Raw genomic sequence first — 124,060 nt, forward strand, 5'->3', positions numbered from 1 at the left:
GACACGGGGGAAACATTAGGGAGGGCAGGTAATCAGCAGGTGGCGGAAGCACACAACTAGAGGAAGACAAGACACCTGAAATCACTCCCTATGGCCCTATATATCGCCATTTTGTACTGCACACCTGATCTGGAATACCTGGCTGTGAAATGCAGACCATTCAAGACGGTGAGAGAGTTCTGCTCCATCATTATCATGGCTGTGTACGTGGCACAGCGGGCTAATGCTAAGCTAGTGCTAGAGGAGCTTTACTGTCTGATCAGCAGGCAGATGAACTCCAACCCAGAGGCAGCTTTGATTGTGGCTGGAGACTTCAATCATGTGGAACTCAAACCAGTATTTCCAAAATTCCACAAGTTCATACACTTCCCCACCAGAGACAGCAACATACTGGATCAAGTTTACTGCAACATTCCAGGAGCATACAGATCACATCTCTGTGGAGCTGATTCCAGTATATAAACCTCTGATCTGCAGGACAAGACCAACCACCAAAACAGTTCAGGTATGGACTGAGGAGGCTTCCTCAGCACTACAGGACTGTTTTGAAATCACTGACTGGGGAGTGATTAAAGATGACTCAGACCTGGAGACCTACACATCATCTGTCCTGGACTACGTGCAGTTCTGCACTGATGCTGTTCTACCCAGTAAAGTCCATCAAGGTGTTTCCAAACCAGAAACCATGGTGGGACAGCACAGTGCGGCCTCTGCTCAAAGCTCGGGATGCAGCCTACAGGTCAGGTGACAGACTTGCCTACAGCAGGGCCCGGAAAAAACTGAGAAAGGGCATCCAGCAGGCCAAACACCGGTACAGATGACGCATTGAGGAGCACTTCACTAACAACAACCCACAGGAAATGTTGAGAGGCATCTGAACTATAACGAACTACAGGAACAGCAACCAGCAGATCAGCCATGACCCCACTCTGCCTGACACCTTAAACACCTTCTTTGCACGCTTTTGACACACCTGGCAGCAGAAAGACTGTTTATCCTCCACTGCTGGAGGAGCAGCCCCAGCCTCCTTCATCATTGTGCCTGTGCCGCAGGCACAATGCTGCTGCTGTCACCAGCCTCAATGTTTACCGCCCTTTTGCTCTGACACCGGTAATCATGAAGTGCTTTGAGAGGATCGTCTTAAGCCACATCAAGGACGTCATTCCTGCTACTCTGGACAAACATCAGTTCACCTACAGGGAGAACTCTGTAGCACTGCACACCGCCCGGACTCACCTGGAGCATCCTAACACCTGAGTTAGGATGTTATTTGTGGACTTCAGTTCAGCGTTCAACAGTGTGATCCCAGACAAGCTGACACTGAAACTCCACAACCTGGGACTGCCTGGCTCTCTGTGCTTCTGGATCAAGGACTTTCCATCAAGCGATGGTCAGTACACAGGTCCAATCAGTCAATATGGCAAAGGTTAAGGCTTGTGTGTGTCATCAGGCAGGCAGGTGTCAAAAACCAGGTGGCCAGGAAGCAGGGGTAACAACAATACTAGGGCCAAGACAATCCAACAAACACTTGATGGTCATAAACAGGTTTTAACACTACACAGTTCTGAAGGCTGGTAAGCGTGAGGACTACACAAGACAAACTGGCACAGAGTGAAGGGAAGCACCCATGATATACAGAGGGAAGGGAGAGACAATGAGACACAGGTAAGAAACATTAAGGAGGAGCAGGTAAGGACCAGGAGGAGGAGGGAGCACACGAAGAAGACACCTGAAACACTCACTCCCTACTCCCCATATGGGGAGTTCAATGTAGGGCACCATATAGTGAGCTCATTGTGAATGCATTTTCAGACATTTTGGACACTACCTCCCTTATTTTCTGTCGCCATTAATTACATCACAAGTTAAACTTATTGAATCTTGACTACAATTCTCTTTCATTCAAAAGAAGCTCAGTTTTGTGGCACTCGTTTATTTAAAAAATGTACCTGTACAATGTGTAATGGGAAAGATGACATTTTCTGGCCTCATCATATTTAGACATATACCCAGAGATGAGGCCATATTTCAAAGTGAACAGTAAGTAGCCTATTACCGGATGTGTTTTTTTAGCATAAAAATACCAATTGTGATGTTGTACAAGTGATAGGGGTTTAAAATGTGATGAATAAGGTGATGTTTTATTACTCTAAACCAAGCTAAACCAAGTAGAGAGAAAGATATTTAAAGCAGGACAAAGCAAAAGTACCAGAGGAAAAAACAGCACTGATGAGAACTGATGTATCCAGGTTTAGGAGGAGATTCCTCAGGAGAACATACGCCCCCTCATCAGGAGCATGCCCAGGTGTTGTAGGGAGGTCATACAGGCAAGTGGAGGCCACACACACTACTGAGCCTCATTTTGACTTGTCTTGAGGAATTTCCACTCAAGTTGAATTAGCCTGTAATGTGATTTTTTTTTTTATTTTAAGGTAAGGTTTCAAATCCAGACCTCCATGGGATAATCATTTTGATTTACATTGAACATTTTTATGTTATTTTGTTCTCAACATATTCCACTATGTAATGAATGAAGATTTTCAACTTCATTGAGATCTAGGATGTGTTATTTTAGTGTTCCCTTTATCTGTTGTGCAGTGTATGTTTGACCACATTGTCTGGTCCTTTTATGTTAACATCCATATTTTTTTCTCCCTTTTAAATAAAATTAGGATTAGGATTTTAAGAACAAGTCACCCCAATGCCCCCCCCCCCATGTTAATTGCTAAATGCAATAAGGTATAAAGTTACTAGTACAAGAAAATATAAATATATAAAATTACAAAATTTTTATTTAATCATTTTTATCACAACTTGCTTTGCTTTGATTGCTTTTTATGAAGATTTTGTTAGAAAATGATCACAGAATCACATGAAATGACAACTTAATCATATTGTGCATGCTTTGTTTACCTACTGGAGTGAGATTTTTATTAGATATGGCTCATGATACAGACAAAAACAAAAAGAGTGTCCCACTGTCTCCACAAGATGGCAGCAAATAACTGCTGAACAACTGATGGAGATACCGTCCAAACAGATCACTTTATTTATTATTATTATTACTAAACATGTTGCAGGACTTAGTTAAGAGGTACAAGGAATCACAAAGCAATGTAGAAACACTATGGAAAGCAAAAAATAAATGATGTGACAATGGCACCAGAAGGACAACCTCATCTGGTCACCAAGCTGTACACTTCTTAACATTCCCTCGAAATCCTGTCCATGAAAAATCACTAACAGGACTGAAAAAGGTGCACCCACCTTAATACCAAGCATGGAGGCATACAGCCCACACTCTCGGCATTGAAAAAACACTATAGGCCACAAAAGCAGCCTTTAGCAACCTCTAGCTCTACATTTTGTGTAGGCAGAAGGTCTATCACATTTAGGGTTAGTTCTCTTCCCAGTACCAGTGCCTGACCGAATCAGTTTCCCCTCCCTTGCACAGTTTGGGAAGTGGTCCTCCTTCCCCTCCTGTGCAGCTATATCATTTTCATAACATCTGTGCAGCAGGCCATTGATCATTCTACATGTGTTCTCCCACACCACAGATTTTGCTTCTGTCTTTTAGCCTGCCAGTGCCCATCTGTCTCAGTTTGTCTGAGGTAACCAGGCTCAGAAAGCCTTTGTCTTCTACCTGACAGCTAGGCCACAGACAGTTGCCAGCAAATTTCCCATTGAACATTTTTATGTTATTTTGTTCTCAACATATTCCACTATATAAATGAAGACTTTCAACTGGCTCCAAGGCTTTCCCCATAATTATATATATATATATATATTCATGGAGACAATGCTCTGATTTATTGCTTCAGAATCACCAATACAAATATTGTCATTTAGTGGATTTCCCAAATAATGACAAACTGCCAGAACCAAAGAGATGTTGCAGTGTTTCTATACCTCAAATTTGAGGTATTTGATTACATACACCAATTTTTGCATTACAGCTTTCATGTAGTTTATACATGCTCCCCATACAGGGTATTATAATAATTACATATGGAGTATATTTATTTACAATACAGCTGTTTTGAAAGTCTGACTGTTTTTTAAATAAATAAATAAATAACAATTTGTATCCACTACAGGAGTTCTGCTGATTCCACCTGTTTCAGACTATGTCAGGTCATTCGTGTCTTCAGTGCCAGATTGATATGACCAGATTGCGTTAATACTGAGAGAGCCATGACAGTGTGTGCATGTGCTTGTAACATTTAATGTGGAATACACTGTGGTGCTCCGTTCCCCAGTCTGTGCCCGCTGGTGCACAGAGTCACACATGCGTGCGTTCGACCCGCCATCCTCATTCAGCAAAGATGAACAGGATAACCGCGTGTACTGATGGCTGGCAGGAGGTGAAACGAAAACGTCGCCTTCAGGATATTGCGATAAAATCCGGAGGGAAGACGAAGATCCTGGAACAGCGCGGGGTGTTAGGGTGGGTTTGATGGATGCATGATGTGTGTGCATCGAGTCTTCAGCAGTCTGCCGCTGCATATTCTGGAGAAGAGGACGTGTGGACGGCAGGGGAGGAGAGCAGTGGAGGAGGTGTGAAGGACACCTCCATCCCATCTCTGGATGGTTGCCCTGTGCTCCTGATTGACTGGCCCTCTAAAGAATCGGCAAGCCAAACCCACCGGTGAGAGCCTCGGCTATATAAAGCATCTCAGCGGCGCCTGTCAACACATCAGCAGCAGCAAGCCCCACCAACCACCTCTGTCCGACACGTAAACTGACTTGGATTAATCCGTCCGTTCTGATACCAGGGTAGCACGCAGTAGCCGCGCAGCCATGTCTCACGGATGGGGATACGGACCACATAACGGTGAGGCTCTCACAGTACCCGGGGCTGATGCAGCCTGTTGGGTTTTACTGTATAACAGGCTGAATACTGCAGACACTAGCTTCCAACATGCACAGGCTTTGTTGTACATATCCATGGTTGTATACATGAAAATAAAATATCAAACATGTTCTTTGTGAGTTTAAACTGCAAAATATTTAAATACATTAACTTTTTGATCCAGTATCCAGGATCCAGTAATTTAAGGACAACCAAACCTCAACTTAGAACAAAGCCTTTATTTTCATTGCTGTCATTTGGGGAATTGTAAAGCCCACTTCTAGTACCCCAGCTTCTAAGTACGCTGTAAAAACAAAGAAGAAAATATATCACATTATAAAACGTGAGACTTTTTTTATTTTGTTTTTGTCATTTTGGAAAACTCAAGCATTACCTTTATATTAAAATGGTCATTTTCTGCTTTTGTTTACATTTTACACAACTTTAGAAACACTTAATAACAGAAGTGTGAAAGTAAAGTGTGTTATTTGAATCTGTAGGACCTGACAAATGGGCAGAAGATTTTCCTGTAGCCAATGGGCCCAGACAGTCTCCTATCAACATTGTCCCCAAGGAGGCCCAGTATGACTCCTCCTTGAAGGCTCTGAAACTCAAGTATGACCCTTCCAACGCCAAGGGTATCCTCAATAATGGACACTCCTTCCAGGTTGACTTTGTGGATGATACGGACAGCTCCAGTAAGTTTATTTTATTTTATTTTATGCATATATACATATATCGTAGTTAATATAGTTAACTTGGTCTGAGCTGTTTGTGCCTCCACTCTTGCTGCAAGCAGCAGATAAGAGTGTCTGTACTCAGTTGAACCTGATCTACCCAATTTCATTATCTGGAGGTGAACAGACATTTGTAGCAGCTCACCCTCACTTAACTCAACTTTAATCCAGCACTCTATGGTTAAGTTCAGGCTAAAAAATAAACTTGCTTAGAGTTATTAAAACTGACACAGTGTTAAACATATGTTACAAGCTTTTCTGCCATATTCGAGGTTACCATGGTGATTAGTTATACCCTGGTCAAAGATGTCTCATAGACTTTTCACATGACTGCAGCTATTTAAGTCCCAAGATGTTGCTACTGACTGATGCACATAGAACAGATGAGCATAAACAAGCAAATCTGTTCTGACTGTCTCCAATGATTTGTTGTCCTGTCTTAACCAGCACTGACTGGAGGTCCTATTTCTGGAACGTATCGTTTGAGACAGTTTCATTTCCACTGGGGAGGCAGCGATGACAGAGGCTCGGAGCACACTGTCAACGGCATCATGTTTCCCAGTGAGGTACTGAAACCACTTGAGTTTGTGGAGTTACTGGAGTGGGGTTAGAATATTTATGCAACAACCACAGTATGCTAACAGACTCCATAAAATCATTACCAGTGTGATAAAGCACCGCATAATCATACATTTTATTAGGTATTTTTCCACCATTTTTCCAAAGATTTATAGTCGTGCAGTGAAAACGGACTTGCTGTCTCTAGCTTGTGCCTTAATGATCACATGGACTCTTTTTTCCTTCTAGCTTCACCTGGTGCACTGGAACACTAAGTATCCAAGCTTTGGAGAGGCAGCTGACAAGCCCGATGGACTCGCTGTGGTCGGGGTCTTCCTGAAGGTGAGTCATAAGTGATCCATTCTCAAACTGCACTGCAGATGAGTAGGATGTTCTTTGGTTTGTTAGGAAAAAAACACACAAACAATGAACACTGTATTTGAAAAAAACATTAAAATGATGTAATGTGTGTCTGTTGTATTTCAGATTGGTGCAGCCAATCCCCGACTTCAGAAGGTTCTGGATGTCCTGGATGCTATTAAAAATAAGGTACAGCTACATTTTTTTGTTACATTTTCTACAGTTTTTCTGAAAGTGTGAACGTAATTATACTGAAGAATTATGCAAGAATTAAATAATATAAACTGGTATTAATTTATATTTCAATAGACTAAGGGAGTGTATGGAGCCTGTGCAGCGACATTTATGCTTCCAATGTCTTGTCTAGTGAGTCAAGCTTGCTGGCTAAAGTAGATAAACTGCTCACAACCTTTTATAGCAAAATACTACATATAGTTCATCCAAAACCCAAAGGCACAACATTTAACAGCTTTCTATTTGCAAAAGGCGACCATGGGGACATTTGTGTGACTGGGCAGTGTTGCACCTAGCTGACTAAGCCCAGCATGTTATCTCTTGCAGAAACACTGTCTGAGTCGATATGGTAGTTGGCCTACACCACTAAAATGATCTATGATAACACTTTGTATGTTTATGTCCAATATTGTAGGTTTACCCAACAGTAAACACTACAAATGAAAGTAATGATTGCTCTTTGCTAGTGACACAGGGCATATCTGTAGCATTATGTAATCTAGCTTTACCATCATGCTAATACTCAGGTGCCTTGGAATGCCTGTATGCTGGATGCTCTTTCAGGTGTACTTGACAACTACAAGTTTTACTATTAAACCCTGCTCCATTTTATCTGTCTCCTCCTCACACCTGCAGGGAAAACAAACCACATTCGCCAACTTTGATCCCAAGACTCTTCTTCCTGGTTCTCTGGATTATTGGACTTACGATGGCTCTTTGACAACTCCACCCCTCTTGGAGAGTGTCACCTGGATTGTCCTCAAGGAGCCAATCAGTGTCAGCCCTGCACAGGTAGACAGCATTTACATACACACCTTACTCACGTAAAAAACAAACTATTAAAACACAATATCAGAAATAGTTGGAGCTGAACTAAAGCTGAATTGTCACATTGTTTGTCCATAACATGTGACTGCAATGGACATTTTTAATCATCTAAATAATCTTAGCAAGTAAAAAGAAGTTATTCTCTATGTCAAATTCTCAGTTGAAGCAAGACCTCCAAGTGAGGTTACCGGTGTCTCTGTTGTCTTTTGTTTCAGACTGAAAGCCGTCTGAGTACAAATATACTGGATTTGACCTATTTTACATGCTACATTCCACATTCCATTGTCAGACTATTCCTGTCCAACTGTTTTGTGTGAAAGTTTGGGTTCGCATATCTCATTTAAAAACCTCAGAGCAATGATAAAAGTACATAATGCAAGGAGTATCCTGTATTTCTTTTGGTTGTGAATGTTTCTGTCTGAAATTATTGTCATGGCATGATTTGCTGTATTATCATTTCTCAGTGAAAATGGAAGTCTCAGCCACAGTTGACCCAGTTGACTCAATGATATAGATAGATAGATAGATAGATAGATTTCAAATTTGTGACTAAAACAAATTCAGTTGCCTTATTCTTTTCCTCTGTTGATAATTTTTCCACTAGAGACTGCTGACACCATACAATGTAACTATAAAAGCTGAAATCATTAAAACTGCTAAAGACACACATAATTTTAGCACACTTCACCAGCTAATGTAAGCAAATATTTGTGTTGTGTTTAGTTTCTAATCTATCTACATTTTGCTAAAACTAAATATAATATAATATATATATATATATATATATATATATATATATATATATATATATATATATATATATATATATATATATATATTCAGTAATGTTTTATTGATGTATTATTGACTGTTCTTTCCACTTTGCCTTCTTAAAGGCTGCAGCTTCAGTTTTTGCTATCAGAGAAGAAGACACCTTCGTGGAGTGCAAATAATTGATGTAGCCATGACTGTAATGAGACTGACAAGGCAGAAAGGCCATCAGTATGGGTGTTTCATTGTAAGAATATAACATCAATGTGCACAGTCACAGGCTTGAGTGTATTTGTGGCAGGCCTAAATACAGACATTTTTCTTGGCAGCTGCTGGTATGTGGGTTTGAATGCTGCCTCAGTACACTGTTCAATCATGTAGAAAAAGATGAAGTTCAGCTTTAAATAAGCTGCTAGGGCACACTATGAAGTCAAAAAGCTCCATTCAGACAATATCAAGGTCAAGACTAAAGCCCAGAGGCCACATCATGCTTTAGCGCTGGGAGAGTCTAAACTTTAAAGTGTGTTTTACTTAGATTACACCGAATGCCTTTATCTTCAGTGGACACTTTTCTCTCATATCTCATAATTAACCCTGCCATACTGTACCTCCTCTCAAACACACCCAGAGGAGGTTACAGGCTTTTTCCTCCAAACATGACACCCTCCGTCTGTTCTTTTTTTTTAAGTACAGTCCACTTATTTTAGAATCATTCCCTTCCCATATAATGCAGAAATAAGTAATAGACACACTGAAGTAAAGAGCAACATGTACTTACATGAAACAGGGAAGCCCAAGCCAGCTAGCTAAAGGCTAAATAGCTCCCAGAGGAGATGTTGTTTATGCCATGCTGCTGCTGCTATTTTACACACACACAAACATATGTATCCATGCGCACAAATACACACACAGTGGCTCAGGCAGAGATCTGGACTGCCACGGAGGAGTGACGGCTATTTCTGTTGTTGCACAGGGTTTAAGGCATCTAGTCCTTTTTCTTTCATCAGTAAGGACACTGGCGAAACAATGTACAATATCGGGCAAAAGGCAAGAGTCTGAATGCCCTGAGTCAAACTGTAAAATTTCCACTTATGAAGCTGTGTGGGCTTGGGCTACACAGGTGTGCCTAATGACGCATTTAGTCGCTTGTGTTTTATCCTTCTGGTTTCCATGCAACATATATGCTACATATACAACATATATGCTAGCTATTCAGGCACCACAGTCATTAGGAACATCAGATTTCTGGTTGCAATATTTTCAAAGAGAATACTCCAAACTGTCACGGTTGCTATGCGACAGGAGGAGCTTGTTGCGACTATTGGTAATGCAAATGGTCAAACCTGCCATTGTAGACCAGAAATGCAGCCTACAAACTATGTTTGTTGCCTGTTCCATTTATGTGCTTCTTTCTTTCTCCGTGCTTTTCATTAGATGGCCAAGTTCCGCAGCCTCCTTTTCACTGGAGATGGAGAAGCTCCATGCTGCATGATGGATAACTACCGTCCTCCACAGCCTCTCAAGGGCAGACTGGTCCGTGCCTCCTTTAAATAAACCCTCACTCCACACCTACACTTACTATTGGCTTATTATTACTTTATCAAATGTTTTGGCTTCCATTGTACCCAGTGTGTTTTTTTTTAATCTTAGTTTAGCTCTAGTGACATCACTTTAAAGTCACAGCTGCTTATGGCCCCTATAGCTACTAACATGCATCCTTTTTTCACTCACCACTCACTGCTAATCTAGTATGTATTTTATGTAGAAGAAGCATATTTTGTGATATTAAATTTAAAGTACTCAAACAACAATACTATTTTCCATATATATATATGGAAAAGACGATATTTTATTTGTGCTTTATAAAATAATTATAAGGTGGAGTAAACTTGATTTAAATTGTCCTTTGATTGAAAATGAAAGCCTTCTATTTACTGAAGTTCTTCTGCACATTTGATTGTTTTTATTGATGCCATATTTGTTACAAAAGTGATCACACCAGCAATGACCGACACTGATTGAGTAGGCTACTCCACTAGACAGACTGCAATATGTTGTACTAAAAATCAACTCTTGATGGTAATACTATGGAATGATATAGCACATGGTGAAAGTAAAGACATTGCTGCTTATATTTAGCACAAGCAGAGACCATGTCCACATGAACACAGAACAGAGATATTTTATCTGCTTCAATCCGAGAGTGGCTGTTGGCTGAATGTTTGCTAATATTTGACAACTGAACTACCTATCACCTCAGTGCATTAATGAAAGCCTTTAAGACATTAGAATTTGTGTCAGTTTATGTATACATTGTTTCCTATATAATGGTACATCTGAAATGTCTTCACTTAAGTGAGCTAAGATCATCAGCAGGCATTATTACTTTTCAGGGCTAGAGCATAGAGAACAGCTGTAACCTTTCACTTACTGTCACACTGGAGACTGAACCCTATTTTGTGTGAATGTGCCATAAATGTGTGAGAAATTTATCAATAAAAGTTCACATTGATCATAAATGTCTAAAGTTGTTGTGTGATTTTGAATACTATGAAATAATTACCGTGTCCAAAAGTAATCTTTCTGATGTACTTTTGAACACAAATCTATGCATTTTAGTTTGATTGTAATATCGTATCTATCTATACACAGCTGCCAGAGCACACCAGAACAACACTCTTCTTGAAATCCTTATCTTGAAATACTACAGTTCACATAATCCAGTTAAAATTCAGGATCATTTTTAAGCACTAGATGATTACATGTCATGCAGGAGAGCCAAACATAATATCAATAAAAATTTGTTCTTGACAAAACATTAGCCACAATGGTTTCTGAGAAGTTCTATATTGAAAGATTAAGATTAAGAAACCTTTATTAGTCCCACAATGGGGAAATTGCATAGATAGACATGATCTTGTCTGCTATGAAGCTGTGGTGCAGCGTTTGGCAGTGTATTGGTGTTGTTGGCAAGAGATGCTTTTATGTAACCCTCTTTTTGTGTTTGCCAGTGCTCATCAAGTCCTCATCATCACAAACCATTAGCAGAGTGATCTTTGTCAGACAATCAGCCATTCAACAGCTACACTATCTTTCTGTTTTCTCTGGTATTTGAACTGCAGTGAGGGGAGAAAAAATGATAGCTGACAATTCCAAAGAGAAAACAGGCATAATTATCATTTGAAAAGACCACATGTGTTGTTTATAAATGAAGAGTGGCAGCCATTTTTTCTAGTTGGTGGGAAATTAACAATCAAGAATTATGAGCAAGTATTTGAAGCCTTAAGTTTGAAAATGTGAATCTTATTACTCAACTGTTCAAAGCTTAGGATCAGACAAAATTGTTGAACACTGTGGGACAAAAAAAAAGTTTGAATGGGCATCCAGGTAAGGTAACCACCTAAAATTGGTAACGTTCTATCATAAAATATAATAAGGTTTATTGATCCCCAGAGGGAAATGAAGTCCTTACAGCAGCAGAACAAAACACAAGAAACAAGACAAGAAGTGCACAGTGTGCTACTAGAGTAGCATAAAATAAGAAACAGATAAAAGTAAGCTAGAACTGAGAATAGAATCAACAATAAAAAAATAATAAAATAGAATAAAATAAAATAGAATAAAATAAAATAAGAATATGAATAACCATAATATACAGACATACAGATGAGATATGTACAGTGGTGTATTTGCATCCTACATCATGGTCAAGGAAAACAACCACTCCACAGAAGAATGGCTCAGCACAGGAGAGCCACCTCCTCAGGACAAGACTCAGCTGTTCACCTACACCTCAAAGACAAAGGACACTCCTTTCAGGACAACAATGTCCACATCCTAGACAGAGTGGAAAGGTGGTTTGAAAGAAGAGTCAAGGAAGCCATCTATGTTAGGCTGGAAAAACCTTCCCTTTACAGAGGTGGACTCAGACATCATCTTTCTACCACATACAATGCAGCTTCCATCCATTCCCAGGAATTTTTACTCCAAGTCACATGCTCACAGCAAGAACAAAGGACTGTCAACCTGTTCCACCACCACAGAGGAAAAAGAACATAGCAGCAGTCCTATGTAATACTGTTACACAGTCTGACTGCTGTCAGGGCAAAGGACCTCTGGTAGCAGTCCCTTTCTGCTCTGAAGGTGCAGCAGTCTGCAGCTAAACAGGCTTCTCAAGGTCCCCACTGTCTCATACAGAGGGTAAGAGGGGTTGTTCCGGATGCTTGGAAGCTTGGCCAACATCCTCCTCTCACCTACAGTGTCCACTGAGTCCAGAGGACAGCCCGGGACAGAGCTAGCCCTCTTGACCACTCTTGATGTGATACAAACTAACAGGGAATGCTAACTGTTGCTTTAACAAGTATACATTTTAAAGCCAAACACAAAAATTAATGTGCACACGATTACAGTGAGTTCACTGAGTTTGAGTTCACTTTTTTCAGTGTTGTGAGCTTCAACAATTCTCTTTAAATTCATAGAAAGTAATGAAAATACTATAAAGTGGCCTAATACCTTTAAATAATGGCTGCATTTAAAATCAAGTTTGAGTTACAGTTAAGAATTGGGTTCCCTCGACATGATGAAATCCTTTAAAAATGACACAATAAATTGGGTTTACATTTTGAACTTTTAATACATTGAATCAACATGATTCTTTTAAACAATCTAACGTGATTGAAATAAGTTAGTCTAACAAGAAATTATTAATTATTAATTAAAGAAGAAAATTAAATTGGTTTTACATATTATGATTGTGTGGGACCGATGTACACATTTCAATCAAATAAATTAAAAGACTTTTTTTTTCAGTGCTGTTACCTCCTGTGTTTTTAACTACTGACTCATCAGCTTAGGCATATTTTTTCCTTTTTCCTTTCTTTGTAACCTAAGTTACACAGGTTTAAATATTGGATAAACCCAGTGTGGTGCTAGTCTGCTCAAACTATCAGCCAATGACAATGAGCTGCACATGAATGCTCTGGTAAAGGGTCTTTTTGGGCGGGGGAAGCCTGCTATCTGTTATCATCTTGCAGGCACAAATTCTGGGTGGAAAAAGATGACAGTTTCTCAGAACTTGCTTACACAAAACTGTTGTTCAAACCCTCCCACTCAAACCCCAAACATTAACCTAAACTTTAACCACTGACCTCAAATCTGCCTTTTTGCGGAGGGATTTAAGCTCAAAATTAGCCAGCTTAATGAAACACTCACACATAAAGTCATGTAATATGTCAAGCAATCCAACTATCATAGCCACCTAGAAAGGTTATGTTCTGTTCTGTCTGCATCAGTTTTACTATAGCACAGTATGTAGCTGGTGAGTCACACTGTGGCACTTAGGAGCCCATCATCAGAAATAAGGCACATTTAATATTATTGATGAAAACCAGGTTATCATCAGGATGGTTAGTGACACTCTGTCAAGTCCCAGATGTAAAACCTTGATATTTAAAACTATTTCTATGAGAAGCTTGATGAATTGACTAAACTAAAAAATATTTTCAGTTCCAGTAAAAATGAGAACAAGTTCATGTTAGCATTATTCTAAGTCCACAGCAACACCCGTTACTGATAGCATGAGTTCTGTTAAGACAGCATAACATCTACAAGACTAAATTATGAATGAAGCCATAGCTGGCTAGCTATTTGCCAGTGCCAGGTAAATACTCCTTGAAAGGTCATACCAAGAGATAATCACAACATAGACTGCAGAAAGCGGTGCGTGTGTGGTGTGTTTACACACATTTGATTTGTTTGTGAATGTGGAGCGCTTCTTTCTGGTTATGAAAGGCACTTTGATGAATCTGAATGGGCTCTTTGCATCACAGACTGTTCCACTGTTTTACAGAGAGGGAGAGAGAATAGACAGCAGAGAGGAAAACACTGCAGCTGGTTTGGAATTTATGAAAATGAAGGTTGTGTTGTTAGTATAAATATGATTTTTGTTAATCTGCTTCACGACAGCTTGTGTTCTGCATCGATGGAGAGATGCATGACTAATCCCTGTGTTAACTCCAACTATAATGAGATGATGATGTAATGAGAGGATTCCCCCACCAGCCTCCCTCCTCTGGCACTGCAGTCATCCCTCCCCCATCACAGAGCAGTATACAATGCTACCTTTGGATGAGTGACAACAGTAACCATAGTAACAGCATGTTTATATTTGATGAAGCATGGAGGAGGTGTATAGTTGTGTTTTCATTTTCAACAGGGAGATACAGGAAACACAGTTGTAGCTGCCCATCACATTAGGCTGTAGTTAGTAAATGAACCCACACACTGTCACAGTCACAGCCTCGATCTTGTTCTCACCTACGGCCTGGAAGCTGAGAACCTGCTAGTGTGGTCTCAAAATCCTGTTCTTTCAGACCACTCATTAATAACCTTCGACTTCACTCTTTCAGCCTTAGCAGCATCTGGGGTAAAGGTCTACTACAGCAGATGTCTGTCTGAAGACGCCGTATCACAGTTTAGGACAGCAATCCTACCAGTACTCCCTGCAGTCCTATGTTTAAATACTAAAGGGGGTACCAACTTAAATATTACTCCTGCAGAAATTCACTGTATTGTCAACAACACTGACACATTACACTCAGTTTTAGACAGCATTGCTCCCCTAAAGAAGAAAACTGCAAATCAGAAGAGGCCAGCTCCGTGGTACAACTCAAATATCCGAAAATATACAGACTACACAAAGGATGGAGAGGAAGTGGCAGTCCTGTAATCCTCCAACTTTTTACTGTTACTGTTTTTTACTTACAAAACTGGGGTCATTGTTTTTAGACCCAAACATCTCAGAACTAGATTATCAGATAACATTGTCTCTCAGGATGGCATTTCTTTGGCATCCAGTAAGACTGTGAGGAACCTCAGAGTTATTTTTGATGAGGACATGTTGTTTGTCTCTCATATTAAACAGGTCTCTAAGATCGCCTTTTTCAATATTGCTAAGATCAGGAGCATCCTCTCTCACAGTGATGCTGAAAAGCTCATCCATGCCTTTGTCACTTCAAGACTGGACTACTGCAACTCTTTATTGTCAGGATGTCCACATTACTCCATCAACAGTCTGCAGCTGATCCAGAACGCAGCAGCTAGAGTTCTGACAGGAAGCAGCCAAAGGGATCATATCTCTACTGTGTTAGCTTCTCTTCATTGGTTTCCGGTAAAATTCATAATAGACTAAAATTCTCCTTCTTACATATAAAGCTCTACATGGACTAGCTCCACTATACCGGCAGGATCTAACAGTTGAAAATACTCAGATCTCAGAGTGCAGGTTTACTTGTTCCTAGAATTCATAAAAGTAAAAGGGAGGACGAGCCTTCAGCTATCAGACACCTCTACTGCAGTTAGCAGTGTTGGGGAGTAACGGATTACATGTACCGACTTTACGTATTTAGAATACAAAATATGAGTAACTGTATTCCGTTACAGTTACACTTTAAAGAGATGGTAATTAGAATACAGTTACATTGTTGAAATCAGTGGATTACACAACTGTAGTTTCACGTGTTTATTCACTCTGCTGGATGAAACAAGTCGTGAAAAAATCTTTGTCTTCTTACAACAAAGATGTTGTTTACGGCAGATGTCTGACTCTCCTTACTGCTTGTCTCATTGTGTGGTCATATACGCGTGTATGATGGTGAATAGTCAGGAGTGAGAGCTCTTACCATCAATACAACATCTTTGAGCAAAGCTAAAGTTTTTGGTTCAGCAAACTGGACAGAAAGCTGCAGCTGTGGGCGACAGAGAGGCTGGAGCAGCCGCACTGATGGGGTTCAGAGGATGAGGATGAGGATGAAGCGTTGCATGCTTCAATCATGATGCCGGTACATGGTTAGCGTCACTTGAATAAGTGAACTAGTTCGCTGTTGGCTGCTAGCTAACTCAGTCCAAAATGGAGGCTGATTAACAGGAAGGTGTTGCTTGCAGTCAGCTAGTTTTATACATGGGTCTGTTTGATGTACGTATTCAAACACTGTTTCTGTGTGTAAAATGACTTTTGGTTGCATTCTTTAAAAAATATACTATTCTGTCATCATAACGTTTTTTTCTGTTTCTCTAAATAGAATAACATTGATGTAAATGCAGTCCCCTGTAACAGTCTGGACACTTTATTGAATGTTTTATAGTGTCCTTTGTAGTCAGCAGGGATTGATCGCTGCATTCAATCACTTAGAATGCAATTCAATGTGTGAGTAATCCGAGTATTCAGAATATGTTACTCTGACTGAGTAATGTAACGGAAGATATTACAAATTACGTTTTAGGGAGTTTTAGGGTAATCTGTATTCTGTAACTGAATACTTTTTTATTCAGTTACATTTCATTCAGTATTCTTCCCAACACTGCCAGTTAGCAATCTGGGTCCGAGAGGCAGACACCACCTCCACCTTTAAGACCAGATTTAAAACTTTTCTGTTTAGTAAACAGAAAAGCGTATAGTTAAGTGTGTAGGGCTGATAGGTATTGTATAGTCACTTCTTGATATCCAACTACAGGTAGAACAGGCTGACTAATTCCAGGAATCACACCATTTGTTGTTACCCATCAAGCATATGCCCCCTCCTCCTGATTTGCCTAACTCCTCTCTCGCCCTTGTGGTAGACAGACAGGAGCTCTGCTAGTTAAACAGCATGATCGCCGTTGTGGGAGAAAGCCAAGCTCTCAAGGATGTTACAGTCTTGAATAGTGAATGTTTGTTCTCTGTATGACGGTGTGTGGGTGAAGAGAACTTTCATCATTGGATGTTTCATAGAAGCAGTGTTAATTGAAGCTTTTTTTCTGAGACCAATAGACACATCAACTGTTGGTTACAAAGGGGTTACTCACCTAAAACGATAAAACAGATAATCAATCCTTAATTTGCAGCATTGCCATGTTTCAACAAGTCAACAATACATCCCTCCCTGACCTGCACTCAAGCCAAATTATAGTCTCACTAGCTTTCAGTGTTTTCCTACCTTTAAAACCGTGGTAGAAATCCTGGCCCAAAGAGTTACCTCAGTGAGAAGTCAGACTGCTTGTTGTGTTCCAGCTCTTCTTCTCTTTCTGTTGTGCTAACGGTTAGCAAAGTGAATTGGTACATAAACACGACCCACTGGTACGGAGTGTGAAAGTCTGCTGGAGTTCAAGAGGGTGAAGTTTCCAACAAGACAAATTTATGTTTTGGTGACAAACATAAATTTAAACATTTAAGATATTAAAAGTAAATATTTTCATTCAACAATCCCTCTGTTGCTATTTATCAGTGTACGGCCCAAATTACAAACAGTGTACAGAAATATGTGACCAGCTGCACTCATAGTTCTGTTTGCTACTGTGAAAGCCAAGGATTTCAATTTTTAATGTATGGAAGGCATGTCAAGTAGATCCATTATGTATCGGCAGGCCTTATGCTGTCATGTCAGTGTTGGAGATTAACAATTTATGAACATATGGATGCATAGACCATGCTGCTTATAGAAAGATGCATCAAAGGACAAAGAATCACAGCAGACAGTAAAAAATATCTTACAGAATCAGACGGCATATCACACACATCTTTATCACTACTATGTGTAATAGCTGTCACATTTTCAGCTTTCGATGTTTACTGCATTGGAAGTACAGGATTGTCAACATGTCATTATAAACAGCTTCATAGTCATGGTAGACAGTTAGGCTACCTTGATGAGACATAAAGAAGCATTTAACAGGATAATGATTGCTGGTTTTGGGAAAGTGGGAGATGACAGAGAGCAGGTGGGGGCACAGGCTGAAACTGTATATCATATATATCCCAAGTGATAAAATTCAAAAGAGATAATATTTAACAATGCTCAAACAATAGAATCAAAATCTAAATGCACAAGTATTAAGACTTCAATTAGAAAAGACAACACAAGAAAGAGGTCTCAACTTAACACAGAGGTTACGTCTCTCCAAAATGAAGGATCATATCATGATGCAGATTAAATATGCATACAAATGTGTTTGCATGAGTGTCTTTTCTGAAGAAAAGAAAAATCACATTGAAGTCAGATGCAGTTCTGAAATAACAGTTACATAAACTACCTTGAAGGATACTCCAAGTGGGACATGCCCGGAACACCTCCCCAGGGAGGTCTCACTGGGAGGAGATGACCCAGGATGGCTGGCCTCTGGATTCCCCCGGAAGAGCTGGAAGAAGTCCGGTGAGAGGGAAGTCTGGCCGTCCCTGCTTAGACTGCAACCCGGCTCCAGATAAGCGGTTGAAGATGGATGGATGAATGGATGGATTTTTGTTATTTTAATAACAACATCTTGAACACAGCACATAAACAAATATTCACAGTCTTGAATGTTATGTAGCTATACAAATAAGGAAATGATGATAAATCATTATCTGGATATTCAAAGAGTACAGTTACAGCGATCTAAATAACTTGCATACAAATCATCAAGAGTTTGTCAGTTTTCACCACCTAGGATTATATACTGTAGCAAGGGGTCCCAAATCTTAGCAAAGTATTTCTCTTAATCTAATTCTTTCCAGGCTCTAAGCCACATTTGTTGCGTGGGTACAGAGTCAGATATCAACATGTGCAACAACAACCATACCTAAGGACACAGTCTGAACCTCATTTGCCTATAGGCAAAAATGCTGTTCCACCTAAGACCACATTCAGTGGGTCTGGGTTAAAACTCTTATTGAAAGCTTTGAAGAGGACCAACATGTGCTAGTGTTCCTTCCGAAATCTTACACGTAATACATAATGGTGCTATTAATGAATAAAACTTGTGTATCTTGGTTCTACAGTAATAAAGACTGTGTAATAACTTAATCTAAAAATATGGGACGCTTGGATGACGTACAAACTCTGAAGTATGGCAAATGAGGCAAATGTGCCTTCAATGTACATTTAGGTCACGGATCCCTCTTCGGTGCCACATTAAAAAAAAGAATCATTCAGGCAAAGCATGGTTGTTGCATAGTGGGTGCTTTTATGTATTTCCTAATGTGATTCCATATTGTTAGCTATGGTAATACTGCTACAATAAGCTGTCTTATTTGGTTTGGTGGTTGTTCAAGTTTGACCCATGCTTAACAATCTTCAGGGTTGCATGAAAAGTCTTTTTTCCACCACATTATGATGGAATGTGTTGTAGCCCAGTCATAGAGTTAAAAAAAAGGGTAAACCAAAGCCACCTTCTAACTTAGGCTTGCAATGCTTCTTAGCTATACGCGCTGCTTTGTAATTCCATAAGAAATCTAAGACAATTGAACTGTTTGAAGTATGCCTGAGGTACGTAGAAAGGGATACCTTGGAAAAGAAAAAGAAATTGGGGTAGCACAACCATTTTAATTGTATTAAAATTGTTTGCAATGCATTGCATTGCCAACCAAAGAGATAGGGAGGGTTCTCCAGAAATCAGTATTCTGTTTGAGTTTACCAATTTGTCATAAAGAGGTCATCAGGAGTTTTTGTTATTATACTGATTATACTGAGATAAGTAGTAAGTAAGTGGCATATATTATCTTGATCCAATTCCTAGAAGCAGACCCAAACCCAAATTTTTCCAATGCCACTTGCATTGAACCTGATCAAATGCGCGTTGTGCGTCTAAGGAAACAATAGCTGCCTCACTTCAGTGTTTACTGTACAGGGCATTAAAGAGACGACATAAATTACTATACTATACTATACTATACTACTACAGATGTACGGCTTCAGCCTAGTGTTATATTTGTATCTCAAGCCTACTATTTTATTAAGCAGGTTCATGTCAGGGTAACTAATTGTTCTCCAATGTTGTTTAATTATTTTTTATTTTCACCAACTTCACCACTTTAAAAGCTTCCAACAGAGAGGAATCTTTAATATAACCCCTCTCGTTTGTATTAGACAATTCAGACATTTTCTCTACCGTGTATTTTACAGAAACTCTGGTCCTTTAACAATGAGATATCTAAACACTAACTGTAGTTGACCTACATTAATTTTAGGATCTAGTGAAATGATCAGATATAACAATGTTATGGTAACAGCAGCCAGAAACAGTAGAAAGCAGGGCAGAGTCTGAGAGAAAGAGATCTATTCTTGACGATTGAATAAGATTTGTGTACCGATGAGAAAAATGAGAAATCTCTTTTATTTAGGACGGCAGTGCTTTTGGACTTAAATGTTTATGGTCGTTGCCTTTCTGTTAGAGGATCTAGAATACAATTGAAGTCACCCCCCATAATCACCTTAGACTGAGAATGGTTGGAAATGATTCTAGAAAAGGCTTAAAAGAATTCAGGCTCATCATAATTTGGGCCATATACATTTATCAGTGTAACTGGTATTTCATTTAGTGATCCTCTGACGGTCTGTGATAGTTTCGTCATGTAGACATGTGACTTTTATATGCGTTAAGATGCATTAAACCATGCCTCTGGCTTTAACTGAAAAATGTGATCAAAATATGGCGTTCTCAAAATTCTTTTCTTAATGTGGTTCCCTGTAAAAGAAAAACATATATCTGCTTTAAGTGACCTCAAGTGGGCAAACACTTTTTCTCATTTAATGGAGCTGTTCATCCCTCTTACGTTCCAAGTGACTAGTGTGACAGCTCCTATATTTTGTTGGTTAAGATCACCTAAAAAAGAGATGTAAATAATCTACATTCAAAGACTGTAATACCTAACAACAAGCTTGTGCTGTAAATAACTAAGTTGACAAACAACAACATATCAACAACGAGATAAGAACATTCTCGTCCCCTCTCTACCGCCCCATAACCTCCAGTACTTACTAGCTCCATCGTCTCAGTCAATGTCAGCAGCGACAAAGAAAATAATAATGATAATTATTCACACACTCACATTCTTAATTTTTACAGCTCCAGGAACCTCAACGCTGTTAAAATGAAATAAAAATAACCTCTATTTGACAATAAGTGTTGGAAGTGTAAAACTGGAATGGGAACTTTCTTACACTGTATATGGGAGTGAATGGTCTGGTTAATGATCCCCCTCACTCCTGTGTCCACTCAAATACCAACCATATCAAAAAGAATATTTTCTGTCATTATGGTGGGCGTAGTCACAGGTTCAAGAGTTATTTTAAGACACTGGGAAACAGCAGTCTCCCCCAATTTGAAGGACTGGATAGATGCAATTGTGAAGATGGCGTCCTATGAGTCTATGCTTTGTAGACTAAAGGACATGGAGGAAAGGACATGTCCTTGGGAACATTTTTGGAAATACACAACAACTGATAAAACACTGGAATTAGAGGCTAAAAGCAACAGCTTATAGACTGGATTTCCGGTATGTGGATCTGTTGATCAACTCAATATCAGCTCAATGTTAATCATCTTGAGTGAGAACTACATCTAGTTCCCAGTCAGACTTTGGTAGCCAAAAACGTATTGGTATCTTCTGCAGCATTCAATGTTTCAGTACAGTCTCCAACTGTGACGCTGAATCTCACTGGATAAGGGAAACCGTACCTTATTTCCTTGCCTTGCATTTGTCTCTGATGGATGAAAATTGCTGTCATTTTTTGAGAATGTCGTCTGGCAGATCCGGATAGTTGAACACTGGGGAGTTTCAAAACAAGATCTCTGTCCACCAGGTGGTGTGTTCGTGCCATTCAGGGATGTGGTCTTCCATCTTTCCCAGGCTTTAAGATTTGATATGCACAGTCAAGCCTAATTGGCAGCCTGAAACGTTCCTCCCTGAGGAGACTTGAAAGAGGTTTTGAAACAAACTTAGACAACTGCCCATTCTCAACTTTCTCTTTGATGCCGATGATACGGTGAGCACAATCCTCCAAAGAGCTTAATTTAGCTTGTTGCTGTTTAGACTAGGCTAGAACATACCCTTTCCAATTCTTCAATTCTTTTCTCATGGGAAACGGTGGCCTCCTACATAGGGTGCTGATAGCTGACACATCCACTTTTAGGCTGGTGGTGGTGACAGTCAGCTCTGAAAATCACTTGTCCACATTGGCATTCAGAACTCTGATAGCCGCTAGCACATCCTGTATTGTAGCAATTAGTAGCAATGCTAATTTTGTGGTCCCCTAGGCTAGACTCACTGTCCGTGTTATCACCCCCAACTCCCTTTGGGGTGGCTGCAATTTTTCTTCCCTCTTGCTTTCATACAGTGTGCTTGTTATAAATTTTCATTTTGAGCAACAAATGCAGAAAACAAGTTTTAAATATTATGGAGCTCTAACACCACTGTAGAATATTTTAGATAAAAAGATGTCTGAGTTTAACCAGATCACATCTTGTCATATTTCTCATATGTAAATTTGATTGATAATTTCTGGATGCCATTTTATTGTGTATCAGTTTATTCACCTGTGTTCTCTATTGTGCCTGTAATTATTTAAGATATGTGATAGATCAATAAACCATAACAACAGAGAAGGCAGTTTAGGTGGAAACTCGCTGTGGCAAAACCCTGACAGGAACAGTCAAATGCAGGAGATGTAATAAATCCATAAACAGTATATGATCTATCCAGAGACATTATTAATAAGACCAAATCTGCTCTGTATGTTGCTAACAAATAATGTTTGTCCATATGGGATGAAAACACATCTACCCAGTAATTAACTGTAAAATAAAAATGTTTAATATTGACAGCTTCTTACTACTTTAATTGATTAGAGGCCAGCAAGTCTAAACTAGAGACAATAATAAAATACCCTTTTATATGATTTACTGATCAAATGTAATAGCAATCTCTGTAATAAAAACAGAATAGTACAGACAGTGGACATCCATCTATAATCTGTCTATATTTTTAAAGGTCAAACTGAAGGTACAGTCATTTTTCTGCCTGTGTTTATAGTGCCAATATTGACACTTGGATAATACAGCAAAAACAAACATAAGAGACCTCACAAGACACCCGCTCTGACCTGACCGTTGCTGAGATCTGCCATTAAATATGGAAATGTTGAATTTCATAACTAATAAGATAATCTTTCTGGGACAGGGATTTTGTTTTTATGAATGATGGAACATCTTGATCCATATAATCCATGTTCCAAACTTATTCATATTCACTGTTAAAAGTAATTTAAATATCTTTGTGCTCTGTGTGTGTTATTCAAATATGCTATATTCACAATGCTGTTCTCTTCTGTCTCTTTTCATAGTCAAACATGAAAAGGCTTTGTGGTGTGTGGTAAGGTGCAGCATTGCCCCCTGTGGGCCACCACATGCCACTGCTGTGCTGTGTCTCCTCCCTCCTTTTTCTCCTCAGGTGCTCTGGGATTGACTGCAGGGTGGAGCCAGGGCTGAGTAGATGCACTTCCATCAGCACTGCTTTTAAGGGCCTCACTCCTCTTCACCAGTCACCAGTTCTTCTTAACCACGTGTCGTAAGAATCGCTCGCCAATCTGCTCTTCTGAGTATTTTCCTAGCTGTCCTTTTGAGTCTGCCTTCCTTTTTTCCATCAGTCTACCTCCCAGCATCCTCTGCAGCTCTGTCGTGCCCGAGTGCCTGTCCAGTTGGCCTTTTTACCTGAAACCTCACACAACAGGCTTAACAAGAAATACTGCTTGGGTTTACTGATACTGAAAACCTGTGTAGAGGTAATTCTACCAAATGCTAAGAATGCTAAGAATGTATGGTCAAAACAGTCCCACATATACTGTCAGTCTGACACTCAACTAAATACTCAAGACCCCATTCTTGTAGAACAGCATAGAACACAACAGCAGAGCACAAAAAAATTACATAAATAATCAAATGAAATTACCTATAAATAAATAAATAACTGCTTAGAAATAAAGGGATAAACAAATAAATAAATACATAAGAGGTGTATGTATATAATAACAACAGAGTAATGATAGAAAAACTGTAATATATTATTAAACTATCATTGGCTGACATCAAGCAGTAGATCCACATTATCTGATATTCCCTATCACACAACATTTCCATCTGTTCATTCTTCTAATAATTCTTCAGAAGAATCACTCTTAATTAGTTGAAAAAACAATTATCAAATTTCTCAAATTCTACACTTTCTTTTAAACTACAGTTTTTCAAGAGCCAAGCATGATGTAACATTTTTCATCCAGAAGCCCGTGGAGGGACAGTCAACACTTTTCCAATGTAATGCGATACAGCGTCTGGCTTGCAGAGGACAAAGGTCAATCATTTTCTTTTCTTTATTAGAAAGAGAACAACCATCGGGGTATATCCCTAAAATACATATTTTTGGGTTCAAATGTATTGGGGAGGATGTGATCTGAGAGAGATCATTTAACACCTTCCTCCAGAATGTTTTAATACCCTCACATTCCCAAAGACAGTGATACAATGAGCCTTGATAAATGTTGTACTTGTAGCATAGGTCAGGGTCGTTGATAAATTTGCTTAACTGCACTAGGGAGATATATGTTCGCATAATCCTCAGGAGATACAGGCGACTCTGTCCCTTCTTGTATATTGCCTCTGCGTTTGTGGACCAGTCCAGCTTGCGGTCAATGTAGACACGGACGTATTTGTAGCTGTCCACAATGTCCACGTTGGTGCCTTTCTTTGAAGGAAGATATTAGATCAACGAATAAATACACACTCCCCAGCACCAGCCAGAAGGAGTCAGGCACAGAAAATAAACACTCCTCCAGGTAATCTTGACAATTTCTCACCGCTGCTTGATACATTACTGCACACTGCACATTACTATACAAAATACACAGATGCTGCACCAACCTCTGCTTTACCTCAATGCCTGGCAAAATGCCTGTTTGATGACAGCATAGATGTCACTGACCTGTGTGCTGTCACGCTGGCCTGTGAGAAGCACCCTAGAGAATTATACCAGGCAACAACATCTGTCTGTCATTGGGAGATGCAAGAAAGGCCTACACTGAATCCAGAGCTGCATCTCACACAAACTTCAGAATCAAACAGTGGGGCTTCATAATTAACAGCAGCTTCCTCTTAAAAGAACCCATAACATGCAACAGCTTATTCAACATAAAAAGGCACAGGCAGTTGTGAGAAGAACTGTGAGACAAGGGCAAGCTGGAGAGCATTCTGTTCAAGAACAGGAAGAACCACTCCTGTAGAAGAGAGGCGGGAATGGGACTATCCTGTTTTGATCTCAGGACAGGGGGCTGCAGTTTCTGACAGTGAGAAAGCAGAAGTCATGGTTAAAAGCTTTGCCATGGTCCACAGCTCTGAAAAATCTGTCAGAGGTGGCTAAAATGAGGAAAGAACAAACAATGGCCCAGCATCCTGAAGCACTAGTAAGAAAAGTAGCCACAGATCATCATTTAGATCCACTGTTTACAATGGAAGCGATGAGTAGAGCACTTAGACGGTCAAAGCCAACATCTCCCGGAAAGGATCAACTCTGCTATTTGATGTTGAAGATCTTGGGGAATGGAGCATTCACAAAGTTGCTGCATTGTATATGAGAGTCTAGATTGAGGGGAAGCTCCCATCTGCATGGAAGGAGGCCTTAATCGCGCCAATAAGGAAACCGCAGAAAGATCCATCTAATCCAAATAGTTATCGTCCAATAGCTCTTACATCGAACTTGTGTAAAATAATGGAACGTATGATCACAGAAAGGATGTCATTTGACCTTGAAAGAAGAGGAGTGTTAGCCAGTTTCCAGAGTGGGTTTAGGAGAGCAAGAAACATCACAGACTCTAGTATCAGGCTGGATAATGAAGTCAGGAAAGCCCAGGCAAACAAAGAGTCAGTAATTGCACTGTTCTTTGACATAGAAAAAGCTTATGACATGATGTGGAAGGAGGGCCTTTTAATTAAATTGCACAAACTAGAGGTTGGTTGCCAGAGCCTTTAATTGGGTCAGAGACCATTTTTGGTAGGCAGATCCAGGTTCGGATCAGGTCAGCAGTGTCTAGCCAATATATAGTTGAGAATGGTACTCCACAGGGTAGTTGTGTTAGTCCGGTCTTATTTGTCTGACGACAACATGTCATCAGACAAATAAGACTGACTACTGTAACTGAAAGTAAACAGCTCCCAACCTTTCTAAGTCGATTTAACATCAGTTTACCGTCACCTGGGGCCATGTAACAAAACAGTAAGGCTTTAGCATGAGTTGGACTTTGTGGGATGACACTGACGTTACCTCCTCCAGCTTCGACCAGCACTGACTCTTTGCGGTGTTTTACGCTCGCCCAAAGAAGGCTACTGGCTTTGTTAGGTCCGTTACCGTAGTAATGGGTTAAGGTTAGTAGCGCTGTGGTAACCAGGAAAACGTGGAGTGGATTTCAGCGGTGAGGTTATTCTCTTATGAATCAAGTGAAACTGAGTTTTTTTCCGCGAGCAATTGAAACAGTGTTAGGTGGAGTTTCCTACACTAAATGTGTGTATGTGTGGGGGGGGGTCCTAACGGGCCATTTTAAAATGTGTGTGTGTGTGTGTGTGGGGGGGGGGGGGGGTTTACGTCCCACTCTGATATAATGGTAGCTACGCCTATGGGCGCACTTCAGATGGGTTGGGGGTCTACATTGTGGAGATGCTAGCAATTTTGGTGGCATTACCTTGGGCTAAATTAAGTAGGTGCTCTGACTCTGCTGCAGTTCTTTTAAGCATTCTTTTAAGCAGGTCATTTCATTTGAGAATCTGAGGGTAAGGGAGCTAAGGAGCTGGGGTTTCATGAGTTCACACTGAAAAGTATTTTAGGGTGTTGTAGTGGAGCACAGGTAGGGCTACTAGTGCCCTTCTTAAAAGAGACAGGGCTGTATGTTAGGATATACCGTAGTTAGTATTAATAAGTTAGCAGTTGTTGTAGTTGTATTCAGTAATAGAATGTATTTACGCCCCCCCCCCCTTCCAATTTGTGTGTAATTAGCTATGTCCATTGTCCCATACTCCGGAGCAGTAGGTGGCGGTAATGCTCCTTTAAGCCGTAAATCAAAAAGAAGAAAAAGGAGCAGCAGGCAGCAGCAGCATAAGAGGAGGAGGAGGAAGAAAAAACGTTTTTAAGTCTCGACACGGAATTTAAAGTTTTGTGTTTTTCGCCAATCAAACCCCTGTGCAGCCCAACGGTGGCTTTACAATATGTTTAACAGACAGACCAGCCTGTGGATGGGTGATGTATGTTTGAAGTCTGCTTTTATTTGTGTACGACATTAGCTTAGCTACGCATACTTGTAGCTAGGTCACGTTAGCCAGTTTAAATGTAACACGCCGTAATATTTTTACTTTGCTCCATGACATTTGTAACAATTTTAGTAACAGAAAATAAACGTGAAGGAGAAAATGATCAACGGGTACACATTTACCTCCACATAATATTTAATAAACAAGCCAATGTCTTTGTGAAGCAAAAGTTAGCTAATCATCATAACATTAGCAAATAGTTTATACATGTGTAGTGCTGATATAATGCATTTAAATGCAATAAGTGATGTCACAAGTGAAAATATCAAAACTCAGTAAAACTTGAAGTGTGTATTTTTGGCCGAAAGCTAGCATTGGGTGCTGGTGGTGTCTGCAGCTGTTCAGTGAAGCATAATGATGTGGTATTTTGAACTAGCTTTGTAGCTACGGTTAGCTTGTCAGTAAACACAGTGAGTGTGTGAGGAGCACATCTGAGCTGTAGAGGTTGTTCAGACAGCACAGTCAGGAAATTCATGAGCATGAACATGATGCCTGCATGTTGCTGCTTTAGTTGACTCCCTCTGTGTTACTTTGAAAGAGTTTAGTACAAACATATTATCAAAAGAGTTGTTGTTTGTTTTGGTTTAATGTTTCTATGAAATTCCTGTTTTGGTTTTGTCATTTGTTGGTATACTTATTACTCTAATGCTCTTGTCTTGCATTTATATGCAGTTGGACCCATACATGGATGAGAATTTTATCAAGCAGGCGTTTAGTGCTATGGGAGAGTCACCTTTTGGAGTGAAGATCATAACTCACAGGATAACTGGGTAAGTTTGGAGAACAACTGATGCAGTATGAGAATGCAGAGCAGATTTATGTTACACAGCCATGGAGTTCTCACAAACTCACAAATCCAAGGGTTATTCTCATGTTCCTAATTTGTTCATCATTGTCTCCTCCATAATCTCTGTTTTGTGTGTTAGGTGTGGTGACAGATAGGGTTGGGTGGGTATGCCGCGGTTTACAGGTAGTGAAAAAAATATTGCAAAAGATAAGGCTCAAATATTAAACATGTATTTGATGCCTTGTGTGGTTGAATTTTGTCACTGTTACTTCAATAGTATAATATATTTCACTTTTTGAGATGTTTGATAAAGTTTAAACATGTCCTCACATGAGAGAGAGACCTGTAGTCGCACGTGTGACCTGGTCCCTAAGAACACAACTTCTGCTGTTTAGAAGAGCTGAGATCATTTTTAGTTTCTAGGCACAAGCCAACAGTTTGGTGCCGCCGTCTGAGCCTTACGTTTATCATTTTAATTTATTATTTCCATTAGAAAAACTTGGCAGCGGAAACCATGACTGGCAGGTTTTCAGTTTACCAGACAAATGTTTTTATTATTAGAATTATCGGAGCTTAAAATGATAAATGATATGCAGGATATATGAGAATGATATCAAAGCATATAAATTAGAAACATTTTAATGAAAAGCAGGCTACAGGCTGTATCAAATAGTGCCATCAATTGACACCCATGCGTAACTTCTAACATAAATATTGCTCTTTTAACATGACAAACTTGTAAAAACACATTGGGATTGGCTCATACCATTTTAATAATGTGGAGGGCGTTGTCAGAATTTGGATACTGCCCAACCCTAATGACAGACATAGGGACAATTGGGGGAAATAAAGCAACAGCTGTTTTCTTCCACACCACTGGTATGCTCTACACGCATGACATCAGTTACGTTTGGCTCCAGTTGGCTCTGTGTAAGCTACAGCTTCAAAACTGGAGTCGTTCTAGGGTTCGGTTTTGAACGAGAAGGTCTGTAAAAGTTTTCAATGGCTGAAGGAGTATAAAATATGGGAGTTGGCTGGGTTAGCTTGGGTTAGCTGATGATAAAGGTGGTTTGAACACTCTAAGATTTTGTTGACAGCAGTGCAAGCGCGATGCATGAACATGTGAAGGGAAACACTGCGGCTGTTCTGCATGATTGGGTCGAAAAGGCAAAACCACTGTAAGTGTTTTTGTCTGTTAAATTAAGTCACCCTTTGTAGAAAGAGCTCTTAAAGTCCACTGTCATTAAGCTGCTAAATACAGTCTTTGAAGTTGGACACGGTCTCTCTCTGCTGTCTTTTCCATTTAGGGTCAAATCTGTGCTTATGTTGATGATTGATTGACGTTTCTGGTAGTGTTACTATGCAGACTTGATGCAGCCTACTATCTATTATTTTACACCTGTCCATCTAAGGACAATTCATTGAGTAGAAATCATGAAATGAGAAACATTTTATTCATTCTAATTCAGACATAATACAATACAATAAATACGATGAAATTATCATGTTTTTTTTCTTTTTCTGTCAGTCAGCCATACGGCTGAATTCCTGCAACAGATGGACTACTCGCCACAAATATTGCAGCTTGTAACTTTTCACACTAAAAAGGGTCTCATGACAGTTATAATTGAAGTGACACTACTGATTTAAAAAAAAAAAATCCTTATTTTTCCCTTTATGCTGGAGTTGAGCAGGTGAACCCTACATTTTTGCACTCTAATGTGTAACGCCAGGTTTACATTTTATTTTGTGTTTTACTATGAATTAACAAAACTGTATGTTAAATAAAATGTAAAGTAAAGTTGATTTTTTTTTTTTTTTTGGTGGAAATCCTAAAAACTAACTAAAACTTCTACTTTTCGAAGACTCAAATCAATTGTTGTCTTGTTGTGATTGTTTGAAAATGACTCAGACAGTGAATGGCAGATGGTTCTTCAGATCCCAAGCAGCATATAGCGTGGTCAGGTTAAAGTTGATTAATACACATAATTTGGTTACTGTCATAGTAATAACGTCTACAGCGATTTTCTAATGTCCACAGGGGTTTTGAAATGAGTTTGTCTCTAACAGTGTATTCTCTTGTGCAGCGGCTCTGCAGGATATTGCTTTGTGGAGCTAGCAGATGAAGAGAGCGTTGACCGCTGTGTTCAAAGACTCAACGGAAAACTGGTTCCTGGATCAAACCCGGTCAGTTCCATGGTGTAATTACAAAATATCTATTCATATTTATTGTCTTACATAAATAAAAATACACATAATTCCATACATTTATAAATATTATTAACGGTTTTATACTGCCTAAATTTTTTCCCACAATGTCAGATTGATGTTATAAAGCAGTATTTATTGTTTTTACTGTGGATAGGGGAGCTCGGCTAGCATTGGTCAGAAACACAGCAGTACTGGAGCAATCACTTGGATGTCAGGATGTTACTATTTTGCTCTGTAAACACATCATGTTTCTGTTCAGATATTTGGTAACTGTATCTGAAGTGTTTTACCTAGAGTACACAGTTTTACATAGAAGTAAAACTAATAGGCATATATAAAATGGAATTGTTTTGGTGAGGGGGAAAAAAAATCATCCCACCACACAGATCCCAGTCTATAGTGATGTGTAAAGATGTATCTTTAGCTCCTTGCTACATAGTTTGAAATGCTGCAGATCCTGTGGGCGGCCCAAGCTGCTGGGCTCCCTTGTCCACTGGCCTGTCTCTGCTGCTGAAGGTGGCTAAGAGGCTGCTTGTACATGAATGTACTGTGTTTGAAGCTGGTGAATAGAGTCTCTGGTAGGAACTAACTGAGGAATGGGCTAAAGGCTGGTCTGGGTGGTGGAGGTATGTAAACCCAAATAACAACCACAATAACTCCACTCTCTATTTCCAGCAATATCAGTGCTATTACTACACGTATATTTTTGTGTCTGTGGTTGGCTCAGTGTGTGTTCTCTCTCCCCCTGTGCAGCCCCGGAAGTTTAAGCTAAACTATGCCACCTACGGAAAACGCCCAGAGGCAGGGTAAGACCTCATACATGTTATCCATATACAATGACGGAAACCATAAAAAAGAAAATGGGAAAAACAAGGAAGTAGAATATTTTAGATAATTTTGTTTGTTGTGATGTGGCTCAATCGTGGCCTCCACTTTCTTTACAGAATATTTTACAGATTATTATTATTTTTAAACATTTTAAGATGGTTAATTAAATTTGAATTTGCATTCATTCAACAATTCAAATTTAATTTGACTTCTCATCACTAATACTGAGCTTTTGTTAGTTATACAAATATCAGGCTTCTAAGCATGTATGATTAAACATGAATATCATACAAACACATGATTTTACATGAATGTATCTTTTATTTTGTGTTTTTGTAAACCTGTACAGTTTTGTGTATGTATAGATAAAATAAGATAAGATAATCCTTTATTAGTCCCCCAAAGGAGAAATTCAGTGTTACAGCATCCAGGAAAGATACACACATTGTAAGAGGAAAATTAGCAAATATGTATAAAAAATATATATGAATGAATGCTTGTGGTGATAACAGAATAAAGTGACTTTAGTACTGAATTGTTATTGCACATTACAATCAGGCATGGTGACAATTTACAATATATACAGTAGAGCAGAACAGGAACAAAATAGGAGTGTTTATTCCTAGTGTTCTTTTCTCAGGCCAGAGTTCTCAGTGTTTGTGGGTGACTTGGCCTCTGAGGTGGATGACTACCAACTGCATCAAGTTTTTAAGAAGTACCCTTCCTGCAAAGGAGCCAAAGTGGTCACTGACCAGTACGGATACTCAAGGTATGTCAGCTCCTACAGATGGACTAGACAGCTGTGTAATGTATTTCATTTAAATATATTTGTAAGACAATAATGTATCAGATGTTTTTCTTGCTTTCTGTGCTTAATATTTGTGTGGATAGCAGTTCTGTGGCCGTTGAAAATCCAGTGCATCTTCATCTGTTTTCGAAAAAAAAGGCTGAAGAAATGTTTCTTGCCGACTTATGCTGAAACTATTGTTTTCCCCATATAGGCTAAGCAAGAGCAACTCACATTCAAGTGATGCTACCTCATGTTAAAAGTAAAACAACAAGTTTCAGTTCTACCATAATAATACTCATTATATTCTCTTTCTCATTATAAGTGGTTTTAAATGCCAAGTATAGAATGTGTGTAGTTGTGCAGGAGGCCTGACTGTTGTTTAACTCACAGAGGCTACGGCTTTGTCAAGTTTGGTGAGGAGAGCGAGCAGAAGAAGGCAATTGAAGAGTGTCAGGGTACAATGCTGGGGGGAAAGCCACTCAGACTCAGTATTGCAGTAGCAAAGAGGTAAGACATCAAATATCTAATAAACCTTCATGTTTGTGTGCAAACAACATCAAAAGTGTTCTTCAGGTACTCATGAAACTTTCTTCCATTTTTTGTTTTTGAAGTCAGAAGATGAGCAATTACTATGGGGGCCAAGGCCAGAATTACCATGGCAACTACACCCAGACTCAGTCAGGTTACTATGGCAGCCATAGCAGCAGTGGTCAAGGTCCTTACTACTCTCAGTGGGGGGGCTATGACCAGTACGGAGGCTACAACAGCAGTGGCTACAACAGCAGTGGCTATAACAGTGGCTACAACAGCGGCTACGGCAGTGGTTACAACTTTAACTATGGGCCCTATGGTTACCCCCCGCCTGGTCACATAATGCCACCACCTACAACAGGGATGCCTTCCATGACCACTGACATGTCCAGAACTACAGAGGTATGCAAAACACTGACATCCATGTTGAAAAGAATGGAATTTTGTAAAGCATCCTCAGTTGTGTGCCTGTTTAGTCAGTAGAAATGACACTAATATGTTCTAAATGATAATTCATGGTTCTGCAGCATTATTGTTGTAGATTTTTTTTACTTTCATTTAGGTTTATCAAATTGTCGAACATTTTGTGTGTCTCAACAGCAGAGCCAAGAGGAAGCTGAGGATGTAGACGAGGATCACGCAGAAGGTAAGACCCCAGGACCAGATGCTTTTGGTTTTCCAGCGGTTCCATTTGTGTGAACCCCTGTATAGAATTTCCTTGCATTTTTCACAAATGTATATTTGGTCTCATGGTTGAACTGATTCTGGGGTCAAAAGTCCCTGTAAGCTTGAGCTTGGCCAGCCATCCTTACTCTTTCTGTCTTTCTGTCTCTGTGGTTATGAGTTGGATTTCCAAAGCGAAGCATGGGATGTAGGCAGTGACGACGAGACTAGCATCAACAAAACGCATCTAAATTCTGCAAATATTTTTAACAAGGCAAGCAGCAATTCATCAAATAAAACCTGCCCCATTTTAAATATATGGTCATGCTTGGTGCGATAAGGTTTTACAAAATGGCTGACTAAAAGGGAGGGATTCCAGACAGTTTGACAGTGTGAGTATGGTTGGCCAGCTTATACTTCAGTACAGTGTGTGACACATTTTTAGCCATAATTTAGGAATTAATTTGCCAGATATTTCAAACATCCATGAAAAGGTGTAGGTTATTGTTGTCATTTGGCTATGATGAGTGCAGTTTCTTACTGGTATCACTGTGGAAAACAAATTTTAATATGCATATTAAAATGTGATGTGTTTTGAAGCAACTCAAAAACGTTTTCTGTTAATACTTTATTCCTATCCTGTGGGATTTTTTTTATTTTTTGCAGAACCCATCCCAGAGTGTGACGTGGAGCTGTGGAACAAAGACTTTATGCAGCGCAGTGAGGAGCTGTACGACGCTTTGATGAGCTGTCAGTGGGAACCTCTGGACTCTGTGGAGTCGTCCATCCCCCCCGTTTCTTGATAATGTCTTAGTTTTCATCCTCTGCTCACTCCTTTATTTTATTGAAATGATTTTGTACTCCCAGAATTTAACTTATGTCACCTACTAAAGGCCAGCTTGAGTTCACTCTCAGTACCTATTAAAATGCCCACAAACATTCAATTTTACCATGTTGGTAATAAAGTCTTTTAAAATAATAAATGTCCTTTAGTGATGCAGTGCTGAAGCTGACTGACATACTAAGTCCATTTGTTACGAACTGAATGTTGTGTGTCTGTGTTTCACCATTTAATGATGTCATATATTTTTGTTTTAATGGCCAGCAAAGTTAACAAAATTTGTCAGGCAAAGGAGACACACATGTTTCGCAACTACTTCCTGTCTTTAGGGTTATTTTGTACATAAAGGACATCATCCTTTCTTGTTTTGCTCATTTTAATGGATTTTTTTTAACTTTATTACATCACTTGATGTTGATGTGGGTGAAATGTGACAGAAAAATCCCAGAACTGTTATTAATCACTGCTTTCCTTAGTGGCTTTCTGTGCTGCCAATGAATGGTACAACCTCAAATCTACAAATGAAGAAACGTTTTTCATGACTGTTGTTTTTTATTTATGTGAACTTCATTGGAAATTTAACCCATTCAGGTCAGTTTACACAAACCTAGCTGAAAACTAGGGGTGGGACGGGTCACAAAATCCATGGTTCAGTTTGTATGACGGTTCTCAGGTCATGGTTTTTAGTTTGGTTTACATTGTTGAGGTTATTTCTATTTTTAACACTCCATACCATACCATAGATCAGCATGAAATATATATTCTAATTATCCAACATTCACCATATTTAAGATTCAGTTCAGTGTTTCTCCTACCATTATATGAGAAGGTCAAGTCAGTTTATTTCATTTTGTTTTCTGTATAGTGCCAGATCATAAAAGAAGTCATCTAGAACAGGTCTATACGTTGTTCTTTTAATAAACAAACTAAATAGTGTCATGTTATTTATTTGCATGGCGGCATGTCATCTTCCGCATGGTGGCAGGTTGTGAGACTGACTGACAGAAATGAGTGTTGCCAACCTGGCAACAATGTAAACTGAACCAAAAACCGTGACCTCACAATCGTGATACAAACTGAACCGTCCGTGCTGTGGTTAAAAAAAGCCTTCTTGCATTACGTGATGCACATGTCCTGAACTGAACAAAACGCACGCCGAACTGTGACACGTGTACTGTCCCATGCCTACTGAACCGTACAGTAACCATGTCAGTCTGTAGTCAGGCTACAACACATCAGCCCTATTGAACATGTTGCCTTTTCATAATGCCTATACAACACACACACTTTACTATGTGTTGCACATGCATATGCACTTAATGCATGTATATTGTGTTTTTCTGTCCACCTTGGATCAACATACTTCCCTAAAGATAAGAACCCCAATGTTGGCATGAGAGGTAGTTTGGTCCATTTCTTCCTTCTAAATCAGTGGAAAAGCTCAAAAGTGGATGTCTTGCACATAGTAACTGCCATCCGTGTTGACCGTTTTGGCAACAATGTAGGGTGGCTCATTTCTTAAGCAAAGAATATTAAATGTAATCATTTGTTGACATCCATCTTTATTCACTTGCTAGCTACTGAGGTCCTGTAGCTTGTTTTTGTTAGTTTCGGCACAGTTATATTTATTGTGTCCTTCCCCCAGGTTGCAGCTGGGACGAGTATGAGCAAATAAAGACAGGGTACAATGTGTGGGAATGTGAGACCAGTCAGGTGTCAGTGCTTGAATTTTTGAACAGTGCAACCTTGTGCAGTAATGACGGGCAAAAACAAAACTCACACACATTATATCTGATGTGTTCTTCACAGAAAGTGAGTCTCAGTTTGAAAAAACAATTGGTCGTATTATGTTTCTTTTGACAAAATAATAAAAACAAGTCCTACAGACCCGAACACCATACAAGGGTTAAGGCATGTGCGGACCAGCACAAACATTGTGCAGAAGTGTCCATTTTATTCATTCATTTGTGACTGAACAGATAAAACACTTTGCCTGGTCAATGAATCAATTTAATATTACAACTAGTTATGCATGAAAATTTAGGACATGGCTCAGACAGAAGTCCAGAGGCATTTAGGTGTCAGAGGCTCCACAAATACAACACATAGACTGGTGACTTAAGGCAATAAATACCTACTCCTAACCTACAAGGCTCTACATAGACTAGCTCCATTATATCTGCAGGACCTGATAGTACCGTATGTTCCTAGTAGAACACTCAGATCTCTGAGTGCAGGTTTACTTGTAGTTCCTAGGATTAAAAAAAAAAGTAGAATGGGAGGACGAGCCTTTAACTATCAGGCACCGCTACTATGGAACCAGTTACCAATCTGGGTCCAAGAGGCAGACACTGCCTCCACCTTTAAGACCAGACTTCTGTTTAGTACAGCATACAGTTAGTCTTAAACATAGTGTGTAGGGCTGATAGGTATTGATACAGTATATATATAGTATTGATATTGTTGACATGGCCTCAGCCACAGGTAGAACAGGTGTCATAGGGCCGATAAATTGTTCACTTTTAGCATAGTTATGCTGCTATAGGCCTACACTGTCAGGGGGCACAATCATGATCCACTGAGCAGTTCCCTGCCCCCTTAAATCCCCCTCTCACCCTTTTACCTCTATTCTCATTAGTCTGGTTCTAGTTGCTCTAACATGCATTGTGAGCTGTAAGGTCTTATCAGAATCAGAATCAGAATCAGAATTACTTTATTGATCCCAGGGGGATCATTCCAGGTGCTCCATGTATACTCATAAAAACAGGTTAGAAATATAAAATAAGGTAAAAAATAGTAAGAGTAGAATAAAAATAAAACCTAATAAATTCTAAACATTAATAAACATTCAAGTAAAATCCAGGCAAGTGAAGACTGGTAGTCATATATAATACAACTAATACTGTGTGCAGTAAAATCTTGTCTACAATAAATCCAATATGGATATAATTACAAGACAGTGTGTTAGATCTGATCTCAGAGGGAGGAGTTGTACAGTTTGATGGCCACAGGAAGGAATGAGCTCCTGTGGCTCAGTGGTGCATTTAGGAGGAATCAGTCTGGCACTGAAGGTCCTCCTGCACCTCAGCAGCACGTGGTGGAGAGGATGGAAGCTGTTCTCCAGGATCCCTGCAGCTTAGACAGCATCCTTCTGTCTGACACCACTGTCAGGGAATCCAGCTCCACCCACACAACATCACCGGCCCTTCTGATCAGTTTATTGAGTCTGTTATATAGACAGGTCAGGTGTGTGCCTTTCCTAATCAGCTGGACTCAATTTTCTGTCAATATGGGCTGCTGTGTGTACATTTATGAGGGAAAAAAATTAACTTAAATGATTTTAGCAAATGGCTGCAACAGAACAAAGAGTGAAAATTTTAAGGGGATCTGAATACATTTTGCAGAAGACATACTTTGAAGGGCTCTCTCATTGTTGTTAATTTGAGGTTGAAAAATGCTTAATATTTTTAATATTATAAGATTTGTAATAATATTTTAATACTTCCGGGAATGTCCTGAATCAGCTGAACATCTTTTGATGTTTGAACGGATGAATCGGTCAATGCATTCTGTCGATATGCTGAGGCAAAAAATGTATGGAAAAAAATAAGAAGAATAATAGATGAACAAGTTAATTAATCTCGTGTTGTCATTTGCTCGTTTCTCCTCTCGTTACATTTGGGGGAGAAAGTCTGCTGTCCCGCTTTACTGCAGAAGGTGGTGGTGGTGATGCACCATACGCTCGATACCTGCCGTAGAAGAAGAAGTAGGAGGAGGAGGAGGCGGAAGGAGAATAGTACTAGTAGGAAGAAGAAGAAGCAGCTGCTGCTGCTGGGCGGAGCTCGAAGAAGGAAGTGGAACCACAACAAAACAAGTTCGTTTCTAATGGTAATTTATATATTTTGCTTGTTTTGTTTGTATCGTCGAATGTGGTCCTTGGGTAACCTAGGGTGAAAATGTTTCTTGTTTGCGTAGCTAGCTCGTTTCACAGGCGTTATGTCAGTGTGAGCCCTTTGCCGTTTTTAGCTTAGCGTGTGCTTTTACATTTACTGAGCTGCACAATGTTTAGCTTTTAGGGGAAGTCGATTATTGTGCAGCTTTCTGTGTTTTGCTGTGCTAGCTTTCTTCGCATTATATGACCTTGTATGGATATATATATATATATATATCCATACAAGGTCATATATATATAGTAATGTCCTATTATTACGGTGGAGAAATTAGATTTCTAAGAATCTGACAGGACATCCTTTCGTCTACACACCATGAGCTAACAAACATTGTAGAGCAGTACAAGTTTAACGAAACATTGTAGATATGTGTGTTACTTGCATAGAATAGTAATTGTTGATGGAACGATTCTTTTCCAGCAGTGTTTGCGTGAAACCTTTGGACACAGCTAGTATTTTGTAGCAACAATATGGAAGAGACAAGTCGTGAGGCAGTGGCCACTGCAGTGCAGCGTGTGGCAGGGATGCTGCAAAGATCAGACCAGCTGGATAAAGTGGAACAGTACAGAAGGAGAGAAGCCCGCAAAAAAGCTTCTGTCGAAGCCAGGTTAAAGGTAATGCTTAACACATGCTTTGTTCAATTAGCCTTATAATGGTTATTAGAACTAATATGGTTTTAATGCTTTTATGTGCATGTGCACACTTGTAGGGCACGCTTGAAATTGACAGTGGCATGGTTTTATAATCTACCAGCACCTTAGTGCTAACACCGGGTAATGTTTATTTCAGCTGTTATGTAAAATGCAGCAGGTAATAGTCTGAAAGCATTTTCACTCAGCTGCTTCTTAAGTATTCTTAATCCCTGATAACTCTGTCACTTGAACTGAATTGTACTGGACATCATGTATGCAAAGGGCTTAAGTAAAGTTAATTTCTTATTAATTAATTATTAATTTACAAGCAAGTAAAGTCATTGATTATATGCAGTCCAATAATTAACAGTGTGTTGTCCCTGTAAGGCAGCCATCCAGTCCCAGTTGGATGGTGTTCGCACGGGACTGACCCAGCTGCATAGTGCCCTACTGGATGTCAAAGACATTCAGAGCTCATTGGCTGATGTGAGTAAGGACTGGAAGCAGAGCATCAACACCATAGAGAACTTAAAGGATGTTAAGGATGCTGTCGTTCAACATAGTCAGCTGGCCTCTGCTGTGGAAAACCTGAAAAACATTTTCTCTGGTGAGTTCCGTTACACCCTACTAGGATTGTCTACAATTGTTTTTCCTATTAACGAATCTTCGCACTGTGTGTGTCTTCGCTTTGTGTGCAGTCCCTGAGATAGTGGCACAGACACAGCAGCTGATAGAACAGGCAGAGCTGCTACAGGCCCACAGGAAGCTAATGGAGCTGGAGTGTTCACGGGATGACCTCATGTATGAGCAGTATCGTATGGACAGTAAAAACACCAGTGACATGAACCTCATCTCTATCTACTTTGAAGATGTAAGTTAAAGGGACAAATGAGATTTAGAGTGTAATATGGTAAAATATTTGAAATATTGTCATTACATCATAGTGCTGCTACACCAGGCAGACCTTTTTCTCTGCAGTTGCTGATTAATATAAGATCAGTTAACCCAGCATGTTTTTTAAGAAAGTAAACTGATAGAGTTCACACACATTTCTAAGACAAAATTCTGACATTTAACTCCATAGCCTAAATGTCTAGACAAGTTTACACAATATATACATCTTTATTGCATTCTAGACTTTTCTGAATGTCATAAATAGTGAGCCTAAACAAAGCTGGTTGAACCTTTAGTGATTAAGATTAAGATTAAGAAACCTTTATTAGTCCCACAATGGGGAAATTGCATTTTTGCAACAGCAGACACAGACAGCAAAAGATAAGTTAAGTTAAGAAAAGATATATACATTGTAAAATAAACTACCAATACAAATATAGAATAGAATCAAAAAACGGTATACATATTAACAGGTATTGCACAGGTGAGTTGAGGTAGAAGTGGTTTAAAAATGAATAATTTATTGTACACTGTGGTGTGTGAATATTGCACCTATCAGAAGTGTTCATTATACAGTCTGACAGCAGCAGGAAGGAAAGACCTTCTGTATCTCTCCTCCACACACCGAGGGTGGAGCAGTCTGCCACTGAAGCTGCTCTGCAGGGCTGACAGGGTGTCCTGCAGGGGGTGGACTCATTGTCCAGCATGGATGTCAGTTTTGTCAGGACCCTCCTGTCACCCACCTCCTGCACTGAGTCCAGAGAGCAGCCCAGGACAGAGCTGGACTTCCTGATGACTCTGTCCAGCTTCTTCCTCTCCCTCTCGGTGATGCTGCTGTTCCAGCAGACCACACCGTACAGAATGACTGATGCCACCACAGAGTCATAAAAGGTCTTCAGGAGTGCCCCTTCCACTCCAAAAGACTGCAGTCTCCTCAGCTGGTAGAGCCTGCTCTGGCCCTTCTTGTACGCGCTGTACAAGAAGGGCTGTCCACTGGCATCACCCGATTTTATTTTGGAGGTTTTAAAGTTTTGGTGGGCAAATTTAATTTCCATAATTTACTTAACTTTACTTTAAATTTAATTTAAATTTTATAGGCAAAGAGGTGGAGTTGAGGTGGGCAGGCAGCCATGTAAGCAGGAAACTTGCAATCTTATGTAATCTAAATCAGCACCCACCTGCAGTCACCACTTTCCTCATTTTGATATTGTTTGTTTTCTTCTAGGTACAGGGGTTGTCAGATGAGTTGGCCAAACAGTTGTGGATGGTACTACAGAGGTCCATGTTGACAGTTCGTCGTGACCCAACCATGTTGGTTTCAGTAGTTCGTATTATTGAGCGGGAGGAGAAGATTGATAGGCGAATGGTTGACAGAAAGAAGCAGACCGGATTCATTCCACCTGGGCGACCCAAGCGGTGGAAAGACAAGATGTTTGAGGTTATTAAACTGCTTTTCCACCTATCACAATATGGGGACAACTTACCGGTACTAATTCGTATTACTAAAAGACAGACCTTACTGACTGACTGCACAGACTTAGCCCTTAGTCACTGAGAACTTTCTTGAAGTCTTTGATCTCTTTTTGCCGCAGGTGTTAGAGGGTACAGTTAGTACCCGCATTGAGGGCACCCAAGCAGTGACAAGAGAGGCTGACAAAATGTGGCTGGTTCGTCTCCTAGAAATAACCAGAAAATATGTTCTGGATGACCTCATTGTTGTCAAGAATCTCATGGTGCAGTGCTTCCCTCCACACTACAACACATTTAACAGGTAATGGATACAAACTGAAATCACATTTGGAATGAAAACCTAACCTTCCACATTACATTGTACATTTGTACAGATGAATGTCAGAGTAAAATGGAAATGGAAGTAACACTCATTTATTTCCTGTCATAGTATAAATTTGTGCCCTAAATCAAATTATTGAGTTAGCTTATGATGCTAAATAATGAACCTTATCAAAATATTCACTTTTGTATTGATTCCTGATATGTTTGCTTGGTGTGTTTCAGGTTTTTTAGTCTTTATCACTGCGCTGTGTCCACTCGAGTCAAAGAATTGGCTTCTGAAGACTTGGAGGCCAATGAGATTGTGTCCCTGCTTACCTGGGTCCTCAACACATATAAGAGGTACATAGTGACCAGTTCGTAGTTTCTGATGTTATGTTGTGAAATCATCTCAGAGCAGAAAAACATACTGATTTTGCATACAGGTTATTGTACTAAGAGAAAAATCACAAGGCTTGTGCAGAACTGAGGTGTAATTAAATGTACATGTGTGTTTCAGTGTGGAGATGATGGGCCACCCAGAGCTCAGCTCAGAGTGTGACATCAATCAGTTAGAGCCGTTGCTGCCTCAGGATGTGGTGGATGACCTGCTCAGCAAATACATCAAGACTTTTACAGTAGGTCCATACACACTAACAGAAACATATGTTACTGCCTGAATTTTGTATTGACCATCCAGTGTAATTCTTACATAGTAAAAATGTGGGTAATGCACCAAAAAGTAAACCCGTTCCTTGAACATCAAATGAATGTAACTTCATTAAAGAAATACTGCCTCCAGCTTACCTCCATATCTAGCCTACACTTTCACTGCCTGTGTTTCACAAACATTTGTTTGTAAAAGGCAGGCTGGATGGTTTTTGATTGTCTGTGTCCTTAGTCTAATATAACAGGCTGGCTGCGGAAGGCTCTTGAAACGGATAAGAAGGACTGGCAGAAAGATACCGAACCTGAGGCTGACCAAGATGGATTCTACCAGACCACACTGCCTGCCATTGTCTTTCAAGTAACACACTTTCTCTGCAGTCTTGACTAGAAATATCTTCATGACCTAGATATTAACCGTTTTTCAGTAGGTTAGAAGTGCAAGTTTAGTCAGCAATGTTTGAAGACTTTCTAATGTTTTATGTCTGTGGACTTTGTAGCCCTACACATAACCTCTATCAATGTTTCACCAGTAATGTTATCAGACGGTTAACGAACAGCTACCTCAGGCCAGACAATGTTACCGTAGTTCCTTTTTCCTGTATTTAGTTTAGACAAAGAACACAAGAATACACTCTTAATTCATAAGGTGTTTGAAAACTGCACAGTGATGCTTTGTAGTTTTTGCCCTTAAACCAATGCTTAGAAAATTCTTTTTTAGGGCATAATAACCTAGATTGTGAATGGCCTCTTGTGTTTCGGGTTGGAGTTAGCTGGCATAAGGTGGAGCAATTATACTTTTATGCTCTCTTGTGTCGCTTTAAGAAAAGAGTCAAATTGAGATCTGAAAAAATCTGCAAGGATAAATGCATCTTATCACAACAATTTTCTTCTCTTCATCAGATGTTTGAACAGAATCTGCAAGTTGCTGCACAAATTGATGGAGATTTCAAAGAACAAGTGCTGAAGCTTTGTCTGAAACAAATGAACACTTTCCTAATCAGGTGTGTTTTTACACTTTTGTTTCTGATATGATAAAAGTCTCCTTAACATGGAGAATTCATTCATTAGAAATTCATAAAAAATATATCCAATATTAAGAATGAAAAATTGTATATATATATTAATTCCAGCAACAATGCAAGAAAGTGTTTCTTTGGCTTACCATTTTGTATCAACCTTTTAGCTTCATCATGTGCCATGTGTGTTTTTGTAATCTAATGTACCAGAGGGTTTATTACACAAATCTAAATGCTATCTTTGAAAACCTACTTGGAATGGCCAAGCACCTGGCCATCTCTCAGATTAGATTGCTCCCCACTCTGTCACCCCCATAGACAGTTGCCATTGCCTAAAACATGCCATTAGCTCTCTGTAGTAGATATGTTTCCCGTAAAAGCTGTAATAAGGGGGTATCCCCAACAATGATATGATAATTATTGATATTTACATATTTCCTGTGAAACACCAAGCTCATTTCTATGTGTGCTAAGTAAGCGTACAACCCTGTAACACTCTTTTTCTACTTTATGTGAATGATGTCATTCAGTCAATATGAAAAATGAGTTTGTTTGTAATTACTATGTGACCCTAATTGATGTGTTTGATTGTAGGTACAGAGAGGAGGCAGTGGCATACAAAGAGGAGCACATGAGAGACAGACAACTGCCTCAGTGTTATGTACAGTACATGATCGCCATCATTAACAACTGCCAGACATTCAAGTAAGATTCATTTTTATACAGCTAGTGTTTACACTGAAGTGGTATCATACCACATCATCATCATTACAAAGATAAGATCTGCCTGAGAATGGGGAGACAAGCCTACTACGGTATATCACATGTAAAGCAGCAGAGAGTGTGCTTGTTGTTGCAGGTCTCACAGCAGCATATTGACAAATGACATTCAATAGAACAACAGAGAAACCCAATTATCTGTAGGTGAAATGGTTGAGCCACTGTCACTGGCAACAAACACATATTTGAGAAAATGTATGTAATTTTTTATAAATGTATAGTGCAGTTGTATCCTGTGATCCTTTTTAACTGTTCCCTTGTGTTCTGCAGAGAGTCAATCAACAGTCTGAAGAGGAAGTACTCTCAATCCTCACAGCCCACTGACAGTGATGCTGCCATAGAGAGGACTCTCAATGAAGTGGCCAAAGAGGGCTGTCAGTTCCTATTGGATGAAGTCTTCCTAGACCTTGAAGTAATTATATTTGTTTTGGCTCACAGCTGTAGCAGTTTTTGCTGTACTGGGTGGACACGGAACAATCAGACATGTTAAAGATATTTTGTGATAACAACTATAAAGTCCATTTGTAATGTTTATTGCTACTGTATTAAATAGATAAATGGATGGATAGATACACAGATACTGTATTAATCCTGAAGGAATTTCATGTTGGCTCATAAATGTTCTTGATAGATGATGTGTTTTTTTATTTTAAATCCTAATGTTTGTAAAACATAAAAAGACAAAATAAAACAACTTGACACAATTTGACATTTTTTTTACCAGCATCACCTGAATGAGCTGCTAACCAGGAAGTGGCTGACAGGATCTCATGCTGTGGACACCATCTGTGTGACGGTGGAGGACTACTTCAACGATTTTAACAAAATCAAGAAACCCTTCAATCAGGTAGTAAATAACCCTATCCTATCTCCATGAATTCATAGTATATTCCAATTAAATTTAGCGTCTTCTTCTTTCTTGGGTAACCACAGCAAATTATCTGTTTCTACTAACTGTATCCTCAGCATCCTCATCTCTCACACCAACTTCTTGTCCACTTTAAGACATTAAACAGCTGACCTTGGATAAATTCTTTGTGTGAAGTGTTCAGTGTGTAGTCGTTTTTTTGGAACCATGAGCTGACTGGCTGAATGTTTGTGTACAGGAGATGACAAACGAGGCCCTGCGCAGAGTGGTGGCAGAGTACATTAAAGCAGTGATGCAGAAGAGAATCACCTTTAAAAATGCTGATGAGAGGAGGGAGGGAGCTGAGAGGATGATCAAAGAAGCAGATCAGTTCAAGTTTCTCTTCAGAAAGCTGGCAGCAGTGAGTTCTGTAAAAAATGGATTCTTTGTTTTGTTTTCTCTGTACTGACATTGACTTCCAGGCATATTTGCTTCTTCTGGATTTGTGCTGGATGTTTTATTAGTTGTCTGTTGCTATGAGGATCTTGTACAACAATGTAGCAGAAGTGAAGAAGAAAATTGCTTCTGTTCTAAACCACCGTGCCTGGAAAAACCTAGTCCGCACACTGATGGAGACTGCATTGCTGCTGTTGTGCGGCTTTTCTTTCACTGCGGAATTGACTTGATTTTGACTGGTTTATTGTTCTGTGTAGGGTGAAGACACAGATCGGCTTTGCGGTGCCATCACTGCCATCGCTGAGGTGTTCAAGCTGACTGACCCCACACTGCTTTTCCTGGAGGTCACCACACTGGTGTCCAAATATCCTGATATCAGGTACACCCAGTCATGCACATTTGACTGCCATTTTACCAATTACAATGTGAAGACATTGATACATTTATGTGACAGCTCTCCAAATATTATTATTTCCCTATTATACACTTACAAAATAATGGTAGGCTTTCAGGATTACTAATATTACCGGAAAACAGTTTAGAGGAAGTGGGCACAAGTAGTTATAATAATAATAATAATAATACAGTTTATTTGTTGACCCCTTTCTGGACACTTAAGATCACCTTACATCATTATTCGATTCAGATAAGTATTCTCTCAATTGTGTGTAGAGAGGGCAGAAAGAACCTGCACAACCTAACATATAACATAGTGCAGTTTGTCAAGGGCAGTAGGCAGTTTTAAACAGATGGGTTTTGAGTTTGTGTTGGAGTGAGTCAGTGTTATGCAGGTCAGTTGGGAGTGAGTTTCAGGGCTGGGGAGCAGAATGGCTGAATGCTCTGCTCTCCATGGTAACAAGGCGGTAACAAATGAGGTGGATGGAAGAGGATGATCTGAGGGTGCAAACGGGCGTGGCAATATGGAGGAGGTCGGAGATATATGGAGGGACAAGGTTGTGGATGACCTTAAAATTAAGGAGAAGTATTTTGTAGTTGATACGGTGTATGATGAGGAGCTGGTGGAGCTGCTGTAAGATGGGTGGGAGATAGTGGATAGAAGGGGTGCGTGTGATGATGTGGGCTTCCAAATTTCGGACCAGTTGCAGTTTATGGAGGAAGTAAGAAGAAGAAGCCACCACAGCTGAGAGTAATAAGTGGAGAATGGTGCAGAGCTACCTGTTACCAAGGGCCGCTGGAGGAACTGCTGGAGGGAGTGCTGGATATAAACTTCTTTATCCTCAAAAGAAACGGCTAAAAAGGACATAGCAGTTGACTGAGAGCCTGAATGTGTTGCTACATGCATCCTTAGCTGACAATGTTTTTTGTCCCCCCCCCCCCCCATAGGGAAGATCACATCCAGGCATTGCTTGCAGTGCGCGGTGATGCCAGCAGGGAAATGCGCCAGATGATCATTGGAACACTCAGCGAAAACAAAGTATCTTACACTGGCACTGCCCAGTCCATCTTCAAAGACATTACTGTCCCCACTATCACCATGACCACAATGACCACCATGACCTCCATGGCTACTGCAAAGCTGCTGAAATAAAGCCAGACAATGTGACACTGTTTGTTCATCTTCAGCACCTTTAGCAGTCACAATAGCATAATGAATCTTTTTGTTTTTGCAAATGCATTTTTTTTAATTTATCGCTGCTTATCATGTTGTGTTTCCTATTAGCTTTTAATCTTTTTCCCGTCAAGATGATCCCATGTCTGCTTCAACAAAGTGATTAAACCAGTTGAACTTATGTTATAGAAAACTAAAAGCAGTCAAAGCATCACAAGATTATAATACCTGTCTTCTTGTCTTCTTTTCCTGCTATTTTGCTGTCATTCCGTTGCTCCATATCTGCCAACATGCAAACTACCAAAATTTTCCCCATACTTAAATAGGAATCCTACAGTTCAAGTTCAAAAGTTAGCACCCCTCTTTTAATTGTGTGTATTTTTGTTTAAAAACAAAATAAAATCGTCTGATTGTAGTGGGTCTTAATGTTAAGCAAATACATCCTCAGATAACCAACAACATTTTTTAATGTACAATAAATTATTTTGCAAAAATGACATGAAGAGTAGAGGAAGTCATTTTGGGCAAGGTAGACATGCTGTGTTGCCATAGCAGGACAGGCAAAGACATTTTCAAGAGGTGCATCATGTTTCTACTGGCCCCTGCAGCATGCCGACTGCAGTTTTGCCGAAATTACAGTGACAGTGTTTCTGGCATGAGACAGGGCACCCTTCATTTGATTGGCTATTAGTGATATGCCCTTTCTTTCTTTCTCTCTCCTAGAAAGATATGTCAAGGTTCTGATGAGAGCAGTGTTTCCTGATTTAAGTAATTTAAGGGAAGATATGTTCCAGGAGTTGCAAGTCCACAGTCAACACACAACACACAACCTGCCACATTTTAGCCAGAGTGAGCTGAGGTGTCAAGAGGTGGAGTAGATGCTGGCTACAGGAACTATTGAATTCAATTATATTTATATAGTGCATTTTACAATCAGAATTGTCTCAAAGCACTTCACAGAGACCCAGAGCCAGGAAGAAACCTTGAACAAGACCCGGCTCATAAGGAGAACCTTCCTGCTGAGAGTCTGCCGGGTGGAGGAGGAGAAGAAGAAGAGGGAGACAAGACAGAGAGGATGAAGAAGAGAGAGAGAGACAGAGAACAAACACGACAGGTTGTTGATATATATATATATATTGTCAAATAGGAGAACTTGGAGAACCTTCCTTTGTTACCAAATCAAGTGCTGAAGGAGTAGGTAGTGGAAGTGGAGTGCTCTCAGTTGTTTGACTGCTGGCTGGAACGTCCTCTTGAGTTTCCTCACAAAACTCCCCATGACCTATGTTGTATACGACCATAAGAAGAAGAAAATAAAGACAATGCTATAGAATAACACAACTATATGCCAATAATTGACAAACTATGTTGTTATATACAGAGAAATGCCTGAGCATTAATAAACATTAATAAACACTATAGATTAAGTGAACAGAGCAGTAAGTGGTGCAGGCTTGAGATTTTGCAGTATCTGTCCTTGATCCCTGTCCTGTGATGAACTGGTCAGTCTTTTGGGTAAGGCCAATCTCTTAGTGATCCTTGATCTTCCAAAGGGCACAAAATCCCTGTCATTCTGGTCAGACATGGGGTTCCTTGCAAGCTTGAGTGCTTTATATCTTTATAGTGTTGTTGTTTTCTGTCTAACCATGATTGACTGTTCACAGGGATTGACTTGTAATTATTTGTAAATGACTGCAGAATTTTAGTGCATCTAGTCCTGCCAGGTTTTCAGGTTTTTGCTCTGGTCTTGATTTTATTCTTATTTGTTTGTGGGTGATGAGTATGAAATGATTTTACCTTAAATTACTTTTTTTTTCCTCTCCATCTTTTTTACATCGCTTCAGAAACATGTATTTATTAACTACCACCGCGCACTTTGTCCAGTTGGCGGCGCTGTGTTGCCTGTAAGCTTCAATAACCGCTGATAAACTCGAAGGAGACGAAGAAGAAACAGAAACAGGACGTTGAGTCTAATCTGAGAATCTACAGGCTGCTAAACATGAAAACATCTTTCTAGGTGCTGGGACACCCCGGATAACAGACTGTGTGTCTGTCTCTTTATACCCTTCACAATCGTATCTGAGATTACGAACAGCTGAACAGCTCAAGTGGGTAAGATTGACACCACTCTCTGATGCAACGAATGTTCAGCAGTGCTAAGCTAACCCTAGCTTATGTGAAGTTCGCTAGAATGAGCAGTACCGCTGCTATTATCAAGGCTATTTTATCGTGGCTGGTGTTCTGTTCCATTTCATTTTAAGATAAAAATACGTTGATTTATGTTAACGCTGCCGGTCCTTGCCTGTTTTGTTCATTCATGTGTTCTGAGGAGCAGCAGTCAGTTAGTAAGAGCTGAAACAGTGGATGCAGGTCAGGTGTCGGCGGCTGTTTATTCAGACGCTATACATTCAAGCTGTAAAACATTACAAATATGTGCCCTTGCAGTGTTTGTATTATTTGCTAAGCATTTGGAGTGGTGTACATGCCGTGTGCGCACCATATAATCTCTGGGCACATATAAGCAGTTGATTTATTACTATTTTTCTCACAAGCAGGAAATGTTTGCGCACATTATGTACAATAGTATGACAGAATTACTGTCGACTGCAAATTACAAATGTTAAGTGAAGAAAAGTAAATACAACACTTTAGGCAAGCAGACATCACAAAACAAGCCTAGTGAGAACAAGTCATGAATATCCAAAAACACATGATGTTGTATCAGCAGAAGATTGATCACCGAAAGCATCCTTTAGCCCATTGTTTACTACTGACTCCAGCTGGTTAAAAGAATGACCAGCATTCAAATGTATAAAACGGTAACTGTGCCTGAAGCATGGTGTTGATAGAGACTTCTAGATTACTATTTTGTAGTTTTGGTTCATGCTGCATCCACAACTACAAAATACAGTAACAATGAGGCTGAAAGTTTGGAAAATCAATACATTTATTGAGCACTACCTCGGATAATTGGATTAATGACACAGCACCACATCTTTTACACATATGTACAACTCCAAGCAACTTAAGCAATCATCAGTTTGGATGATTGGAATGAATCCCTATCACTTGATGTTACAGGCGGGTCTGATGTGGCATTGAGCCATCTAAAGAAATGTTTAATGAGATTAGAATTCACAAGGCAGTTTTTGAGAAGGGATAAGTGAGCACGTCTCTTATGTAACTCTGCTAGGAGGTAGTGTTGAAAGAGAGCTTTTCGGTCAGACTTTTTAATCTAAACTGGGAGACAGCAGACCCATTAACAATAAGTAAGAATCAGATGTTAGCAGCTGCTCCTTAGCTTAATGCCTTAACTTCTGCTGATAGCTGTGTGATGTTTTTGTCTGACACTGGCTTGTTTTTCAGGTACATCTAACTCGCTGAAGTTTCTTCATTCCACTCATCATGGTAGAATACTACCAGGTTTTAGGAGTACGGAAAGATGCATCTGCAGATGACATAAAGAAAGCGTGAGTGTTAAAATGTCATTTCCTTGTCGTCGTCTTGTTGTTGTCTTCCAAAGTGCTTGGCTGCAACACATTACCACCATCTTTATACCCCCAAAAAGAAGCTTGATCTTGCCTGATCAGTAAAACCGAAGTGAATATTTGTGCACAAAATGTGGGTTCAGGAGTAAAGGGGTTCAATTTTGATGTTACTGAAAGACAGTTTGGAATTTGAGTCGCTGCTGGATTAGCTCATTTATATGGTCACATTCCACTGAAGCATGTGAGCTGCTGTGTACTTTCAATGTCTTCACTGACATTAGTTTGGTCATTAGTCACTTGTTACTTATGTTTCTGCTAACAAAGTTAGGAACTCGAACTGACATTGTCAAAGCCATTTTATTAGTAACACAAAACTGCACAAGAGACATGTATTTATTGTGGTGAACCACTGGAAGCATTAAAATTATAGGAGGTGCAGGGGACAGGAGTTAAAAAATACATAGTACCTAGTACCAATCTGATGCCTGTTTGATTTGGGGACATCATGTTTAGTGGTAAATTAAATAATAGTATCTTCACTTTTAGAGATGTCTTAGCTAACTTGTTTTGTGTTGTTAGATGTATAGTTTGAGTATCTAATGTTATCAATTAAAAATACAAAATGCTAATATTTTTATAGTGATGTTTAGACCTGCCCACAAATATAGTCCACAGACTACTCTGTTCTCCTGGTGTTCTCACTTTATCAGTCTTTATTGAACTGCACAGGTGTCCTACAAAGACAAAACGTTACACACAGTGGAAAAACATGAAAACATGTTGTATTGCTTATTGTAAAAAAATAAAATAAAAAATAATAATCATTTGTGGATACCTTGTAAGTGCACAGTAAGTAGTAGTAAGAGTGCTGATTGTACTTTTACTCTGATGCAGGTACAGAAAGCTGGCCCTGAGGTGGCACCCTGATAAAAACCCAGAGAACAAGGAGGAGGCTGAGAAGAAATTTAAGGAGCTGTCGGAGGCCTATGAAGTCCTGTCAGATGGTTTGTACCACAGCTGTCTTCCATGAGTCTGCAAATAACAAACACATAGTGGAAACAGCACTAATTTAAAGAGTGAAGCTCAAACCAACACCGCAGGGTGGGAGCAGAGCAAAGTCCAAATAATTACACTGCCCTCTTTCTTCTGCAGTGAGCTCTCTGTTTCTGGCTTATTAGCAGTGTTTTCACTGTTGCTTTTGACACTTTTCACGTTCCTCCTCTAGTCAACAAACGGAGCATATATGATCGTTATGGCAAAGAAGGGCTGACAGGGAGCAATGAAGGAAGAGGTAAGAGTTTCTCACCCATTTTAAAAGAAGAGAGCAGTCTCAGTTCATGCAAAATGTCGATTTATTCCCTACTGTATGTCTTATGAGTGTAGAGGTGTGATTTAATGACAGTAAACACATTAAAGACTAAAACCGTACCATACGCTATTTTTTGGCTTTTGTCTGTTAATTTATTGACTTTATATTTCAGGGGGGCATTTCCACAACGGAGACCATTTTCATGAGCCATTTACATTCCGCAATCCAGACGATGTTTTTAGGGAATTCTTCGGGGGCAGAGACCCATTTGCAGATTTCTTTGGTAAGATGTGCTGCCATAGTATACAAGTTGGTACAGTGGTCCTTTGCTAAGAGTTCAGCTCAGCTACAGCTGCTGTTGTAAGTTATTTTTACTCATTCTCACCTTTCTTACTGCCCTGTCCTCTAAGGTGCAGATCCATTTAGTGAGGATCCATTTTTCAGCAGTGGCCAGCGGCACCGAAGTCGTACAAATCGAAACCGGACGGGAGGCTCGTTTTTTGGTGGCTTTGTTGGTTTTCCTCCCTTTGGTGCAGGCTTCTCACCTTTTGACCCCGGTAATAGATGGCGGTCGATAATTATAAAAACACTTAAACATTTCACATGTTTGCTAATCACCTCTGTGCTATTCTTTCAGGCTTCAATTCTTTTGGTTCCATGAATGCCATGGGTCATATGGGTCACATGGGTCACATGACAACTATGGGCAATATGGGTGGTGGAGGCTTCACCTCCTTTTCTTCAACCTCCTTTGGAGGAGGAGGAGGAGGAGGAGGGGGAAGCATGGGCAACTTTCGCTCTGTCTCTACCTCCACCAAGATTATCAACGGCAGAAAGATCACTACTAAAAGGTAGATGTGGACACGCAGAGTAACAGTGACACTTTTCATGTCTTTTGCACATTGTAGAACAAATGTGTTCTATGGTATCATACATATAATAAGTAAACAGATTAAATCTTGCTGAAAAACGAAAAAGAGTAGTGTCAACAAGGATGTTGATTAAATGAATGATTCATAAAAAAACAACTTTGTTTCCAGCTGTTCAGCACACATTGCACACGCAATGAGTTCTCATGTTTTTATATTACTGTTTTACAAGCTGTGTGTGATATATCCGATAAATCCTGTTTTCACAGCTCTTCACAACTGAAGAGTGAGAGCAGCTGTTGACATTCTGTGTTAGTTTGGGAGCTAGGATTGTCCTCAGCTAGACATATTCCATAACAGTATCAGCGGTAGCATTCAACACAGTGACACCATTCTGTTACATTGAACACTGTCACACTGAATTGCTGATAAAGCTATGGTAGGCAAAAATACAACACAAAAGATAAACTGTTAACCCTCCAGACCACAAGTAGTTTCTGCTGTTTTTCATTCCTGTCACATAGTGAATCAGTGTGGACTCAATGTCAAGTGAGACATGCAGGAAAGGAAGAAGGAAGCTTTGGAGTGGAGTAGGAAAGATTTTACCTAAGCAGTTGTCTTTTAACAGAAGATAATCATGTTTTCACCAAGACATGTTTTCTAGTAGAAATGTTTGAATAAATGTTGTTGTTGTTCATTGTATATTATTACAATATTTTCTCAGATCTGTCTATTTCTCTCTTTATTTCCTCTAGAATTGTAGAAAATGGTCAAGAGCGTGTGGAGGTGGAGGAGGATGGGCAGCTGCGGTCATTAACAATTAACGGTAAGGAGCAGCTGCTCCGACTGAAACACAAGTGAAGACGCAAACATCCTCTGCTGGAGAAGTGTTACCTCAGCACAAACATCCCAACAAACTTGAGCTAGAAAAAGAAGGAAAAAAAGCAAGTGGTAATAGTGCTCTTGTATTAGGTGGGTGTATATACTTAAGTAGGGTTTCTTTCCCTTCATTTCCTCCCTCCCACTAGTTCTCCTTTGTTAACCAATGAACCAAATTGTTTAATCTGGATGCAGACTTTCTATGCATCTTGTCGAGGATTCTGAATTGGAGCTGTCCTTATGTTTTGGCTCAGGGTGTTGTTACTTATTGTGTTTGGGACCAGAGTATTCTTCTGATGTGTTAATGAGCAGGACCCTCCTCTTCCAGAACTTTCTGTTTGCACTGTGTAGGTATAGTATGTGTGCAGACTGCACACACTGTTTTCAGTAAACAAAGCATGACTTTGCTTTTTCATCTGAATCCCCATTTATTGTTAGTCTAAGCTCCTCTTAGTAATAATTCTTTTTTTATTAAATGCTTGTATCATGAGTTATGCAATTTTGTATGTTCTAATACCTATGTGTTTTTGTCTAATGCATGTACACATGTTATTGTTGAGTCTTAACTTTAAAGTTGCATTTTGATGCACAAACAGTGGAAGGCATTCTGTACATGATTTGGTGTACTTTGTAAACCAATAAATCTTGAGTTTTGTCCTGTTTTCAGGATGCTGAAATCTTGTTCTGATTATTTGTAGTGATCTCATCTTTTTTGCCATAACTAAACAGTACTACAAGGAAACAATGTGTTTTGTGAAATGGCACTGCAGTTTCATTGTTTGTTTACACATTCAGAACTTCACTCCATCATCAGCGTGCACTGCAGCACACGCTCATGCCCATCTCGTCATATTTGACACACATCACACCCAGTACAACGATGAATGTAGTACATCGTTAGTGCTTGTTACAACCCACAAGTGATTAAGTACAAAGTCACCAGGAGATGTACATTTGATTGTGTAAATGTAATAAAGGTGATATAAATTGCTGTAGGCTCTTAAGTCTTCAGCAGAAACATTCATACAGTTCGATCTAGGAGAGTGTATGTGATTACAGAAGTGAATACTTGCCACCCAATCATGATGTCTCTTAGAGTAGGGCAGAATGTTGTCTCCAAAGTAACTGTTAACTAGCATGCAGATTTATCCTGATTAGTGTCTTTAGTCAAGACAATCTGTACTGGAGACGGCTTATAACCAACAAGCAACAAAACATATTGACCTTTGTACAGAGTAAATCCTACCAAATCCTACAGCATATAGAAAAGTCAGGCACTGATACTGTACCACTGTTTTACATGTTCATTCTCTTATTTGGTTAGGACTAATAAAAACCGCTTAGTTTCTTTCACCAATGTGTCAGTTCTGCAATAACACCTAAACATAAAAACTGACGCTGTTATTTCTGCTGTTTACATTTTGCTGCTGCTCACTGTCACCAAATGCTGCCTAGTGCTAATATTTTCCAAAACAGACCGATTTTTAGGATACAAGCACTTGAGCTTAAATCACCAACCCTGGTGTGATTCTAAATTATTGACTCTTGTATTAACACCTCAAGATATCCTTCCACGGCTGTCTGGAAGTTTGAGAAGAAAAGTGGGAAGCAAAAAGATGCAGACAGCCAAAGAGTGTGTCATTACATCACACAGTGTGACAGAAAACGTTATATAAGCAAAAATATTCAGATACATTATGAACAGGACAAACTTGGCATGTGATTGTTCATCTGTTTGGCTGAGACTTCACCCACTTAGTCTATATGGTATAACAATAACACCCATATTAAATGTGTCATTGTCATCAAGAGAGAGCCCAGATAATTACACTCAATTAGAAAGTTTGCAATGCAAAAAAAGTCCCCGCAAAATTTTAAAAAAACCAAAACTTATTATTAACATACAGTATCTATAAATGCAGATTAATTTCCATAGTATGTATATTCAGAAGTTACTTTCAGTAGTAATAACTTCATTCTGGGAAATGATGAATTGGAATGAAGGTAAAGTTTTTTGTTTAGTTTTTTTGCTTTAAGAGAAGAATAAGGAGCAGCAGTCTATCAGGGATAAAGGGCCACCTACTGACAGCCTGCACCACTTTAATCTGACGAAATGTGTTTCACAAAATGTTTTGTCTTTTTTAAGGGCAGTGAGCCCTTGCATTTACTCGAAACAGGAATGATTCCGGCTCCGAACATAAGGTTGTAAAGAGAAGGGGGAGTCTGTTGAAAGAGTATTAAGCTGAGAAACTGCTCATTTAGAGCAAATCTCGCTCCAGTTTACTGTGTTTACGATAATTACGGTTCATCTAATTCAGGCCGACGTTGAGAGAATTTCTGTGAAGACCAGATCTCATGAGAGTCACAGTGCGTGTGGCTCCGAGGCGGACAGGAGTTCAGCTGGAAACAAGCTGTTGATCTGGAGCTGTCCTTGGTCCTGAACGCCTCAATCCAATTATTCTCTCTCTCTAACTCTCTCTCTCTCTCTCTCTCTCTCTCTCTCTCTCTCCCTGTCTGTCTCTCTCATCCCTTCATTCTCCTCCTCGGGGCCGGAATCTCTCCGGGCCAGCCGGTTCATTCTTTTCTTTCAGTAGCCTGAATGTTGTGTGTTCTGATGCAGGAACCCACACATTCACTTACCGGGACATTTCCTTTCTTGTGCTGATTATTTTACCAACATGTGGACCTTTAGTTCTCCGTGTGTTCTCGACAGACTTCACGCACAAAGGGAGGCGAAGCAGCTGGGATAAAACGAAGGTGCTATGGTGGGACCTCCTGGAAGCCAAAAGTTCGGATTTTCCCAAATATCCGCGGTTTTCACAGAGGTAGGTTACACGGTGGTCTTTCCCTCAACACACATTTCAATATGTAGTCTAAAATGTTGGGGCTGTTAAAGGAGGTGGCACTTGAGTATTTAATATCTTTCAGTCTACTTTCCACTTCTTTTGAACTTTTTTTTAAACTTGTGCGGACACATAATCACGAGTTAAGCCTGCCTCTCCTTAATCTCTTGGCGGAAATGAATACTCTCACTTTGGACTCAGGCTTCTTATCCAGGGTGCAGCCCATCCTGCCAAATATGCATTCTATTATATAACTATCAATTAAAATTAACAAAACGATGATTCATTTTCCTCAACGTGTAGCTTTACTGTAATGTAAAAAGTAATATTTATGTAGTCATTCATTTATACTGGAGGAAGGACTGGATGAGACCGTTTCTGGTCGTGACGTAGCAGATTGGTTCCTGACGTTAGCCGTGTGTCCTGTAAGTGTCCCAGGAGAAGATAGACAATCTATAATTAACTAAGGGAGACTTGAGCCAGGGGAGACGAAGCCTAATGCCACCACTGGGATTTGTGGAACTCCATTACACAATCAGATAAAGGTCCTGCAGTCAGAGGACTTCTAATGGCAATATAAGCCTTTTTGCAGTTCAACAGGAGGAATTCTTCCAAGACAAGAAATAAAAAAACTGCCATATCCTACAGAATTAAGTTTTAATTGGAAGATTCTCATTACACATTCTTCTGGGTTAACCCACTGAACTAAACACTCCATTCAGCTAGAAGTAGTTCTAACAGCAGTCTGAAAAATAGAGAATAAACATATCCAACTCAGCCATCTGAACATGCTATGTGAGAGGGCCTGTGGGGTAATGAAGGTGAAAAAAAAGTTGTGGATTGTGCAAATGGTGTAGAAAACCTCTGATTATATGTGGTGCTAAACTATCCTCAATATGTGTCTGATAGCATTGTTTTTTTGGTAGTTTTTACATATATAGTCACTAAGTTCACAGAGGAGGCTGAGCAGGAGAATGGTGTAATTGACTGTAACTGAGTCTGGTTTCTTTTTCTAGCCATGGATCTAACCAGGAGCATACTGGTCTAAACGCAGCCAGGTGAGCTTTCTGGGCCTGGGCAAACTTCCCCCCAAGTGACTGCCATCTTATTGATCCTGACATTTTCCAAATCCACACACATACAATTCACTGCCACTCCCCACAGTAAAACAGTGTGAAAACTGCAGTCAGAGCAAACATGACAGACAGAGTGAGCTTCAGTACCCCTAAAGTCAACCCCCGGCCTGCAGCAGCTCCAGTGCTCCCCCCAGAGCCCATCGACATCATCCGTATCAAAGCCCGTTCCCGGAGGGTCAGGCTTAATGTTGGAGGCCTCATACATGAAGTGCTGTGGAGAACACTGGACCGACTTCCTCGAACCCGTCTGGGGCGACTTAGAGACTGTAACACCCATGAGTCACTGCTGGAGATCTGTGATGACTACAGCCTCACTGAGAATGAGTACTTCTTTGACCGGCACCCAATGGCCTTCTCCTCCATCCTCAACTTCTACAGAACAGGGAAGCTGCACATGATGGAGGAGATGTGTGCTCTGTCCTTCGGCCAGGAGCTGGACTATTGGGGCATTGATGAAATATACCTGGAGTCCTGTTGTCAAGCGCGATACCACCAGAAGAAGGAACAGATGAATGAGGAGCTGAGGAGGGAGGCAGAGACGCTGAGGGACAAGGAGGGAGAGGAGGAGGACCAGGGCTGCTGTCCAGACAAGAGACAGAAGCTCTGGGATCTGTTGGAGAAGCCCAGCTCATCTGTTGCTGCAAAGGTAACAACAGCAACAAACACATATAGGCTCCCTAGAGGCAAAACATTTATATATAACTTCCACAATGGCATTTAAAACATTAGTGTGGGGAGGGATTGTCTCTGTTATGGAAGTGCAGGGTTAAATATTTTATCAATTGTCTTGTCATGTAGTGGCAGCTGTCGGGGTGAAAATCCCCTTGTTTCCTTCTGATCACCCCCTGAATTAGTTTGTAAGGAAGGAGCGGATAAATTCTGGTCTCAAAATTATAATTTATTAAACAATGAGGCAAATTCTGAGTCGCAGAGCTCTGGGTTGTTGCACACAAAGAACCAAACAAGAACAACACAAGAACAGGACAACCAACAAGAACAAACAACCACACAGCAACAACGAACAATGCAACAACAACTGGACATGGAATTCACACATTGATATACCCCATGGGCGTTCCTGCCTGCCGGCCCACAGGGGCATCTACCGCCCCCCTGCAGACCCTGGTTCATACAGCAACTAGACCATTAGTGTTTACTGCCAAATAAGGTAAAACTTCAATTCCTCAAATCTCATAGGTTGTGAGTCCAATCTGGGGGTGACCATAAAACTGGGTACTCAGGAGAAAAACACATTCCTTTAGAATCTGGCTTTTATCAGGTCAAAGGTGCTGCTGTCCTTAGTCTGAATTTATGACCATCTCGTACCAACCGGAGCTCTCTCCAGAGAGCAGAAAAACAACTGATCTCATCTGCCACAGCCTGAACTGCAGAAAACAAAGTTATATGACACACTATGAAATTACTTATTAATACATTCAGTATCCTCGAATTACTTTGATTTTCTATAAAACTTCCTAACACATAAACACTTATGAAAATCACATTATTAAGCGCTAAACACATATAAACATGAATACTTATATATCTGAACACACTGCATGTTAACACGGTGCAGAATAAATTCTTTCACCCAACAATTCCCTCTTTTGAGCTCTTATAAGAGCTCACAACAAATCTTCCTCGTCGTCACCTGGCACGGGCACCTCTGCTGCCAGCAGAGGCATCTGATATGAAGGAGAATGAAAACCTGAATCCTGCTTTTCAATTGCTGACACAATTAACCTGTAACCTAAACAGTGCACACAGGGAATATAACAACAACCACATGTAGTCAAAATACCCAAAAATGCTGCAAAAGAAGTGATTAGTGACATACCATACTACCGCCTTCCAGGGTCCCAGCACCCTAATCAGCCAGTCGTCCAGGGGATTATCTATCCCTGAGTGCTCATGCAACGTACTGGAAAGAGTTCTCAAACCTTCTAAAGCTTTAGTGACCTTACCGTCGGAAGCAGTGTTATTGGGAATGAAAGTACAACACATTTCATCAAACATAGCACATACACCTCCTTTCTCTGCCAATAACATATCCAAAGTCATCCGGTCCTGTACTGAAATCAAATCCCCATGCATCGTCTGGATATAATGGGGCAGGTTCAGGTGGGGCCTCGCTGATGCACAGGCAACACAACCTGACATATTTTGCTCCCTCACCTGTTTTACCATCCATCTGAACCAAATATTACCATCCTCATAACCGGTAGATAACGCTAATACATCGAACGGGGTGAGTTTAGTGTAATCATGGACTACAATGTCGGGTTAGGAGTCCCAACATTGGCCAGGCACTCCGGAAGATTTAACATAAGGGTTGTGGTCCAGGCCAGTAATTGATAACATAATGGGATTCTGCGTGCAGCTCCAATCTCTTTGTATATGGAAATACCCACTGAACAAGATCCGCCCGCCTGAGGTGGTTTTAGCTTTTTTAGGTGCCCAATTTGTGTGCTGCCTCCCCAATCCACAAACATAGACGCCATACTGTCTCCACGACACATTATGTCCCCCGCAGTTGATTACTGCGCACAAATCAAAGATAAAAGAGAACTCTGAACCCTTATAGTAGTCTAACTCTATACCTCCCCTGTTTCTCACACATACATCTCCTCCTGTCCCTGGTGCTCTCCTCACCCTGCGTGTGCTGGGCCCTGGATTTGACTTACCATTGGATCCTGGAAAACTGACAAAATAAGTACACACGAAATTATGTTACACAGAAAAAGTCAAAGATACACTAACTACAGACATGAAAACACAAGCTCCCAACACCCTCCAGTTACCCCACAGTCCCATCTTGTCAGCCGGAGTCTTCTTGACACAGGAACTAGAACCTCTGCTCCTGAAACTTTAGACCTTCCTCTCGACAGCTGACCTTACTGATGACTGTGGTTCGTCTCCTGGTGGGGTGATGCGCTTAACTTCGCCTATCACCCTTAGTTGGAGTGATGCGCTTAACTTCGCCTATCACTCTTAGTCCCACGCTGATCCTGATGATTGCTCATGTATGTGTATTCACCGTCTCATCCTCTTCAACCAAGTAGGGTAGACTACCTACTGGTCACACTCCTGGTTTCAGGGGATTATTCTGCCCCTTTCATTTTATCCTCCTCCTGCTCCTTCTAATGTCGGCCAGCGTCCATCCTGGCTCCAGTGATACCAGGTGTCTCCTTTCCCTTTCAGCCACACAGCATGGGATGTCCTCCGTACCACCTGATATGGTCCCGTCCACCTAGGCTCCGACCACTTTCTCTTTATCACCTTCAGGAGGACCCACTCGGCTGTGTGTGGCTCCTTCTGGACTCTCCATCTCTCCTTTCTCCTTTAATACAAATACTAACACCAAAGCTTTAAATTCATTATATTATGGTTTATATTAATACCATACTGCATACTTCTTCAGTCTCAGCCGGCCAGCTGGTCCAGGAAACTGTCGACCTGTAAGAAGCTCATAGGGTGTACATTATATGGCGTGATTAACAGAACATCAATACAATAGACAATACTTGAACCCATATAAATTTGGTCTGTGCACAGATTTTAGCCAATTTTTGTTTTAGGTTTTAGTTTCATCCTTTCCACTTTTCCCTGTGACTGTGGTTGATATACTGCACCATACCTATGTTTTAGGCCTAAAGTCTGCTCCACCTTTTCCAAGTCTAAACTCTTAAAATGAGATCCATTCTGGGAATCCATGCTGTGGAATGTAATAGTTAATCAAACAGTTTATCATCCGGTTTAAAACTCAAATACATTAATACTTGTCTCACCCTCTTTTTTCTGAAACAGAACACCATTCACAACTCCACCTGTTTCAGAAACATCAAGATAAAAAGTAATCTAGGTGAGCCAGATCGGTATGGAAGTTGAGACAATGAAAGAGACAAGAGTACAGGAGGCACAGAACCTACATCAGTAAATGATGAAGACCAGATGTTATGTGGTAGTGTGGCTAACATCTCCTGAGCCTTATTATGCCTCTACTGTATGAATGGCAACCTAATAAGCTTTAAAGGATGAAGAATTCTAAACACCTATCCTCTGTGCCTATTCATTAGAAATAGCTTTACATTTCTTAACCATGGAGCCTAATTCTATAATATTATGTGTGGTACAATTACTAAGCAAACAAGTGGCACACTATTATCTGCCATTTTGAGCCATTTAAAACTGTTCTGGTGTTAACTATACGTCAGCAGCTACTCCCTCCTCAGTCACAAACAATTTATCTGCTGTGATGGACCAATGTAGTCCCTCTCATTAGGAGGTAGAACCTCTCCTGATAGAAGAGATCCTCACACCTGTCATAGAAGAGAATAACCTACAGGGATCAGTGGACAGCCTATAGAGTCAGAAAGACATTATCCAGGGTTTCCACAGCTGGAATAGACTGAGGAGACCGCCCCCTTAAGGAGACTCAGGTAAAAACGAGTCCAGCAGATATCTTCACAAGACATCTGTATCGTAGTGGTTCTCATCAGCCACTGTCCAGCTACTCCAACACTCTGGGAGCATAAAAAGTCTGTCCAGTAAGAAAAGTCACTATTAATCCATCTGGGGAGCACATAATGGAGGTTCCAGTTTTGATCAACAAGTCTCTGCCCATCAAATTCACTGGTGATGAGCTGGAGCAAATGAAACAATGTCTGTGGTGCTGCTAACACAGTTTCACAAGTTCTGTGAATGGCAAAGGTTTCCCAAAAGAAGCCAACCGACGAAATGATTTGAGATGCCGGTGTGATCTTTGACAGCCATTTCCCTGGGGAGGATACCAGGGAGCCCCTTGTGGTCACTGACGGGGCTGCTTGTAGTGACAGTCTCTTTCCCAGTGGCCAGGTTTTCCACAATAGAAGCAGTCACCTCCACTCAAACCGCTGTATCCACCCTTTCCATGCCCCCCTCCCCCACGGCCACCCTCTTTTCCCCTCCAGTTACCTCCTCTATGATATTGACCCCACCCACCTTGATAGTGGGGGCGGGTGACCCAAGATGGGGTTAAATACATATCAAGATTTCCCACAACTGGGGACTGTGGCTAAGGTGGGGGAGCAGGCTGAGGCTGAACCACCCTCTGTGATGCAGGGGTGTATTTCTTCATTTTCCTCTGATATGCTGCTTTCTTTCTAGCTTGAGCTAACTGCAGCTTTAATAATTGTGTCTGCAGCCCTTTCATCTCCATGGTCTCTGTGTCTGTGTGTAAATTCATATGGTGTACAACATGTCTCTCCCAAGCAATAGAATCACTTCCTGGTAAATCAGGGTCATTTTTCTGGGCCTGCTGAAGCAACAGGGGAAGGCCCCCCCCTCTTTTGCCTTTCTATACCAGTGCTGCTGGGCACCAAGTTGACTAGAGTTCACTCCTGTCTGTCTGTCTGTTACTCGCCCCCTCCCATCAGGGACAATCATGATGGGGTACATCCCAGGAAGTGGGGTCTGAGGCGAAGCAGAAGCTACAGCAGAGGCTGGTGAATAGGCAGGCGGTATCTCCGCCCCCTGAGTTCCCTCGCTCTCTACTTCCTGTTTAATGTCAGTGGTACTACCAGACTCCTTACAATCATCATCTATGCAGCACAGATATGCCTGATATAGAATCTTACGTCTCTCATCAGCCTGCACTGCCTCCTTCAACTCAACTGTCTCTAACACTAATAATCTAATAATCTCCTCCTTTCTCTCTCTCTCTAGTTTAACTTTATTCTCCGCTGTTGCAATCACACTTTTTAGTGGCTTTTTATCATCTCCTTTCACTCCCTGTCCTGTCATTGCTGTACACACTGCTGCTTCCATCTCAGCTGCAGCCTTCTGTTGTCCCTCTGGTCCTGCCTGTCCGCAGCAATGGCTCAACATCTTACTCATCTGTTCATCAATTGTCTTCCACGTAGACATGATTACCACTCACCAAATCCTTCTTGCGTACCTGCTGTATGTTAAAAATGTACCTTCTATATGTGCCTTCTCCTATCCCTCATTGTGACTCTGGCAACAGAGTCACACACCTTCACTAAACACACTTTCACACACACACACACACTCATTCAACCTGCAACACACACACTTAGGCCTACACAAACACGCTCACTTCTCCGACGGCACGGAGTAAACACCTTTCCTCGACGGCGCGAGGTCAAAACAATTAAACACAATTTTCAATACATAAAACACAACTTAAACAATAGGCTATATATTTTCTTCTCTTTTCTCTTTTCTCGTGATCCTTTTTTTTGTCTTTATTATTTTGTGATCACTGTGACACTTTTCCTCTGTGTGACCCTTTTTTTTTATTTTTTAAGCTTTAGGCGGTCATCACTGTCGTTTCAGGGGTCATCAAATCCCACGGGCTTTCAACCGAGCTTTATCTATATTTGCGTCCAAATATAGCGGGGGATGCCACTCCCAATGACATAACGCTCATTCACGTTATTGTATTAACCCTTTTTTTATTCTTTTTATTTTTAATTGGTTAATATCTCTCTCAGTGTCACTTTTCCTTTTTCTCTTTTACTTCATCTCATTTTCTCTTTTACTTCATCTCATTTTCTTTTACTTCACTTATTAAGACTTACAATCTGCCTCTTACAATTTGAACTCTAAAACACCGTACCCATCCCAGTGACTACTTAATTTAGATTGTCCAATGTGCAGAATTTTGATTAAACAGGTATCTGCTTACCTTGTTATTATTGGCCAGCCAGTAGTCACTCCGTCAGGCAAGATGTCATTTGACCCACACTCCTTCAAGTCCCTGTTCGGGCGCCAAATTGTCGGGGTGAAAATCCCCTTGTTTCCTTCTGATCACCCCCTGAATTAGTTTGTAAGGAAGGAGCGGATAAATTCTGGTCTCAAAATTATAATTTATTAAACAATGAGGCAAATTCTGAGTCGCAGAGCTCTGGGTTGTTGCACACAAAGAACCAAACAAGAACAACACAAGAACAGGACAACCAACAAGAACAAACAACCACACAGCAACAACGAACAATGCAACAACAACTGGACATGGAATTCACACATTGATATACCCCATGGGCGTTCCTGCCTGCCGGCCCACAGGGGCATCTACCGCCCCCCTGCAGACCCTGGTTCATACAGCAACTAGACCATTAGTGTTTACTGCCAAATAAGGTAAAACTTCAATTCCTCAAATCTCATAGGTTGTGAGTCCAATCTGGGGGTGACCATAAAACTGGGTACTCAGGAGAAAAACACATTCCTTTAGAATCTGGCTTTTATCAGGTCAAAGGTGCTGCTGTCCTTAGTCTGAATTTATGACCATCTCGTACCAACCGGAGCTCTCTCCAGAGAGCAGAAAAACAACTGATCTCATCTGCCACAGCCTGAACTGCAGAAAACAAAGTTATATGACACACTATGAAATTACTTATTAATACATTCAGTATCCTCGAATTACTTTGATTTTCTATAAAACTTCCTAACACATAAACACTTATGAAAATCACATTATTAAGCGCTAAACACATATAAACATGAATACTTATATATCTGAACACACTGCATGTTAACACGGTGCAGAATAAATTCTTTCACCCAACACAGCACACCTTGTAAAAGATGTTAAAGGGCTAAATGCACTTGAAAATCAAAGCAACACAGGTTTGACCCTTCCAGTATGTCTCAGTACTGTAAATTTGAGGCTCCATTATACAAAGGACCTTGTGAGGTGGCTGAGGTCGTGCCAGGCTTTAAGCTGTCTGCTTGTGGCTCATCCACAGTGGTTTGTACTAATCAGCGTCCTGTGAGGAAGAACTGGCAACTATGGCCGTGTTATAGATAGACAGATGGTTCAGCCAATGACATGCCAAGTGCCTGCTTTTTTCAAACACAATAGCTAGTTATGTGGACATTAAAAATGAATATATAGTTTCTATGCCTTACAGGCAGTGACTCTGTCAGGATCCAGTCAACACAGTCCAGATATCCCTGTCAGAAGTGTTGACAATAAGTCTGTGATTATCAAGAAGGTGAAAATAAAATCCAGGTATACAACAAAAGTTGTTTAGATGCCTATTCATAGAGATACTGACACTGTAGAGGTGAGAGGGAAAACCCCTGTGAACCTCTTAGCTGCAAAGTGAAGGTCTTTCTTGAAGACCTTTCGCTGCTCCTCCAAGCAGCTGTATCAGTTCTTTGAATGAAAATGACCTGGATGACTAAGAATCTTCATCAACACAGGAAAGGTCATAACAGTAACTTGCAAAAGTGGGGAGCAAAAGTTGAGCAGTATATTTAGGCGGGGAAAATGTCAGACAGCCATTTAACAATTTTAGTTCAGCAACAAAGTTCAAGTTCATTTAACATTTGAGTTAAGCAATTTAGTATTTTTATAGCAAAAGTAAACAGGATTTAATTTGAGCTCTCCAAAGCACACAGAAATGTGTATCTTGTTTATCTTTATTTAGACCACGTTGTGTTGTGATGGTGATGAATGCATTTTGTTGAGGTTAAACACTTTTCTGCGTGTTATGCAGTGACTTTTTCATCTGATGAAAAATACTGTATGGATTTACAATATGATAGGCTTAGTGTGTAAAGTGTGTACTACATGTTGCATGTTGTCAGTGAGACACTTTTTTCTAGATGTTGTGTAAGACACACTGCAAGCTTAGAGTCATTTGACAGTGTGTTTACTACAGCAAGATTGCTGTGCCTGTTTTATTGTCTGCAGCAAAGCAGAAAGAGCTCCTAAAAATACAATGCAATCAGAACATTAGTCCATTACTAATGATGGGAATAGACATTTGTCTGCAGTGAATGATACCGTAAAGTCTCATCAATGTAGAAGGAATACAGCAAAGGCATAAAAAAAGAAATAAATATAAATAATATAATAAAAGAAATACAAGGAGGAGAGGAGAGGAGAGGAGAGGAGAGGAGAGGAAAACTTATTGCAAGATGGCACATAATGATTTTGAGCTGAGCCAGAACAGGTTTTCTACACAGAATTCCACTCATGTTGGAGAATTGTGTTTAGATGTTTAGACTAAGTTGGCAAAACCATATGATGACAGTGGTTCATGTTTTTGTTGGGACTGTATAATAAGAAAAAGAAAAACCCTTATGACCGATAGAGCTGATGTAGAAGGGGGCTGTTGATAATTGATTCCCTGTTTCCAGCTGATTGACTAGAGAACAGTCTGCGCCAACTGCACTGTCAGCAGCAGGAGAGACTGCAGTTTTAATCAGCAAGATTTACACAGGTCCTTTTATCTTTAGGCTCACTTAACAAATGCAATCCAAATATGAATGCTTAATTGATTTGTGGCAGTCATTACTGATGGGCTTCACAGTTTGACTTGGTGGTAAGTTCTGTGAGGTCTGTTACTCTTTCTACAGCACTAAATATTGCAGAGGCTTGGGGGTCAAGCAGGCTGTAGCAGCATGATGTATTCCTGGAGCACATTATGATGATCATTCATCATTGTGCTGTGTGAATGTTACCATTACCCACATTGTGAGTGGTTTACATAGACAGTACACTGTGTTTCATTACTTTGGAAAGATTCATTTCGGTTTGCCATGGAAATTAATGTATAGACATATCAGTCAGGTACAAATTGAAATAGGGAAGAAGCTATGTTGTCATGAAATTAAACAATAAGCCCACATGGCCTCTACGACTTTAAAATGAGCTAATGTTTTTATCCTCATCCTTGTTTTTTTTGAAGCTGTGACTTTACTTGGGCTTTTTGATAATCCGTCAACCTACTTTGATCGAAATAAAAAAAAATCCTTTAAACTTTATTTACTTCTACATATCCGTGTAAATTAAATGTATATATTATTCAGCGTTATAGCTTGATGGTGTGGTCTCTGGTTGTGAATGATGAGGAATGAAGAGGCAGTGTGGCATCAGAGACACCTTAGGGGCTTTTATTCAGCACCAGACCACTGTGAATTTATATAATATTTTCTGAAATCTTGTCCTGCATGTTGTTAGTGTTACTATGTGATAAATAATCTGTATATTTCTGTGATGTGCATAGATGTATACTGTATGTGTAAATGCATTTTTGTGTAGTTTGATGTTCCAATGTCCACAGATAGTTCTCCAATCTAAAAACAGCACTGGCCTTCAAAGGTCCATGTGACTACGTTGGAACCGTAGAGTCAGCAGGAGGGAAGCTGCTTAGGCAACTCTGTTCTGACACTAGCTGGGTGTCACTGTAGCAGCAGTGATGCAGCTCAGCATCCAACCAATCAGAGTGCTGCTTCCTTGTGACATGACCAGCTCAGTGCTGTTGCTGATTAGAAAAGAAGCATTACCTGGCCATTTTGAAAACATGGTGCATTGTTTGGGCAAGAACACACACATACACACATATACACACAGAGTCCAGATGGACAACTATCCATATTAGTTTGGAGTTTCATTGGATAATATTAGTATTAAATGTTCCAATAATAGAGATTAGTTGCATGCACTTTATGTAATCTGTGTAATCTTCTTATTTTTGGCTCTGATTATATTTTTTTAACATGTTCCTCTGCATCTTATGTTGTCAGTCACATATACACACATGTTCACGCATATTCAAAACAGATTTTCTTTCTTCTCAGTCTGTCAAGTACATGTAATCCCTTTTGACATTTCAGTAATTCCATTATAGCTTAAAGAAACTTCAGATGTGACAAAGTGACAAAGACACCTCTTACACAATTTGCACAAACATAAAAAACAAAATCGGGGGAAGAGGTGGAAGGAAGCTATGACAGTGTGTGTGTGTGTGTGTGTGTGTGTGGCTGCATGCAGGTGACCCTAAGTCACACACACACGTACAGTATGACTTAGGAGTATTCCTTAATCTCCTTTGGGGCTTTTACCAGGCCTGCTGCTGCTGCTACAAATACACTAACTGTTGGCAGGTTGCATGGTGAGTCCTGTCCACTGTCTGACCTGCAGGAGGAAGTGGGGGGAGGTGGTATGTCTTACTTCTGTGACAATCGATGTCACGGTGGTTAGAGAGTTTAATGGGCAGTAATTAAATCAGAATCTATACTTGTTTGATTGTTAGGGACTAAAAACAATGCACCAGACAAGATCAAAAGTATTTTTTTTTATCAAAACACCTTTAGAGAAGCTGGCTCACAATCTGTGGCTTAAGAGCAGATCTTAAAGATGAGGGATCATGAGGTTAGAGGAATTATTCATTTTCCTACAATACCACTTTTGTTGTCTTTGTCTTTGAACACGTGTGCAGAAAAGAAAAAACTCTCTATAATGCAGAGACTCTAACAGGCTGACAGGGTCAGTGCGAAACACTGTACATTCAATTTGTATACACTACTTTCTACTCCATGTCTGATTTTGTATCAGTTTGTTAATTTTTTTTTGTTTATTTTTTTTTTTTATGTTGAAAATGTAGAATTTTTGCAAACATTTTCAATGAATCACTTAATCTAAAGTAAAACTCAGGACAGTAAAAAAGGTTGTATGTGTGCGCTAAGCAATGATACCAGTATTGTAAATATGGAGAGTTCACGATACCTATCTGTAATGTTTGTCTTTAGGACAATTTTGCTACAAGTTTGAAACAATTTGGCACAGGTCCTCTTTCCAAACCTCAAATGCAATTAATACAAACAAATAAGATAATGACAATTAACATACATTGATTTTAATAATTTGAAAAACTGCACTTAGTTCTGACATAATGTCTGCTGTTATGTAGCAGATGAGAGCATTACCTGCCCTCAACATGATGGCAGAGTACAAAAGACAGAGTGCCTCCAACAAACATGAGAGCATTATCAGAACATGGAGGAGATTTGATTTAGGGATTTGTTGATGGAAAGTGGGATATAAACTACTACTAAAGCATAAACAATTCTTAATAAATATGCTGTTAATCTCAGATTAATGCTTATATGAATGAGCTCACATAAAACTCTTTGACTGGTGTAGGAAGTGGCTTTAGAAATAAAATGTGATGACTGCAGAAATAGCAGCAGTCCAATATATCCTGTGCCTGTTGTTCCAGAAATACTTAGACATATTGATTAGAGCTTAGGTTTCTCTGCCCAGTCACTTCAATGTGTCTTTCATTTCAGTTTGTGCTTTCTTATTCTAGAAATCTTTCTGATTTCCTTTGTGTTCACTTCTCCGTGATCATTGTCAACCAATCTTAAGCTCTTCTAATCAATTTCTAGTATTTGTGCAAAACACAACTCTTTGTATACTATATGAAGTGTCCAAAGGGAAATCTGTATTAAAAGCAAGTCACCATGAAGGAGCAGAAGAGGCAGGGATAAGTGCCAAGCCAAGTGCACTAGTCTGTTTAAATCATGTGCAGAGATTGTCCTTTTCCTTTGTTGACATGATCTATAAAAAGACCCCAAATGGCGAGGTATTTGGAGTGGGCATCCAAAAGTGTGTAACACACTTCTTCAGACAGACAGGAAACTACAGACAGGAAACCAACTCATTGAGACATTTCTTAGAACAAGAAGGAGAGGCGGATTTCCATTCCCTTAGAATCATTCATTTAGCAATACCCAAACTAAACATTACCGCGTGCTGCAGTGTGGGGAAAGAGGTAATAATGGATTGGAGCACCCTAATATCACTAAAGGGCTGTCAGGAGTCATCCTTCTATTGTAGATGGTGCTGCACAGATTAAAAGATATCAGTCCAAATTGTGTCAAGCTTAGGGCGCCCCATTATTGAGCAACATTTATCACACATAGCAGCGATAGAACAAAAGGTCCAAATATGTTTGGTCTCTTAATAATGCAGATAATGAATAACTTCAAACTGGATGATTTGGAGTCTAGCGTTAACAGAGCATGCTTTGATTTGCTCCAGTCCTGTTGTATACAGGTTATCTGAAATATCAGTACCTTTATTAATTCTTTAACCCATGCCACCTTAATGTGAAGTGAGGAGGTAGCCACTGGAAAAAGAAAAAGAAATTGTGAGATAAGGTGTTTAGAGTTGGGATTCCTCAACACAAGCTCATAAAAAGCATGCTGATAGGGAATTATTGACTGCCTTGCAAAATTCCTGATGCGGAGATACTGGAAAAGTGCCCAGGGGATAGATAACATTTAGTCAGAAGTTGCAGAACAGATGCAAACCTGTTGTTAATGTAAAGATTACATTACAGACAGACCCTTTTCTGACCATTGCATAAAGGCTGCATCGATAAAGCAGGGGTTCTGACATATAGGGGAATAGATAGAGAACTGTGGAAGGCCAAGGCCCTGATCTGTTTCTGGGTGGGTTTAGATGAGAAAACTAAATAGCTTTTAATGACGCCCTAGTCAGATGCTTTAAATGCTTTACTTGATTCAATCCCTGGCCAGCTAGGATCAGAGCTTTCACTTGAACCTACTGAGGTATCATTCCAGAAGACCCAAGTTCTAGCATTACAGGCCCGGGGGTTTTTTGGGTTTTTTAAACCAAACTTACTGAAGAGTTAGAGGTCATATGGCAGATATATGATCCCTGCTGCCTGTCAGAGTGAGTTGCTAACAAAGTGTTACATCAATAAAACACTTTAGAGCTGTTTAAACCATCAAGACTCAGCTCCATGTCTGCTGATCTGAATCTCAAATGTGGAGCCTTCCTACTGTAGAGCTTCTAAAGCAGCTTGTGTGTTCCTGGTACTGCTTAAAATCTGCCCTGGGTGCCAAGGTCACAGCATTTGGCTGCCATTAAGCCATTAAGACGCCGCAGAGTGGCCACACTTTGATACACCTGTCCTCTACCTCCCTTTGCCCTGTCTCTCTTAGGCTTTCTATTTATCTTCATGCTCATCTTTCTTTCAGGTTCTTCTTCTAGCTTGCCTGGTGCAGATATATCTACACAAATGTTGCATAACAGATTCATAAAGCATTTATTATAGAAATAATTCTAAATACTAATTATTAATAAAAATAATTGAAATACGTTCATTTCTTTATTTTTTTAATTTAGATACTGATCATCAATAAATATCAACTATGACAAGTGACAGTGACAATTATTTTATGGCATGTTATGGTGTCCAGCCATTGCTTGACTCTTCCTGTTGAAGAGGAAAGAATGAGTAACCACTTCTAACCTCTCTCTATCCTTTCTATAGATAGGAACACAATCCTATTACAATTATCCTGAAATGTCCTAGCAAGGGCTGCAGAGAGAAGACTTGGACTACACATGCTTCCACTACCTCATTCGGCTTGGACATTACTGTGCCCGCCAGAGGATATTTTTTTTTAGAAGGCTGTAAGGTTACTGAGGTTCTTTTTGACAGGAGTTAATAGCAATATCACTCCCTGCTCGTCTTATCATCATATAAAAAATAAAAACTTACCACTTGCTACTGCAGTAATAAAATAATCAGCACATAATCGTTGCAGTGTCACAGTAACAACTTCATCAGAACAAAATGCAGTCCGTGACCTGATAATAATCATGAGTTAAACACGTTTAAAATTGTTGTCATCGTTCCAGAAAGAAATTCTTACATACAGCCACACACTTGGTTGCACTCACGCATGCACACACTCATGCATACAGTTAGCTATAGAGAGCTATTATAAAGAAATCATCCATCAGCTGCCACATTATTGTAGAATATGTAAGTCACCCTCAGTCAGCCAGGGGGTCTCATACAACTGTATCCATTGGCTGTATGGGATATCTATATATATATGTGGTTATTATTATTAGTATAGTATAAAATGACATTTGTAGCAGTTAGTGAGTCTAATCTAATGTATGCCAAACTTAGCTTTAGTAATGCTTACAGCTGTGTTCGTGTTGTTGGTAGGAGTAGTACAATCTTCAACAGGGGGTCCATGCTACCTGCTGTTGTTTTTAAAATATATTTACCCACAAACTTACATTTCTTTAAATTAGAGGTCAATAAGCAATATTTCCCCTGGGATTAATAAAGTTTTTTCTGATAATAGGCATGGCCGATAAATGGCCAACATAACACATAACTTCCTGGGAGAAAACTGTTAGGGTCAAATTGTTATATTTCAGGGCACTGAATATTGAAGTGGTTACATATGACGTGTTATATTTAGCGCTCACAATGTCTATATATATATATATATATATATATATATATATATATATATATATATATGATACTCTCAAAGACCGTTCTAATGTGAAGCAGAAGTGAGCTGTACATTGCAAAAAAATAGAAATAGGCAAATATTTCAGGCATTTTAGTTAGGCTACTTGATCTTATTTATCCGGTCACAAAAAACATGGGGCTAAACGTCAAGGCAAGTTGACAGATTGTATAAATTCACAGGTATGTAACCACACCTATTTACACAGTCTACTATTCATTTGTAAACCTGAACAACAGGACCCATTAGTAATATAAATGTGCACACACACGCATGCTCAAGCAGGAGAGCTGCTGTAGGGGCAGCGTGCATGTGTTAAAGACAGATGTTTAATGTACAAAAGAGTGATTAGACTTCATGGAGCTGACAGTACTCCTCCTAGGTGCAACAAGTTGTTTGTTCTAATGTATTATTTTAATAATGACAGTGTGATGGCTGAACAGAGACTTAATCCTTATGACAGCATTTCACTGAGCTGACACCAGGGAATTGCAGTGAATGTCAGCACCTCCAGACTCTGCAGACAAAACAGATTGATCTCCGTATGATATTTTATCATACGGAGATCAAAAAGAAAACAAAACTCCGGCCTCATTTATCGGTCATCCATCGTCCATCCTGATTTCTAACAATTGGTATTGGCCATATAAAAACCCATATCTGTTGACCTTTACTGTAAATACACATTAACATAAATGCAACACTTTGTAGTGAATATATATGATCAGTTGACAAGGTATTTTTATAAATAGCAGTGTACATGTTTACAATAGTATTTGAATAGCTTAATATTGAAAGCACAATAACAACGTACAGTATGTTTATACATACCACTAGGTTTCATAAAACATTTATACAATATATATATATATATATACATATATATATATATATATATATATATATGGGGAGCCCTGCTCAATCTCTCTGTCAGTTTGGGGGCCCTTGTTTGAGGACCCCTGCAATATATATATCAGTATTGTTTGACTTTATATTATCATGTGAATTATAATAATGTGTAAAATAATGTGTTATATCTCACATTTCTACACAGAGTAATTGAATCATACAGTTTATTTATTATGATTAAATGCTCTTATACTTACGTATGTATATTCATTTACTAGATTCACATAAAGCTATTAAGTCTGGAGGTGGAATGGCGTGTCAGTTGTTGGGCCGCTGTCACAATGTACTCTGATATTGTCTATTTCTATTTACAATGAAGGCTCTATTTACATGAAGCCAGTTTCCATGAATTCCTATGTTCATATTCATGAACTGATAAAATCTTTTAGACAACACTGTAGAACATGAGAAATTACTTTTAAAAAAATTTGTTTTTCCTTTTTTTTTACCTCCAGCTGTTTCTGACCAGTGAATGCATCACTTTAGAATAAATGTGGAATCCTTTTGATAGTGTTCTTGTACACGGGCCTTTGTCTTTGTCTAAGACCAGTCTATTCTAATTTTTTTTTATCAAATCACTTGTTAACGCACAAAGAAACAGAGCTCTTGACTTGACCTGCTCTCATTTTGAAACGTGCTGGATTGCTTGCTGTGTGTTCATTTTGTACAGCTTATCACTAGGAAGACAAAGGATGCTATTGGCAATAGCTGGCAACAAACAGTTGCCATAGCAGCAATTCTATCTCAGTTTCTCCAATAATACCAAAGTCTAGCTAGTAATATTACCCCTGAGCTCCTGTTTAAGCAGTAACCTTCTGCATCTACACTACAGCTGCTTAAAAGCTAGCAGGGTAATGCCATGATCCCTGGGTTACAGGTGACAGTAAGACTATGCAGACTCTGCATTCTGTACAAGTTCATGATATACTCGAAACAAAAGAGCTAATATGATAACCTACAATTGTGTCTTTGTCTTGCAGATTTTGGCCATGATCTCCATCCTGTTCATCATCATTTCCACTATTTCATTGTCCCTCAACACCCTACCAGAGCTGCAGGTTGTAGATGAATTTGGCCAGTTCAATGATAACCCCAGTCTAGCCCATGTTGAAGCAGTTTGCATTGCCTGGTTCACCATGGAATATATGCTACGCCTATTGTCTGCCCCCAACAAGTGGAATTTTATCAAAGCACCTCTAAACATCATTGATTTAATGGCTATCCTGCCTTACTATGTGACTCTTTGCCTAACGGAATCTAACAAAAGTGTGATGCAGTTCCAGAATGTGCGCCGTGTGGTCCAGATCTTTCGTATTATGAGGATACTTAGGATCCTGAAATTGGCTAGGCATTCAACAGGACTACAGTCTTTGGGCTTCACTTTGCGAAGGAGCTATAATGAGCTAGGTCTGCTGATCCTTTTCTTAGCCATGGGCATTATGATCTTCTCAAGTTTAGTGTTCTTTGCTGAGAAGGATGAAGACTCCACTAAATTCACCAGTATTCCTGCTTCCTTCTGGTGGGCTACAATTACCATGACAACTGTTGGTTATGGAGACATTTACCCACAAACGCTTCTGGGCAAGATTGTTGGAGGACTCTGCTGTATAGCAGGTGTATTGGTCATTGCCCTTCCTATCCCAATCATTGTGAACAACTTCTCAGAGTTCTACAGAGAGCAGAAGAGGCAAGAGAAGGCCATTAAAAGAAGGGAAGCTCTGGAAAGAGCCAAAAGGAGTGGAAGCATTATTTCTATAAACCTGAAGGATGCTTTTGCTCGTAGTATGGAACTCACAGATGTGTTGGTGGAAAAAAGAGAGGACAGTAAATGTCCAGTGGACAATCACCTGTCACCCAATCGCTGGAGTTACCACAAGCATTACTCCAATGCAGATGTGGGTAGCCCAGGTAGATCTCAACATTACCAAGAAGTGACTCAGCTAGGTTCCCCTCATCGCGTCAAGCCCTCATCTAACAAAACCACCCCTCAACATCTCAGTGCAAAGCGGCTTGAAGATGCTTACAACAAGAGTGCAGCTTTACAGGAACACCAGGAAAAAATAATAGAGGAGCAAATTGAGATGAATGCACTAACTTCCTCCCAAGCCAGGCAAACCTCACCCAAAGTAAGCACTACCACAAAATTTCCTAATGTGGCAGATGATTTTTCAGCTGAGAGGGGTGAAAGATGTTCTCTGCTCCCTTGTGCTGAAGGTCAAACTGGCATTAAACAGCAGCGTATACCCCCTCCCTTGGATCTAAGTCAGATCAGTGCAAAGGAGGTGAACCGAGGCTCTGATAGCCTGCAGCCAATGACCATGATCAAGGAGGGTTTATATGAGTTTGTGTCTAGCCCTAGAGAAAATGTGGCTGGAGACACAGATATGGAACCAAAGAGTGAGGATACCAGTGACACCATGTATAAGTCTTTGCAAGATTATAGCAGCCCTCATAAGACAAGGGCCCTCAAGGTTGACTTCATTGAGACCCAAGATGACATGCTTATGGCAGTGATGACACCTGTGGCAACCCCTGCCTCCACTGGCTCATCTAAATTTGCTCAACTGCATTCTGATGACATTGTGTCCAGGTACTCTCCATCTCCTGGTTCTGCAACACAGGAAGCTAAGTCTCCATTGGCAACTCTGCAATCTCCGGCCCTGGTCCAGCAGTCTGTCGTCCCAAGCATTTCACAGGGGGGAAGTGAAGGCTCAATTGCTAAGAGCTTAGAAGGTGAAGGACAGCTCACAGGCTTAAGCCACCAGGGGAGGAATCACAATGAGAGCTCTGGTGCTGGCCCAGGCAGTGCTGCTTTTCCACTGTCATCTAAATCTAGCACTTGCAACTGCACACAGGAGCCAGTTACCCTGGAAGAAGAGGACATCGAGGGAGCAGCACAAAGTGAAGAAAAACGAGAAAATCACATTGTTCCGGATGGAAGCCTGACACCGCCATGTGAAACAAGCATGTGAACTCAAATAGTAAGAAAGAAGGTTGATGTGATGGATGACAGCAACCACCCAGAATTAACTGTACTATATCTGTGTGAGCTGTGAAAACACATTATGTTTAATGTAACAGTTGTACAATTTCTGGAGACACTGGTCACACTCATTATATTCCACAAGACCTAGTAAAAATAATCTCCCATCTTATCATCACTAAAAAAGTCACCTGACCAGTGGGAATTCTGACGCACATATATGCATACTTGGGTTTGGATTTCAAATGACATCATCTGAAGACGTTATCTCTGAAGTGACTTGTTCTTTGAAGATAGAGACTGACATGCCACAGAGCAAAAAAACTGACAAAACCTTTGGTGCTCAGCTGTGAGCAAAAATCAAAGCCTTGTCCAATAAAAAAATAAAGAGAGTTTTGTGTACAGTACTGCTCAGCAGCTATAATTTACAGTCTCCTATTGCTTGCTACTTATAGGCCTATTTATTATAGGAACTAATATTATCAAGAAAAGACAGGAGGTGAAGCAAATTATATTTTTTATATTTGTCTAAGCAACTTTTGAAAATTGATCTTTTACAAGATTTGAAAACATAATGAATCTCTATTATAATGCATTGTGGACTCTGCTAGAGCACTATTCTTCAGTCCAGGTTTAATGTTTTTGTTATGGGACCACACTTGATACCAACTGTCCAACTGTTTTCATTTAACAAATAGCACTGTAGAGTCCAAAAAGACATACACATGTGCTCTACGTGAAGACTGATGTTTATCTCAGTGCTTCATTATATATTTTGTTTTGTGCATGTTTGTGTTTTTTATTTTTTTGCTTATTGTTTTGTTTTGCATTTTTGTTTCTCAATTTTGTATCATACCAGGAATGAAAGCAGGGTCTTTACGGTGAAAAGGGAACAGAACAGAGATACTATTCTGTGCACCAGCGTGCCCTCACAGGAAAAACCTAAGATGAGGTTGATATTTCAGTCCTTGAAAAGTGAAACGTGTACTTGTTTCTGCAGCTGCATCTCTGTGTGTTTATGGGGGAAGGATCAGTCACCATAGTAGCCAAAAGTGACAACAGCAGTCATGATTACATGTGTTGTAAGACAAACCATCATCTTTACCTAACCCCTTACCCTGTTTAGAAAAGTGGTGCAGGGGGGATATGAACCACAAACGTCTGAGCCAAGGTCTGCAAGGCTTCCTGTACCACCACCGTCCCCACCTACCTTATACCAGAGGGGCTGCTTGCCAACCGGCAAGGCAGGCAACTGGTTCGGGTCTCAGGCCGAGTCAGGAGCTTTGTGAGTCCTACGATCCTGTGACATCAATCGTTCATTTGTTCCATTTTTACTATCCAGCATAATCGTAACTATGTGTCATATGTGGAGGGTGTATTATCGACCAAATGGCGTTTTTTTGTGAGGATGTGTTTTTTTGCACAAATGCTTGAGAATAAAACATCTTAAAGCTTTTTAGGAAATAAAACTGTGTAGTGAAGTGAATAATACAGATAATGAATATTTAAGTTTGAATTGATTATACTGCCAAGGGGATGCTTTGTATTGTCACGCTTTATCATTCTGTATGAGCCATAATTGACATAACATTACTTTCCTATACTTTTATCAGGAAAACATCTACTTGTTCAATAACAACAGCCCTCTAAAACTCAGGAACAATTTGTGTTAAAGTAGAGCTGATGATGAGCACCCCAGTACCCCCTCTTTTTGGTCTCTGTGAGACTACTATCCTATATAAGGAACATTCTAATTTATTTTAACAGTCAAATCTTCAACTGACTACAAAACTATACACATCCATAATGTCCATGTACTCACTAAATGAATAGCTTGGGTTGATCAAAAGCTGTCATGCATGTTGAAACAAGAACAACAGTTTGGGGACGTATACTATGATGACAGCAAGGAGCATTCACAAAGTGTTTTATAATCCCCACTTGTATAAAAAAAAATTTTAAAGCGGTAAGAGAAACCATTCAGGACGTGTTTTCAAATATGACACCGGACAGATGAAGTGCAAGTGTGTGAATACTAAATGTTGTCTGTGGAGCGGCCTCTACAGGCAGTTACATGTAAATGAATGGACCAGATGCCTCATCAGCTCTCATTGTATGAATAGATGTGTATCACGACTTTATTATTAGCTGTGCGTTGATTTGAATGTGTTCTGCCACACAAAAACAAATTTTAAGATGTGTGCACACAGTGGGAGAGAGTGTCAATTGCTGGGACCTGTCACAAGATAAAATGTGAATCATCACTCCACTTAGAACAAGATGTCATATTTTTGTGGTTTGTTAAAAGTAAGTTGTTGCATTTTTGTTTTTTGTTTTTTTAAAAAAGAGGAACGTGGAGATTTGTGTTCAGTAAATTAAAAAAAAAATGTGTGCCTTTTCATAAATAGACAATTTATGAGAAGGTAAAAAAACTAAAATATGGACAGATGATTTTTTTTGTTCTTTTATCTGTCTTGTTCTTGTGTAATTGATATATTCAGATGCTCCTCACATGTTCAACGTCGGTGTCAGTTTCATTTAGTTCTAGTTTTCATGCAGTGTAGCTCACAGTTCATAACCTCACCGTGCCACACTGTCCTTTTATTTCAGTAAATAAACATTTTTGTAGGTTCAGTGAAATTTGAAGTGGGGTCATTTGAAGTTCCTACAGCAGCGTAGGACATGTTCTGTACAGCAGCTTCGGAGATGTCATATGACAGAAAGAACATTGTATAGGTAATTTAATAAGTAATCCGGCAGTATCCCAAGCAAGCCCCCAAAGACCATGTGGACTCATTTATGTATAATACAGAATAACCAAGCTATAAGGTCTACCCAAATAAGGTCAAGCAGCTTGGGAGAAGGTTAGCTCTTTTCAGCTGAGAACGGTTCCGTGCTGTGGATCATCTTTGTCCATGTGGTGAAGGAACATTCTCCGCCATAACAGTTCTGTGCATCCACTCCATTTGATCAGATGTGGCTCTGTGCTTCAGAGTAATAATTATCCACTGCTGCAGATCAGTGGCCATAGTTCAATGGTTTGGCTTTCTGTGCACACCTTCACTGTCACACTGTCATATTTATTTGTTATTCTAATTTTAATAGTTATTATACAGTTAGTTAAGCATACTGCCACATAACTAGACACTAAAACTGCTTGTTCATCTGCCTGCTCATTGATTGTTTTTCTTCCATCTTCATCTACTTTATTTGTTTAACAATAGCCAGTGTGATGATTACCAAATAAATTGTATGTAAGGCAATGTACTGATAGTGAATAATAACATGTCAAATAATGTTGTCAAAATGAAACAGAAATAAATGTCTTCATGGTACTTTTGTTGTGTTTTTTGTTTGTTTGTTTGTTTGTCTCGTGTGTGTGTGTGTGTGTGTGTGTGTGTGTGTGTGTCCGTTATATATTATATATTATATATTATAAAGATGTTGTCTTTGTATGTGTTGTGTTTCGTTTCCCTTCCCTGCCTGCAGGAGGAGCCTCCTCTCTGTGCTTAGGTTGCAATTCGGTGATGTGGAAGCCCGTGATTAGGGGGGGAAGGATGGGTGCTGGATTTAAATACTGTCAGCCTCCAGGCACTCTTTCTCTCCTCTCTGTGTGCAAGTATATTTAGATTGTGTATTTCGATTCATAATTGACTTTGCTCACCCTGAAATTTTCTTTTTGCTTTGTTTTTTGTAAATAAATTTGTAAATATTTTGCACTGTGAAATATTTTTTTTGTGTATTCCCTGGCAACTGAAACTGGAGGGGAGAGCCATCTGTTATGGCAAGGTTTCCCCTAAACCGATCATAACAACTCCATTATAACCATGTATTAGTTCTATTTTGTTAGATTTTTATTTGTAACTACGCTAGTAGGATAAATATTTAAATATACTGAGTTATACTAATCTTAAATTTGTTTAAACAGAATAAACACTATAACAGTACAAGTGTAGTGCTGCTTGTCCACTCCCACCCTACTTGCTGCTGTGTCCCTGGGTAAGACAATTAACCCTAATTTAATAATAATAATACCAATGAATTTTATTTGTAGTTCACTTTACATTTGCATAAAATCTCAAAGGGGGTGACCTGAGGTTTCATGCCTGTTGATGACACAGAAAAGAGGAACCATGTATATGATGAAGAGGGTCAGACCAAGCACCGAGCTCTGGGGGACCACACAGGTAACAATATGGGGCCAGGATTTTGCATCCCCCAGGGCTACGAACTCTGTGAGGTATGAGTGGAACCATTTGAGGTCTGTATTGTTGAGTCCAATGTAGTGCTAAAGAAGGTGGAGGAGGATATGGTGGGCTACAGTATCGAATGCAGCACTGCGGTCGAGAAGGATGAGGAGAGATGGGAAGCCAGAGTCAGAGGTCAGCAACAGGGTGTTAGTGATTCTGATGAGAGCTGTTTCAGTGCTGTGGGATGGACAAAAGCTAGACTGTAACTTTTCATATAGACTGTGTGATTGGAGGTAGTTGTGGAGTTAGGCAGAATCAACTTTTTCTCTTAAAAAGGAATAGGAGGGTGGAAATTGGCCTGTAGTTGGAGAGGACTTCAGGATCTAGTGTGGGTTTTTTGACTTAGGACCTGACAAGGGCAGTTTTTAGGTAGGGTGGGACATGGCCAGTTTGGAGAGAGAGGTTTATGATTTTTATGGTAATGAGCAGAATGATTGAGTGGGTGTAGACTTTGAGGAGAGAGGGAGGGAAGGTGGCCCAGGGAGCATGTAGACGGTTTCCAGCCAGCTGTGTGGAGTACTGCATCACCTGTTCAACCAGAGCCTTCATCTTCAGAGGATTCCAGTGCTATGGAAGACATCCTGCCTGGTCCCAGTGCCATCCTGTGGCACCAAATGATTACAGGCCAATAGCACTGACCTCACATGTTATGAAGGTCATGGAGCGGCTGGTGCTGTCTCACCTCAGAAGCCTGGTGAGCCCTTTCCAAGACCCACTGCAGTTTGCATATTAGCCCGAGGTCGGGGTTGATGATGCAGTGACATACCTGCTGCAAAGGGGTTACTCCTCCCTGGACAGACTGAACACCACAGTGCGGGTCATGATCTTCAACATCTCTTCTGCCTTCAACACCATCCAGCCGAGACTGTTGAGGACTAAGTTAGAGAAGATGCAGGTGGATGCTCCCCTGGTCTTGTGGATTGAGGACTACCTGGCAGGCCGACCACAGTTTGTGAGACTGCAGAGCTGTGTGTCTGACACCCTGACCAGCAACACTGGGGCTCCTCAAGGAACTCTGCTGCCTCCCTTTCTATTCACCACCTACACAGCTGACTGAGTTGTGACACCTTCAGAAGTACTCGGATGACACAGCCATAGTTGGGTGTGTGGAGAACGGACGGGAGGATGAGTACAGGGGCCTTATGGAGTGTTTTGATGGGTGGTGTGGGGAGAATCACCAGCAGCTGAATGTGGCCAAGACGAAGGAGATGGTGGTAGACTACAGCAGGAATAAGCCCCTGCCCTCCCCAGTCTGTATCAGTGGGAAAGATGTGGACATAGTCTCATCTTACAAGTTCCTGGGTGTCCAACTGGACAATAAACTGGAGTGGCCACGAACTGAGGCTGTTTACAAGAAGGGCATGAGTAGACTGTACTTCCTGAGGAGACTCACACATGTTTTACCAGTCTGGCATGGTGAGCACCATCTTCGTTGCTGTGGTTTGCTGGGGATCAGGCATTAAAGGGAAGGACACTAACAGACTGGACAAACTCATTAAAAAAGCAGGGTCTGTTGTTGGTTTTAAGCTTGCCAACCTGGAAAAGGTGGCGAGGGAAAGAGTGCTGTCTAAACTGCAAACAACCGTGGACAATCCCTCCCACCCGCTCCACAACACTGTGGACAGACTGAGAAGCAGCTTCAGCAACAGACTCCTGCTGCCCCGCTGCAGCAGGAGTCATTCCTGCCGTCTGTCTGTGACTGTCAGAGCTGTGCTCACAAACTTGGACTAAAGCATCATCACAGGTGCATTTCAAACTTCTCAGTTACATTGACTGTGCTTTTATCTTCTCTTTAATCTGCTTCTATGTGTATGTATGTACATATTCTTTTATTTTGTTGCTTCCATGTGCGTGTATGTGTATATAAGAGTCAGTCCTGAGGTTTGAAAAGCCCTTTCAGGGACTTGACATGATGACCCTTTTCATATGTCTAAGATCATCCGTGAACCAGGGAGCTGAGCGTGTGTGTCACAGTCTGGGTCTTTTGTGGAGCATAAGGTTCCAGTATAGCTGCTGAAGGCGCCTAAACTCAGCAGCGTGGCAACAGGAGTCAATGTAAATATTAAAATCATCAAGTACAACATTTTAGGATGTTGTGCAAACTGACAAGAAGAGGTATATTTCAGGTATAAATATTGGTTGTGGTTTTGGGGGAGGTAAATGAGCACTAAAGTACAGGACTGTGGATTTTCAAAGGAGCAGAAGTTGGGGACAGACAGATGAGATATGTCAAGGCTGCTGTGACAAATCACAGCAAGGCCCCCACCACGGACAGTTGTGAGGGCCCTGTCTAGTTGTTGGAGGTGCAAGTGCTTTGAGTACCTATAAGAATATACAGCCTTTTTTCTTTTTATTTATTTCCTCCTGTTTCTTTTTGGGAACCAAAGCTAACCTGAAAAAATGTCTCATCCTTAAATCAGCAGGTAAGCAGTTATGTCATGCACATTACAGTTCACATTCCACAAAGTGGAGGATGAGTTAATGCTGCATATTGTGTCTGTTGTCAAATACTGTTTTCCTCACATTCAACAACCAAATCTAACCAATATTTACATAAATATAACGTGTGTATATGTGAATTATTAGCGGAATGCAGGGCTTTTATTGTAGTGTAGGATAATAGGGGGGTGGTCTCAAAGTGACTTTGACAGGAAGAAACTTTAAATGGAACCAGGTTCATATAGAGGATCCTCCTATGGCTCAGGAAGGAAAGGAAGAAGAAGGACATACATCTGGCAACAGTATTCAGTTTATTATGTTACAGCTTACAAATGTATTGATAATTCATGTTCTATTTTAATAGGACATGAATTATTAGATAATAAAAACACTGTGGTGCAGGAGAGAAATGAAAAGTTTTGTTTTTATTATAAATGCTCAAATAAGCCCCATAAGGTCCATTTGTGTCCTTCTCGAGGTGTCCACAAGAGGGCTCTATTTTCAAACATGCTGCAGTGGTGCCAAGGTCCTGAGACTGGTTTGGTAAGCCCCTTGACTTTTGCTGATGTTGATGTAGTCTTGCTTGCAAATGGAGGACTGTCCCTTATATCACAGGGTCTGAGTCTCATACTGAAGCCCTCACTTTACTAGTTGATTCCTATCCTCACCAACAATCATAACCTCTGAGTAATGACCTAAGCGTAAAGCGTTCAGGTATCTGATTTCCACCTGGACTCTTCAAAGGCAGGTGTGTCTAAGAGAGCAATGGAGGGTCAGACCTTTATACAGTCTATGGGTCAGACTAATAATAATAATAATAAATTATATAATCTTTGAACTGAATTAAAAGAAATTGGCTTCAAATATTAATTAATTAATTAAAATGGCTTCAACAATAAATGAGTAACCTTTTAACTATACAATTATTAACTATAAAATGTTATTGAATCATTTATAAAATAAAACGTCCGCTGTCAAACCTACCGGTGACGTCATCAACGCTGCCACCATGTTTTTCTCTCCTGTTCAGAGAGCCCGTGTTTTCAGTAGCAGGGTAGTTGAGACGGAGCGTTAACAGTCTGCGGTTTAACTGGGCTTCATGCTTCAAGTCTGGCCGGCGGTACTGGGAGGACCGCAGAGGGAGGAGGCTGCACCGCGCAGCAGAGGTAAGGAACCAACAGCAGTAGCCTGTGATGCGTGAGACCACGGTGAAGCTGGTTTTAGGTTGGATATTCGACATTCAGCCTTTCCAATCCCACTTAAATGTGGTACCGGAAAACACAAATAAGACCCCTGTTTTTACTAGTTCAGAAGGCTTCCTCCATTTTATAACATTATATATAACATTATTATAACATTTCTATAATAAACAAATGATTATATTTCAATAGCTTCCACATCATACTGAGGGGCTCCAAACCTCATCTGAAATGTTGTACTGAGACACACCCCTTTTTAAACAGTTTCAAAGACTTCCTATATTTTTTTAATCAAAATTCTTATAGTTAAAAAAACAATATTTGTTCCACAGCTCCCCCATCCTGTGGGATACTACAAAACAATGTGCAAACCCTTACAAACTGGCAAAAAGAGGTGTGTCTGCTCTGTCTTTATTAGTAGAATAATTTAGTTGAGGTTTTGAGCCCCTCGGACACATGATGTGGAAGCTGTTGAAGAAATATTGTTTTTTTTTTAGTATTAAAAAAAATAGAAGGAGCCTTCAAAACGAATAGAAAGGGGTGTTTCTTGTCCCAGTGCTATATTACAGATTAGGTTTCGCGTGATTTGGTCACGTAAACGGAAGCTATGGAACACAATGTCATTTCAATGTCCAACCTAAAACCAACTTCACCGCGGTATGTGTGAGCTGCTCACGCCGCGGTCACCACGGATGTGAAGGAGCGCGTCTTGCCTATTATCAGAACCATTCCAGTGATATATGCTGTGGGTTTACTACAGGCTGCCTGATCGATATCTGCATGGCTGTGATAGCAGTGACCCACCAAGTGTAGCCCCTTTGGGTTATGAGGGGCAAACAACGCTGCTTATGTAGCAGCCAGGTTTGTTTGAAGTAACAACCTATAAGCCTATATCATCGTGGACATTCCTCAGAAGGCTATGATAATGTCCTGTGAAATATTAAACACTAGTAATATTCAAAGATGTGTTTGTTCAGACAAAAATATGTTAAGTGGCTCAGTGAGGTCCTTCCTCACACATACAGCATAGCACACATTGACTAAGCTGTAGCTGTGAATGTGATGCGTGAAAATAGGCTACAAACAGATAGTAATTCATTTATTTTTAAAAAGTCTTCCAAGCTTAAAACACATGTTCAATGACAGGCAGTTATTAACACTCAACCTGAAAATCTTCACACGTAAATAACGCTACACCAGGTGTAGATTAGATACATAAATCTGTGATGGATAAACTGCTGCTTTTTAGCTTGATAAAGAACAAACTGTAACCTGATAACCTGGATGTTAAAGGTAGGGTAGGAGATTTTATTCTGATGCACTTTTTGTTAAATTAGTGTAACTTCTCTTTACAATCCGATAGCAACCAATTAGTTCGGCAGTTTAGCTTTAAAGCGAAGAATATGAATCATCTGTGGAAGCTATAAAATGCTAAAAACATCAGCCAATCTTCCGGGTGGACCCTGCGCGGAGTATTGGCTGGTTGTCACTCTCTTCCTGCTCTGCGCACCAGAGAGGTACGTGCATGATGGCCGAAGTCACAGACCACAGCTCGTCATCAGGTAATGCGCGTCTCTGAGAGAAAGGGGCGTGTGTTTACTTTGGAAATCTGGCTGACTCTCACTGAGTTTTCAAAATCTCCTACCCTACCTTTAACACTGTATTGTATGTGATTGAAAGTTTATCTCACAGGCCATCGCCTCTGTTGAGAGAGTGTTTTTCCAACTTGACCTAGATGTCTTCCTGGACTCCTCTTTCAGACCATCTGTCCTCTCATTCTAGAATGTGTGTTTTGCAGTCCTTGAAATGATGTCCTTTGTCTTTGACGTGTAGATGGTTTGATGAGTCCTGAGCTGAGGAGTATTGATTGTGTTTTTACCCATGTAGAATGCCGTCACTGTCGGAGCAGCTGCATAATGTGCGGAGCCGTGCTGAGGTGTGTCTGTACTCTGGGGGCAGAGTGGTGGAGGTACGGGCTGGGGTGATGGAGATGGCTAATCTGCCCTTACCACCTTGCTCTAAATACCGCCACATCACAGCAGAGACCATGGTCATAGAAAACAGCTTTGGCAGCAACAGAAAGGAGGTAAGAGAGAAAAGGAAATACACTGGCAAGAAAAAGAATATGAACCCTTTGTAATGACCTTCTATTCTGCATTAATTTGTCATAAAATGTGGTCCGATTTATGTGTAAGTCACAAGAAAAGACATTCAACTATTGAACAGATCACTTAAACATTCACAGTGCTGGTAGAAAAAGTAAGTGAACCCTTTTAATAACTGGGGGAACCTCTTTTGGCAGCTTCCAGGAGCTGCTGATTGGACCTGCATGATGCTCAGGAGGAATTTTGAACCATTCTTCCTCACAGAAGCCATTCTTAGGATGTCTGGAATGAACGGCTCTCTTGAGGTCATTCCACAACATCTCTGTTGGATTCAGGTCTGGGCTCTGACTGGCCCACTCCAAAAGTGATTTTTTTTTTAAAAGCCACTCTGTTGTAGATTTACTTACTTTTTAGGGTTGTTGTCCTTCTGTATTACCTACTGTAACTCCTGCCAAACTTCAGCTGGCAGACAGCAGCCCTGGAATTCACTTTCCCCTCAATGATGGCAAGCTGTTCAGGCCCTGAGGCAGCAGAGCAGCCCCAAACCATGATGCTCCCTTCAGTACTCCCCTGTCAGTACTTTGTAGTCCAGTCTTCTTGACTGTAGGTCTTCAGAGATCGCTCTTCTGCTGGTTCACATCAGCAGATGCTTCCTTTGAATGGCAAACTCAAAAGTGTTTTATAAGTCAAAGTAGCTCTGCCCCAATCTAGTTTCATTGTTTGGACTACAGATCTAACTCCATATTCCAATTTCTTGGAGTCATTACCCTAAGTGTTCACTTACTTTTCCACCAGCACAACAATGTTTAATTAATCTGTTCAACAAAGACATAAAATACTGTATATAATTGTTTTTGTGGAATTAGGTACATTGTGTTTGTCTGTCCTATTAATAGGCCAAAGCTGGCTGAATCAGAGCTGAAGCGTATATTCCCTAAATATATTTCTTACATATAAGCTATAAATATATAATGTAAATAGTTGAATGTTCTGATCAATGTTGGTCTGGTGCTAACACTCCTGAGAGTTAACAGAACTGAGAACTGAGAACAGCTCATTGTAGAGACTAGGAAGAGTGAGACTTGTCAGTCAAAGTGTCCTCATGTATAATAATATTGTCTTCTATTTCAAACTGCTCCTGACTACAACATTTGTCAAACCAACTAAACTCAACTAAACGCAGCAAACATACCAGCTGGTGGCAATAATTTGGCAAGCTGTTGTTTGCTAAAAAACGCAAAGAAGAAGTAAAAGAAAGAAGAAGATGTAAACCAACACGGATAATAATCAGCTAGCTGCTGTTGTCTGTGCAGCTATCTGCTCAGAAAACATGAGGAAGAAAAACTGGTTTAGATCAAGTAGTTTTATATTCCTGCTATGTGATCTGGTGGTGTCCCCCGTGTCCCACCCTCTCTTTTCATTGGCTGTTGACAACACCTCTTTGCTTGCAGATTTGTATCTTCACCCCTTCACACACAGATTTTGCCAACTACACATGCCGACTGTCCCCAACTAGTGCAGATTGGTAAAAACTTTACCCGACAGGTAACTTCTTGGTCAAAGATGGTAAAGCGGTGACTGAAAAATCTGCCATGCTAAATCATTTTAATGAACATTTTATATCTGTCGGTTCTCGTTTTAAGTCTTTAGACTCCAATTTTAAGAACCCCACTACAACTGCAGAAACGTTAAATATGGACAAAAGTCCTACTGATTACACTTTCAGTTTTTCCCCCGTGTCTGCTCGGGATGTTCTCAAAGCCCTAAAGGATCTGGATACCAAGAAGTCTGCCGGGCCAGATAAGCTTGACTCCCAATTCTTAAAGCTAGCTTCAGATTACATAGCCGAGCCTCTGTCATACATCTTTAATTTAAGTTTGAGCTCTAACAAAATTCCAAATGTATGGAAATCTGCTTTTATACTTCCTCTTTTAAAAGGAGGCGACCCTGCGGAACTAAACAACTATAGGCCAATTTCAAAACTATGCATTTTAGCAAAAATCTTTGAGAAGCTTGTCAGTGTTCAACTGAAGGCATTTTTAGACTCCGACTTCCAGTCTGGTTTTAGAAAACAGCACAGCACTGTCACAGCCACCTTAAAAGTTTTAAATGATTTTATCCATGCTCTGGACCACAAGCAACACTGTGTAGCCCTATTTATTGACCTGTCGAAGGCATTTGACATGGTAGACCACCCTCTCCTGATTAAAACCTTGTCAAATATAGGCTTCTCAAACCAAGCTGCTGCTTGGTTTGCCGACTAGCTCTCAAATAGATCCCAGTGTGTACAAATGGCGGGTTCTGTATCGTCTTCTCTTGGGCTCACAAGGGGAGTGCCACAGGGCTCAGTTTTAGGACCTATTTTATTTTCTATTTATATTAATAATATGTGTTTTAATCTGTCAAATGCCACTTATCACTTTTATGCTGATGACACAGTCATTTACTGCTGCTCTGCTTCACTTGCACAAGCCTTTGAGTTTTTACAGTCTGCTTTTAACACTGTTCAATTACACCTGCAATCACTGAACTTGGTTTTAAATGCAGAGAAAACAAAAGTGATGGCACTCTCACCAAGGTGTAGAGGACAGGATAACTTGCCTGTAATAACAACACTCCAAGGAAAACATCTTCTATCTTCTTCTATCTTTCTATTGCTGCACTTATTTTTACTGCTCTGATAACTGTCTGTTTACCAACTTTAAAATGTTGTTATAATGTTCTTGACGTGTGCTGCTGACCACTTGGCCAGATCACCCTTGTAAATGAGATCTGGATCTCAATGGGTTTTTTTACCTGGTTAAATAAAAAAAAATCATGGGTAAAATTGTGTCGTGTGTCCCCAGCTTGCATGTTTCTATTTCAGGCTAGAGTTATCTGTAAAAACAATTGAACTTCTCTGCTTCTTCTGCAGACTCTTACATCTCTGCAGCGCTTGTCAACAGCATTGAACATCCTGGAAAAGTATGGCTGTAACTTGACCAATCCCAACAGGCCAAAGTACTGGAGGACAGTGAAACATAACAACCCTGTGTTTAGGGCCACTGTTGATGCTATCCAGGTAAAAAAAAAAAAAAAAAACTTTTTAAACAGATAAAGCAAAGAAAAATTTTAGAGAGTTATTGTTAAGTTTTAACTGGCGGTAGGGGATTTTGAAAAACAAGCCCCTTTCTCTCGGAGCTCACCCCGAAGCCACGCCTCCCAATCAATTGGTTGCGGATTGTGAAGAGAAGTTACCAAAAAGTGCATCAGAAAGAAATCTGCTACCATACCTTTAATGCAACATCATGCTGAGATATGTGAGATCAATGTGTGATCAATGTGGAACAAATATGAAGGAGCTGGACTACTATCAACATGTTCAAATAGGCTTTGAAAATAGCACACTTTTGTAAAAGTTGTGAAAGACGACATAGGAAAATACCTGTTATACCTCTGGCTGAAGCCATGTCAACAAGTACGTAACTGTATCTGTACCTATCAGCCCTACACACTATGTTTAAGGCTAACTATACACTTTACTAAGCAGAAAGGTCTATATTTACAGACCAGTGATGCATAAAAGTTGGAAATATATTTGCTTTTATTGGTTTTTGGCCATTTTTAGGCATTTGTCACACCCAAACTATTCAAGAGACAAAATATTTGATGCACCATGCGGTGCTCAGGCCCCAATGACACAGTCCTAACAATGTGCTAATTATGACCTCATATAACATTATTCAGATGTTTTGCATATTTTATCCAAACATGTGATTACCTTGGTTCCTGTTTGTGATTGTCTATATCTGTGTCTATATCTTTGTCTGATGGCTGGTCTGTTGTTTTCTTGCTGTAACATTTTAGAATTTAGTATAATATTGACTGTAGTAGGTTGAGCGACTTTTAATATCAGTCAGGGACTGCAGATTAAAAATAGCCTAATTATTATGCACTGTCCCTGAAATAAATAAATAAATTAAAATGAAAAAATCTGTTTTTTCTTACCATTCCCAGGGAGGGCGAGCAGTGCTTTGTCTCTATGGTTACACCAATCAGCAGCCAGATGGACTTAGCTTCCCTGATGATGTCACAGATCCTGATGTTGGCAGAGTTGCTGCAGTAACATTAGAAGTTATGAGCTTGAGGATGGAACTAGAAATGCTTATCAAGGTGTGTTTAATTCACTGTGTGCCTGCTATCAATTTACGCTTGCATATATTCTTTCTGCACCGTTCTTGTTATGTTAGATCCTCACCACTTGTCTACAGAACCGAGGACAGTGTCACATGGACTCCACAAGACACAACACATTTGTTTAGTGCTTTGGCTTACCAAACATGTTTGTGTTTACATTACATTTATGTCAGGGTAATGTGAATTAATGAAGAAAACTATTTTTTAATATTTTGCTGTTTACAGTGTTAATAAACTTGTTTTATCCCAGGAGGCTCATTCCCACCCTGAGTTCTATGAAAGGATCATTCCTACACTAAGACACAAGGTAGAGTCCTTTATATATCATATATCAGACATGACATGTATTAATGTTTTTATGTATATACTGCAGATGTGCAGATACTGTTATATATCTTAAAATTAGTTCATCAGATTTTTAAAAAATACTTACTAAATGAAAGAACAAGGCCTTGGGAACAAATTTTGTATTCATTTCATTTTGATATCTCTATTCTGTGGAGACTTATCAGCATTTAAATAGGGGGTGCACACATGTGACATGCTGCCCCATTAGCGGGTAAGTTGTCACACATGTGGAGTAATTCATCACAGATGTTTGGCATAAATAAAACAAGAACACTTCAGTTTAATTAATATTCTAAATTAAATTCAGCTAGAAAAAGTTCAATTAATCATTGAATCATTGGCCAACTTCCTCCCCTCAATGACCTAAGCATCACGTCAGGTGGTGTGTGGCCATTTGTTTGTTTTTCTTTTGTAATTCCTGACAATTTCTTCTCCTGTGAGTTTTTCTTTGTTCTTTCAAAAAACAATCACAAATTGAATAACCACTAACCAGCACATTCTCTGTGTCTATTATTGGATACATTCAAGTAGTGTGACAAGTTGCCCCAAAATGGCTCAAATGTTAAATGATTGATATTGGTGTCAGACAATTAGAAAAAATATTTAGTTGGTATTTTTTACTTTCAAATGTGAAAAATGGGAAATTTGTCCTCACCTCAGTTGACAGTGTGCTTTGCTTTTCCCAGACGGGATGTGACATCACATTATGGTTAAGAACAAAACTGGTATTCCACTTTTGAGTAGTCACATACAACTAGTTTTCTCACATTTAGCTATATGTGACAAGGTCTGAATTAGATTATAGAAACCATCTAGCAGGAATGTTGATAGTCAATTTAGTTTACCAGGTTCATGATAGCTTGCAGTGCAAGTTTTCAATGACACTCTTCTTTCCTCTTAGGATGTGGGTCTCAACACTGACAGTGTGATCTACCACTCCACTTCTAGCCAGCCAGCCAGTCAGAACAAGCCTCTAGCTTTCCCTCTGCACCGTTGCTCCTCCAGTGAGGGCAGGTCTAGCCACTCACTGTCCACCAAGCAACCCCTCTCAAAAAAACACCCAGGTAAGAACATGTTGTCAGTGACAGATCGCATACATTATTCATTATATAGAATGTGTAAGTGTTTTTTTCCTAGTATTGTGCTCGAGTTTTTGCTTTTTAATAAAGTGTAATTCCATGTTGGTAGTGTAGTGTCTTTATGCAGTGTCATATTTGGGACAGTTACAGTTCTCTCAGTGTGCTTTACAAAAACTCTGAGCCTGACAAGCATTTTAGCCAACAGTGGCATGAAACTCCTTTTAACAGACAGCTGGCTTTTTAAAAGATGTCATGTCTTCAGCAGTGACAGAAGGTTTAAAAAGACTACTAGACTGATGGTTGTTCTTGCATGATCCACGGTTAAACCATCAGTCTAAGTCTCATTCACTGTATACTGCCATACAATTTACCAGGTCCAACTAAGCAGTGAGATGATTGTTGCACCCCCTTAAGACCCTGTTCCTAAAGATATGAACTAAAGCATGCTAATCCTAAAGCATGCTGCCATATTGTTTGGAAGCAAGATAGCCCAACAACACTGAAAGTTTTCAGCCACTCCAGGTGAGCTCAAGCTTCAGCCTCTAGCTTTATCTTCTGCATAGGAGGTGAGTACAAGGCCAGGATCGCGGTATGAGTATCTTCTCCTGAGCTTATAAGGAACCTATTTTGGGCCAACCAGTATTTGCTGTATTATGTGGAAAAAGGAAGACTTTAAGTTGATATTACTTACCCTCCCTCACCAGCTCAGACAAGCGCTTCATATGGCAGGGCATAAAACACAACAGGGTTCTACCCCCTTAGGGTTTGATCTTCAGTAGTTTTACAGATATATTAGGGCCGTCACATTTTTTGATGGTTGGGTCCTAACAGTCTTGTTGTGGTGGTTATTTTGTTTCAGAGAACTGCACTATTTGTGGAATATTCCGTATATCCGCCCACTGCCTCACCTGTCTCCAGGGGCTCTGCTTAGAATGTGACAGACTGTATCACTCCTACCCTGAGAGGTCCAACCACTGTCGAACAGCTGTCACATTATCAGCAACATCCAAAAACAAAGGCAGTCACAGGTCAGTAATAGTAGTTCTGTGGCAGTACTATGAGCCTTTTGGTTCTATATTTACTGTTACTTCTTGTCAGTCTGATCAAGTAGAAAGAATTGAGGAACAATGAGACTGCCTGTAAACAAGGACTGTTCTTCTAGTATCAGAGCATTTCATATCCCAGCAGTTACTCAGTTACAGATAATCAGGTCATTGGTCCACTGCTGCTGCACAGTGTTGGGTGATCACTCTCTAAACTGTCATGGCGGTGATTTCTAGTACGGTAATATTTAAACCATTCAATCACATCTTTGAAATTTGTAGAATTTGAGAAAGTGGTGCTATAAGGTCAACTCTCCGGAAAAATAAACAGAATTGTTTGTGTACCAGGGTAATAAAACTGTATTTTCTCTTCCTCACATTACGGAGGAATGCGACAGTGTAACTATCCATTTTCCTTTTTTTCAGTTCTTCTACTTGGCGTTGCATTCACTGCACTAAGGTCAACCCTTTCCAGAATGTGCTGTGTGAGCAGTGTGAGCATCCAGGCTTGAAATCCAGTGGCTCTAAAGCAGATGAATGTCAATCTGCCTCTATCAATGGTTTGTAAAGGTTTGGTGCATTCCACCAATGCAGTTATCTTCACTTCTTAACTTCTTTTTTTTACTTCCTCATACTTTAGCATGTGTACATCTGTGAATTTGGTAAAATGGGTTTCTGACTGCTCTTAGTGCTGTAGTGTCATGTTGCAAATCTCTGGTCGTTTATTGCCTTGTGTGGGAATTTAAAGTGAAACACCCCCAGGTAGACTGATTTCAACGCAAATGTGTATGTGGCTTCTTCTTAGAGTGGCAGTGTAAGAGCTGTACCATGGTGAATGCAGCAGGCAGTATTCTGTGTGAGGTGTGTGAAAGACCTCGTTTGGCTACCCGACCCCCAGTAACCCCATCACATCCACCTGTCACTCCTCCCAGACCACCAGCACCAGTGTTGGGGATGCCCGGTGACCCTGATAGCCAGGTCAGTTATGTGTGAGACACATTTATTATCCAGTATACGCTGCTCAAGTAAATAAAGGGAAAACTAAAATAACACATCCTAGATCTCAATGAATGAAATATTCCAGTTAAAAATCTTCATTCATTACGTAGTGATTATTTATACATAAAATGATTTCATGCAAATCAAAATTATTATCCCATGGAGGTCTGGATTTGGAACCATACTCAAAATGAAAGTGGAACATCACATTACAAGCTGATCCAACTTGAGCGGAAATTCCTCAAGACAAGTCAAAATGAGGCTCAGTAGTGTTTGTGGCCTCCATGTGCCTGTATGACCTCTCTACAATACCTGGGCATGCTCCTGATGAGGCTGTGGATGTTGTCCTGAGGGATCTCCTCCCAGACCTGGATTAAAGCATCAATCCCCTCCTGGACAGTCTGTGGTGCAATGTGGCGTTGGTGAATGGAATGAGACATGATGTCCCAGATGTGCTCGATTGAATTCAGGTCCATAGCATCCATGCCTTCATCATGCAGGAACTGCTGACACACTTCAGCCATATAAGGACTAGCATTGTCATGCATCAGAAGGAACCCAGGACCCACTGCACCAGCATATAGTCTCACAATGGGTCAGAGGATCGCATCCTGGTATCTCATGGCAGTCAAGGTACCTCTGGCTAGCACATGGAGGGCTGTGCGGCCCTCCAAAGAAATGCCTCCCTACACCATTACTGACCCACCACCAAACCGGTCATGCTGAGAGATGTTACAGGCAGCAGAACGTTCTCCACATTGTCTCCAGGCTCTGTCATGTTTGTCACACGTGCTCAGTGTGAACCTGCTCTCATCCGTAAAGAGCACAGGGCACCAATGGTGAATCTGCCAATCTTTTTGTTCTCTGGAAAATGCCTGCTTCTGACAGTTTGAGCAGAAACATGCATATTAGTGGCCTGCTGGAGGTCATGTTGCAGGGCTCTGGCAGTGCTCTTTCTGTTTCTCCTTGCACAAAGGAGGAAGTAGCGGTCCTGGGTATTTGCCCTCCTACGGCCCCCTCCACATCTCCTGGTATCTTCTCCATGCTCTGGACCCTGTGCTGATAGATTCAGCAAACCTCCTTGCCACAGCTCACATTGATGTGCCATCCTGGATGAGATGGACTACCCGAGCAACCTGTGTGGGTTGTAGACACCGCCTCATGCTACCTCTAGGGGTGAGAGCACTGACAAAATGCAAAAGTGATCAAACATCAGGCAGAAAGGATGAGAGCAGAGAAATGGTCTGTGGTCAGCACCTGCAGAACCTCTCCTTTATAGGGATTGTCTTGATAACTGCCTCTCATTTCCACCTGTTGTCTGTTCCATTTGAACAACAGCGGCTGAAACTGATTCACAATCAGTGTTGATCCTAACTGGACAGGCTGATTTCACACAAGTGTGACTTGGAGTTGCTTTGTGTTGTTTAAGTGTTCCCTCTATCTTGAGCAGTGTATAAGTCTTTAATGATATTTTAGTATAATAATGTTATTAGTTATTATACTTTCTCTCTGTGTGTCTCTTGGCTAGTGGGTGTGTCAGTTCTGCACCTATCTGAACTACTCCCCTGCTACAGTGTGTGAGATGTGTGACCTAGCCCGTCCAGAGCCTGCACCCCTGCCTGTGAAGCTCCGCCCTCCCTCTCCTGTCAGACGGGTCCCTGCTCTGCCCATCAAGCCAAAAGAGCCAGCCCCTGAAGACCTGGACTCCTGGAGGCAGAAGCTGATGAAGGAGGAGGGGCTCAAGTTGATCCAGCTAATTAAAGCAAGTCACCTTTATCATATAATCTGTAGATCATCTGCGGTATTTTTATGATCAAAAAAGCCCAATGTCTTTTTCCATGATGGAAAATGTTTTGAGGTCAAGGAAAGAAGGAAAAATTTCATGAGTAAGGACTACACTGCTCATGAGGTTCAGGTCAAATCAGGTTAACCTTGTACACGGCAACATAATTATTTGACAGTGGAAGCTGTTTACATGGATGTGCCATAATAATACCACAATGTTCCAAAGGTACATGTTTGCTCCATGTATTTTTTAATTGTTAAGATTTGTTCTTTGTTCTTTCACATCAGCAATTTTTACATTTTTACAACTATGGTTTAGTTCACTTGGTTACTGTTAAAAATAAGCCCACACTGGAAGGAAAATGTAATAATACCAGATGCATAATACACACACACAAAAATACAGTCATGGCCAACATTATCAGCCCGCTTGCAGAAGTGTTGCACTTTTTGATTTTGGCCATGACTGCATGTAATTGTTTGCTAAAAGTGGACATTGGCTGACTACTATTGGCTGCCCAAGGATAGAAAAGGAGGGGGAGAGAGGAATTTAGCACAGTCATGCAACAGTGGCACACAAGACATACACCTGGAGAAAAAAAAGAGAGGATGGTGGACTTTATCCAGTGTCCTTTATGTCTTTGTCAGGATGGGGAGAAGAAAGGAGTGAGTCCAGAGGAGGTGTACACAAGCCTGAGGGTAGCTGGGGACAGCAATATCCTGCCCTGCAAGTGGTTGAAGACAGAGCTTTCTCTGCTGTTAGACCAGATTCAGATGTTGGTGGCAACATCCTCCCTTCAGTCAATTTCTGAGAAGACTATAATGGAGCATACAGTCAGTATGCTTTTCTTAATACAAATAAAATTGTATTGAATGTTGTCTCACTGTTACTGTCAGCTGTGTTTTCTGTTAGTAACTGGCAGTCCTCTAACACAGATCAAGTCACATGAAGCTCCTGCTGAGGATGTCAGAAAAGAGCTCGACCGTGCAGAAAGGGAGAGAGTGGTCCAACTGTCCAGAACAGAGGCCAAGCTAGCCTGGCTGACAGCAGGGGGTGACACAGAGAGAGCTGCCAGACAAGCTCTGAGAGACAGACTCACCAAGGTGACAGATCAGTGTGGATAAAAATTTTGTGATTCTTCCTTTTATTTCTTCCTGTCCCTACCCTCTCAGGTGAAAGAACTGCGTGCACTGGGTTTTAGTGATAAAACCCGCTGTCATGAGGTTTTAAGGCAGAGTGGTGGTGAGGTGAAGGGGGCCTTGGCTCTGCTGCAGCGACCTCTTCTGGAGCCCTTCCACTGTCGCATTTGGTGTAACAAACCAGAGCCTCCTATAGACATCCATTACCCTGATAAACAGGTAAGAGCACATACTGTGTAAAATAACTTGTGATATCAGTCACTGGATCACACTGTGCCTGCTATATAGCTATATATATACAGTGTGGAAAAAAAGTATTTAGTCAGCCACCAATTGTGCAAGTTCTCCCACTTAAAAAGATGAGAGAGGCCTGTAATTTTCATCATATGTATACCTGAACTATGAGAGACAAAATAAGAAAAGAAAATGTAGAAAATCACATTGTAGGATTTTTAATGAATTAATTGGTAAATTCCTCAGTAAAAGAAGTATTTGGTCACCTACAAACAAGCAAGATTTCTGGCTCTCACAGACCTGTAACTTTTTCTTTAAGAGGCTCCTCTGTCCTCCACTCGTTACCTGTATTAATGGCATCTGTTTGGAGTTGTTATCAGTATAAAAGACACCTGTCCACAACCTCAAACAGTCACACTCCAAACTCCACTATGGCCAAGACCAAAGAGCTGTCAAAGGACACCAGAAACAAAATTGTAGACCTGCACCAGGCTGGGAAGACTGAATCTGCAATAGGTAAGCAGCTTGGTGTGAAGAAATCAACTGTGGGAGCAATTATTAGATTAAATCTCCCTCGATCTGGGGCTCCACGCAAGATCTCACCCCGTGGGGTCAAAATGATCACCAGAACTGTGAGCAAAAATCCCAGAACCACACGGGGGGACCTAGTGAATGACCTCCGGAGAGCTGGGACCAAAGTAACAAAAGCTACCATCAGTAACACACTGCGCCGCCAGGGACTCAAATCCTGCAGTGCCAGACGTGTCCCCCTGCTTAAACCAGTACATATCCAGGCCCGTTTGAAGTTTGCTAGAGAGCATTTGGATGATCCAGAAGAGGATTGGGAGAATGCCATATGGTCAGATGAAACCAAAATAGAACTTTTTGGTAAAAACTCAACTTGTCGTGTTTGGAGGAGAAAGAATGCTGAGTTGCATCCGAAGAACACCATACCTACTGTGAAGCATGGGGGTGGAAACATCATGCTTTGGGGACGACTGATCCGTGTAAATGAAAGAATGAATGGGGCCATGTATCGTGAGATTTTGAGTGAAAACCTCCTTCCATCAGCAAGGGCATTGAAGATGAAACGTGGCTGGGTCTTTCAACATGACAATGATCCCAAACACACCGCCCGGGCAACAAAGGAGTGGCTTCGTAAGAAGCATTTCAAGGTCCTGGAGTGGCCTAGCCAGTCTCCAGATCTCAACCCCATAGAAAATCTTTGGAGGGAGTTGAAAGTCCGTGTTACCCAGCGTCAGCCCCAAAACATTACTGCTCTAGAGGAGATCTGCATGGAGGAATGGGCCAAAATACCAGCAAAAGTGTGTGCAAGTTCAAAACCTTGTGAAGACTTACAGAAAACGTTTGACCTCTGTCATTGCCAACAAAGGGTATATAACAAAGTATTGAGATGACATTTGTTATTGACCAAATACTTATTTTCCACCATAATTTGCAAATAAATTCTTTAAAAATCCTACAATGTGATTTTCTGGATTTTTGTTTCTCATTTTGTCTCTCATAGTTGAGGTATACCTGTGATGAAAATTACAGGGCTCTCTCCTCTTTTTAAATAGGAGAACTTGCACAATTGGTGGCTGACTAAATACTTTTTTTCCCCACTGTATATATATATATATATATATATATATATATATATATATATATATATATATATATATATATATATATATATATATATATATATATATATATATATATATAGCTGTTATGCTCTCATTGGAAATAATGGATTCCACCCTCAAGATATGTCAGTGCATGCAAATGTCTAGTCTGACAGCGCTTAACTCAGTGCAGCCAGTGTGTGTGTGTTGGGGTGAACTCCGCTGTGCAAAAGAAGCAGAGAAGTGTAAACCCAGAGACCGTAGACACAGAGAGAGAATATGCGGTGGGATAGATTACATGTAATATGTCACTCAACTCAACTCAAACAAAAAAACAACAAAACAAAACATTTTAAACACTTTTATAATAATTGTATTATTAAACCTGACATCCAAGATGTATTTGTGTCTGTCTTCTGTTCAATTTCATTTTTGCAGCGCATATGTCGGAGGCTACTAGCAGTGTATGACCTTCCCAGCTGGGGTCGCTGTGAGCTGGCTTTATCATTGCTCCTTGAGCACAGCGCGCCCTACTCACTGGAAGATGTAGTGCAGGCTGTACGAGAGTCCCACGACAGAGACTTTATCAAGAGAGTGCTAGCTAAGGAGTGCCCCATCTGTCTTTCTGTTTTCCCTCACAGTAAGGTATATAGACAGTCAGTATTTCTAAGTTCTTTATCACTACAACATCCAGCGTTCCCAGTGATTTTCTCCTCCCTATGTCCCTTCTCAGATGCAGTCCCTAACGTCGTGCCAGTGTTCAGTGTGTTGCGGTTGCTTCCAGCAGCATTTCACCATTGCTGTCAGGGACAAACACATCAGAGACATGGTGTGTCCAGTCTGCTGGGAGCCTGACATCAATGACCCAGAACACCTTAACAGCTACTTCTCTACATTGGACATCCAGGTGAGGGAATGTTACTCAGAACACTCAGAAAGGGGCATAGTTCAGTTCAGTTCATTTCATTACAGTTGAATTCAATTCAATTCAATTCAGTTGTCATTGCACAAGAAGTACAATGAAAAATCTGCTGTGCAGTACCTGGGTAAGTAATTTCATACACGTCTACACATCAGTCATACTTTTAGAAATAAATAATGAACATAAATTGAAATACATTGGAGTGTAGCACTACACAACTATAAAAAGAATCATGCTGTGTCATATCATGTGGCAGCAGAGAGAAAGTGTTCAGTTCAGTTATTGCTCTGGGAATCTGTCCTTCAGTCTTGAGGTGCAAGCATTCAGCTCTGTAGTGCCTTCCAAAAGACAGCAGAGCAAACAGGTGGTGGAGGGTGTGTTTTATCCTCCACCTTGTTGATATGGCTTCAGCGACAGGTAGAGCAGGCAGAATAACTCTTAGTCTCTAACTCTTTAATATTTATTATAGCTATGCAGTTATAGGCCTATGCTGCCAGGGGACATGAATTGAATTGAATTGAATTGAATTGAAGAGCAGTGGCAATTGGGTCTTCTGTGGATCTATATGTTCTGTAGGCCTTATTGAACTCTATTGATGTGGATCAAAATGGGCGAGTAGGGTGGAGTATTTAAAAACATTTTGTGATCACAGGAGTGGGTGCTACTGGTCTGTAGTTATTAAAGTGATCCTCAGTTCTCGTCCTGTGGGCAGCAAAGCTGCATTTCATTCTTTCAGGAGGTTCTGGACGTCTTTAGTTATCCATTGTTTCCTACTTAAGAAAACACAGATGCACACGGATTAACTCAAGTGTATCCAACTGATGCTGAAAATTGCTGAAAACTCTGCAGATAGCATTATTTTTTTAATCGTTTTTACCACCTACTATTTTCAACTGCCTTTGTAAAACATATGCTAGTTTTATGATATTATTAAATTAGTTGTACCTGTTATGATCATCATCATTATACCTTCTTACCCAAAGATGAGACTGTTGTCCATTTTAATGTAACGTGAAGCTGGACCAGCTTTTGATTTTGTTTTCCAGCTGCGTGATTGTCTGGAGCCAGACGTCTATGAGCTGTTCCACAAGAAGCTGACAGAGCAAGCTCTAATCAAGGACCCCAAGTTCCTCTGGTGCTGCCATGTAAGTATGGCGTTCTTAACAAAAATGATGTGCAGTTTAAACATGGCCCCCCTTACAACTCTCAAGAAAACAGAAGACTTGTTGGCTATACATCCATCCTGTTATTGTGATATCAATATCACAGGAAAATCAAATGGAATTTCTTGGTACAAATATTCACATGGACACTTAATAAACTATAATGGTTTAATAATGGATAAACACTTGAGGAACACATTAGGATTTTGTTTTTTTAAAGTTATTCTGATGCTTGCTATCTGTCATGAGCACCTTGAGGGATTTTAGTTAAAATTTGGTAAAAAAAAATTGAATTGAATGAATTTTACAGCTTGGTGATTCTTGGTCATCTCAAAATTACCTAGGACAATTATTACAAGGTTTACTACAATTGTCAAAGGAACAATACATTTATTTCATATTTATTTTGCTTCCCAGTGCTCATATGGGTTTATCTATGATGGAGACCAGCTGAAGGTCACATGTTTTCAGTGTCGAAACAGTTTTTGTGCGCAGTGTAAGAAGCCGGTAAGTATTATGTGCCTTATTGTGTTGTCTTTCTTTTCATGTCAATGTCATTTGTCATTGTCAATGCTTTTTTCCTACTTATTACAGTAGTAATAGATAGATAATAACTAGCAGATGATTTGATGAGGCCTTAGGGGTCTCATAAATGCTTCCTTAAAACTGAATAATCCAAATTTAAATTAACTTATTTCCTATACAACATACTTTCAGATAGGGGAGTGCTATGCCTACTGCTGAGGTGTTTGTGAGAAAAAAAATATTTGAAGTCTAGCACAGCTAAATATTAAAGGTGGGGTAGGAGATTTCATTCGGATGCACTTTTTGTTAAATTAGTGTAACTTCTCTTTACAATCCGATAGCAACCGATTAGTTCGGCAGTTTCACTTTAAAAAGAAGAATATGAATCATCTGTGGAAGCTATAAAACGCTAAAACCATCAGCCAATCCTGCGAGGCGCCCCTGTGCGTATAGTTGGCTGGTTGTCACTCTCTTCCTGCTCTGCGCACATCAGAGAGGTACGTGCATGATGGCCGAAGTCACAGACTGGTTGGGAGGCGTGGCTTCGGGGTGAGGTAGGAGAGAAAGGGGCGTGTGTTTACTTTCAAAATCTGGCTGACTAACTGAGTTTTCAAAATCTCCTACCCTACCTTTAAGGTTGCAGATGTTACTGAACTGTGAAAAAATATTTAATATTTATAAAATATTTAAATATTTACATTGTTAGGTAAAAGTATTATTTCTATAGGGAACATGCATGAATTTGTTTCAGTACCTTTGCTTGTTTGCAGTGGGAGTCTCAGCATGCAGGTCTGTCCTGTGGACAATATCAGTTATGGAAAAGAGAGAATGACCCAGAGTACCAGAGACAGGGCCTGGCTGGATACCTCAGAGACAACGGCATAAGTGAGGACACACACACACACAGAATTAACTTAATATTTTTATTTAATATTTTTTAGCTGAGACTTGTGTCTGCATTTTGACTTGACTATACTTTATGAGCAATTGTTTTAAACCCATTGGTGGGTTTTGCGGTTCTCCTCTTTGCCTTTTCTGTAGTAAGCATGGGAAGTCTCAGGTGTCCAAACCTCTTATCTACTGAAAGGGTGTTTTTTAGGGTGTTACACTTGGCAGGTGAGGTCTACTGAGATTGCTCTGTCGAGTGCACAAGAGTGAAAACAAATGGACCTAGACCTATAAACAAGTGTGTCTCTTTCTGCTTCCAAGAAGACTTGAATGTAGTTTAAATATGAATGCAACATGAACAAAATCCATCTAAATGAACCAAGAACAGGATGTAATGTCGACGTCAATGTTTACTGAGAAATTACAACTCAACATTTTTTTTAAATGTCTGGTGTACAGACATCATAATAGGTGTGCAGTCAGGCTCTTCCCTTTGAGACCTTTGTTTAGTATGTTTTGGTACATAAAAATGTCTGTTCTTTACCAGTTCTGCTGTTATTCTGGTTGGGAATCTTTTATCTTTTATGTGTTCAGGACCTCTGTGGGTGGATCTTGCAAGATCTCACATGACTAAGATCCCTCTAGTTAGTTAATGGTCAGTTAACAACCAGAAACTGTGTCTGGGCCATGTGCAGGAATATTTGACGGCCCATCATTAGAGTTTGAATGGGAGTGAAGTTTGCTAGGAAGGGATGAAAGGACAGAGTTGTAAACAGGAGCTGATGCCTCAGCCCTCATTGAGATGCCCACTTTGGCTGCTTTCCCTTTAGTCCAGCATCCTTACAACATATCTCCCCAATATTTATTTAATTATGCACCTCACAAGTTCATTTACAGGTCAGCTAGGCAGCCCCCCTTTTCTCTTACCAGGGCCCACCTGTTTGCTGCCCTGCTACCCCAGAGCAGCCCCTCCTCCCTCCTCCTAGATGCCGTCAGTGGGTTCACTTGAAGGTCAGGCTGACATGATAACTTTTGGCTAAGTGCCTGCACAGTAGTCACCTCCCACCTTTGTTTTCTACTGACTTAGGACAACTCTGCACAGACACACACTCATTCTGACTGTATTCTTTTCACCCAACACACAACGTCCCTATACCATTCTTTAAGGCGATTTTCCCCACTAAAACTCCCTTTCTTGTATTTCCAAATGTCACACCAGCCCCACTAAAAATTTACACATTGACATCATCACTGTGCATCCAAAGCTGCTGATGTCAGGGTCCCTTTTAACATTACTCACAAGTAAGACCCAGAAATTCAAAGATCCGCCCACCTGCAACATTTGTGCCCAATATCTAGATAGAAGATGGATGCACAGTTTTTTTAGTTAAAGGAAAAGTTACTGATCCAGAAGAATTTAACTAATGTTGTCCATTATGGTAAGACAATAAAATAATACTTTTTAAGGGACTGACACCACTCTTGCCTGTCACCATTCCTGTCCTCCTCTTCTCTCTCCAGCCTGTCCCAACTGCCGCTTTCAGTACGCACTGTCTAAAGGAGGCTGCATGCATTTTTGCTGCTCCCAGTGTCGTTACCAGTTCTGCAGTGGCTGCAACAACCCCTTCCACACTGTAAGTCACATACTGTTTATATCATGTAGTTTTGTGATCACTGTCATCTGACCAGACAGAAGGACTCAGTCTTACAGTCTTACAACTGTGTATGTGCATGTTGACTGACCTAAACAAGTGTCTCCTCCTGATTTACATCAGACCTGTGCAGTGGACGAGTGCAGTGTGTCTGGACTGCATGCCCACCATCCCAGAGATTGTCTCTTTTATCTCAGAGACTGGGAACCTTCCAGATTGCAGGTTTTATTGCAGGTACTCTCAAATTAATTTCAGATCCATTTCATTTGTACATCGTCTTTTACTTTTAAAATTGTTGTGACAGCTTGTTTCACACCTTCTCGCCCATTCATTCATTATGTCCGGCTGGACATGACAATATTCAACTTATTGAAAATATATAGTGAAGTAAAAGTGGAAGTAGGAGAAAAAAGAAATTACCTTTTATTACTTAAGTAGTGAAGTAGTCCTAGCCTACTTCGTTACATTACATCTCTGGGTGTTTCCAGCTATCTTGGTATGCTTTGTAAAATGTTTTTGGGTTTATAGTAACAATGTGTTATATTTTCATGTTAGAATAATGGTGTAGCTTTCAACACGGAACCCCCTCCTGGAACTCAGACAGGTAGGCTATGGCTCAATGCATTTATTTCTCTGGTCTTTGTATGTCAGACTATTAAAATAAACAATAACATTGAACGTGCTGAAAAACCTTTTCTGCTCACAACCCCAGTTATGTCTACAAACTGCAGACTATTTTGTGTTTTTTTCCTAACCATATATGACCTCAAAATGATCTGAGTGTATTCTTCATACATATGAACCTGAACATATGAACTTTAACATTAAAGAGTTCATACACTGTTTTATTTTTGTATGCCCTCCTGTTGTTTGTCTCTCATTCTTCTTCTTTCAGGTCTTTGCAGGGTGATAGAGCAGAAAGATGAGGGGGGACAACAGCCAGATTCAGCTTGTGGAGCTCAGACCCAATCAGGGCATGCAGGACTCTGCGAGTATGACGGTTTTATTCAGTATTTGCTCATATCTCCAACAAACACAAATATCCTAAATATAACAGGTGGTCATGCCTCCCAGTCATATTTTTTAATGTCAGTTTACTGACGGTTTTGATTTTAGCTACCTATGTCCCAAAGACTAGGTCATAAGTCTGAAAATGTTTTTATTAAATATTTCTCCTTAATCCAAATCAGAGAGCTTATTTTAATTAAGTAACTTTGAAGAAAGGACAATGTCATATTTATCACTGTGGTGCTTTTTTCTCCCTTTTACTCCTTAGTCAGGTTTGTCCTTTTATTCAAAGTTCTACTGTGAGTGAAAATTGTGGGGGTATACCATGAAGGAACGTGGACAGAGCCAAGCTTTTTGAGTGAGCTTTCTTAACAAAGCCGAAGCTCTTGATTAGCAATAACTGGCATCAGGTTGATTACCTGCAGCTGTACAGCTTAAGTGAAGAGAAATTCAAGAGGCAAGGTAACGCTAAAAGTGATTTACGAAGGCCCGCTTCTTATGGACGGCAACAGAATAGACACCACATTGTGTTTATTAACAGAGACAGCGAATAAACACGCACTGACGTGTTTTACTATATTTATTTCAAGAACCTGACTGTACAAAAAAATCCAAAGTCAAAGCTAAATGTCTCAAAGTAGTCCCCTGTAATTTGAACACTGCTGATGGCCCAGCTCATCACAAACTCAAACACACTGAGGAAGAGATACAAAGACAAAATGTGTGAATTGGATATATATATATATATACATATATATATATATATATATATATATATATATATATATATATATATATATATATATATATATATATATATTCTATAGTTGTGGAATAAGTATCAGAATTCACTCACATATGCAGTTAACACATTCATGTAAACAGTTTACTTATTTATGATGAAGATTCTCAGTCATCCAGGTCATCATACATAGATCAAGAAAGCCATCTATGTTAAGCTGGAAAAACCTTCCCTTGGTGGATTCAGACATCATCTTTCTACCACATACAATGCAGCTTCCATCCATTCCTAGGAAGTTTGCACATACTCACAGCAAGAACAAAGGGCTGTCAACCAGTCCCCTTCCGGCAGTTTCATAGTCGTCTTCAAGAAAACACTACAAGTCCAGACGCCTTGCTTCAATCTTCTCTAAATTTATTTCTGGCATTCAGTTCATTGAATCTGTTAGTACTGTAAAGTTAATTCTATATAATAATAATAATTTCATGCACTTTCATGCTTTGCTGAGAAATTACCTTAACATTTATCAGGGACGTTCAGTTCCAGTCCTTGAACTGAAGTGGTTCCATGCTTTATTGCATTTCAGAATCAGAAATACTTTATTAATCCCAGGGGGGAATTGTTTGCATTCTAGGTGCTCTATGCATACTCAGAAACAGGTTAGAAATATAAAATAGGGTATAATAGCAAGAATAAAAATAAAAATAGAATGTGTTTTGCTTTGTCAGATAGGAACCCCAAACGGAAGATTATGGCAGAGAATAACAGTCGTTGAGTAATGGGTTAGGGTTAGCAATAGTATGATGTACTGTAGTGCATATAGTATGAACTTTAAGTACTTTTGCACAGCACAACACTCTTCACACTTAGTGAGTAGAGCAGACTTTTTTGACACAAACACTTCTCAGTCACCCCTTCTATTTGTGTAGTACAAAACAGGCTTTTTATGAACACCAGAGAAAACAGAGAAATAGAAGAGGCTAAAAGACATCCAGGGTCAACAGACATGGTGAAAATAGTTGTTGCCGCAATCCAAAACTAATTCTGTAATTAAACAGTAAACCTTTACTAAACGGTTATATCCCAAAATCTCAATGATAACCTTTTTACTGTGGGGCCATGACTCAGATTTTTCTTCAGTTTAAGATGTGTGATGCCATACTTTGACATACTGTGTGGTCTGGTTAACATGGTGATGTGCTGCTATCCAGGAAGCATTACCGGGAATACCTGGTCAGCCTGGTCAACAGCCACTCGATTGACCCTGCCACCCTCTACAGCTCTAATGAGCTGCTACTGGCCTGCAGAAGGTACAAGGTGGATGACACCCACAATGACGGAGAGGACACCTTCACCTACTACAGCAGACTCCTCAAGGTGAGTGTGATTGATAATGGTCGTCTACAGGTGAACAGGAAGTGTTTAATGTCCAGAACAGGTTTGTTAATAAGGGGCAGACTAGATGAAAAACTAATTCTGCAAAAACAGGGTAGACAGTGTAGACAGGATTTTATGATCATAAATACAATGTCAGAAAGTTCAGTGAATACCATGATACAAAGCCCACAGTTTGTTCCCATTGTGTCTTTGTCACATACGGACACATGATAAACAACTTACATTAAGAAGTGGAGAGCGGTTTGTGGTCAACATGATCAATAGTCTAATAGACTCCAGCAGAAGTCTCAGGAAGTTCCTTTATATACAGTGAATTTTGTTGTAGAAAAGTTGGGATTAATAATTTCAGTTTTTTTCTCTAAACAGAAGTTTTAACGCTAACTAAGCAACAAATGGAAGCAATTTGATACAAACAGTGGGCCAAAGCAAAGGTTAACAGTGAGTGAAAACAAAACTTATCAGCACAATGGAGATGCACCTTCTGAGGCTCAAACCTGGGTTTGTCAGTGAGGCAATGCAGCCTTCTGCAGACAAACAAAATGTTTGTAATGACAAAAGTACATTATATTATTAAGGCGTACTTGTGAAATATTTTTGTTGAAATAGTTAATCAAATTTTAAAACACATTTAAAGAGAATATAGTATAAATAGTATAAATATTAATTAGTGTATAATTTTGTCACAGCTGGGCAATAAAATTAATTTCAGTTATTTTTGAACTAATTTTCACTTCTGCTTTACTATGGGTTACAGGAACAAAATACCAAAAACTATTTAATATAGGAAACATTTGATTACATTTTCTGATTCTATGGGAAAAGTTAGCCCTATGCAGCAAACACCAGATTCCCACATGCAACGGAAGCCATGCAGTAAAAGATTAAACTTGGCCAAAAACAAATCCCCAAAAAACTAACATTTCAGAGGGCTGTATTTTGCAAATGGTTACAATTATAGTACAATTATAATTGTGGATTTCTCCATAATATTGATAGGTGTACGTGAATTTTAAAAAAATATCTAAGGGGGTCATCCGGCTGATGTGCATGAAGCTGAATGATTTCACATGGAATGACCCAATAACATTTTTAGTGACCTATGTTGGCTTCTTTCTAAAGGAACAAACAGAAACACTATCAGTGTCCTGGCATCTAAAATGTGGTGACATCTGATTTAGTCATTTTAATATGTTCCTTATGGTCTCTCTGCAGAAACTTGTGGATGAAGTACCGCTCGGTGACAAGGTGCCACGCAAGAAATAACAAATGCTTCACTTACAGTTTCTTCCAGTTGGTCATGATTAACAAGAGACAAGTTAACACCCGTATCTATACGTGTTCCTCTGATGGTGTACGTACAGCAGAAACTTTGTGTTGTTGTTTCACTGATCAACGTGTTCTGTGTGCACATACTTTCACAGTGTACAGTTGTACAAGGAGTAATTGTTAACGATTAGGAAAGTCAATTAGGATTGATTTTGCTTTGATGTTGCATTTATAATACACTAGAAATGATTTAACAGTTTCAATCAAACAGTTGTCACATTGAGTCGTGTAATGCTTCACAGGGTTGCCTTATGTTATATATATAGTAAGAATAAGCAGAGAATAAAAGCTCAAACCCAACCCTTAGTTTGAAACCCTGGATGCTGAAAATGAATCTGCTAACCCTCTCATCCCTCTGCATGACACACACTCATAGTGCTGTTATTAATTTCTATGTATATTTGTCAGTTTTGTGATTGTATTTATTGCACAAGAAATAAAATAATGTACCTGGAACAATAATGACTGTGGAGTTATTCTACAGTAGATTGACACCAAATAGTTCATATACGCTAATAAAGGCTGATTTGATGTCTTTGTCAAAATGGATTGTATTTAATCCCGTGGGCTTGCAGAAGACTTTTTATGAAAAAGCTGATGATCACCTGGACACAAATATGTCTGTTGATCAGCTACAGTATCATCTACACATGATGGTCTTTATGTTTTCCTTGTGCATATAACGGAGTATGTGCACAAGCTTGAAGTTATTGATTTTGCTGTTGGTGTGTGGATCCTTTAAGAGTGTATTTTCTTCTTCTCTTGCCCATCTCCACCCTTGATTTCACATACATGCCTGCAGACCAGAAATGACACAAATGGGTCACTTTTTTGTGACTCATGAGTCACGGTTAGAGCTGGACACAGAGCGCCCCCAAGCGACATGTCAAAAACGGCAGTCCCGCTGAATATTTGAAGCTGTTTTTGTTTTTGTTTTCATTTCCCACCATCCCAGATCAGCAAAGTTCATACACTTAGTGTTTAAATGTAGCCTAATACTTTTTCATTTCCTTTAAGGGCCGTCATTATGTTTTTTTAACTTTCTGTTTAAACTGCACAGTAAAAAAGCAGCAATACCCGCGGGACCTGTCCATGGTACTGAAAGCCATGCTTATTTCTTTACTCTTTCTTCAGCCTGGGACTCATGGTGAGACTTTTGCTGTAACAGATCTCAAAGGCAAACCACTGAGCGGCGGGCAGCGAGGCAGGGAGAGGGAGGAAGATGATGTCATAGTTTTCAGTCTGAGCAAAGGAAGAAGTAAATGACCGCAGTCTTCATCGTTCTCATTCGTTCCTGTCCCCATTTCTATGCCAGAAATCAGTCCGAGCATCAGGACCCTTCGAGGGCAGGTGGCGACAGCAGCGGAACTCGTTAGGCTGGAGGAATCAAAGCGGAAAAGCTTTCCTGTCAGCTGGATGTGAGCGGATCATGATGTAGCCTGAAGCGGACTATCAGCCGATGGAGAGTTCCTATTAAAACGTGATATAGACCAGAATATCGGAGGAAAAACGGGGCTACGTTTAGTTTTCGTTTTTGTCTTCTTCATGTATTATGAGCAGACGGCAGTGTGGAGAAGCTAGGACTGCCCAGAAAGGAGGAGTAGGAGACACACGCAGAAGGGTGTCGACGGAGAGAGGCAGGGGCAGAGAGAGGAGGGGAGAAACGGGGGGAAAATAATAGAGTGATATATTTCAATATACTAACAATGGCGGCTAAATCGGATGGAGTCCTTAAGATGAAGAAAAGCGACGTGGCCTTCACACCCCTGCAGAACTCTGAGCACTCGGGCTCGGTACAAGGGCTCCACCCAGGCGGCCAGTCAGACTCTGCAGGCACCGGGGACGGGGACTTCGCCAACGGGGAGTCGCGGTGCTGCGGCGGGGGAGGCTCAAACTCGACGTGCCTTAGGCTAAGCAAGGAACAGCAGAAATACACGGTGTGGGACTGCTTATGGATCTTAGCCGCAGTGGCCGTTTATATGGCCGATGTGGGCACGGATGTGTGGCTGTCGGTTGACTACTACCTTCGCCGCGACTACTGGTGGTTCGGCCTGACGCTCTTCTTTGTGGTGCTAGGCTCCTTCTCGGTTCAACTCTTCAGTTTCAGATGGTTCGTCCACGACTTCAGCACCGAGGACAGCGCCGATTCGGTGGCGGATTGCTCCCACATGGATGGGAACAAACTGCTGAGTGGCTCGGCTTCGCACGGCGACGTTACAGCTCAGCATCACCCGGCCACGCCGCAGAGACAGGCGTCGACAGCCAGCAAGAACACCACGACCAACAGCACCGCGAGCACCGCGCTGGGCAGCAAGAGAAAGAAACGATCGGCCTACTACTCCTTCTGCGTGTGGTTCGGTCAGTCCGTCATCCACATACTTCAGCTGGGCCAGATATGGAGGTAAGATGAAGGCCTTAGGACGGCAAACAATGATTTTATGATTGTGTGTGTGTGTGTGTGTGTGTGGGGGGGGGGGGGGGGGGGGGGTAAATTAGGGGTTTTAAAATGAATGAGCAAAGGGCTTGGCTAACAGCACCGTGGTGGCCTCAGAATGTTGCTAGCTCGTCAGCATGGCTACCAGCTGATGCCTCTACAGGACCAGAATGAAAGGGCTGACAGTGATTACTCCCTTCAACGTGCAATGACACAAATGAGAGATTTCATATGCTTGTCAGTCACACAGTCCACAGTCAGGTGGATGCTGCTGAGAAGTGACCCTTGCAGCCTTGTGTGGAATGCATAGCTGACAGTGGATTAGACAGTGGTGTTTTTAAGAAGGACTGAATTCATGAATAGTGACAGGGCATAGAGTTTGCAAGAGAAAAGAGAGTTATTTTTGTTTGTAGATTGTCCCCCTGTTTTCTGGACAGTCATGCTGGTCCAGATAGAACATTAGGTCAGCTGTATATAGGCTGCACTTTCTTCAGAAATCATCTGTATTAAGAGATGATTCCATGAATAAAGTCTAGTTTGATTGTGTGTCACCTGCAGATGCACACCTGTCTCAGGTCCCAGCAGATCTTACCAGCATATTTTCAACATTCACTGAGGTGTAGCCTTTGACTGCACTCTCCCCACACACAGACAGATATCTCAAAACCTGTACAAATTAGACCAAAAACTACCATCAAATGACATATTTCATGTAACAGAATGGGTTCTGTTGGACAGTAGTGTGCCTGTTGTGGATTGGACACAGTAACAGTAAAGGATAGACTATATGCTATTTTCATATTGCTATACTCTCGTTTGCTCTGGTTTTCTTTGTTATGCTTTCTCTAATTGCTCTTGCAATTAAGTGCTGCCACACACAATCATGGAAATTAGAGGTGATGAGAGAGGATGGGTGGGTCAAGTCAAAACATGCAGGTGTAGATACAAATATGGATCAAACAGAAATGATATTAGATCCATCTTTTTAATAACAAAACATGCTAATGAAGTAATTAATCTAATGGGCTGAAATACTGACAACTGAAAGAAAACAGTAGAAGTATTTTTTCTTTTTATGCTAATTTTTGACTGAGTCTTAAGTGGCTGGGTTTGAACAATGCATTTATATCTGTTTTTAACAAGCTCTCTCAGATTGTTCTGTGCTGTTTTCTTATTTCTCTGCTGTTACACAACACGCAAGCTTCAAGTGCTGCTTCAGCAGTCAGCACATGTTTGACCACCTTTCAGTTGCTCTGTCTGTCATATGAACAACACACACTGGATTACAATTAACATTCACATGTTTGATTTTGCCAACTTCCTCTTTGGACAAAAAGCAGCCCTTAAAATGTAAGTCCATTTTCAGAATGTGGATATAGGTTTAACCAGGGTTAGAGTTAGGTTAAGGTGTGTGAAACAGTGTTTATTTCTGTCTGTTCTAAAGGCTCAGAGGCTCATCCACCTCCTGCATTATTCAGTCTTCTTCCAATGCAGGAAATGAGTTGTGAGACAGGAAGGTGTGTGTGTGAGAGAGAGAGAGCATCAGACACTGTCTCTCTCCCTTAAGCTTATTTTACACAGTGTGCCCAGGTGGGAGGGCCAGGCCTTTATTCTGTTTCTCATGTGAAAGGTGGAAGGAAGGGTCAACCTTAGGCACAAGAATTCATGTATGAGCATGAACAAGTCTGCATGGTTAAAGCTCATCTAGGGTTATTTTGGTAATTTAAAAAAAAATCTGCCAAGGCTGCTATATTTTTAGGTTAAAGCAGGTTTTCCTTACTGTTGAAAAATGCTAAATAAGTGTGTCAGAGGTAATTCACTTCAGAAAGCCAAAATAGACCAACCAGACTTAAATATTAAACACAGTCATACATGCAATAAATCCTTATCCTTTATCATAAATATATCACATGAATAAATGACGTTTCATTGTGCCATAGAGCTCTTTATTAACCAGATTTAAGTTTTAGTAAACATGATTGAAATCATACTGGACTCATGATAAAATTACAATTACTGTTTAGGATTTGCCTGGTGTGCTGTCTCAAACAAATCTGCTAGAAGGACTATGTTCTAGGCTGCAGCTTTAATGCCATTAGGTCAGATTTAATTTCCAAATGTTTTACTGACAATGGAACTTAATTTCATGGTCTATTAGATTGCTGCTAAATGATGCTGCTGGTGATATTTTGTTGGAAAGGTAGAGGGCATGAGAAACAAATCATTAACAGACAGAAAAGAGAGACCCATAAAATGTAGGCCATAGACAAAATAGTCATGAATTCATTGAACAAGCTTGTGCCTTAGGTGTAAAAATGAAAAATAAAAACGTTTGCCTGTTGCAATCCAACCTTTTCTGATGAAACTGCATAGCTTAAGCTAAATTATTTAAATTTTTATATCTGCACTCAGAACATATTTAGTTAAAAATTAACTGTATATAAACTGTTTCATATATACAGTTGCAAAAAAATTATGCAACCCCTACATTGCATTTTAGGTTTATTGGCAAAATGTAACATTTTTCAGGTGTTTGCAATAAAGAAATTACACAAAAACAGTTTACATAGCTAAGTAAAACTAATATTATGATAGAATTTTATCCAAATTCAACACTAAATTCTACTTTCAATGACTATTGCAGTCTCAAAATTATTCAACCTCCTTAATAGAATTCCTCATAAGAGCACACATTTAAAAATCAGGTGTGGTCTTAAGCACACCTGACATAACCATCAAGGGCTTCATTAGTTGCATCAGGTGTGCTTGAGATAGGACAGCTCAAATACTCAGACTGTTGATGGTGACGTTTGCTTGCTGTAGAGCAATGAAACTACATTGGAACGTTTGAGGTGTATGGATCGGTGGTATGTCTGGAGGAGAAGGAATGAAGACAAGAACATCGTGCCTACAGTGAAGCATGATGGAAGTGATGCTCTGGGGCTGCTTTGCTGCCTCTGGCACTGGAAAATTGCAGCGTGTGGAGGGCAAGATTCAATCAAGTATCTGGAAATCCAGCGCCATCATTGGGCCTTCCAACGGGACAATGATCCCAAACATACCTCAAAGTTTACCAAGGTCTTGGAAGATACTAGAGTTGCTAACACAGTCGCCAGACTTGAACCCCTATTGAAAATCTCTGGTGGGATTTGAAAGGCGGTTGCAGCACGCAAAACCACATAGTGAACTAGAAGCCTTTTCCATAAGGAATGAGCTAAGATTTTCCAGGAATGCTGCCAGAAGCCGGTGTCTGGCTGTGCATCTATCACAAGCCATTCATATCACATTTCTGCCATACTTTAAACGGCGTTTTTTACGTCGTACGCCATATGGCGTATGGCGTTTTCACAGTTTAACGTCATACGCTGTACGGCGTTTTCCAAACGGCCACTCATAACGCCGTACGGCGTTTTCTAATATTCTAATGATCTCCGCCCCATAACTTGCTCAGCCACTGCAGTTTACTCTTTATCAGCCTATCAGCAGAGAAGAAGGTCAGACCACACTAATTCATCACCGATCTCCTATGCCAAAAAGGATCGCTTCGGTCTGGATCATAGAAGACTGTATATATAAGCCCGGATACTGCACAGCCATCATGTTTCATGAAAGAAATAAACAGAATTTTGTTTACAATAGCATTTGTTCACCTTTCTACTTACTTCTTCTTTTTGTCTTACACACTTAAATCACAGAGAAAAGAATGTATGTTTACTGACTTTTTAAATCAGATTGGATTGATTTCCATGTTATTTAACACACTATCCTGAAGGACACACACCACGTTTTGCAAGTTATGGGGCGGAGATCATTAGAATATTAGAAAACGCCATACGGCGTTATGAGTGGCAGTTTGGAAAACGCCGTACGGCGTTAAACTGTGAAAATGCCATACGGCGTATGACGTGAAAACGGTGTTTTCTGCGGCGTACGACGTAAAAAACGCTGTTTAAAGTATGGTGGAAATGTGATATGAATGGCTTGCGATATGCATCATGTTTGCAGCAGGTCATAAGATGCTTATTATGATAGGGTCGAAATAAATTTGTACACGTGCACATTTAGCATTTTATTAGATTTTCTTTCTAGAATTCTATACTGGGATCTTTGCTGTTTCAAATCATTCCATATCATAAACCATATTATTTTCCTATTTCAAGTGAAAAGGCAGCAATGATCATAGGGAGTAACGCCATACTCCTATATGTTACCATAGCTTCATCTCAGGATGTTCGAAAGCGGTTGTCCCTCTCTGATATGCTGAGTTGAATTATTTCTTTGTTTTCTCTAGGTATTTCCACACCATCTACCTGGGTGTTCAGAGTCGCCAGAGCACCGAGATGGAGCGTTGGCGTTATTACTGGAGGATGGTCTATGAGTTTGCAGATGTGAGCATGCTGCATCTACTGGCCACCTTCCTAGAGAGTGCTCCACAGCTGGTGTTGCAGCTGTGCATTATCATACAAACACACAAGCTCCAGGCTGTGCAAGGTATTACACAAACACATGTTGTTGCAGCCATGAACCAACCATGATGATGCCAAAAATTATTATTTGGTTTTGTAACTAACTAAAGCTAGGGAAATCAAAGCAACTGGATTGTTCTTATTCTCAGGAAATTAATAATAAGATTAGAGATTAATCCAATAGGTTTTGGTGCATTCAGAGCACATTGAAACTAAGCAAAATAAATTGGGCTGAGTGGAGGAGCAGTGGATCGTGTGTAGTCTAGACCTGTAGCAACATAACTAAGGGTAAAAAGCTCTACCTCAACCAAGGCTGTGCACAGATCAGGCAGGGAACGTACATACAACGTAAAGACCAAGTTACAAATTAACTGTCACCTTCCTGTGACTGTGGTTTTAGTGTTTAGTGTTGGGAAATGCCCTAATTTAAAGTGAACAAATTCACCAAAATCACAATATGTGTTGTAGCTTGTCTGTTTCCACTTTGTCTGGTTTTCACAATGCTACTGGTTGCAATCAGCTAGCGATGCAGCTAAGTAGGTGCACTAGCAAATGTTAGCCTTTAGCAAAACAAAAAAAGTGGAGTGTTTTAAATTAAAGATGCGAATTTTGTTTATGGAAATGCACACTAGTGACAGTAGTGTTGCAGTCTCCTTTGGGAAATGTGTTGATGACCTGACCACATAATCTTTGTTCTGCTTTTGTTGGCAGGTAGGCTTTACAACTTGTTCTGATGCAGATTTGATTTTGTTTTTTTTTCCCACTCTTTTGTGTTTCTATAGTATTGCTTTGTGTAGCTCTGAAATTTCTTTTTTTATTATTTATTTCTTTTTTATTCTGCAATAAAAATAAACAAACAGAAGGACAAAAACATGGGTAAACAGGTGCCCAATGACCAATACAAAAAAACAAGGGCAAGCAAGGGTCTGTGAAACACCATATCTTCTTCTGTATAATTCCATTTTATATATACATTTAAACACATACAAGACAATAAAAACAGACAAAAGACAAGACAACACATTCACTCATACATCGTTTCACACATTACTTTATAGTGCTTACAATTTCAACATTGTACTAAACAGTTGTTAGCGTTTACATAATGTTGCATTTAATTAGATGGATGGATTGCATTTTGCTTGCTATTTACCAGCTAACATTAATAATACATAAAACCCTTTGGGACACAAAAAAAAAGCAATAGCACATGCCTAGACGGTACCCGAACCTCGCTGCTGCCACTCCAAGACTACAGGGCATTAAAGATGTTTCTCCATACAGCGTAGAACTGCTTCTGTTTATTCTTATCTTCTGACAAAGATTTCTCAATATTTAGATAATATCTCATTAATGATTTCCATTTTTCAAAACCTGGTGTATTTTCGGTTTTCCAATACTGTAGTATTAACTATTTGTACACCAGTGAAGAGAATGTTATTTGTCATCCAAAAGGATATCTGATTTTAGAGCTATCTTTAAGAAGACAGATCTTCGGTGTCTCTGGCTGCCTATAATTGAAAGCCACCTTTTCAATTTTTCTGTGTGTATTGTATTTTTTCACAGTACCAAAAGGCATGCATAAGGGAGTCACTTTGGCGGCAGCACTTAAAGCAAATCGTAGCTCTGAAATTTTATTTGTGTCTTTTTCAGGTATGACAGCAGCAGCCTCACTGGTCTCTCTAGCCTGGGCCCTGGCCTCTTACCAGAAGGCCCTGCGAGAGTCTCGTGATGACAAGAAACCCATCAGCTACCTGGCAGTTATCATCCAGTTCTGTTGGCACTTCTTCACTATAGCGGCCAGAGTAATCACCTTTGCTTTGTTTGCCTCTGTGTTCCAACTTTACTTTGGCATTTTCATCGTGCTGCACTGGTGCATAATGACCTTCTGGATTGTTCACTGTGAGACAGACTTCTGCATCAGCAAGTGGGAGGAGATTGTGTTTGACATGGTGGTGGGCATAATCTACATCTTTTCCTGGTTCAACGTCAAGGAGGGACGAACAAGGTGAAGACAAGCAACTCCAATTAGTGTTTGGTAAACCAAAACATTACAAGTTCAGCTTCAGTCGCTATCATTCTTCTTAAGATTTAATCCAAGGTATTCTGTCATGTTTTAATTCAAAGATTTGAAGACATGAAGTTTGCGCAATCAACTACATTACAATCAAGAATTAGACAAGAAAAAGTTCAGAATAACAAAGTAAAAGTTGTGTCATGTCACACACTTTTTTAAGGTGGTGAGGTTCCATAAAATGAACAAAATTATTTCAAACATCATTTTTAGCAAGGTTGATGTTTTATTATGTTTCATTAAAATCATACTGGATTACATGCAGGTTGATACATAATGACCATTGATGGTATGCTATTATTGGTGATGCATTGTGAGATACACTGAGCCACCATAGGGTGTAGTGAGGGTTTTCGACAAAATAATGAACACACTGTATAGTGTACTATATAGAGAGTGATTTTGACACATCCTGAGTGTGGAGACTTTGGCCACCACTCCTTAAACGTTTACAAAAAAGCCTTGCAGAGCACCAAAATTGACAAACTCTAGAAATTAATTTCATTGTTCTTCCGGCCTAACCATATACGGTTTGGTCAATTCGGCAAACTATAAAGAGTGTAATTTAGACAGCCATTAGTGGATGTGAGTGACTGCTATTTGTCTGTTTTTTGTTTGTTGATTTGATACAGTTAATTTAGTTTATGATAGGCCCTTTCTAAACAGTTTTCAAGGATGACTTCTGTCATGTGAAACAAAACATCTGGTGCATCAATATAACCGTTAGGCAATTATATATGTATCTGCTGTAAAAGTTGGACATTTGCACATAGAGGTCTATGGCGATTGACTTGCAACCACTCAGAGAACTACAGTTACTGGTGCGTGGAGAATACTGCTCTCAGTGCTTTGTGGTACCTTTACAGATCGGCTAATACCATGTCATCTTATTGGGTTGCTGATTTCATTGCATACAAATTAATATAGTACCTGCTAAGAAATCATAGTACCTCATTATTATTATTATTATTATATATTAGTTATAGTAGTAGTGTGCACTTCAAGAGGCCAGAAATGTTGTTGTCCACAATATAACACATCAAGTCCTTTCAAATGTTAATGATTGCTGAAAAATTACACATAATGACGCACTGTAAAACATTATACAGTGACATTCACACTGTTCAATTTATTTGTTTGAAGATAATGTTGTTTATAACATTTTTAGCCAGTGTGTTTTCCTGAAGAGATCTTTGCAATATTCCATTCCATCCATTTGATGTTTAGGCTTGCCTTGGCTTAGTTTACTAAAAAACTTAAGAATGATCTAGTAGCATTCTAGTCAAAATATATTTACTGGATATTCACTAATAATCTGTTTCTCTGATTAATTCCTTTTCACAATGTCTCTTTGCAGGTGTCGCCTTTTCATCTATTACTTGGTGATCTTGGTGGAGAATACTGCTCTCAGTGCTTTGTGGTACCTTTACAGATCGGCTAATACCACTGACGCCTTTGCGGTGCCAGCACTCTGTGTGATTTTCAGCAGTTTCCTCACTGGCGTGGTTTTCATGCTCATGTACTATGCTTTTTTCCATCCTAATGGGCCCCGTTTTGGACGGTCGTTGAGTGGCCAGGGCCTTGATCTGGACACTACTGCTCAGTTTTCCACGCTACCATCTGAAGGTGCCACCAACTCACTCCGCTCCAATCGTGGTACTAGCGCTACCTTGGATCGTGACATTGGAAAGTATTCGGAGCGGGATGGGTGTATGCCGGTGTTTCAGGTCCGACCCACAGTGCCATCAACCCCATCATCCAGGGCTCCCCGCCTAGAAGAGACCATCATCAAGATCGACCTTTGTAGGAACCGCTACCCAGCATGGGAGCGACATGTTCTTGACCGCAGTATACGTAAAGCAATCCTGGCCATTGACTGCTCCCTGAGTCCTCCCAGGCTACAGTACAAAGATGATGCCTTGGTGCAGGAGCGGTTGGAATATGAAACCACATTATAGTTCTACTTCACTCTCAGAATCCACACAGATTTCTACTGCTTTTCCATAAAAAGCAGAAACTGGCAATAAAATTTTGTGACTACCAACCCTCATATTCTTTATTCCTGTCCCCCTTTTATTTTTCTGTTCCCTGGAATTAATGTTCACACTGGACTATTAATGAAAGAGTGATTTGGCACAAGTTCAGCTGATGTAAATGGACATAAGAGAAGGCTAGTTGTTTCCACTCATCAGGGAAAACCTAGCTTGTATCGACTAAGTACAAAAACAGCCTAGTGCTTTGACACTTTGCTCAAAATCAACAAGAAGTAGATGTGTTGTAAGTAAAGATGGAACATGCCTATCCAGACAAGAATCAAGTCATCAGATGTCTCACTTTGACACCTGAACTGCACATAAATTGAGTTTGTGTGTTTGAGAGGATGTGATCCCACATTTAGCATCTGTAAAAACCTGAAATGTCACTGGATGCATGCCCTAGCAGCCACAGCTGGGTGGATACTTTCATCAATGTAAAATTCATTGCTACTGTTCTCTTAGTGCCAAAAAAGGTTCTTCAGAAACATCTTCTGGTTCCTGAGGAACAACTTAGAGATGGTTGCGTAGTTCTAAAAGTTCTCTCCTTTCATTCTTCATGGACAACTCAGATATACACTGAAAGATGATCCGACTACAAGAAGACAGTGGTCAAAGTAGCATGTACGCTCAGCCATGAAGTCAATCAAATCTTACTGGAAGAAATAAAAAGGAGCAGGAAGCGAAAGGTGACCGAAGTTTATAGTCATTCTATCAAAAGGATACAAGTGAAACACACAATGCCAAGAATCAAACTTCCTGGCAGCTAAATTCAACTTTCTGCACAAATCTCATTGCGTGACAATAGTAATCTATGCTTGTGTGTGGAGGGTATGTGGGAGAGAGGGTGAAGCAGGTGATGGGATTGAGGTGAGAACAAAAGAGAAGAGATGACAATGACAAGCAGCCATCTCAGCCAAACTAAACCAACCACCAGGATGTACAGTACTCTGATACAACATGCAGCATTTTTTACTTTGGAGATAAAGTAGAGGGTACTAAAGTCATTGTAGTTCTGTGCTTTTTGTATGTTTATGGTGTGCATGTGTTGGAGATATATTTATGCGTGTGTGCATAGATGTGGTGTTTGAGAAGCAACTTAGGAGGATATGGGGTTTAGCTCTCAGCTGATATGGATTACTGATTTTTGTCATTAAGCTTTTATTATTTCATGTAACATTTTTTCAACCTGTGCAGACACAACACGTTAGTGTATGCTAATAAGAACACAGTACAGAAAAAGCCTGATTGAGGACTGTAATACCATATAAATGATGGAATTCCAGCATTCTTAGTGAGATATATTGCAGTAAAAATATAACTAGTGGGTGTAACAGTACACATTCTCAACAAGCTAAAGTCAGGAAGAAATGAACTGGCCCAAAGACCTCTCCCATTTTAAATAATGTCCTTTAGAATTTTGCCACATTACATTTGTGACATTACTGTACAAATAACCAAAATGATAGGACCTGTGTAAAACGAACTGGTCTGCAGTTTGGTGGTCACAAAAGTCAATTCTAGTTTATATATTTAAATTTATAGTTTATCATAGTCTACACTGTCAAAGCGCAAAGAACACATCCAGCTCATCACATTGTGATGCACTGGCCACACATCTGATGCTGAAGGTAGCATTTCCGTGTCACTTTTTCAGCCAGTTGTGCCTGATCCAACAAGAGGTTGCTGAAAAACTGGCAGTACACTCAACTGTCATTCAAACCCGCTGTTTTTAGATTGTTTGTACTTTCTATTTGGCTGGTTAAAAAAACATCATGGTTGAAGTCACTGCTGTCATGGTTACAGTTCATGTTCCAATCGACAAATATGATTTACTGTCTGAAAAAGCAGATGACATCCAGAAGAACATTCCATTTATCCATTCTTTTAGGTTGAAAACAAAGTGCTGCCTTTAGTTTTTCAATGAGATACTTTATTGCATTATGCATCCTTGATGCTGGTAGTGAGAAAGCTCCCTCTCTGCTTAGACACAACATTTGCATATTAATGTATCAGTAATAATAATCTGAAAGTACAGCATATGACATAGACACCTGGCAGCCCATTATGTTATGAATATTTTACATGTTAAATACATTTTTCTGGTAACGTTTACATTCCTTTCTTGACATGATACTTTTAATTTTCCTTTTAAAAGGAAGCATTCCTATGTCTTCTACTACTGCTACTCAAGTAATAGAATTCCATCTTCCTAAAACAAGAAACTAAATGTGATAAAATAATAGATATAGGTTTAAGGGCAATGCAAGAGGGGATGAGCTTTAAACTTTAGCTGAGCTCTGTTACCATAAATAGAGCTTCTTCTTCACAGCATGTCAAATCCGAATAATTTCTCCCATTCTAAATATGCACCCTTTTATTACTTTACACCACAGACTCAGACTGAAGTGAACCAGGATTACATTGTCTAAATTTACTGTTACACTAAAAACATACTTTAAATGGCTCCCGCATGTAAAGTCAGTATAAGACATCTGCAAGTTTTTTTGTTTTTTTTTTTTATTTCTAACCATCCTCCTATAATGTTTAGCACTTAATCCATCCTAGCCATCCTATATGTAAGGCTTGGCCTGATGGGAAAAAGGAAATCATTACAATTTGTAATTGGCACAAAAACAAAATTAACAACAAAAAAAAATTTTTAAATGTGTTTATTATGTTAGACCATGAATATTCATAACAGAAGAGAGTGAAATATGTTGCTCTGAACAGATGCAACAGACCACCTATCAACAGATAGGTCAACAGACACCCCCCTTAAAAAAAGGTCTGTATGACTGCAGTCAGAATGGGTTAAGGTTGTGAAGAGGTTTACTGTAAAATAGTAAGAACACTAAAGGCAGAATAAAGCTGTGGTGCGGAGTTTCTCCTTCTGCATGGACCTTAATGAAACAGGTCTGCTTTGCCACTACCACTCAGCAGTTTGTAGTTTATAGATGAATAGCTGAGATAGGTACAGAATGGAAAAGTTCCCTCTCCAGGACACCCCACCTTACAATCCAAACTCAGACAGAGTCAGTGACATCATTCGTAGATGAGTTACATCCATCATGTGTAGCTATTTCAGTTCTCTCACATTTACAGATGGTAACGGTGTGTCTGCACCAAAGAGAATTCCGTTGTGTTTTGTTACATCACAAGTGCATTTCCTCTGTCTAAGGATGACAAAAGGAGGGGGAAAAGCACAAAACAAGTGTTATTCACAGAATTGTCTTGTTTAACCAAACATCCCAGAGCACACTGAGCTGTATCTGTGTTATGTGTGTGAAGGTCAGTACATACAGTACATAGAGAAAAGAAGGATGTGTGTTAAGGATCTGCTGTTCTAGAAATGTTTCCACTGCTATTTGTTGATTAAATGGCATCTATTAGTTATAATGATAACGTTGTAAAGTTTGTTGAGTGATAGACATAGCATACATACAGACAAACCCTGTCCTGTCTGAGGCATGTTAAGGGACCATATCAGTGCTTCTTCAAGTTAATACGTCTGCAGTGCAGACCTGATCTGCACAAAATGTATCCAAATATACAGCCAGCATCAGGAAATAGTTGCAACATGTAAATTTCAGACAGTATGTAGTTCAATGAGCTCAAATGTGCAGACACAGTTTCATGGCATGTTACGTTTTTATAGCTGCTTTACGCGCATATTTCAGTGGCTCATAAAACATGTCTGCTTTGCCACTACCACTCAGCAGTTTGTAAAAATGTGTTTTTGTGTGTAGTATATTATTGTGCTGATTTGTAGACTTGATTTCATGCTATTTTGTTTCTTTGCCTTTTGCTGATGTGAGAGATTTAAACAGGAGAGATTATATTATTTTTAAAGGTGCAGGCTGTGTTGACATGAAAAGGATGTGCACATAAAGCCTTTTGTGTCTCCAAGAAAGCTGTATGACAAAACGTCTCAAAGTGATGGCACTTAAGTGAAAATTAACTAAATCTAGAGATGTGCAGCAGAAGTGATTCTTTCAGCTTCTGCTGCAGGGTTACTGGTTTAAATTATCTATGGTTAATATAGCAGGGTTGTTTTTTGTTTAATTATAAAAAGAGCACACATTTTGGGTTGACATAACAGAGAATGGCACACACTGTACAAGGCTTCATTTACACAGCTCATATCCTGGCCAAAACCAAATTAGTTTATTCTTACTTTGACTTATTTTGGCAGAATGTGTACTGTAGATGACTAGGGGTCATAAACAAAGTGAAGGACAGCTTCAAGTACCAGATTAGAAATCTCTCAAATGTTTACACTCTGTGTAAATGCAGCCTTGCGAAGCATTTTATGTATATTTATTTTTAATGTCACCTAAATACTGAACATAAAGCTACCTCAGTTTGTTTCATGGACAGAATGCTTAGGAACTTAGATTGAAAGTATGAAACTCAGAACCCCATAAGAAATCCATCCATCAAAGAATATTGAAACTGAATTTGGAGACTAAAACAATCTACATTGTTTATTCTTTCTGCCTTGTTTCCTCATTCAAGAAACTCAAAACTGTTGAATGGTCGCCTGTAACAGAGGATCTTCCATTAATGTCCTCAGGTGCTCTGCTCTGATTGGTGGTGGGTATCCTGCAAGAAATGTATCAGATACAGGGCATGACCTCCTCATAACTCTTCTAAGCTACTTTCTGTGTTTGTTTGCCTTAAGAGAATAGTTTTGGTGTTAGTGTGTGGATGGATCATACAGGTCATTTTTATTTAGGAGTTTTAAATGAGTTCTGCAATCTTGGAACTAATGAAA

At 40.1% G+C, this 124,060-nt stretch overlaps 7 protein-coding genes and 1 long non-coding RNA gene across 14 annotated transcripts; 7 read left to right on the forward strand and 1 right to left on the reverse strand.

Annotated features, from left to right (window-relative positions):
* Nucleotides 1-4,557: 4,557 nt before the first annotated feature.
* Nucleotides 4,558-10,859, forward strand: cahz (carbonic anhydrase). The gene is made up of 7 exons (XM_028427906.1): nt 4,558-4,834; nt 5,353-5,550; nt 6,037-6,155; nt 6,397-6,489; nt 6,634-6,696; nt 7,378-7,533; nt 9,775-10,859. The coding sequence occupies exons 1-7, from the start codon at nt 4,801-4,803 to the stop codon at nt 9,892-9,894; spliced, it is 783 nt and encodes a 260-aa protein (XP_028283707.1). The 5' UTR covers nt 4,558-4,800; the 3' UTR covers nt 9,895-10,859.
* A 16,380-nt stretch (nt 10,860-27,239) lies between these two features.
* trnau1apb (tRNA selenocysteine 1 associated protein 1b) lies at nt 27,240-35,828 on the forward strand. 2 transcript variants are annotated; one of them, XM_028427870.1, is made up of 9 exons: nt 27,240-27,408; nt 28,147-28,244; nt 30,349-30,448; nt 31,226-31,278; nt 31,941-32,069; nt 32,481-32,597; nt 32,702-33,023; nt 33,222-33,267; nt 33,951-35,828. In XM_028427870.1, exons 1-9 carry the CDS (start codon nt 27,373-27,375, stop codon nt 34,085-34,087), a joined length of 1,038 nt encoding a protein of 345 aa, XP_028283671.1. In that variant the 5' UTR covers nt 27,240-27,372; the 3' UTR covers nt 34,088-35,828. The 2 variants fall into 2 exon arrangements, with proteins under 2 accessions (XP_028283671.1, XP_028283672.1); XM_028427871.1 differs by having other exon boundaries at nt 33,225-33,267.
* A 2,092-nt stretch (nt 35,829-37,920) lies between these two features.
* On the forward strand, nt 37,921-47,124 carry exoc3 (exocyst complex component 3). Of its 5 annotated transcripts, none has more exons than XM_028427861.1 (16): nt 37,921-37,999; nt 38,496-38,689; nt 39,095-39,314; nt 39,406-39,578; nt 40,827-41,039; nt 41,194-41,372; nt 41,618-41,734; nt 41,892-42,009; nt 42,273-42,398; nt 42,941-43,041; nt 43,651-43,761; nt 44,107-44,248; nt 44,561-44,683; nt 44,943-45,104; nt 45,397-45,518; nt 46,484-46,688. In XM_028427861.1, the coding sequence occupies exons 2-16, from the start codon at nt 38,546-38,548 to the stop codon at nt 46,686-46,688; spliced, it is 2,256 nt and encodes a 751-aa protein (XP_028283662.1). In that variant the 5' UTR covers nt 37,921-37,999; nt 38,496-38,545. The 5 variants fall into 5 exon arrangements, with proteins under 5 accessions (XP_028283662.1, XP_028283660.1, XP_028283661.1 ...); XM_028427859.1 differs by having other exon boundaries at nt 37,930-38,013; XM_028427860.1 differs by having other exon boundaries at nt 37,931-38,013; nt 38,499-38,689.
* Nucleotides 47,125-48,649: 1,525 nt separating this feature from the next.
* On the forward strand, nt 48,650-53,928 carry LOC114449982 (dnaJ homolog subfamily B member 6-like). Of its 2 annotated transcripts, none has more exons than XM_028427865.1 (8): nt 48,650-48,818; nt 50,073-50,176; nt 51,089-51,198; nt 51,420-51,485; nt 51,676-51,786; nt 51,914-52,060; nt 52,141-52,354; nt 53,128-53,928. In XM_028427865.1, exons 2-8 carry the CDS (start codon nt 50,112-50,114, stop codon nt 53,231-53,233), a joined length of 819 nt encoding a protein of 272 aa, XP_028283666.1. In that variant the 5' UTR covers nt 48,650-48,818; nt 50,073-50,111; the 3' UTR covers nt 53,234-53,928. The 2 variants fall into 2 exon arrangements, with proteins under 2 accessions (XP_028283666.1, XP_028283667.1); XM_028427866.1 differs by having other exon boundaries at nt 48,650-48,814.
* A 3,363-nt stretch (nt 53,929-57,291) lies between these two features.
* On the forward strand, nt 57,292-76,216 carry LOC114449971 (potassium voltage-gated channel subfamily B member 2-like). The gene is made up of 2 exons (XM_028427857.1): nt 57,292-57,876; nt 74,225-76,216. The coding sequence occupies exons 1-2, from the start codon at nt 57,292-57,294 to the stop codon at nt 76,214-76,216; spliced, it is 2,577 nt and encodes an 858-aa protein (XP_028283658.1).
* A 5,428-nt stretch (nt 76,217-81,644) lies between these two features.
* Nucleotides 81,645-86,668, reverse strand: LOC114449961 (uncharacterized). The gene is made up of 3 exons (XR_003672023.1): nt 86,657-86,668; nt 85,331-85,336; nt 81,645-81,720 (listed from the first exon to the last, which is right to left on the reverse strand). It is a non-coding gene; the product is annotated as an uncharacterized LOC114449961 (long non-coding RNA).
* On the forward strand, nt 83,980-108,347 carry rnf31 (ring finger protein 31). The gene is made up of 24 exons (XM_028427844.1): nt 83,980-84,082; nt 86,003-86,201; nt 89,135-89,281; nt 90,217-90,372; nt 90,647-90,703; nt 91,646-91,808; nt 92,683-92,851; nt 93,293-93,426; nt 93,672-93,844; nt 95,394-95,627; nt 96,299-96,484; nt 96,587-96,754; nt 96,824-97,009; nt 99,091-99,297; nt 99,386-99,559; nt 100,621-100,719; nt 101,155-101,244; nt 102,033-102,147; nt 103,672-103,784; nt 103,926-104,036; nt 104,358-104,406; nt 104,698-104,794; nt 106,764-106,929; nt 108,163-108,347. Exons 2-24 carry the CDS (start codon nt 86,004-86,006, stop codon nt 108,211-108,213), a joined length of 3,243 nt encoding a protein of 1,080 aa, XP_028283645.1. The 5' UTR covers nt 83,980-84,082; nt 86,003; the 3' UTR covers nt 108,214-108,347.
* Nucleotides 108,348-109,982: 1,635 nt separating this feature from the next.
* Nucleotides 109,983-119,208, forward strand: xkr4 (XK related 4). The gene is made up of 4 exons (XM_028427848.1): nt 109,983-110,677; nt 115,002-115,201; nt 116,830-117,184; nt 118,608-119,208. Exons 1-4 carry the CDS (start codon nt 109,983-109,985, stop codon nt 119,206-119,208), a joined length of 1,851 nt encoding a protein of 616 aa, XP_028283649.1.
* The last annotated feature ends 4,852 nt before the right edge of the window (nt 119,209-124,060 follow it).

This window comes from Parambassis ranga, chromosome 17, assembly GCF_900634625.1.
Source record: "Parambassis ranga chromosome 17, fParRan2.1, whole genome shotgun sequence".
Classification (NCBI taxonomy): domain Eukaryota; kingdom Metazoa; phylum Chordata; class Actinopteri; family Ambassidae; genus Parambassis; species Parambassis ranga.

What these genes read in the sequence shown, in the direction of transcription:
- cahz (XM_028427906.1), top strand. Translation starts at nt 4,801, where the DNA reads ATGTCTCACGGATGGGGATACGGACCACATAACG. An exon ending in GGGATACGGACCACATAACG is followed by an intron (nt 4,835 to 5,352) that starts GTGAGGCTCTCA and finishes TTGAATCTGTAG; the next exon opens with GACCTGACAAATGGGCAGAA. An exon ending in TCAGTGTCAGCCCTGCACAG is followed by an intron (nt 7,534 to 9,774) that starts GTAGACAGCATT and finishes GCTTTTCATTAG; the next exon opens with ATGGCCAAGTTCCGCAGCCT.
- trnau1apb (XM_028427870.1), top strand. Translation starts at nt 27,373, where the DNA reads ATGTTTAACAGACAGACCAGCCTGTGGATGGGTGAT. An exon ending in TGGTTCCTGGATCAAACCCG is followed by an intron (nt 30,449 to 31,225) that starts GTCAGTTCCATG and finishes CCCCCTGTGCAG; the next exon opens with CCCCGGAAGTTTAAGCTAAA. An exon ending in GACCAGTACGGATACTCAAG is followed by an intron (nt 32,070 to 32,480) that starts GTATGTCAGCTC and finishes TTTAACTCACAG; the next exon opens with AGGCTACGGCTTTGTCAAGT.
- exoc3 (XM_028427861.1), top strand. Translation starts at nt 38,546, where the DNA reads ATGGAAGAGACAAGTCGTGAGGCAGTGGCCACTGCAGTGCAGCGTGTG. An exon ending in CTGTCGAAGCCAGGTTAAAG is followed by an intron (nt 38,690 to 39,094) that starts GTAATGCTTAAC and finishes TGTCCCTGTAAG; the next exon opens with GCAGCCATCCAGTCCCAGTT. An exon ending in CACTACAACACATTTAACAG is followed by an intron (nt 41,373 to 41,617) that starts GTAATGGATACA and finishes GGTGTGTTTCAG; the next exon opens with GTTTTTTAGTCTTTATCACT.
- LOC114449982 (XM_028427865.1), top strand. Translation starts at nt 50,112, where the DNA reads ATGGTAGAATACTACCAGGTTTTAGGAGTACGGAAAGATGCATCTGCA. An exon ending in GCAGATGACATAAAGAAAGC is followed by an intron (nt 50,177 to 51,088) that starts GTGAGTGTTAAA and finishes ACTCTGATGCAG; the next exon opens with GTACAGAAAGCTGGCCCTGA. An exon ending in AGGGAGCAATGAAGGAAGAG is followed by an intron (nt 51,486 to 51,675) that starts GTAAGAGTTTCT and finishes TTTATATTTCAG; the next exon opens with GGGGGCATTTCCACAACGGA.
- LOC114449971 (XM_028427857.1), top strand. Translation starts at nt 57,292, where the DNA reads ATGACAGACAGAGTGAGCTTCAGTACCCCTAAAGTCAACCCCCGGCCT. An exon ending in GCTCATCTGTTGCTGCAAAG is followed by an intron (nt 57,877 to 74,224) that starts GTAACAACAGCA and finishes TTTGTCTTGCAG; the next exon opens with ATTTTGGCCATGATCTCCAT.
- rnf31 (XM_028427844.1), top strand. Translation starts at nt 86,004, where the DNA reads ATGCCGTCACTGTCGGAGCAGCTGCATAATGTGCGGAGCCGTGCTGAG. An exon ending in AGTTGATCCAGCTAATTAAA is followed by an intron (nt 95,628 to 96,298) that starts GCAAGTCACCTT and finishes TGTCTTTGTCAG; the next exon opens with GATGGGGAGAAGAAAGGAGT. An exon ending in GGGCATGCAGGACTCTGCGA is followed by an intron (nt 104,795 to 106,763) that starts GTATGACGGTTT and finishes GCTGCTATCCAG; the next exon opens with GAAGCATTACCGGGAATACC.
- xkr4 (XM_028427848.1), top strand. Translation starts at nt 109,983, where the DNA reads ATGGCGGCTAAATCGGATGGAGTCCTTAAGATGAAGAAAAGCGACGTG. An exon ending in CAGCTGGGCCAGATATGGAG is followed by an intron (nt 110,678 to 115,001) that starts GTAAGATGAAGG and finishes TGTTTTCTCTAG; the next exon opens with GTATTTCCACACCATCTACC. An exon ending in CAAGCTCCAGGCTGTGCAAG is followed by an intron (nt 115,202 to 116,829) that starts GTATTACACAAA and finishes TGTCTTTTTCAG; the next exon opens with GTATGACAGCAGCAGCCTCA.